This window comes from Dermacentor albipictus, chromosome 1 (genome assembly GCF_038994185.2).
Source record: "Dermacentor albipictus isolate Rhodes 1998 colony chromosome 1, USDA_Dalb.pri_finalv2, whole genome shotgun sequence".
NCBI lineage: Eukaryota > Metazoa > Arthropoda > Arachnida > Ixodida > Ixodidae > Dermacentor > Dermacentor albipictus.
Genome location: NC_091821.1, coordinates 299,853,924 through 299,998,102, shown reverse-complemented (window position 1 = coordinate 299,998,102; position 144,179 = coordinate 299,853,924). Strand labels below are relative to the sequence as shown.

General features: G+C 47.3%; 2 protein-coding genes across 2 annotated transcripts in view; both read right to left on the bottom strand.

Annotated features, from left to right (window-relative positions):
• Positions 1 to 1,133, bottom strand: part of LOC135916812 (phospholipid-transporting ATPase ABCA3-like) — a 420,918-nt gene extending 419,785 nt beyond the window's left edge. Inside the window, exon 1 of the mRNA XM_065450250.2 lies at positions 938 to 1,133. Coding sequence (XP_065306322.1) covers positions 938 to 1,115 — 178 coding nt within the window. The 5' untranslated portion in view covers positions 1,116 to 1,133. The remainder of the gene's footprint in view (positions 1 to 937) is intronic.
• Positions 1,134 to 30,633: 29,500 nt separating this feature from the next.
• On the bottom strand, positions 30,634 to 135,838 carry LOC135916811 (uncharacterized). Its single transcript, XM_065450249.1, has 6 exons — positions 135,789 to 135,838; positions 131,991 to 132,325; positions 127,727 to 127,987; positions 98,254 to 98,339; positions 37,408 to 37,557; positions 30,634 to 30,912 (listed from the first exon to the last, which is right to left on the bottom strand). The coding sequence occupies exons 2-6, from the start codon at positions 132,316 to 132,318 to the stop codon at positions 30,634 to 30,636; spliced, it is 1,104 nt and encodes a 367-aa protein (XP_065306321.1). The 5' UTR covers positions 132,319 to 132,325; positions 135,789 to 135,838.
• Positions 135,839 to 144,179: the final 8,341 nt, after the last annotated feature.

Genomic DNA, 144,179 nt, shown 5'->3' with positions numbered 1-144,179 from the left:
GGAGGGCAAGGGCGCTTGCAGAGAAGTATGCCCATGGACGTGGTGACAAAACGCGTGGATGGTATCCAGTCTCTAGGACAGTTTAGACTAGCACTGCAATTTCTTTTTTTTTGGCTGTCAACGAAGGCATTATTTATTACTCGAAAAATTAGCGGCCAGAAGCTCAGCCACACAACAAAGGCAGTGGTTGGGCTAAATCTAAAGACCTAAAATGACCAATTATAGCTCGGTAACCACAGCGCCAATAATAATTGTGCCTACGTAAAACGAGAAACATGGAAGAACCAGCTGATTAAGGGTCAACTCGCGCAACTACGGAAGGAAGTCCCATAAATGGACATGTAAAAACGCGCACTTGATTTAAATAATGTATATTGTAATATACACAAGTTTAAACACTGCCTAGTCTCTGCAACAAACTAGAAGAGGCCGAAGTCGAGAGTTCGCTCTTACTTTCAATACGTTTCGCCAAGGAATAGTTGCAATAGTTTCTTCACGCTCTTCCCACAACAAGTCATACCTACGGACTAAACGAGCGTTTCGGTCGGGTTCATCTCGACGATTCCAAACGTTAATGCCGAATTCCACAACAATAACTTTCGATTATAATACTCCAATGGGAAAAATTCCAAGAAAAGTAAACGCGTTTTCAAAATATACAGCCAGTGAAGAAAAATGCCGGTGTTTGCGCCCGTGTTTGCGCGGAAGCGGCAAGTTTGAATCCAGTTAAGTAAACTGCAACTGGTCTGGTCACTGTTACCACTGCTTTGTCACAATGCTCATACGAGTGAAATGTGACATCTGTAAGTGTGACGCAAGCAAAACGTGTGAAGAAAACTTCCCTTCATTTTGACGGTTAAGAAAGAAAAAATGTCTCTTCTTTTGGGTGGGTACCCGGAAACTGAAGAATAATATCAGAAATATTGGTGCAAATCACCCGTGAGATCTTGGGAGATCATGAGTATCTTGAGGATCCAGTATGTGCCAAGCGTAGGGGTTGCAGAGAAGACCAGCTTCCTTTCTCGGCTGGCGAGCAGGTAACCGGCGAGGCTGGGCGCATAGTTCTCCATCACAGCGCATGGTACGACGAAGCAAAGGATCACCCAGTACAGCATAGCGAAAGTCACAGCAATGCTTCCTGGAAGATACAGCCGCACATCTTTGAAACAAGGGCCGTTTAGCGTTTGACGGGATATATTCCAAAATGCCTTTTTAGGCATATTAAATACCCCAGTGTCAAGACGTGTAGGATCAAGTTTGCTGAGTCGACGATTAACATTCTTTGTGGTGCCTCACAATTAGCTTAACTTCACTGATTGTTTTGTATAAAGAAACAACCCGCATGTAATAGCACTTGCTGGGTAAAATGCCCTATCTATAACGGCCGCATGACATGCCACCACCAAAATTCGGGCTCTTCAAGACACGAATTGTAAAGCGAAGGTAAATATTCATCTAAAATATAGCTAAACAGAAAGTTGTCACACATCCGACTGCAGTAAGAGGCTAGAAAACCTTATACGGGTTTCTCGGACAAAAAGTTTTGCATTTGAAGAAAAATTCCTCCTGATCCAGGGATCGAACACGGTAATAACGCCTTTGCGGGATAGTCGATCTACCCCTGAGGGAAAGGTGACAGCCTTGAATTAATTGACAACTTAGGGTACAGGAGTGCAAAATACTATGCTGCATACTGGTGCCTTGAGTTCCCGAATAAGTCAGCCTTAAGATATAAATTCTGGTATATTACTCAGCTACCTTGCGGCAAGTCTTAAAGGAGTCGAAGTTTCGCCCGAAAAGCGAAACATTGATTCCCATATAAACTTAGTACACAGCTATATACAAAGTAAGGATAGTAGATTTATCGGCTGTATAAACTTGGAAACATTCGCTTATTAAGTGACTTAACAAGTATTTTTTCAGCGTTCACAAGAAAACATGAACACATCACACTCGATGAGCGCGGACACTCGCTGCCGAACGCCGGACGCTAGTAGCAAACGCGGCAGCAGCAGCGAGCGAAGTGACCTTCGTGCGGTCTATTGCTTCTACTCAGGAGTGGCCAGGACACAGCTCACACAAATGTATGAGCCATCAGCAGATCACTTTCAAGATATGTGTGCGCGACCGCACGCGGTCGTGCAAAGTACACGCTTGTTGGAGGAGTTGAAGCCGCCCCCCCCCCCCCTCCCTCCCACGCTGCCTCCCCGCGTTCCTCTGTATACCTCGCGCGAGATTAGGCCACGATCGTCAGTTGCCCCTTGCTCCCAGTCGCGAAATGTGCAGGTGCTGCAGGAGCACAACGCCGCACCCTTCCCTCCTTCCCTTTCCCTGATGCGCTTTTGAGTGACAGAAGAGGGTGCGTTGGCTCTCCGCTTTCTCCTTCGAGCGCGCCAGATTGAGCCGCGATCACCGGCATCCCTCGCGTGCTTTCACTCACACATACGGCATGCGACGCACGGCGACGGCTTTATCGCCGTTGGACTTTATGCGGAACCTCACGGCAACGGCAAGAATGCGTCTGGAGGGTCCACTTCCTTGTTATCGCAACAAAAAAACAAGATAAAAAACCGAGGATCGAATAGCAGGAGCCGATCTCGATCTTACCTGAGACTAAGCTCAACTCCGAGCGCCACCAGCTCCGGCGGAACGTCGCGGTGACGTCCCGTACGACGAAAATACGAACGACCCCGACTAAAAGCACTCCACAGGTGAGCTGGGCTAACATCTTCTCCCAATGCTCAGTATCCTAAGATGCAGGCTCTCGAGGCAGTACTCCGACAAATGAGGCTGTTAATAGAACCACAGAGAACCAAAATCACTAGGCTGCGGGCAAAAATCACCCGACTGCAAAAAAGACAAGAGGAGTGCAGTCAGATGCCGAGTCCAACCCCACCTGTTAATCCCTCACACAACACTTCAGCACCACCAGAAAAACATAAGGCAGAAAATCATAATGACCGCTCTTCAGACATATCCCCAAGATTGGAGGAACTAGAACATATGTTTACTCAACTTGCCAACCAGATACCTCAGCAACAGGTGGAGAATCCTGCCCACTTGCAACAAATAAGCGCAGGTCTAGACGTCCTGGAAACCCGAACCACCAGCCTAGAGTCTCGGGTAGCCACGACCGAAGCCAAATACCTTCTTTGGGAGTCTAGATTCACATCCACGGCCTCCGGCTCCCTTAAGGGTGTGGCGTCAAAACCCTATGGCCACCCATCCCTATCTGAAATCTCGAAAGCGATCGCTGAACCCCGCCCCCCCCACCCCCAAAATGGCTCACACTCCTAACTACAAGATCTGGCAGTGGAACTGCCATGGGTTTCGCCGCAAACGGGGAAACCTTCAGCAGTTCGTTCGGAGTAAGGAGGCCCCGGATATGATTGCCCTACAGGAGACGGGAGACCACGCAAAATTGGCAGGGTACAAATCCTATAATGCATCTGGGTCGGATTCCACCACCGTTATTCTCGTTCGCAGAAATCTCACAGCCATTAAACATGATATTGAAGAAGTCGACATAGACCACGTCCTTATTGAACTCATCCCGAAACGTAAGGACGATGGAAGCATATTCATTCTTAATGTCTATAGTAGCCCAAAGTGCCGACGCCACAGGTCCGAAACTCTATTCAGGAAGGCTCTCAGAATCTCCTAAAAAGGGACATATTATTATTAGGTGATCTTAACGCTCACCACACTGCATAAGGACACCGCGCAGAGGTAGTCAAAAGTCGTAATCTTTGGCTAGAAGCCCAACAGCAGGGACTGACTCTCATCACAGACTCCCAGACACCCACCCGTATCAGGCATAGCGTCCGGGTTGACACCACTCCCGACCTAACTTTCCTCAAGAACATAGGCAACTCTGATTGGACTAATACTGGGGAAAGCCTCGGTATCGATGATTCTATCATAGAAATACACATTCAGGCGGGTCCACCCGACACGAAGGGCAAACGAGTCTCACTCACGGAATGGCACCGCTTCCGCCAGATTCAGGGGACAACCGCCACCGAGCATATAAATGATCTCGAGGCCTGGATCGGGGATCTCAGAGATTGCGTGAAACGTGCCACGAGGGAAATCCCTGAAGACGATGGTCTGGTCCAAGTGAATAGCCGCCTCCTACACTTGTGGGAAGCCAAAAAGAGCATGCAAACCCGCTGGCAAAAGAATGAACTAAACCGCACACTCCGCTTGTGCATCGCGCAAATCGACATGGAAATCGAGGAATACGCTAACCAATTAACCAACTACAAATGGGAGAAGGCATGCGACAGCATGCAGGGACAACTCGGTCCATCCAAAACGTGGAATCTCCTCCGATATCTTATGGACCCGGATAAGAGTAAATCCGAGCAGAGGAAATCCCTCAATAAGATCACTCACCAATACCAGGGCACGAACGACGAGCTCCTGACAGAGCTCAGAATCCGGTACACAGGCACAAATGCACAAATCCCCCAGAAGCCATACGCTCACTCGGAGAATCTTACCCAAGACACACCCATTCTACAGGCTGAAGTACGAACAGTCTTGCTCAAACTCCGAACTAAATCTGCACCAGGCCCCGATGGCATAACAAATAGGGCCCTCCGAAATCTAGCCGAGGCAACTATCACTGCCCTAACACAGTACTTCAACCACTGTTGGGAAACAGGTTCTATCCCCTCGCAATGGAAGCATGCACAAATAATATTCATACCTAAACATGGTAAACGACTACAGCTCGAGACCTTATGCCTGATCTCTCTGACCTCGTGCGCAGGAAAACTCATGGAGCACGTCATACTTAACTGCCTCCACAACTTTGTGGAGGACAACAACCTATTCCCGAACTCCATAATTGGTTTTCGTCCAAAACCTGCCACGCAAGACGTCATGCTTCGGCTTAAATATCTAGTTCTGGACCACATAGCCAAGAATGGTACTCGGGCTGTCCTGGGCCTTGATCTTACAAAGGCCTTTGACAACGTAGCGCATCATGCTATACTGGACAATCTACAGTACCGAGGTGCAGGCCAGAGGACCTCCAACTACACCAAAGCTCTCCTCCACCACCGCACAGCGGAACTAAGAATAGGAGAACTACAATCTGACAAGATCCCTCTTGGAAGCCATGGCACAACATAGTGATCAGTATTGTCCCTCTTCCTCTTTAATTTGGCAATGATCCAATTACAGGAACAACTTAATCCGATTCCAAATCTACACCACAGTATGTATGCCGACAACATCCCCGTGTGGGTGGTTAAAGGTAGCGATGGAGATATAGAAAGCATGCTACAACAAGCTGTAGCCACGATTGAAAAGTACGTGACCGACGAAGGCCTCGCCTGCCCCCCATGAAAATTAGAACTCTTCCTGCACAGAACCCCTACAAACCGCAAGTCCGCCACTGCACCACCCCCATAAATCGCTGTGCGAGCCGGAGGAGGCGCGATCCCGGTGGTGACCACCATCCGTGTACTCGGCCTCTTTATTCAAGCTCACGGGCGCAACGGCAACACAATTCATAAACTAGAAGCATGCGTTCAACAGACGATGCGACTCATCTCAAGAGTAGCGAAACGACACTGCGGCATGAAAGGAGCCGACCTCATAATTGGTACAAGCCTTCGTGCTCAGCCGCATCCCCTACATCATCCTGTACCTCTGCTTCAGAGCGGCTGAGAGAGAGAAAATAGATGGAATTATCCGGAGAGTCTCTAAACAGGCTGTTGAGCTACCTATAAGGACAGCCAAGGCTAAATTGCTAGCCCTAGGTAAGCAGAACACCCTCGAAAAACTTGCGGAAGCGCACCTTATATCTCAATACGAAAGGCTAGCTCAGAGTGCTGCAGGGCTAAACATCCTCCAAAATCTCGGCGTAGATTACGAGTCGATGCAAAACACTAAAGTAGACATTCCTCACGATGAGAGGCGCCATCTCAAAATTAATCCACTCCCTAAAAACATCCACCCCGAATTCCACAAGGAAAGGAGGGCCGAGCGGTCCAAACCCTACATAAGAAATTCCACGCTTTCAAAGACGCAGTCTATGTCGACGCAGCAGAATACATGGAACGCAAATGTATGTCCCTTGCAGTGGTGAGCTCCTGAGGTCAAATTCGCGCTGGTGATTCAAACCGCATCAGAAGCGCTGAAACAGTGGAAGAGGCGGCTATCACTCTGGCAATAGCCTCCACATATCGTCATCATTATATTATTCGTATGCAAAAAGAGGTGAGGCGTGCAGAGAAGTCACAAGAAAAGAGAAGTGGACAACACGAACGCTGTCCGCTTCTCTTCTCTTGGGCCTTGTCTGCACGCCTCACCTCTTTTTTGCATAATAAATCCTTACCAACTAGCTCAGCTTTCTGCCGTTCTACATTATTAGTGATTCCAGAGCAGCAGTACGCAATTTTGCGAAAGGTCGGGTCTCGGCTCCCGTAAAACACATGATAGACTCCAACCAACACACACGACCAATCGAGATCATTTGGGCACCAGCACCCTGCTCCCTACCCGGCAACGGTGCTGCCCACACCGCGGCTGGAGGACTCGCCAACCGAGCACCCAGACGGCTCACGCTAGGATCAGAGAGGGATCGCATGATCAGTTCTCAGGAAATAACTGAGGACTACAGGTTAGCCAGTGCAGTGTACCCGCCAGCAGACAAATTGCTTAACACTCGACAAGAAGTATCTTGGAGACGACTTCAGACGAACACCTTCCCCGACCCCGTGGCCTATCACTACTACAACCCGGACCAATACCCTAATACATGTAACCATTGTAACATAAAAGTGGATCTGTTCCATATTATGTGATCGTGCACAGCGCCAAATCACAAAATTATGAAATAAGTAATACTGAGCAGTGGGAGGCTGTGTTGGTCCGCTCCGACCCTCATCTGCTGGCCAAAGTCATCAAAAGAGCTGAAGAAGCCGCCCGGGCCCAGGGGCTCGTGATTGCCTAGCAAAAAGGTCATCCGTCAATACCTTGTTATAAAATATAAAATAAATTATTTACTCACTCGCTCACTCGCTCACTCACTCACTCGCTCACTCGCTCACTCGCTCACTCGCTCACTCACTCACTCACTCACTCACTCGCTCACTCGCTCACTCGCTCACTCGCTCACTCACTCACTCACTCACTCACTCACTCACTCACTCACTCACTCACTCACTCACTCACTCACTCACTCAGATGTCATATATGGGACTACAACCACCTGAGTATTGTTGGCAGTGCCCTTAAGCAACTAAAACATTTTAAGCATCATTCGACAATTTTAAAAATGACTTTTATATATGAACTCCAGAACATTGAACATGATGTATGACGACATTTGGAGTATGAACTTCGATGCTATGCTTATAGTGGGAAAATTGTTTAGCGTACACAGAAATATTCCACTGCTATTTTTAAAGATATTTGAAATAGTTTTATTTCGGAGCTGCACGCAAAATTTGAAAATTAGCAAGTGGGTGCTGGCACGCATTGATAGTAGCGTAATCGATGTGGTTGGAAGTAGTGATCAATTGTTCACGGAACGTCGATTGTACTGACAGTCGCAGAAGAAAACGCGCCCACGCAACGAATTATGCGGGGGCCGCAATTTTCATGAAACAGATGGCTGAAACGAAGCGTAAAACCTCTTCTAGAAGAACCACTATATCTGAGCCAGGTTTAATTAGAGGGTCGCAAATTCTTCTTTACCAAATTTCAATGAATTTCTTGAATTACACCGATACTGTTCGGATAGAGTTCAAACGTTTTAATGAGCTGCTTCGTATGACGTTAGGCACTGCGTTCACAATGACCACCTTCAAGAAATGTTTGGTATTATGAAATTTCTTATGGGTACTTGCTGGATCCTCAAAACACCTCACGCGGAACAGCACATTGGTTCAGCTTCCGAAGAGGTAGGAGGCCAGAATTAATAAGTGTACAGTTAAAACTCGATCTAACGAAACCTGATTTTACGAGGTTCCCAATCTAACGAAGAAATTTTCATTCCCCGGCAAGTACCCATAATGTTCAGTGCTGTCATTAACCCGAATTAACGAAACTAGCTTGCATCAAACCCGATGTAACAAAGCTTTTGCAGACATAAATAAGCAATAAAGCTAGCGATTTCTTTTAAATTTTGACGCAGACGGCCTTTTTTTCGAGCGTGCACTCTAACGCTATCCAGTTAAAACATATAGGTACCTTTGTCACGGCCCTAGCTTTATTTTAACGAGGCTGCACGCCACGCCCATGCATGGAACAATGGAATGAGGAGTCGCTAGCGTTCTTACTTACGTGATGGTGGCAGTATTTGGCCCCCCTCACGCATGTTTTGCACGCGTAGGCGTGGGTTAGTGGCAAATACAATGCCGCGATACCTTTTGGTTGTCGCTACGTTACAATGTCAGATTTCGGAGGAACGAAAAATCCCTTACTTGATTTTCCGAACTTCCCGATTTAACGAAGTAATTCGAGCATGGGCATCACTTCGTTATGTCGAGTTTCAACTGTATATCTCCAGCCACCCATGCAAGAAAGATGACAGCAGCTCTCTCAGCAGAGAATTGAGGTGGCATGACGTGACCGTCGCCAATGGCTATTTATTTATTTATTTATTTATATCCTCAAAGGTCTCTGTTTAGAAGAAGAAGAAGAAGACGGAAAGCGGATGCGTTTCACGTCGGCTCCGTAAACTTCGAATGATTGCCGGCGCCTTTTCGACTGGAACTACGAAATTCACACCTCAGAAGAAGCAGGAAGACCCAAGGATCACCTGGGCACCTATTCAACCAGGCGGGCCATTTCCAGAAATCATTTCAAACAGTTTGCTATGCCGACCAGGAAGCCAGGCTAAGCCTAGCGAGAGCATCCCCGTCGCCATGTGTCTCCAGACACGGCGACTGACGTGCTGAGCCTGACGCCGCGATCAGAGCCGGAGAAAACCCATCTACCCGGGTCTCGCACAGCATTAAGGTTAACATGGAGGTGGTAAGCGTAGACGGCGAAGATATTCAACCGGAAGAATTGGACCAAGGCCACTGGTTCGAAATCAAAAGAAATCATCGAAGTGATAAAACACCACTTCAGCGAGCTCACGAAGCTACTTGGAACAAGAAAAAGGGCAATCGACAGATTCGACAATTAATCGTCGCAAGCCGCATGCCACACTTACCAGCGGACGACTACAGGATCATTATTAGACCAAGAGGCGGACTCAACATGACAAAACACGGTGCAGACCGCATCTACCACAGCGTACAACGTGCTGCAAATGTCGAATGCACAGTGGATGAAGAAGATAATCTTTGCCTCAACCAGATGCAGAACATTATAGTCCTCAGCACACCATCGAAAGAAAGAGCCCAAACGTACGTCGCAACAACCAGTCTGAGCATTGGCAGCAAGGAATATGAAGTCTGTGCCTATCGCGCAGCCCCGGAGAACACCTCGAAAGGAGTCATCCGAGGTATCTCTGCCGATGAATGCCCAGAAGACATCGTTAGGAAGCTGGTCACTCCACGCAACCCCAGCGTCCTCTACGCCAAGCGTATGGACAATACATCGTCATTTTTGATGGATATTACGTCCCCAGCTATGTGAACTATGGAGCTGCGCTCGTTCGATGCGCACTTTACAAGAAACAATTTGACATCTGTTACGAACGTGGAAGACTTGGTCACCGAGTGGACGTATGCCCCAATCCTACTGATAAAATTTGCCGGAGTTGCGGCACCAAGAATCCAAAGCAAGACCACGAATGCAAAGCAGAATGCCAACTATGTGGAAAAGACCACCCGACTGGGGATAAACGATGCCAAGCAAGCAAGACGAAGATTGGAACGTGCCCGCAGCACGGCCGGTCTCTAGGGGAGCGCGCGCTTTCCTTCTTACGGCCTTCGCATTCGCCGCGGAAGCAATGGGAGTTTTTCTCCAAGAGTTACGCCTTTCGCCGCCGCCAGGGCCGCGACGGCCCTACTGCTAGGGACCACTCTCTGCCCGCCTGCTTCTGCGGCGGCGGGCGGTGATCGCCTGGTTTCGTGCTGTTTTAGAGCGCAGCTCTTTGGCGTCCGTTCCTGGGTTTAGCGTCGTCGTCGGCGTTGTCGTCGGCCTCGTAACCAGCTCCGCCCCCCTTTCATCCCCCCAGCGCTAGCAGCGACCGACTGATACCGCTGGATGCCGCTGACGCCGCTAGAGAGTCAAGATAACGTGACTGCTGTTACGTTTCGCCTACGACGCGCGGTAAAGCCAGCGCGGATGCAACGTACGCCGGAGCTTCGTTCCAAGCGGCGGACATTTTGGCCCGTTCGGAGCGGCCGCGAGCGCGCCCCGCCGAGCGCGTCCCGGCATGTTCAGTGCCACGTGTCTTTGTGTGTGCGCGTGTGTGTGTGTGCCCACGCTTGTCAAAGCGCGGCAGCCGGGGAGAGGAGCTCCCCCAGTGTGAAGCGAGGAGGTCTCTCCGGCGCCGGCCCGGCTGATGCGTCACCTCCTTGTCCCAACGTGTCTATCAGTCCGTCCGTCGCCGCTGTCACGTGGTGTCGTCCCATGACCTTCCCTCTTGCTCTCAATTCCGAGAGTATAAGAGCAGCTGCCCCCGGACGCCAGGAGAGAGGCTCCGATTTCTTCTGTTGAGTAACGTGCTCTCCCGTCTCTCTGCTTCGGTCGACCTGACCGCCCGCTCTTTGCGATGCTAGAATAAACAAGTTGTTCTGTTAGCAGTCGCCTCATGCTTTGCTGGGACCTTCGGATGCTTCCAGTGTGCCCCAGGCCGCCAGGCCAACGCTACCCTTGGGGCTTGCGACCCAGTTGCAATAACGGGCGTCAGCGCTGAGATTCCAACAGCCGGTGCCATCGGTGCGGTTCAAACCTCTGGTTGCCAGCGGTGAGATCGCGACAACGGAGGCCAGCAGCGAAGATATGCGGTTGACTGTATGCTGAGCAGCACAACGACCATCCGGGAGCAGTGCAACGAGCCCTGTGTGATGACTGGTTGCCTGCAGCGGAACGACTGCGCTGAATTCTTGGCTGCGAGGTTTGGTGAGTGCGGGACTTTCTTCTTCTGAGTTTTGCCAGGCTTTTGTTAGTGTCAGAAACAGAGCTGGTAATTGTGGTTGTCGTTGCTGCCGGGTTAGTTGCGGCAAGACAATAGTAGGCAGTAGAGAAAGCAGCATTCAGAGCAGCCATGGATTTGAAGTCGTTGCGCAAACCGAAATTGCTGGAGCTTGCAAGAGAGTTGGGTTTGGATGTCTCAGACAAACTCAGAAAACCAGAACTGCTAAGGGCTATTCTTGAGTTGAAAGCTGAGGATGACGAGCTGTCGGAATGCCTTGAGACCATTGAGGAGAGGGAGACGGCAAAAAGACAGGAGCGCGAACTTAGAGAGCAACAAGAAAAAGATGAGCGCGAACGAAAAGAGCAGAAAGAAAAAGAACAGCGCGACCACGCTTTGGAAATGAAGCGTCTCGAGGTAGAGATGGAACGCGCTCGTAATGGAAGTCAGGCACACGGTGCAGGAGAACGAGTATTGTTTAAAATGACTGACCTGATGCGGCCGTTTAAGCTTGGAGAGGACATTGGTTTGTTCCTGGTTAACTTTGAGCGAACGTGCGAGAAGCAGGGGTTCTCTCGGGAAACGTGGCCACAGCGCTTGCTCACTTTGTTACCCGGCGAGGCGGCCGACGTAGTCGCTCGCTTGGAGAGAGAGGAGGCAGAGGATTTCGACAAAGTGAAATCGAGTCTGCTAAAAAAGTACAGGCTGTCCGCGGAGGCGTTCCGTCGGAAGTTTCGAGAAAATGAGAAAGGCAAAAGTGAGTCGTATACAGAGTTTGCCTACAGGCTTATGTCAAACATGCAGGAGTGGCTCAAAGAAGAGAAAGCGTTTGGTGACCACGAGAAAGTTCTGCAGTGTTTCGGGCTGGAACAGTTTTATAGTCGGTTACCTGAGAACGTGCGGTACTGGGTCTTGGATAGGCCAGACGTTAGTACGGTGGCTAGAGCCGCTGAGCTAGCCGAAGAGTTTGTGACGCGTCGGGCTCGCGGAGCTAAGGACGGTCAAAAGGGTGAATTTGGCTCTAAGTTCGAGAGGCCGAAGTTCACGCCCATGAGAGCAAAGGGGGACACACGTAGTGCGGACGCGAGTGAAAGCAGTCCGACCGAACGTAAGGAGACGGCGGCAGCCGAAGCCGAACGCAGAAAGCGGTTCGAGACGAGGCAAGCGCGCGTGTGTTATACGTGCCAGAAGCCGGGTCACTTTTCGGCGCAGTGTCCGGAAACAAAGGCAAAAGTAGTGTTTTTGTCATTATGCAGCACTGACGAGAACATGAAGCTTCTCGAGCCTTACATGCGAGACCTCCTCGTGAACGGGAAGGAGTGCCGAGTGCTTCGCGATTCCGCAGCTACGATGGATGTAGTTCACCCTTCTTACGTAGAACCCGATATGTTCACGGGCGAGTGCGCATGGATCAAGCAAGCCGTGGAAGCTCATAGCGTGTGTCTGCCCGTAGCAAAAGTGCTTATTGAAGGACCTTTCGGAGCACTTGAGACGGAGGCGGCAGTGTCATCTATGCTGCCCCCCCAGTACCCGTACCTATTTTCGAACAGGTCCGATCACCTCCTGCGCGAGAAGGGGCTTTTGTTTGGTGAGGCTAGCGTTCAGGCCTTAACCAGATCGAAGGTTCGGGAGCTCGCTGCAAAGGCGGTAGTTGCGGGGCCGACGTTGTCGAACGATGAGAAAGGGTCAGAGGCGCAGCAAGGTGATATTCAGAGCACGCCCGAACTGAATAAAATTGAGCCTGTAGCGTTAAAGGCACCAGATACTGGAGAGGAAATTCCCGATGCGGGAAAGTTAGAAGAGCTATCTGCAGATTTGCTCGTCGCGCCTACGTCAGACGGACTTAATAGGTTGCTAAAAGTCAGCCGGTCGGCTTTGATAGCCGAGCAAAAGAAGGATGGCAGCCTAGAAAACATACGCTGCATTGTCAAGGAAGGTGCCGCCAAGAAAAATGCTCGCTTTGTGGAAAGAGGTGGGGTCCTGTACCGGAAGTATATAGACCGCAGGGGAGTGGAGTTCGATCAGCTGATCGTGCCTCAGTGCTACCGTCAGGATCTGTTGCGCTTGTCTCATGGGGGTTCGTGGTCCGGACACCTAGGAGTTAAGAAAACTAAGGACCGTCTCTTGCAAGAGTACTATTGGCCAGGGTGTTTTCGGGACGCAGACCACTTTGTGAAGACATGCGACACCTGTCAGCGGGTGGGCAAACCAGGGGACAAATCGAGGGCGCCGTTGAAGTTGGTACCTATCATTACGGAGCCTTTTAGACGGCTCGTTATTGATACAGTGGGACCTCTGCCGGTAACAGCCACGGGGTACAGACACATTTTGACTGTGATCTGCCCAGCGACAAAGTTCCCTGAAGCAGTACCGCTTAAAGAACTCAGCTCAGTTGAGATAGTCAATGCACTACTGTCCATATTTGCGCGAGTTGGTTTTCCTGCGGAAATCCAATCAGATCAGGGCACAGTGTTTACTAGCGCTTTGACGACGGCCTTTCTCGAAAGGTGCGGGGTAAAGCTGCTACACAGCTCAGTGCACCACCCCCAGTCGAATTCCGTTGAGAAGCTCCACTCCGTCATGAAGCGCGTGTTGAGAGCATTGTGTTTTGAACATCAAAGTGACTGGGAGCTGTGTCTGCCCGGGGCGATGTTTGCATTACGGACCGCGCCGCATGCGGCTACGGGGTTTTCGCCAGCTGAGCTGGTGTACGGTCGCTCGCTTCGGTCTCCGCTTCGCATGCTTCGAGAATCGTGGGAAGGCAGGGGCGACGACCCAGTCGTGGTGGAGTACGTGCTTAAGCTCCTCGAACGCTTAAGAAGGGCACAGGAGTTGTCAGGTGAAGCAATGGCAAAGGCCCAGCAGAAGGCCAAAGTTTATTATGATCGGACAGCCCGGGCCCGTCGTTTTGAGGTGGGCGATGAGGTCATGATATTGCGCACATCGCTAAAAAACAAACTCGACGTGCAGTGGGAGGGCCCAGCACAAATTGTTCAAAAACTGTCGGACGTTAACTACGTGGTGAGTCTGCCAGGAAAACGGAAAGCACAGCAAGTTTACCACTGTAATCTGCTCAAACCCTATAAGCAACGGGAAGCAGTAGTGTGTATGATGGTAAACGCTCCCGAAGAGCTTCCGGTCGAGCTTCCGGGACTAGGCTCAGTGACGAACAGGGAAGACACCGATCAAGTCATTAGTGACTTAATCAGTAAAGCACCGCTGTCGCCTGAGCAGAAAACCGAACTGCGCCAGCTCTTACAAGAGTTTCAAGGTCAGTTCTCTGAGAGGCCTGGTAGGACTTCTGTCCTTACCCATGATATAGAACTTACCTCCCCAGAGCCAGTACGATCCAAGGCGTACCGGGTGTCACCCCGCCAGCACGATATTATGGAGGCTGAGGTAAAGAAGATGCTACAGCTCGGTGTTATTGAGGCGGGTGAGAGTGATTATACCTCCCCTTTGATTTTAGTTGAGGTACCGGGCAAGGAACCTCGTCCTTGTGTCGACTACCGCAGGCTAAATTCCATAACTAAAGATCAAATTTATCCGATCCCTAACATCGAGGAGCGCCTTGAGAAAGTTAGTAGCGCTCAGTTTATTTCCACCCTAGATCTTGTCAGGGGTTATTGGCAGGTTCCACTTACAGAAGAGGCTAGAAGATATGCGGCGTTCATTTCACCAATGGGAACATTCCGTCCTAAAGTGTTGAGTTTTGGTTTGAAGAACGCGCCATACTGTTTTTCAAGCCTCATGGATAAAGTGTTGCGGGGACAGCAAGAATTCGCTTTACCGTATTTAGACGACGTAGCGATATTCTCCGCATCCTGGTCTGAGCATATGGCACACTTGCGGGAAGTGCTAACCCGCCTGCGCGAAGCGGGCTTGACAGTCAAGGCTCCCAAGTGCCAGTTAGCACAGGCCGAGGTTGTCTACCTTGGTCACGTGATTGGTCGGGGTCGTCGCCGCCCGTCTGAAATAAAGGTGGCCGCTGTGCGAGACTTTCCGCAACCGCGCACGAAGACCGATATTCGATCGTTCTTAGGTGTCGCCGGCTACTATCAGAGGTACATCCCCAGGTACTCTGATATCGCGGCTCCCCTGACGGATGCTCTAAGAAAGACAGAGCCGCAAACAGTCGTCTGGGACGAGACCAAGGAAAGAGCTTTTAACGCCCTAAAGAGCGCCCTAACAAGCCAGCCTGTGCTACGATCGCCCGACTACACCAAAGGGTTCGTTGTTCAGTGCGATGCTAGTGAGCGAGGCATGGGCGTTGTACTGTGCCAACGGGAAAATGGAGAAGTAGAACACCCCGTCCTGTATGCTAGTCGTAAGCTGACCAGTCGTGAGCAGGCGTACAGCGCCACCGAGAAAGAGTGTGCGTGTCTCGTGTGGGCCGTTCAGAAATTGTCATGCTACCTAGCCGGCTCGAGGTTTATCATTGAGACGGATCACTGCCCTCTCCAATGGCTGCAGACCATCTCTCCCAAAAATGGCCGCCTCCTGCGCTGGAGCCTCGCTTTGCAACAATATTCCTTTGAGGTGCGTTACAAAAAGGGGAGTCTCAACGGTAACGCCGATGGCTTAAGTCGAAGCCCCTAACGTGGGAATCAGCCTCAAAATTGTTTGTTATTGATGTTTTTCTTCCTGAGGCAGGATTTTTAACATATTGCTTTTGTGTAGTGTTTCAAAGTGATGATGTGCTTTCTAGTGCAATTTCCCAATTTGTGGACGCGTTCTGAGTGCTGTTAGACTACTGTAAGGAACTAGGCAGTAGTATTAAAGGGGAAAGAGCCTGGCATGGCTTAGTGAGGGTTGTGCCGTGCTTGCTGACTGAGCGGCTGAGTTTCGGCGTAGTTCTAACGCTTGCTGGGAACGAGAGAAAAATGAGAACTCTCCCGAAGTCACTTTGCAGTGTCCTCTGTGAACCTGAACGTGAGAACGAGGCCTTCTCGGTGCGCTGCGCTCAAGAAACGCCGAGGGACGACCGACTTCGGTTATGAGCATCATCGAGCGACATCCCTCCGGACAGCGGATGCAGTCCCCTGACCATCGGGATCTCCCTCCCCCGGCGGGGCGGTCTGTTACGTTTCGCCTACGACGCGCGGTAAAGCCAGCGCGGATGCAACGTACGCCGGAGCTTCGTTCCAAGCGGCGGACATTTTGGCCCGTTCGGAGCGGCCGCGAGCGCGCCCCGCCGAGCGCGTCCCGGCATGTTCAGTGCCACGTGTCTTTGTGTGTGCGCGTGTGTGTGTGTGCCCACGCTTGTCAAAGCGCGGCAGCCGGGGAGAGGAGCTCCCCCAGTGTGAAGCGAGGAGGTCTGTCCGGCGCCGGCCCGGCTGATGCGTCACCTCCTTGTCCCAACGTGTCTATCAGTCCGTCCGTCGCCGCTGTCACGTGGTGTCGTCCCATGACCTTCCCTCTTGCTCTCAATTCCGAGAGTATAAGAGCAGCTGCCCCCGGACGCCAGGAGAGAGGCTCCGATTTCTTCTGTTGAGTAACGTGCTCTCCCGTCTCTCTACTTCGGTCGACCTGACCGCCCGCTCTTTGCGATGCTAGAATAAACAAGTTGTTCTGTTAGCAGTCGCCTCATGCTTTGCTGGGACCTTCGGATGCTTCCAGTGTGCCCCAGGCCGCCAGGCCAACGCTACCCTTGGGGCTTGCGACCCAGTTGCAATAACGGGCGTCAGCGCTGAGATTCCAACAGCCGGTGCCATCGGTGCGGTTCAAACACTGCATAGAACACTGTCGGCGCCATGCAGAAAGAGGAGGAAAGGGTCCCCCTCCCCCCTGTTCTTGTGTGGCGGATAGGGTGCTCTTCAGTTGCCGACGCGCCGGTTATTTCACGTAGGCCCCGGCAGGTCGACGAATACGTGACCACCTTACCACGGCTAGACCTGGTTCTTAGCGCTGCGGAAGCGAGGGTATCATATTGTTTGTGTCGGCATCGGCGGCGTTGTCCCTGAAACCAACTCCGCAGCTGGGGTTGACTCACTATCGGCGTCAGCGGCATCAGTCAGTCGCTGCTATCTCTTCCCTCCTCCCTTTATCGTGTTGTCCGCTTGCTGCGCGCGCTTCTGCCCCCATCGTTTGCCGCTGGGTGTACACGCCGCCCCCCTCGCCCCTCTTCCTGCGAGTCTCCGGTTGTCAAAGCGCCGGCTCGAACTTAATTCCTTTCTTCGCTACTTGCGCACAGGTCTCTCTGCAATACCAGTCGAAATGTTTGGCACGTCACATGAAGTTGGCGAACTGTGCGCCGCAAAGTTGCCCAACGGCTTGCTGCTGGTAGCTGCCTACTTCGCCCCTACCGCACTCACGAAAGGCGTCGTGCACTTCCTGCAACTCGCATTAACCGTCCATCGATCCACACCGATGTTAGTAGTGGGGGACTTTAATGTTGACATAAAGACAAACAGCAATTTCCTAACACTTATGCGGGAGAACATCCCGTTCCTCTCGCTCGTAACGCCTCCCACGGCTGTGACAACCTCGCGTGGCACTTGTATAGATCTCGTCTTTGAGAATCAAGCATTGGTGTACCAAGTCGAACATATATCAGTCTATTTCTCCGACCACAAAGCTTCCTTCATGACTGTCAAGAACTGTTAGTGGAGTCTTTGTTAAAGGAATACGTGTGAAAAATAAAAAAAAAATTCTGTGATAGCGCATACATGTGTTGCTCGATTTCTTTGCCTCAATCTATCGAAAAGGTGAAACAGCTTATTTGCTTCGCTCAAATTTCGCATTAGGAAGTAACGTAATCGTCGGTAATTTTTTTCCGCTGCTTCTTGTTCAACGATTCACCGAAACGAAAGAAAACAAAGAGCAAGTGATTTATCTACATGTCAGCCAATAAGTTCACACGTGAACGGAGTTTTCATCGAAAAATTTGAACCATAGAAACATCAACAGGGAAACAGGTATGACAGGGAAATGACAGATGTTGCGGTCTGAAATGCCGAAGGTCGTATTTCGGTCAATTTCTTGCATATCTCATAGTCCATGCCGAAGTTAAGTGCTGGTAGAGAATTTAGTTAATGCGAAGGTTAACGGAATGGTTTATGGGGGTTTAACGTCCCAAAGCGACTCGGGCTATGAGGGACGCCAATGTGAAGGGCTCTGGAAATTTTGACCACCTGGCGTTCTTCAACGTGCACAGACACTGCACAGTGCACGGGCCTCTAGAATTTCGCCTTCATAGAAATGGCTCAGTAGCTTAGCACTCCAACCACTGAGCCATCGCGGCGGATTCATATAAGTTTCAATGCCGACATATTCATTGCTTTCTTTTTCTCGCCACATTGTCAGGAATAGGGGGTATCGTCTCCTGACTCGGCTACCTGACGACGCCATTGTCGCCGCTGCTACCCCGAACGGCATTCCTCGCATCTGCGTGTCGAGTTATGTCTCGAATTCCGACTCATCCGCCTTTACATTGGTTTTCCAAGAATCCTTCCAAGGCCCGAATTCGCCGATCATAACAATGTGCAGAAAAGCCTGCCAACTTGACTTCCCTCTTATGTGCGAAGCGCAAACGTCACTGTTGGTCTGCGCTTGCTTTTTTTTTCCCGAGCCTCGCATATTTCTCTCTTGGATGGGGAGTGCTCTCATCCTACTGTGTGCCGGCAGGCCGCGTGGCCTTTAGTGTTGTGAGCTCTGGTGAACGTTTCTATCCATTGCTTCCACGGATTAAGTTATTTTCTGTGCGACGGTGTTTATTGCCCGCCGTTGATCATCCAAAGCGAAAGTCACCGACAGGTGACCGAAAAAGTCACCGACAGGAACGAGAAGCCAGCTAATTACGTGCATAAACCACCCAGGAAGCTTTTCAGACTGTGAACTTTTTTTCTTTTTGTTTGGCGCTCTTCTCACTTCCACAGCGCTCTTCATGCCATTTTCTTTGATGGGAAGTTGTTGATCACTCATGTACTAAACCGACTGAATCTGCAATAGATGTGCGTCAGTCGCGATGCTATAGATACGTAGAGTGTTTCAGCCAACTGATATGTTCTGAACGTAAAACATATTGAAGTTATGGATCTGAGCGCACCGCGTTGGACACCTTGAATTTAGCTGGGAATAAATTTGTTTTCGTTTCTCTGAATCCGTCCAGCGTCATGAATTCACGCTAAATCCGCTTTCGTGCAAAACAGAAACGGCAGCGCTTGAGATTTCAGGAGCTATACTTTATACGCTTCGGAATTCTTAGGAATATGTCATATAAACGCTCCAGGTCGCTTATAATTCTACACACTGGTTAAAACCCATCTGCAGGCAAAGTGAAGAGGCTGATAGATTTGTTTCTCTCCAAATTTAACGCGTAGAAAGTGTTGACGTGAGTGTACCAAAGCCTCATGCGACCATGCAGTCATACTGAACAAGAGCACGCGATGGCGCGCGATAGTTATTCTGTTGTTTATAACTCTTAGCTGTCAAATCGAAGAAGCTGATTGCGCGGTCTTTGCATAATGCATAGGGGTGAAATATCAGGACCTGATGGTTACCAGTCACGCGGGATGGACTTGGAGCGGGCGCGCGTTCTCCTTCCGCGCGAACGGCGGTCGCGGCGGCGGAGCAGTGGGGCAGTGGCGACCCCACCGCGGTGCAGTGGGAGGCGGAAACAGACCCCATTGCGAAGGCCGTAAGAAGAGAAGCGCGCGCACCCCTCGAGACCGGCCGTGCCCGGAGAGAGGAACAAGTGGAATGCGAAAACTACGGCGATAAACAAAGAAGACCAAGTACAGCCAGCAGGAACAGAAGAGCCAGAAGCAGATCACGCTCCGGCAACCAATCAAGGTCAAGGTCCCGACTCCGCATCGGCAGCCCAATCAAGCCACCACAGACCATTGGCAACAGCATGGGCACTACCGGCGACTTCACCACCGGACCCCCATCACAGGGGAGCTGGGCTGACGTAGCTTCCGGGGCACGCGCGGCGGCAGAGGCTGCACCTAACACTAGAAATAGAGAGTTAGAAAAAGAACTAGCAAAGATGAAACAAATGATGCTAGAACATCATCAGCGGATTGCCGCTCTAGAAGAAGAAAACAGTAGACTGCGGAAAGAAAACATTACTCTTAAAAACGGGCGGGGTATTACACTATATAGTATTGAGGAAAAAGAGGCAGATATGGAAGAAGAGGCTAACACGCCAGCCAAGCGCAAAGCCACGGCCGATAACGAGACGATCACAGTTAAAGAGACCAAGTCCGTTAAACCCCTTGAAAAAAGACAGAATGAACTTGAAAGCAGAATCGACATTCTAGAAAACAAACTATAGACATCATAGATACACGCTTTAAAGACCTGGGTGCGCAAATTACCCAGCAAGTTACACAGGCTATTATGACGCAAATACAGCAACAATTTAACACAATCGCTGCAAAATGTACCGACATTGAATCTCGTATTAAGTCCTGGGGACCACAAACCAGTGGAGGCGGCCCCATCAAAACAACCAATAAACCGTATAATAAAGCCTCAACACCTACGGTGGAGGGAACCGGAAAACTGTAACTGCCACCATGGCTCGACACGACCGTTATACTATCTGGCAATCGAATTGTCGCGGATACAGTAGAAAAAGATCCCACTTACATCAACACCTAATCAATAAGGAACATCATGATGTTATAATGCTACAGGACCCACACTCTAAGGCCAAATTATCTGGGTATAAGATCATTCTGTAGTGCCGACGGGGAGACGGGAGCTGTCAGCACTCTAGTCAAACGTACTTACACGGTCGTTCAGCATGATACAGGCATTGCAGATGTAGACAATATATTAATCGAGTCAATACCTACCAGAAAAAGCAATCAAAGTCTATTTCTCCTTAATGTTTATAGTAACCCAAGAAACAAACGTCCCAATTTCCGGTTACTTCTCCGCAAGACTCTCACTATCACAGCAGGCAGAGCCGTAGTGATTGGGGGGGGGGGGATTTCAATGCTCAACACGCGGCATGGGGATACAAATTTGAAAACCCCAAAGGTAGGCACCTATGGCTAGACGCACAACAAGAGGGCCTTCCCCTCATCACAGACCCGTCAACGCCTACGAGGCGGGGGTCTGGTGTTAGTGTGGACAATACGCCAGATCTCACCTTTACAAAGAACATTAAGAATGCGAAATGGATTAACACCCAACAGGATCTAGGCAGCCATCTTAGAATCCTCGAAATCACTGTTAAAGAAGGGCCACGCAAATCTAAGGGCAAACAACTCAAAGTTGTAGACTGGAAGAAACTCAGACAAATTCGCAAGAAAAATGATAATACTATCACAGACATCGTCGACTGGAGCACGCAGCTTAAGCAGGATGTTAACGCAGCCACACAAGTAATCCCCCAAGACGCGCAAATGGAACAGGTAGACAGCAAACTCCTGCATATGTGGGAAGCTAAAGAAGGTCTCTTGAGGAGATGGAAACCTCAGAGACACAACAGGACGCTCCGACGCAGGCTGGCCCGGCTTAACAGAGATATAGAAGCATACGCACAACAACTTTGTAACCAGCAATGGGAAGCAACATGCACCAATATGGATAATCAATTAGGATTGTCCAGAACGTTCTCAGACACCTTTTGGATCCTGACGAAAGTAAAGCCACGTACAGACAAAACACAAACGAAATCTTACATGCATGTGACAAAACTGAAGCAGCTTTTATCGATGAGATAGCCGCAAGGTATTTATCTCGGGCTAAGCCAACAATTCACCCAGATTACACAGGCACCGAAAACAGACAATTTCACGAAGAGATTAGCGAGGTGGAATTGAGAGCAGCTCTACAAAAGCTTAACACTACATCCGCTCTGGGACTGGACGGAATAACAAACAAGACGACCCGAAATCTCGATGATGCCTCTCTAGAAGAACTTACCAAGTATATGAGCGAATGTTGGCAATCCGGTACAATACCACAACAATGGAAAACGGCCCAGATTATTCTAATACCTAAACCAGGCAAGCGGCTACAGTTGGAGAACCTGAGACCCATTTCAGTCACGTCCTGTGTGGGCAAGCTCATGGAGCACGTTGTCCTAACGAGACTGACCAACTATCTCGAGGATAACGACGTTCTCCCCCCTACAATGTTGGGCTTCCGGAGAAATTTGTCCACACAGGATGCAATGCTCCAACTTAAGCATCAAATTATAAATAACACAGGTCGGAACACCAAAGCTATCCTATGATTGGACTTAAAGAAAGCTTTTGACAGTGTTTCCCACGAAACAATACTAAACAGAATAAATGAGTTGGGCCTAGGCCAGCGAATATACAGTTATATACGAGACTTCCTTAGCAACAGAAAGGCACACATTAAGATAGGGAACCTTAAATCTGAAGAACTACAGATCGGAAGCGCAGGTACGCCCCAAGGTTCAGTAATCTCACCGATGCTGTTTAACCTGGCTCTTATTGGAATACCGGCAAAGCTACAGGAAATCGATGGCCTCAATCATACCATCTACGCTGACGATATCACCCTCTGGGTGAGCGATGGCAACGATGGATAGGTTGAAAACACATTACAACGTGCCATAGAAGCAGTTGAACAATACCTAGCAGGAACCGGACTGTCGTGCTCAGCAGAGAAATTTGAGCTCCTCATTTATGTACCGTCACGACGTGGCCGAAAACCACGCAACTACGAGGAACGAAACAATCCGGAAATTCAGCTAACTACGGTAGAAGGTATGCCCATACCCAAGGTTGACAAGATCAGAGTATTGGGCCTCATCATTGAAAGTAACGGCTACAATGGTGAGACCCTACGCAAATTAGACAATACAGTAAAAGCTCGTTAATTCGAACCGCAAGGGGAAGCCGCTTCAGTTCGAATTAACGAAAGTTCGAACTAACGAAAGTGAAGGAGAGCAACAGTACACTGCGATTTGGAAGCAGTAGGGCATGTCAGAAATTGGGCGTGTCAGAAAAATATGGCGTGTGCCGCGGGCACACGCCATCTTGAAGTCGAAGCTCTGGGTCCGACTGTGCCACACTACCGATGTCCACCGAAACGAACGTTAGCCGAGGCTTAACACCATCACAATGAATCGCGATGGCCGATACCTCCTAAGCTGAAAACAGACGTGCACAACCGATGAAGACTGCCGAGACAAAGACGCTGAACATGTGAAGGTGGCGAAGGCCCTGATTCGTTGGTTCTGGATTGCAAGCGCAGCTGCGACGTACTTGATTCGCTGTGTTACGATGGCGCTTGCCGTGCCATCTCCGCACAACATTAGCAGCTGTACAATATTTGCAAAGCCTCCGAGATTCGCAACGGGCATGAAGTCTCGGAGGTTACGTAGAACGGAGAGGCGGCAGCTGCCGCTGCCTTCTGGCTGAACCCGCGTCGGTTAGATTTTTTTCCGATTTTGCCTTCTCTCGCCGTTCTCTCCGTTTCGGAGGCAATACAGCCTTGTGTGTAGGCAGCAGGCGCGTTTCTCTGGCCGTGTGCCAGGCGAGCGTAGTTCGAATTATCCGTGAGGGAACCTTCTCGCGTTCGAATTAACGGACTTTTTTATACATACACATCTGTGGAGCTTGGCCGGACCAAATCGTACAGTTCGAATTATCCATAAATTCGAATTATTGAAGTTCGAATTAACGAGCTTTCACTGTATAACATCTCAAATCATGCGGCTACTTAAGCGAATAGCCAACAAACATAGTGGAATGAAAGAAGGCAATCTGATTCAACTAGTCCAAGCGTTCGTAATAAGCAGAATAGTATACGTGGCACCGTACCTACGATGGTACTGGTCAGAAAAATACAAATTAGACTGCTTAATAAGAAAAATCTACAAGCAAGCAATCGGACTCTCCATCACCACCAGCAACGATAGACTACTGCAGCTAGGTCTTCACAATACACTGGATGAGCTAATCGAGGCACAACGAATAGCACAGTACGAACGCCTGTCCAAAACTAAAACCGGCAGGCAAAAATTAGATCGCCTAGGTATAAGGTATCATACCCAACTTGGCGTCAAAGTAGATATGTCCAGACACATCAGAGACATGATAACCATCCCTCCAATACCCAAGAATATGCATCCTACCCACGATCAGGGTAGATGCGAAAGCAGAGCACGCAGTATACAGAAGAAATTGGGTAACAGCAAGAACACCACATTTGTAGACGCAGCTAGATACAGACACAAGCGCGCCTACACAGCAGTGGTGATAAATTGCGAGGGAAAATGCACGACGAGCGCTACAGTTAACACGCTACATGCAGAAACCGCAGAGGAAATAGCTATTGCGCTAGCCATAGCACAAACACCAGCAGGCGTAATTATCAGTGATTCCCAGACGGCCATACGAAACTTCGCCAACGGTCAAATCTCCCCAGAGGCACTACGACTCCTGAAATTACCTAATAACCGCGACAAAAACATCGATCTCATCTGGATACCCACCCACACACTACCAGACGGTAGCAATGAGGTGGCACACCGCATGGCTCGAGAACTTACGGACCGAGCCTCGGTTAGGCCCGCCTCACCGACTACCAATGAGTGGGAGTGGGAAGATCGAATGACCAAATTTCACGAAATTACACAACACCTTAGATTGCAGAGGCGTACATTCCCGGCGCCGCACCCAAAATTAAGCAAAAACCAGTCTGTAGAATGGCGGCAGTTACAGACCAGATCCTATTCGAGTCCAGCTATCACGCACCTAATACACCCAGATTTATACCCAACCAACAAGTGCACACATTGCAACTCTAGAGCCACCCTGGAGCATATCCTATGGGAATGTACGGCTTTATACAGGCTAACCGGGATGCAGCCTCAAACAGTGAAAGCCTCCGCGCGCGCTGGGAGTCTGCGTTGCTCAGCTCCGACCTGCAGCATCAACTCTGGGCCGTCCAGCGAGCCGAGGAAGCTGCCAAGGGCCAACAACCCTTGGCTGAAACCTAGGCGGGGTCCAGGCCCACCCCTCGAAATCGCAGGGCACTGAATACAGGTATTTGAATGAATGAATGAAGGTCTCTGTTGAGACATTACATGAGGGAGTGGGGAGTTAGTGACTACAAAATAAAAAGGGATATTTCCGATGAGTCACTTGAATGCGACTCATCGGAAATATCCCTTTTAAGTAGGTACAGTAGGTACAGTACACTAAGTCAGTAGGTACATGGCACTAGGCATTGGCATGTACCTACTGTACATGCCAGTAGGTACGTGCGCAGAGGTGTTGAGAATGACATTTCCACATACAAAAAACATTGTAATCTTCCAATCACTACTGCCGGCTTCACATGGGAAGAACATTGCATGCAGTTTAATTTCACGCGTTAGGATGGATGTTGTCATCTCGAATCAGGTACTCGGATTGGACAAGTTGCGAGAACAAAACGAGATCATCCGGGTAAACAGCCAAAACTTAAGAAATTGCGGTCTCGTGCCCCGACCAAGTGTTGAATGCTGGGCTAGTTGGTATTTTGACATGGGAACCGTATTGAAAAATACCGCAACGAGACGGAACAACACAAAGGAAAACGAACACAGGCGCACGTCTTCGTCTTTCTTTCTGTTGTGCCGTCCAGTAGAGCTATTTTTCAAGATGGTTTTCATGTCTTTGTACAGGACTGCATTACATATCCGAGTTGCGGCCCAGACAAGTTACAAGACGTATTGCTTCAGAATAAATGTTTATTCTATCTTTCTCCGTGTTCTTCCTAATGTTTATTCGAAATATCACTCAAGCTGTAATTTCTAGTACGCTGAAGCTTTGTTTATCATTTCCAATAGGGGAGGGAGGGGCGTTCAAATGTCAGATGCAGGGCACCATACACCTGATTGTCATCATTTGGCGCTGAGGCAGGGTTGCCTGTTCAACGGCAGCGGTGCGTGAGTTCCGTGGCGCCGGTTTGGCGCCTAGAGAGACGCCAATTCGCGCCACGCTGCGTGACCAAGCTGGCAGCGTCCGGCGCGGCGCGGATGGCTGTTTGGCCGAGACGACACTTGCAATGACGTTCAGTTCAAAACAGGTTCGCGTGCTGCGGTGCGGTGGGGCGTGCAGTTTCGGACATGCGCTATACCCGTTTTAAAATTGTGGCTAGTATCATCTCCAACCAATCTGATTTGCGGGTAGCCAATTCATGCTTACATCTACTCTGGATTACAGAAGAGCCAGAACTTTTCATAATATTACTTCCTGAAGCAGTCGAGAGTTTTACAAGCCTATCTTGCAAGCCACGTAAGAAGTTTATCCAGTGTTGTGAAAGAAATTAATGAGCCACAGAGTTAAAATTTTGACAGAATAGGTGACATCTTATGGGTGATGCGTGGACAATTTTACGAGCTTCATGTAAGTATAACATTAGTGAAAAATTCGCTAAGCAAGCACGCCGTGGCTGTATACGACCGTTATCCCCATATACTTGGCAGAGTACTAATTTTATTCAACACGGTTAAGATTGAATGGAATGAGGGCCACGTTCAGCTTAATGTGTACTTTGGCGATTACAGCTTAGCAGGAGCTTCTTAAATAATTACTAGAAACCTTGTTTTTTCCTTTATCTTTATATGTTGTGGCCACTTCGCATTACGGAATTGAACGCGTCACCTAGTTGTTTACATCTGTTTAAAATGCTCCACCATTTTATTTTTATGCGTGTTCGAAATGCGTATATAAACGCTTCGAAGTGTTGTGTGTTTTACGAAAGACGCAGAATTTATAACGTTGTCCTGGGACGTCTGTAACTGACAAAGATATCACATTTAGTCAGAATTGGGGAACCTTATGGCCAATGTACACGTGAAGTTGAATGCTTGCTTGCAAGTTACAGCCTTTGAAAAAGTTGTGTTGGACAAGTGCTCGAATGCTTTGTATGCCGGCAAGGTTTCAAACAAACACATGCCATATGCGGGCCACATCTCTCTCACTGTGTCGAACCCCGTGATTCCCAGTGATGTATCCTGTTCACCTCTACACTTTGCTTTATATTATTGCGAAGCATTCTTTTCTGTGTCCGTTCACTCTGTGGCACTCCAGCCTATCTCGCCGTTCTTGTGGGCCGATAATGCTGTCTAAATTTACGCGCCATCTGGGCACTAGCGCTTGGTATCTGCTACTGAGTTTTAGTTTGCTTTTAATCTTACGTCTTGTCAATGGAAACATTTTACTTATAAATATTTACACTACAGCCTATAATCTCCACGCAAGCGCTACAGAACGGTTGCATTATTCGTGCAATCGTTCTCTACAATTCATTATTGGCAGAACTCGCTGTTGCACTAGTTGGTAACTCGCCATGTACAGTCGTAAAATTTATGAGCGTGAACACGGGAAAGCGTGCCGAACTGTACAATCAGCGCAGTCTAGCGCACGCTGGCAGTAACTTCGCGAACGAGATATTCGCGGCTAAGGCTGTTAGATCAGCGGATGCACTCCCAGCCAGCTCCCGCTCACTGTCTACTTCGCACAGCGATAACGGATAACTGATAACAAAGGCGCGGGCACTAAGCGGCTGTCACTTTCCCATGCATGCGCAAAGCGATCATCTGATGCGGGTTCCCAGCCGCTAAAGCAACATGTGTTCCTTTCCAAAAGGAGTGCCTGGATCTTGGGCGTGCGAATTTGTAACCAATGGCAAGGAAACCTATGCATATGGTCATTTTGATGTTATTACCATTTCATCGCCACTCAGATATTCTCAACAGTGGAGTACGGTATACCTTATAATTGCAGATCGACTTTCCGGGTGCGAAAAGAAAATAATAAAATTACGTTTTAAAATAACCTTTACCAGTGGTTTCATCGAGGTGGCGCTTTCAACAGTCATGCACTACTACAACTAAAGATACGTTTTGGCATCTCGAGGAATGCCATTGCTGCTTCTCTCAATATTTCGCATTGTAGTGGCCTCAGTTGTGTGAAAAATTGACCATAAGCTAAGTCTGCAAAGACGCTCACGTTTTTCGTTCTCTTATGTGTGAATATATTTTATATATACAGATATGTTTTCAAGTAAAACACTACTGACTAGTCTGCGTGCATATATGTCTAAGACAAAACACAAGCACTGCACAGTTTGCGGTTAGGAGAATCATTTTATTGAGAGTGGAGGAGAAAGAAGAATTTAGCAAAAATCAACTGCTACTCGCACTACAGTGAGAACTGTGGAAAGCATCCTGCACTTAAGGTAACTGAACATTTTCGCCTGCTTCTAGTAGCGAGTAGCACAGCCTTTTAGGCGAATGACATCAGCCATCCTCTTCGGTAAAGAAGAGTAGAGGTAGGCAACCAAACGTTGCTTCATCCGCCCCCAAACATTCTCTATAATATTCAGGTCAGGACTTTTTGGAGCCCACTGCAGGACCTCTACACTTTCGTCTTCCAGCAGCTCCTTGACACGGCGAGACGTGTGTATAGGGGAAAGGTCCTGTTGAAAGATGAAACTGCCGTTGGGAAAGGGTCCTTGGCGAGCGTAAGGCAGCATAACGTCCTTTAGAAGTTCGCTGTAACGGGCGGATGTCAAGTGGCCCTCGATACGGACCAGCGGTCCCAGTTCGAGATGCGAGAGGGCTCCCCAGGTATTTACTGTTGTGCGGCCGCTTGCGGCTACGCTTTGAATATTGGTCGGATGGTGCCTGCAAATAAAGAGTGCGCGCACGGACAATAGGCACAAATGTGCAAAGAGGATATGAAGCTTCTTGAATGAGACTGGCGAACACTAAACTCATTCTAGCATTTGCAGCCGAAGATTTCAATTTCGAGCTGCAGTCGACATCGTTAATTAAGAAGCCATTGATTGCGTGAAGCTTTTTTCCTCTTCCTCCTCCTACATTTAGGATAATTCTATTGAGACTACTCAACGGGAAATAAAATACAAATGAAAGCATCACCTCTCGTTTTCTAGCCGCCAGACTCTCTTCCTTTGGGCTTGTTTGGTGCAAAAGGTGGATTCATCTGTAAATATTACTCTTTTCCTCTCCTCAGACGTCCAGGACGCGTGTTGTTCTGCAAACTGGAGTCGCTTGGTCTTGTGCGCACTGTTGAGGAAGGGCTTCTGTGCGGCGACGCGACTGTGCAAGCCCGCTTCTTTCAGCCGGTTCCGCACAGTGGCTGGGTGGGCATTGACTCCGGTATTTGCCATGATTTCATTCGCTGTCTGAAAAGGATCGTCTGCCACAGCCGCAATGATCAATTGATCCTCCTCTTCCGTCGTTGCTCTTGGTCGGCGCCGGTGTGGAGCATCGCCGATTCTTCCTTCTGTCTTATAGGCTTGACATATTCTGTTGACAGTCTTGAGCGGTCGGCCGGTCACGGCCGCAATAGACCGTTGGCTGTATTCTTTCAACGCTAGGTCAATGATGTGCCGTCGCTCTTTGTCGGGTACACGCGCCATGGTGTGGCTCCCGAAGAAGTGAAAGAAAACCGCTCAAGGAATGTTTTTCTACGCAAAACTGTATCAGCGTTATCAAAGCATGTGTGTTTTATTTTATGATCAAGAAATTCAACCAATCACAAACGTCCCAACCAGCGAGCGACGCAGAGCTCTTTCGGCCGTTTTTAGCTGCACGGGCCCTTTCGCTCGGTTACACCGGGAATGCCGACGGCGGCGCGCTTAAACCAAAGGACGGGCGCATAAGAGCTGCGTTGTAAACAAAAGCACAAAAACTCCAGAGTTGGACAGCACGTCAGTATTCTTATCGTTACGCGCTCGGCATGTAGGGTTCATATCAGTGCGCCTTTCTTGACCTGTTATCACCACGTGTTGCAGATAGTTAACGCAGCAGATTGCGGGTCTAGAAGGGACAACAGACCGCATTGGTGGCAGGGAGTGCATCCGCTAATCTAACAGCCTTAGCCGCGAATATCTCGTTCGCGAAATTACTGCCAGCGTGCGCTAGACTGCGCTGATTGTACAGTTCGGCACGCTTTCCCGTGTTCACGCTCATAAATTTTACGACTGTACGAGTAATGGCACGCACCTTGGCACGTACACGCTCACATTCAGGCGTGGAGGATGTTCTCGTGCGCATGCGTGCGCGGAGGTCAATGCGGCAGTGCAAGATTGCGACTAATTACTTCGAAATCATTGTTGCTTCGCGTTACGCAGATGTCAATTACAGTTGAATCTGGGAAATGGATTTCTACTTGCTTTTCGCAATGTAGGATCGGTAAACTCACGTTCGAGTTTATTCACCTTGTGAAGGTGGGCAACGCTTGAATCCTTTCTTGTTCACCGTCCGATTGATATTTTGCAGCTAAATCGTCAGCAGGTTGGGCACTAAAGGACTCTCACAGATGCACATCCCGACAACGCATATGAACCATACTAGGTGGTCATATTCAAGTTCTCCGGAATTTTTAAATATCGCCTGTCGCAGATTACATAGTTCTCGTCCTTCAGCTGGATTATACACAGAGGCGGTTATTACTTGCTCGAGAAATCAAAACACACATTCAACTAGCTTAAAAAATCAATAATTAAATTGTTAATACTTGCTTTACTGCACTCATTAGTCATGCTAGTAATGGAACAATCCAGCTCAAGGGCAAGAATTACGCAATCTACCAAGCAGGCGATTCCGAAAAACTTGAAAATGATCACCCCGTACACAGTGCGAACTGAGTGCACTCGCCATTGGTGAAGAAGGAGGCCACCAGAAGGGTGTGCAGCGAGAAGATGACCGAGAAGAGGGCGAACGTGAGCGCGAGAAGCCACGGGTCGACGCGTCCCAGGAACGGTTCCTTTGAGTCGGGGCCCGCCACGACAAGCATGCAGAGCACGGCCGCGGCGCTTTGCAGCAGAGCGAGGAACAGGTGCGAGCAGAAGTGGCTCGACCAGTACGCCGCGTCCGACAGCCCCATCAGCCGCTGGAGCTCCTGCGAACAAGCCGCGTCCAAGCGGCCACCTGTGCAGCGATCGCCCGTTTCACATCATGCGAAACGCTGCGAGTAAGCTATACCCGCCAGAGTTTCGTTTCACATGGTTTGATCTGCCGCCGACGCTACTCATCCAGCCGCGAACGCACTCTATAGAACCTTTGACATCAGCTCGTACACGTCGCAATTTGGTGACCGGTTTCCGAAGCATTTGCATTTTAACCGCACGTGCGCTGCAAGTGAAACGGGCTCAGCACTCCTGCGATATCTATAAGAGCACGCCGCTTGTCTAGTTGGTCCACAAGCGTAGAATGGAATTTTGGAATAAGAGAGTTGCGGATGCTTGTTTCAGGAGTATTTTCTGTTTGCTGTTCGGCGCTGGTTATGGTTTCTATTTGGCTTGTATTGAAGAGAACGAAAAATATATTGTAAAGTGACGGTCGTGATTACAGAACGACAAAGTACACGGAAAGTGCCGAAAGAGCCGAATTCATAGATAAAGTGGCCGTCATTGCAATTAGAGAAGAAATTTGTTCTCGCGTACTTGCTGATTTAGAAATGTTTACGAGCCCTCAACAAGACGCAAGACGAGAAGGAGAAGTGCACCGGAGACAATGCTAAACTTCAACTGAATCCTTGCTTCGTCGAAAAAAACAAGTGATGGAATGTATGGAACCATGAAGGAACTAAGAAACGTTGATTCTTTTCTTTAATGACCCACGGGCTACAAGATGTTACACGCGCGGCGGGTCCCTCCGTTCAGGCTATTGTGCCCCACACGCACTCCGTATTTAATACTCCACAGCAATAAACACTGAAAAAAAATGCGGTTACAAACAGCTCTTATTTTTCGATGTCGAGCGACACTTTTGAGTTCACAACACTATAACCACCATTTACACATTCCTTGTTTAGGGGGAAGAGCACGAAGCACGCACGCATGTGGAGTGATTTTCACACTCACGTCTGCTGTGGCTTTCCTTTTTTTGTAAATGCGTAAGCATTTCTGTGGTTGCCCAACAAGAAAGCTGTCCGTCCGGCCCTCCGTCGCGTGAGACGATCGATTTCAAGATAGAGCCAGTCAGCTGTGGAGGAAGACGACGACGAACGCCCGAGCAGTGGCCCGAAAATTTGGAGGCAGGCCAACTTGAAATATTGGGTTGGGCCAACCTGAAATTTCGGGGTGAGCCAACTTAAGATTGGGAGGTGGGCTATCTTGAAATAAATTTGAGGATTGACCAACGTCGTTTGGGGGTGGGCCAACCAAAATTTGGGGGTGGGCCAACTTGAGATTTTGGCGTGGCCCAATGTCTAATCGAGAGCTGCTGAGCGTCCTTCGAGTTATGAACATCTCGCGGGCATGGGAGTGTGTTGAGAAGCTTGGCGCGTTTTCATTGGGCCTTACCGAGGCGCAGTCAGAACGTGAGGGAGAGCTTGCACGGACAAGGAACTCGCGCATAACCAAGGCTAGCGAGCGCGACAGCGAGCGGGGCATGTCATGACATCGGGGCAATGCCCTCGCGCAACGCCTCACGTGCTACTGCGGCTGCAGCGGGTGTACCCTATCAACCGCCTTTCTCCTTCGAGGAGGAGGAGGAGGAAGTAAACTTTATTACTCTACAAAGAGTAATTCAGCGGTCGGGCCGGATGTCTTGATCTTCTATTGGTTGATGAAGATCTCCGGCCTGCATGGTTGGCACCCCTATTCCAGGGCACCACGGAGCGTGGTGCCCTGGAATGGCTGCTCGTCGGGCATTATCCACCAGCTTCCGTTGGAGGCTAGGGTCGCCGCTGCAGAGCACGCTCTCCCACTGCTCCGAACTCGGATTTTCTATTTTGTGGAATTCCTTATTCGTATGGCACTCCCATGTGATGTGATAAAGTGTGGGTATCGCACCACACCACGGGCATATGTCCCTGTATTGACTTGGGAACATTTTGCATAGTATATGTAAATTTGGGAAAGTTTCTGTCTGCAGCTTTCACCAGTAAACTGCCTGTTGTTGAGTGAGTGTATTGTGGGGCGGTGGATTTGTGATCCTCGTCCCTCTAAGGTAATTTAGTATGTCAAGGTACGTTGGGATCACTGTCATAAAATCCTCAGGATCTCTGTTTAGGTCCGCTCGGTTTGCATGCTCGCGAGCGATCCTATCAACCCTTTGGTTGCACTCAATCTCAGTGTACCCAGGTACCCAAAAGATGGCGTGTCTAATCTGTTTATTCTGTTGGCTATCGCGGAAGAAGATTTGGAGCGCTTTTTGACCGATTTTGCCGTTAATGTAGTTTCGGCATGCTTCCTTGGAGTCTGTTAGAATTATAAGGGATCTATTTGTGTGGTAGCCCTCCACAGCTGCTAGAGCAACAGCCATTTCCTCTCCCTCGGTTACCGTACAATCCCGTGCCGACGCGCAAGCGATTTCCTTATAGTCCGAGCCTATCATTGCCGGCGCGCTCGTGCCCGGCGTTCCGCCTCAATTGGTGCAATTGCATTGAAGAGGCCGGATGTGGCGAGAAAATTTCACGATTATCTGCTAAAGCGTAAGCATTCTTCGCCACCGTAAAGGTCATGGGTAGACGTGCACCAACTAGGAAAGGCAAGTAAGCAAATCTAGGCAGAAACCAAGTCACAGCCAAGCCAAACAATCATCATCATCATCATCATCATCATCATCATCACCATCAGCCTGGTTGGGCCCACTGCAGGGCAAAGGCCTCTCCCATGCTTCTCCAACAACCCCGGTCATGTACTAATTGTGGCCATGCCGTGCCTGCAAACTTCTTAATCTCATCCGCCCACCTAACTTTCTGCCGCCCCCTGCTACGCTTCCCTTCCCTTGGGATCCAGTCCGTAACCCTTAATGACCATCGGTTATCTTCCCTCCTCATTACATGTCCTGCCCATGCCCATTTCTTTTTCTTGATTTCAACTAAGATGTCATTAACTCGCGTTTGTTCCCTCACCCAATCTGCTATTTTCTTATCCCTTAACGTTACACCTATCATTCTTCTTTCCATAGCTCGTTGTGTCGTCCTCAATTTGAGTAGAACCCTTTTCGTAAGCCTCCAGGTTTCTGCCCCATAGGTGAGTACTGGTAAGACACAGCTATTATATACTTTTCTCTTGAGGGATAATGGCAACCTGCTGTTCATGATTTGGGAATGCCTGCCAAACGTACCCCAGCCCATTCTTATTCTTCTGATTATTTCCGTCTCATGATCCGGATCCGCCGTCACTACCTGCCCTAAGTAGATGTATTCCCTTACGACTTCCAGTGCCTCGCTGCCTATTGTAAATTGCTGTTCTCTCCCGAGACTGTTAAGCATTACTTTAGTTTTCTGCAGATTAATTTTTAGACCCACTCTTCTGCTTTGCCTCTCCAGGTCAGTGAGCATGCATTGCAATTGGTTCCCTGAGTTACTAAGCAAGGCAATATCATCAGCGAATCGCAAGTTACTAAGGTATTCTCCATTAACTTTTATCCCCAATTCTTCCTAATCCAGGTCTCTGAATACCTCCTGTAAACACGCTGTGAATAGCATTAGAGATATTGTATCTCCCTGCCTGACGCCTTTCTTTATTAGGATTTTGTTGCTTGCTTTATGGAGGACTACGGTGGCTGTGGAGCCGCTATAGATATCTTCCAGTATTTTTACATATGGCTCATCTACACCCTGATTCCGTAATGCCTCCATGACTGCTGAGGTTTCGACTGAATCAAACGCTTTCTCGTAATCAACGAAAGCTATATATAAGGGTTGGTTATATTCTGCACATTTCTCTATCACTTGATTGATAGTGTGAATATGGTCTATTGTTGAGTACCCTTTACGGAAGCCTGCCTGGTCCTTTGGTTGACAGAAGTCTTAGGTGTTCCTGATTCTATTTGCAATTACCTTAGTAAATACTTTGTAGGCAACGGACAGTAAGCTGATCGGTCTATAATTTTTCAAGTCTTTGGCGTCCCCTTTCTTATGGATTAGGATTATGTTAGCGTTCTTCCCAGATTCCGGTATGCTCGAGGTCATGAGGCATTGCGTATACAGGGTGGCCAGTTTCACTAGAACAATCTGTCCACCATCCTTCAACAAATCTGCTGTTACCTGATCCTCCCCAGCTGCCTTCCCCCTTTGCATATCTCCTAAGGCTGTCTTTACTTCTTCCGGCGTTACCTTCGGGATTGCGAATTCCTCTAGACTATTTTCTCTTCCATTCTCGTCGTGGGTGCCACTGGTACTGTATAAATCTCTATAGAACTCCTCAGCCACTTAAACTATCTCATCCATATTAGTAATGATATTGCCGGCTTTGTCTCTTAACGCATACATCTGATTCTTGCCAATTCCTAGTTTCTTTTTCACTGTTTTTAGGCTTCCTCCGTTCCTGAGAGCATGTTCAATTCTATCCATATTATACTTCCTTATGTCAGCTGTCTTGCGCTTGTTGATTAACTTCGAAAGTTCTGCCAGTTCTATTCTAGCTGTAGGGTTAGATGCTTTCATACATTGGCGTTTCTTGATCAGATCTTTCGTCTTCTGCGATAGTTTGCTGATATCCTGCCTAACGGAGTTACCACCGACTTCCATTGCACACTCCTTAATGATGCCCACAAGATTGTCGTTCATTGCTTCAACACTAAGGTCCTCTTCCTGAGTTAAAGCTGAATACCTGTTCTGTAGCTTGATCTGTAATTCCTCTATTTTCCCTCTTACCGCTAACTCATTAATCGGCGTCTTATGTACCAGTTTCTTCCGTTCCCTCCTCAGGTCTAGGCTAATTCGAGTTCTTACCATCCTGTGGTCACTGCAGCGCACCTTGCCGAGCACGTCCACATTTTGTATGATGCCAGGGTTGGCGCAGAGTATGAAGTCTATTTCATTTCTAGTCTCGCCGTTCGGGCTCCTCCACGTCCACTTTCGGCTATCCCGCTTGCGGAAGAAGGTATTCATTATCCTCATATTATTCTGTTCCGCAAACTCTGCTAATAACTCTCCCCTGCTATTCCTAGTGCCTATGCCATATTCGCCCAATGCCTTGTCTCCAGCCTGCTTCTTGCCTACCTTGGCATTAAAGTCGCCCATTAGTATAGTGTATTTAGTTTTCACTCTACCTATCGCCGATTCCACGTCTTCATAGAAGCTTTCGACTTCCTGGTCATCATGACTGGATGTAGGGGCGTAGACCTGTACAATCTTCATTTTGTACCTCTTATTAAGTTTCACAACAAGAGCTGCCACCCTCTCGTTAATGCTATAGAATTCCTGTATGTTACCAGCTATATTCTTATTAACCAGGAATCTGACTCCCAGTTCTCTTCTCTCTGCTAAGCCCGGGTAGCACACGACATGCCCGCTATTTAGCACTGTATATGCTTCTTTTGGCCTCCTAACTTCATTCATTCATTCCTAACTTCATATCCCATTTAATGCCCTCTAATTCCTCCAATAGCACTGCTAGACTCGCCTCACTAGATAACGTTCTAGCGTTAAACGTTGCCAGGTTCATATTCATATTTGGTTCATAAGCCAAACAATGCTTACGCTTAAGTAGACAATTGTCGGAATTTTTGACATTTTTTTCGCTATGCACACTCTGTGCTGCCATGGCAGATTGTGGTTGCCATAATTCGGTGGAATCTGACGTGGTAACTAACAAATCAGTTTTGAGGAAACCAGCGAGTTTCCTAAAAGGGAGACACTTCGCCTGGACTCAAGCACCCAATCAACAAAGGACAGGACTTCTTACCCTAATTCGTCCTCGCGCGACGATCTTCTAGCCTCCTGGTTATCTCATACTTCAGTGTGAACGCCCCTGGACGAAATATTTTCCGTCCCAGTAGCTCTAGAGTCGGAGCTAATCACGAGGCTGGTAGATGCAGTGCGAAGGCGAAGCCAACTTGAAGCCAACAGTCACTTATTATGGCGAATACGTTTTGCGGAAAGCCGCGAGGCGGACGAAAGTTCATGAAAAGGAGAAGTTGTCATCCACCCGACTATAGCACGAAGATAGAAAGGAATGAACCCCTACGGTTTCGCAGGCTTAGTGCCGTAGGCCCATGGTAGCGCGCTAATGAGAGTCGAAATGCTGTAAGAAACGTCGGCAGGAGTATTTCGCTGCATTTGGACATTTCGTTTAGCTTAGCTCCGCAAATATTGACAACGAAATTTGCATTTGAAATTTGCAAAACTGAGGAAGACATCCAGATAGAGCAAGAAACAAAATGGACGGCGGTAAATATTTATTTTCTTCTCTGTGTACATGTACTCTCTAATTTCTCAATTTCTCATCTCAATTTTGAACTGCGTGTATAAATACAAGCTCCTGCAACCAACTATCCCGTCTTAACTCTTTGAATCCTGACAAGGAAAGTAAGCTAGACTACAGCTGGAATAACAAGGATTGTGTAAAACTAGCAAGTCAAAAACTGCGACTCCTCTCTTTCACGCTATTATTGGTCACGGGAAAGAGAATCTGTGGCGTGTCAAGTCCTACTTTACCTTGAGCCCGTTGGCATGCTCTAGAACCATCGCTTGCACCCTGAGGCAGAAAGGCACCAAGAAGCCAATCATGAGGACTAGACCGATGACTCCAGCGTAATTGGGGATGTCCTTGGGCAGCGACGGGTGAGGAAACCGCCTGAATTGAAACTGGAAGCACAAGACAGAAAGTTGGATAAGCACTGCGTGGCATCGAGGCGAAATACACTAGAGATGGGGACGGCTGACACCGATGTGCGGCGCCGCAACTAGCGCGCATAACGGCTTAGCATGCTGATATCTGTTTCTAGCTTACGTGACCGCAATACGCACGGACGTACTGCGGCACCAGGGCAAAATGAGGAGATGTTTAACCATGCCCTCCTCTGCACCAGTTGTGCTGCGGTTAAGTTCGCAGGCTTTACGCAAGCGTGGAAAAGTGTCCGTTGCGCGAGCGAATAACGTCGAGACAGATCCTCTTCCTGTCTTTCGCGAACCTACAACAAAGTTTTTTTGAGCAATAAACCCTAGGTTGTTGGACCAATACATGCTTCAGAATAATTCTCTGTTTTTGTTACGCAAATCTAAGTAGGTCACGCATTTTGATAATACGCGGTGCATTACGACACATCAGGTTCTGTTTGCCGTTTCGCATGACAACCCTGTCGCCGACCTCGAAACCTCCTAAATTTCTCCATAAATTGATTATTAGCAGTCGCCGACAAACTCCAGCACTCACATCAAGTAGGCCATAGTGCGCCGTGCTAAAAAAAGAACCACAATTGAAGGTACGCGTGATATGAAAACTGCGTTGCAGCATATATTCACAATGACTCTCTGTACTGGATTCATCAGTAACTCATAGATGCTAAAAATAGGAGTTCAGGCAACTCCATGACAAAAAAGCAAGAGAAACGCGCACTTCAGAAAAATAAGCAAGAGGGCACGGCGCTTCCAGCACTAGCACCTCACTGAATCACCTGCTGCTTTTTCTACAGGTCACCCTGTTGATGTTCCACGACTGCGCATCTCTGGGTGTGCCGCTGGACAACTTTCATGAATGTATCTGTAGTATGGTAACACCGTAACACCCCGTACGCAGGTGAAGACGACACCATTAATAGATAGCCCTCATTAGGACGCATCACATCTCATCAGATTCTAAATCGAGCGCTTAATCACCAGGCAGCTGTACATATGTAAAGTGCATAGCGATTCCCGTTGTTGCAACAAAACATTATAAAAGAACTTGTAGCCCTTCGTGACAGAGATCAAGGTGACATAGAGGCCGTGGGGCGTAGCCAAGAAGGTGGGGGGGGGGGGGGGGCTTATGCCCCATAAGCTCTTCCCCAGTCCTTCAGCCCTTCCCGAATTTTTTTCGTTCTGTTATGCACCGACGACCAAAACAACCAGCGGCACCGGAAATCATGCCGCATTTTGTCTAGAATGTCTATTTCTCACTCGAAAAGGCATTTCAGCGCGAACACTGCGAATTCGGGCTCGATTTCGCGGCAACGCCCATGTACCGGAAGTCACATGACGCAAGGCGCCCCCCCCCCTCCATCTGAGCACAAAGTTTCAAGGGAGGTTTGATGGCGAGCAGGCTCGGCTCGTCGCAGCATCTCGCGGAGGCCGCACAATCTACGGTGCGCACGAATTTCAATTGCGAAACATTATGGGACTAATGTTCTCATAAACGTTTGATGCGAAAGGCGCATTGAAATTTCCAAATTCGTGCTTTAGATTTCCACTTCCGGATCTTTATGGGTTTAATGTTCTCCCCCTTACCTTTATATATTAAATTCATTCTACTTTGTCGCCCACTGTCTGGTATTCGTCTATATTTTAACGTTTTTTTCCAGTGCTTTCACCAGAGCTTCCTTACTGTTTGGTCCTACTTCATTAATCGGCCTAACGGGAACCTCGTTTAGCCCTGTGGCTGTGCACTTACGAATTTTCTCTTCCGCTTTCTTCCTTGAAATTTGAAATAATTTCATTCTGGACGCCACCGCTCGTTTCCCCCATGGTGGAACAATTACAAGAGATGAGATTCAGCATGACTACCTACATTACGGCGCCCGAAAACTCGGCTAAAGGAATCATCCATGGGATTCCGGACTACGACGCGCAAGAAGACATTATTAGAAGTTTGGCACGTAATACCCCCCGGGTCCTGCACACCAGGCGCATGAAAAAGACGTCCTCAGTTATCATCGTTGTTCAAGGGGAAGAAGTACCACACTACGTCAACTACCGAAATACTACGTACCGATGCCTTCTGTACAAGATCGAAGTGTGTGGAATCTGCCGAAAAGTCGGCCACCGGGACGATGTGTGCCCCACCCCGAACGAAGAATGTTGTATCCGGTGCGGCAAGCAAAACCCGCCAACGGACCATGACTGTGAACTAGTATGCGCTATCTGCAACGGCAACCATCTCTCCGGCTCAAAGCAATGCAAGAAGCGTTTCGAAATCCCCTACATCATCCGACAACGACAGTGGCAGAAACTCTCAGTGGAAGAACAGAACCATCCCAACGAGGGCACGCAAAGTAGATCGCGAGAACGCCGATCGAAGCAGAACAGCCGAAAAACCAGTGCAAGCTTTTTTCGCGGGGGATCGAGCAGTAGGAGCCGATCTCGATCTTACCCGAGACTAAGCTCAGCTCCGAGTGCCACCGACTCCGACGGGACGTCGCGGAACCGGTCGAGTTCCGGGAAACGAACGACCCCGACTAACAGCCCTCCACGGGTGAGCAGGGCTAACATGGTCTCTTCTCCCAATGCTCAGTATCCTAAGATGCAGGCTCTCGAGGCAGAACTCCAACAAATGAGGCAGTTAATAGAACAGAGAACCGAAATCACTAAGCACCGTGCAGAAATCACCCGACTACAATAAATACAACAGGAGCACAGTCAGACGCCGCGTCCAACCCCACCACCTAATCCCTCACACAACACCACAGCACCACCACAGAAACGTAAGGCAGAAGATCATACAGACAACTCTTTAGACATATCCCCAAGATTCGAGAAACTAGAACATATGATTACTGAACTTACCAACCAGATGCTTCAACAACATGAGGAGAATGGTGCCCACTTGCAACAAATAAGCGCACGTCTAGAACCTCTGGAAACCAGAACCACCAACCTAGAGTTTCGAGTAGCCGCGACCGAAGCCAAAGTACTTCGCTGGGAGTCGAGATTTACATCCACTGCCTCCGGCTCCCTTAAGAGCGTAGCATCCAAACCCTATGACCGTCCATCCCTATCCGAAATCTCCAAAACGATCGCTGAACCCCCGCCACCTCAAAATGGCTCACACTCCTAACTACAAGATCTGGCAGTTGAACTGCCGTGGGTTTCGCCGCAAATGGGGAAACCTTCAGCAGTTCCTTGGGGGCAAGGCGGCCCCGGATATCATTGCGCTTCAGGAGAGGGGATGCCACGCTAACTAGGCAGGGTACAAATATCCTATAATGCTTCTGGGACGGATTCCACCACCGCAATTCTAGTTCACAGAAATCGAAGAGCCATTAAACATGATATTGAAGAAGTCAACATAGAACACGTCTTTATTGAACTCATCCCTAAACGTAAGGAGGATGAAAGCATATTCATTCTTAATATCTATAGCAGCCCAAAGTGCCGACGTCACAAGTTCGGAACTCTATTCAGGAAGGCTCTCAGAACCTCCCAACAAAAGGCCATATTATTATTAGGTGACTTTAACGCCCCCACACTGCATGGGGTTACCGCACAGAGGTAGTAAAAGTTCGTAATCTTTGGCTACAAGCCCAACAACAGGGAATGACTCTCATCACAGACCCCCAGACACCCACCCGTATCGGGAATAGTGTCAGTGTTGACACCACTCCCGACCTAACTTTCATCAAAAACATAGGCACCTATGATTGGACTAATACTGGGGAAAGCCTCGGTAGCGATAATTATATCATAGAAATCCACATTCAGGCGGGTTCACCCCGCAAGAAGGGCAAACGAGTTTCGCTCACGGAACGGGACTGCTTCCGCCAGATTCGGAAGACAACCGCCACCGAGCATATAAACGATCTCGAGGCCTGGATCGGGGATCTCAGGGATTCCGTGAAACGCACCACGAAGGAAATCCCTCAAGACGATGGTCTGGTCGAGGTGGATAGCCGCCTCCTACACTTGCGGGAAGCCAAAAAGAGCATGCAAACCCGCTGGAAAAAAAAAACTAAACCGTACACTCCGCTTGCGCATCGCTCAAATCAACATAGAAATCGAGGAATACGCTAACCAATTAACCAAAAACCAATGGGAAAAGGTATGCGACAACATACAGGGACAACTCGGTCTAGCAAAAACGTGGAATCTCCTCCGATATCTTATGGACCCATATAAGAGTAAATCCGAGCAGAGGAAATCCCTCAATAAGATCACTCACAAATACCAGGGCACGAACGACGAGCTCCTAGCAGAGCTCAAAACCCGGTACGCAGGCAAAAATGCACAAATCCCCCAGAAGCCATACACTGGTCCGGAGAATCTAACCTAGACGCACCCATCCTACAGGCTGAAGTACGAGCCGTCTTGCTGAAACTCCGAACTAAATCTGCACCAGGCCCCGATGGCATAACAAATAAGACCCTCCGGTCTAGACGACGTATCTATCACTGCCCTAACAGAGTACTTCAACCGTTGTTGGAAAACAGCTTCTATCCCCTCGCAATGGACGCATGCACAAATAATATTCATACCTAAGCATGGTAAGCGACTACAGCTCGAGAACTTACGCCCGATCACTCTGACCTCATTCGTAGGAAAACTCATGGGGCACGTTATACTTAACCGCCTCCACAATTTTGCGGACGACAACAACTTATTCCCGAACTCCATAATTGGCTTTCGTCCAAAACTTGCCACGCAAGACGTCATGCTTCGGCTTAACTATCTAGTTCTGGACCACATAGCCAAGAATGGTACCCGGGCTGTCCTGGGCCTTGATCTTACAAAGGCCTTTGACAACGTAGCGCATCATGCTATGCTGGAGAATCTACAGTACCTAGGTGCAGGCCAGAGGACCTCCAACTACACCGAAGGTCTCCTCCACCACCGCACAGTGGAACTAAGAATAGGCGAACTACAATCGGACAAGATCCCTCTTGGGAGCCGTGGTAAACCGCAGGCATCAGTCTTGTCCCCCTTCCTATTTAATTTAGCAATGATCCATTACCGGAACAACTTCATCAGATTCCAGATCTACACCACAGTCTGTATGCCGATGACATCACCCTGTGGGTGGTTAAAGGTAGCGATGCAGATATAGAACCACGCTACAACAAGCTGTCGACATGGTTGAAAAGTACGTTAGCGACAAAGGCCCCGCCAGCTCCCCGCAAAAATCAGAACTCTTCCTACTCAGATCCCCTACAAACCGCACATCTGACACTGCGCCACCCCCAGAAATCACTGTGCGAGCCGGAGGAGGCACGATCTCGGTGGTGACCACCATCCGTGTACTAGGCCTCTTCATGCAAGCTCACGGGAGCAACGGTAGCACAATTCATAAACTGGAAGCATGCGTTCAGCAGACGATGCGACTCATTTCAAGAATCGCCAACACTCTGGCATGAAAGAAGCCAACCTCATAAGGTTGGTACAAGCCTTCGTTCTCAGCCACATCACATACATCACCCCGTACCTCTGCCTCAAAGTGGCTGAGAGAGAGAAATTAGAGGGAATTATCCGGAGGGCGTATAAACAGGCTCTTGGGCTACCTATAAGAACGGCCAACGTTAAATTGCTAGCCCTAGGTGTGCACAACACCCTCGATGAACTTGTAGAAGCGCACCTTATATCTCACTACGAAAGGCTAGCTCAGAGTGCCGCCGGGCGAAACATCCTCCAGAATCTCGGCATCAACTACGAGTCGATGCACATCATTAAAGTAGACATTCCTCACAATCAGAGGCGCCATCTCAAAATTAATCCACACACCCTAAAAACATGCACCCTGAATTCCACAAGGAAAGGAGGGCCGAGCGGTCCAAAGCCCTACATCAGAATTTCCATGCCTTCAAAGACGTAGTCTACGTCGACGTAGCATAATACATAGAACGCAACTGTATGTCCCTTGCAGTGGTGGACTCCTCAGGTCAAATACGCGCTGGTGGTTCAATTCGCACAAGAAGCTCCGAAACAGCGGAAGAGGCGGCTATCGCTCTGGCAATAGCCTCCATGCATTGTCATTACAATATTAGCGATTCCAGAACAGCAGTACGAAATTTTGCGAAAGGTGGGGCCTCGGCTCCCGTACAACACATAGTAGACACTAACCAACACCCACGACCAATCCAGATCATTTGGCACCAGCACACTCCTCCCTACCAGGCAACGATGCCGCCCACACCGCCGCTCGAGGATTCGCCAACCGAGCACCCGGACGGCTCTCGCTAGGATCAGTGAAGGATCGCATGGTCAGTTACCAGGAAATAACTCAGCACTACAGGTTAGCCAGGGCAGTGAACCCGCCAGCATACAAATCGCTTAACAAGCGACAAGAAGTAGCTTGGAGATGTCTCCAGACGAACGCCTTCCCCAACCCGGTAGCCTATCACTACTACTACCCGGACCAATACCCTAATACATGTAAGCATTGTAAGCAAAAAGCGCATCTATTCCATATTATGTGGTCATGTCCAGCCGAAAATCACGCAAATCACGAAATAAGTAATACTGAGCAGTGGAAGGCCGTGTTGCTCAGCTTCGCTCTGACCTACAGGCCAAGGTCATCGAGAGAGCTGAAGAAGCCGCCCGGGCCCAGGGGTTCGTGGCTGCCTAACAACAAGGTCACCCGTCAATACCTTGTTTTCAAATAAAGTCTTTACTCACTCACTCACTCATCTCCAACCGGTGAAGGTTTCCGCCGCCGCTTCCCTTCACGGTCACGCCTGCGTTCAGTTCGCGTTGCGCGCCAAACGTGTCTTGTTTTCGACGGCGCCTCTTCGGATGGCCGGAAATTATTATTGTCTTTAGCAGGGGAGAAGTTTGGGCGTGTTGGTGGGATACATACAGACTGGGATTCATAGCACAAAAAATGACACAGGGACAAGCAGAACACAGGACGAGCGCTCGTCCTGTGTTCTGCTTGTCCCTGTGTCATTTTTTTGCGCTATGTATCCCAGTCTGTATATTATTGTCTTGTTAACTGTCATGACAGGAATGTAAACAAGAAAGGGTTGATGCCCACTGTGAAATTCTGCCAATTCACAAGCAAATGGTTCGAGAAAAACAGATGACAGACATGGTTTACTGCGGTGCGCCATACGAAGTAACCAACTGGCTAACGAAGCGAGCTTGTTCGTTTATAACTCGTGAGTGTATGACGGTATTTATATGTACCCCACATTAATTTCATGATTACTCGGTATATAATCCCTGTATTCATATAGAAACGTTTAGTTGCTCGAACAGCGCTTGTCCTGTCTTCTTGCTAGTGTTTCATTTGTGTGTGCGCTGCCCAAGAATAGAAACCACTTCTGTGGCATGCGCTAGCAGTGGCCGAAGTTCACGCGTGCCGAGAAATTGAATATGTGCACGATGCATTGAACCTGATCGGAGTTCATACCTGCATCATAACCGCACCGATCGATCGAGTTACTAAATTATACACGCCTGCGTCTTGGTCGCACTGGCATTGTTGAAGCACAAAGGATTACTAATACTTTCAACTTCCGTCTCTTCAGCACTGTTAAAAATGGCAAAGCTATTTACACTGCTGCCTGTATTCTATGTTGTAGGGGACGTAATTGTTAATGTTGTGTGTGCATGTCGTACTTGTGCTGCGCGGCGATATATTTTGTTTATTGCCGCACAGTGTCGATGAAGTCCGTTGTTGCCATCAGAGACAACACGGATTTGCAGCAAACATTTTGTGGGAAACTGTAAACATTACTTCAGCTAATGCGCATCGTATACACCAACGATTTCTCCGGCGGCACATACGATGTCGTTTCCAATTACCTGCTCAGCGTCACTTAAATGGCTAAGCAAACGCTGCCCTCTCGCCGCATTGCAGCCATAAAAATAATCGTCATGCGTACCGATCTTCGTAAAGGCAAATAGAAGCGTGTACGTCGTCCTTAGAATAAAACGACTACGCGCACGCACGTAGGCCCACACTGCGCACAGTACGAAACGTGCCCAAACACGCGCAGTGCAAGAGGCAATCAAGGCGGTGCGAGCGAGAGATGGGAGGGGCATACCACCCGCTAGTTGAATTTTGCCCCGCATGCGGCGCTCTATACGCCGGCGCAGCAGCGCCGCCCGCGGTGCCGTTCTTGTTTATGTTGTACCAAGGCAGAAAACAAGCGCGCTGGCCCCATCGTACGATGACTCATTCCATTTCTCGGGGACACGCATCCTAGCTAATGAAGCAGACGAGAGCTTGTACGCAGCAGACGAGGGAAGCGCGAAGCGTTTTTGACGGAATAATCATATGTTTTGAGCTGGCTGCTTTATTTTTACTTCGAAGGAAAACAGTTTTGCTTTACCGAGAACCTTACATTCAGTGCCTTCATTTCAGTTTCTTGGTGAAAACATCAGGTTGGCGTCATGTTACGAAAGCAAAATGGTGCCATCAGCGCCATGTTATTCGCTTCGCGTCTACGTCATGCATCGAAGAAAATGGCGGGATGTCCAGAGGCCCAATCTTATAACGGTTCGGTTGGGGAATCGTTCGTTTGGCCTCACCAGATTGGCCAAAGTTTTGGTTACGTCACAGGTCGTCAGAGGCAGAGGGGCGGTATCGCAATTTATGAATACGTCAGGCATCTGTCAATCATCTTCAAAGCGAACCGGTCGTAGGAATCAGCGAAGGGGTAGTCCGTTTTGTGTTCCGTTGGTGTGACTTGGTTGTTGGCTTGCGACCCTGGCCGCGCGCGCCGGTCGCGCGACGCTGGAAAACCCGCGGGGTGCCGCGCGCGCGTGCGTTGGTTGCTTCGGAGGCTATTATTTGCCTTTGTCGCCTTCTTGGCGTTGCTCTTTCGCTGTCGACCACGGCTGGAAGTGTGACCTCCGCTTCAAAGCCAATGCCAAGGAGATATTTGCATGGTGAGATCGAATTCTCATTGCTATCGCCAGCGTGAACAGCTCGCAGATCGCCGTTCCGCAATCACAAGTGTTCAACCTAGGAAGCTAGAACGCTGCACCAACCTAGCAACCTAGGTTGGTCCAGCACTTCCTTCGTTAGGTTGGTGAAACTATGCAGTCAGGACGCGAAGATATTGTGGAGATCTCTTATTTGGCTGCCCTGTTTCCTCTAGTTCCCCGAGGAGTGCCTCACTTTGTTCCTTAAATTCACAGCACAGCGCGCATTGTCAGCACCGCACTCTTCGATTTTGCTTTGCGCAGGCAATGCAGGGCCCGTATATCGCAATGTTCGATTTTAAGTTCCATTACTTCTATTACGAGACGCGGCGTGGGGAAGATCGTAGGGATAGCGGCAGCGCGCGGCGAGCGAGTCATGTCCGAGCCCATGATGAAGGGCTAAAAAAGAATGAAAATTGACATAGTCAGCTAGTAAACGTGTCCCTAAGAACCAGTTCACGGTCTTGTCGCGCACGCTACTTAAGAAATGTTGGCAGTGCGTTCCTGTTGCGTGCATCGTGCGAGCTCCTGGGAGCAGACGACACAGCGCAGCGCTCTGCCAACTCATTTACGCTTGCGGTACCGCATGTCGGCTGAGAATGAAAAATAATGACATTAATAAATTACTTCTGCATTGCGTAAACGCCCGGCACACGCGTTTGTGCTTTAGAACTTGGCGTATAATATTTAATTTATATTTTACATTTATCTAGCAAGCAGAAACATTCTGGAATTCCTCGATTAGCTCGTCATATAATGACGTACACTTCAGAGGTGGCACCCTCTGACCTATTGGTCGCGTACTCCCCTTCTTCCACCCTCGGCGTGACGTAAACGGTGAAGCGAACGGTTCGTATTCCGAACCGTTATAAGATTTGGCTCCAGAATAGCGCCCTAGGTTGAGGCTCAGAGCCCCACGTAGACGCAAGCGCCACATTTCCCTTTAGGGTATTTATTTAGAAACTCTATGGTTACACACGTCAACTTCTGGAGTGTAGGTGGCTCTCCAAAAGTGAAGCCAGTTGCTGCCATCTTCCTACAGGCAAGAAACGCTAACCGCCGTAGCGGCCGTTCCAGATCGCCGACTGTGTTCGTCGTGCTTATTGGTTGTGCGCCGCTGAAACAGTGACTGATTGTGACACACTCTCCGAGGGCATTATAACATCTCATTAGGCCATAGCTGCTCCAGTTACCTAAAGACGACGCCAGTCGTAACGTTCTACTTGTAACACAAGCTCTCGTCGTTTGCTCGGGACCGCACCACGTGATGAGTACGTTTGCTTCAATTGGCAACCGCTGGGGAGGTGCTCATAAGTACGCGTACGTCAATAATAAATTTAACTCCTGTATACAATCGTTGGTAAGTCACTGCGTACGGTTTTCATGTAGCGCATGCGCGGGCTACACGTTAGGAGGGGAGGATGGGATTTCGCCGCTGTCTTGCAATGGGCTCGGGTTGTGTTCGAATATATGTGGGGCATGCTTGTACGACGACTTACCATGTTTGGTTTGTGCCGTACACGTTCCGCGCAGCGCCTTTGCTCTAATAGAGAAACCGCCGAGACACGCATGCACAGGAGAAGGCGTGTACAGGACGAGCGCTGGACTTGGAAGAGTTGCAAGTTGAGTGATTGTGCTGCGCGCTTCTCTTGCGCACGCGCCTTCATATTTCGTAGGTTCATTCATTTGCGCCAACTTCTTCAGCAAGAAATTCGGTTGTAAAAGCCGGGTTTGAGCACAAGAACGTGAGCACTGTTACAAGAATATTTCAGAGTGCGAAAGTTTTGTTAGCAGCCCATCACTAAGGAAACTAAACGAGCGAACTGTGAAAAAAAAGTGAACGCTGCTTTCAAAATTATGATATCTAAAAAATGATGAGCATAGAACCTGAGTTAAAAGCTCAGCTTGTATAGTGAACATTATACATTGTAAATGTTCAGGAGCTAGCTGTAAATGTTTTCTGCTGTAGGGCACCCCTGACTGAAAAGTTGCAGTTGTGGTGTGTGTTACAATAAATAGTTCTGGAGAGATGAATGACTGGCAAAAGTTTATTTGAGCACGCATGAATTATGGGAGAACATCCACAGTGAAGTTGCTGACGCAGGCTCTAGTTTCAGCATATGAATATAAAGTTGTTCAGGATGTTATACACGTAGGCTTGCGCTGCCATGTGCAAACCAGCTTGTAATATTTTGTATTAGAATAAAGAGTAATTACCTTATTTTCACGTCAATAACGCGACCATGAATATGGTTTTTCGGCCTATGCAAACAGGAATCACTGTGCAATCAAAAATTGTTACTATTGTGACGTAGATAAAAATCAGGCAAAGTTATATTTATTTATTTATTTATTTATTTACAGTACACCCTGCAGCGCCGAAGCATTATAGCAGGGGAGTGGGTACAACATGAAGTGACTAGCACGAGAATATAATCACACAAAAGGGAGGGATGACAACGGAGCAATGCATCAAGATAAAAATAAGTACATCAAAAAAGTACATGAAAAAAGTACATGAAAAAAGATACATAAAAAAAGATACATAAAAAAGATACATAAAAACAGTACAAAAAAACAGTGCAAGAAAAAAGTTCATTCATCCTGCAGTCATTAGTTTGGAAGACGATTGCAATTACAAATCATTGATTAGTCTTAAAAATGCATCCCGAGGAGCACTCACAACTTCAACTGGCAACTTATTCCATTCAGAAATACTGCGGGGAAAAAAAGAAAACTTCATATAGTTAGTTTTGCAGGAAATTTCACGTATTTTGAAACTGTGGTCTCTTCTGTTTGATATATAGTGGGGTGCTTTAAGGTATTTTTGCTTGTCAATGCCTGTCGCGTCAGTGTATATTGCGTGCAGAAGTTTCAGTCGGTGCTTCTGGCGTCTTATCTGTAACGGCTCTAGTCCGATGTGTTTCTTTATTGTTGTTATGCTTGCGTGTCTGGAGTACTGCTTTGATATAAACCTGGCAACGCGGTTTTGTATGCCTTCTAACGTATCAATCAGGTACCGCTGGTGGGGATCCCACAAGGCGGCGGCATATTCTAATTGCGGCCTTACCAGCGACTTATATGCTGTGGTTTTAAGAATCTGAGGGGCAGTTCTAAGGGTTCGTATAAGTAGGCTAAGCATTTTCCCGGCTTTCCTGACGGTCATATGAATATGGCTGGAAAAGGACAGATCAGCAGTTAGATGAAAACCTAAGTATTTAATTTCGTTAACCTTCCTGAGCATGGAATCTCCCAGTTTGTAAGTAGGTTCATTAGTGATTTTAGATTTAGTGAATGTTACCTGGTAACATTTATCAGTATTCAGGCTAAGTTCCCAGTCTTGACACCAGGAGGCTATGCTGTTGAGGTCCTGCTGGAGTACGTCTATATCATGTTGATTGCTAATGGATCTGTAAACAACGCAGTCATCTGCGAAAAGTCTAATTTGTGAGGAAATGTATGAAGCGATGTCATTGATGTAAATTAAGAACAGCAGCGGCCCCAGCACCGAGCCTTGCGGCACTCCAGAAGTGACTTGGGCAAAACTAGAATTCTTGCCTCCTATAACTACGCATTGTATTCTGTCGTTCAGGTAATCTTCAATAACCTTCATGGCTTTCGCATCCAAATTTAGAGTGCTCATTTTATGTATTAACAGATCATGTGATACGGAGTCAAAGGCTTTGCGAAAATCGAGAAAGACTGCATCTGTACGTATTCTCCTTTCAGCGCTTTCTGCAAGCTCATGAAATAGTTCTATCAGCTGAGTGGTACAGCTCACGCCTTTGCGAAAACCGTGCTGATTTGGGATTTTGGATTGTAAAACTTTATTTGTCCAACAGATGTAGGGAAGGCTTTAAGTCTTCCCACCTAGACGACGGCCAGGAGTCCTTGGACCCTAGCGGCGATTTCGGCCAGTTGGACGGTCTTCAGTTGAATCTCCGGATCGGAGCTGAGTAATAAGGTCTCCCATTGTTCTAAACACGTTATTCTTCCCTCAGAGGGAGCCTGTGGGCATTCCCACAGAATGTGGTTAAGATTAGCCCTGGCTTTACATAGCTTACACTGGCTAGAGTACTGACCCGGGTAGTAGAGGCTGCACGACACCGGGCTTGGAAACGAGTTGGTTTGCAGGCGACGCCAAGTGGAGGCCTGGCTCTTGTTTAGGGATGCATCAGCCGGAGGATATTTAACCCGCCCTAGTCTGTAGTGTTGTGTGATCTCTCTGTAGCACACTAAGCGGTCTCGCCCCGTGAAGCCTTCGGCTAGCCCACCAGCTCGGAATGTGAGTCCTCGAGCTAATTCGTGGGCCGCCTCATTCCCAGCGAGGGAGGCGTGCGCAGGTGCCCAGATTATTTCAATTTTCCTGCTATCTCGGCAGGTCTGCAGGATTCTGTTCGCCTCGGGAGAAATTCTGCCTCTGGCAAAGTTCATCACCGCAACCTTAGAGTCGCTGACTATAATTTTGGCTGAAGTACTTGCAATTGCAAGTGCTATGGCAGATTCTTCTCCAATTTGAGAGCAATCCGTTGGAACTGTGCCACTGGCTATCAATCTAGTTTCAGCGCTCGCTACAGCTAGGGCCATGCGGCCGTTGCCATAGTCTGCAGCATCAACGTAGAGCACGTCCTTCGAGTTTTTGAAACGCTTCTCAAGAGCCTCGGCCCGTTTCTGTCTGCGTTCCTTGTGATGGATTGGGTGCATGTTTTGAGGTAGTGGTGGGACTATTAGTCGGTTCCGCACGCTTCGCGGCAGGTCTACTTTGATGCCTTCCTGCCCCGCATAGTTTATGCCTAGCCTAGCTAGGATTTTCCTGCCCGTAGGGCTTCCCGCAAGTCTCTCATACTGCGAGATCCTCACTGCTTCAATAATCTCTTCAAGCGTGTTGTGGAGCCCTAGAGCTAAAAGCTTTTCATTTGCAGTGCGGATGGGAAGCCCCAGCGCCTGTTTTATACTTTTACGTATGAAGCCATCAATCTTCTTCTTCTCGAATGACCTAAAACTGAGGAAGGGAGCAACATAAGCTATTCTACCTATCACAAATGCCTGGACTAGCCTAACTAGATTCGCTTCTCTCATCCCGGACCGCCTGCTGGCGATCCTGCGGATCAGTCTCATGGTCTGCAGTGCGCAGCCGTCTAGTCTCCTTATTGTTTCGCCATTAAAACCGTTGGCCTGAATAAAAAGTCCCAGAACTCTGATTTGGTTCACTTTTGGAATGGGGATCCCCCCAGCTGTGAGAGAGATTTGCGGTTCCTCCTTACTGGCCCTGCCTTTCGGCTGGTATAGAAGCAGTTCCGATTTTTGTGGTGAACATTTAAGTCCCCTAGGTCCGACATAACCTTCAACTGCCTGGATAGCCCTTTGGAGGGCTTCCTCTATTTGGGCATCGCTGCCCCTAGCTATCCACAACGTAATGTCATCAGCGTATATGCTGTGATTTAGTCCTTCAATAGCCTCCAGTCTTTCAGGGAGTTTGATCATGGCCACATTGAAAAGAAACGGCGAGAGCACAGAGCCCTGTGGGGTCCCTTTGCTGCCTAATTTAATGTCATCCGATTGGCATTCTCCAATCTGGATTTTTGCTTCTCGGTCTGACAAGAAGTCCCTAATGTAATTGTAGGTTCGTACGCCTACTCCCAAGTCCTGAAGGTTCTCAAGAATGGCTTTATGTGTGACGTTATCAAAAGCCTTCGCTAGGTCAAGCCCTAGAATTGCCTTTGCGTCCCCCGTTTCCGCATCGATGATTTGGTGCTTTAGTTGCAGCATTACGTCCTGGGTGGAGAGCCTGGGCCTAAAGCCCACCATCGAATGCGGATAGAGGTCATTATCCTCCATGTAGTTATTGAGCCGCGTTTGAATAACGTGCTCCAAAAGCTTGCCTGCACAAGAGGTTAGAGAGATAGGTCTTAAGTTCTCTATCTGGAGTTTCTTGCCTGGTTTTGGGATCATCACCACCTTAGCGGTTTTCCACTGATTTGGTAGTTTACCCTCTTCCCAGCACTTCTGCATAAAGTTAGTTAATGCAGTTATAGAGTTATCATCTAGATTGCGTAGCATTTTATTGCTAACGCCATCCGGACCTGAAGCTGATTTGGTTTTGAGCTTGGCAATCTCCGCCCGGACCTCCGCCTCGCTGATGGGTTCGTCTAGGCTGGAGTTGCCTACGCCTTCATACTTAGGTAGGGGTTCCTTGCTGGTGTCCCCTATGTATCTCTCCTGTATGTCCTTCATTAGATCTACCTCCGTACCTTCGTACAAGTGAAGAATTTTTTGAAGGTTCTGTCGCTGCGCTGTTTTGCAGCCCTGTGGATCCAGCAGGTAGCGGAGTAGATTCCATGTCCTAGCTAGGCCTATATTTCCGTCCATCCTATCGCAGGTGGACTCCCAGTTCTGCCTGGTTAGTTTGAGCGCGTAATCTTCTATATCTTTATTGAGCCTAGCGATCCGTCTCCTGAGATTGCGGTTCCACTTTTGCCTCCTGAGCCGTTTTTCCATGCTGAGCTTAGCCTCCCACATATGGAGGAGGTGGCTGTCCGCTATCTCCAGTGCAGAGTCCTCCGTTATCTCCTTGGTTGCGTTTTTAGCGTCCTGGCCTAGTTTCTTAGCCCATTCATCAATATCCTTTATCTCACTCCCTGCCGTCTCCCTTCTTATTTCGCGAAAGGCATCCCATTCAACAATTAGCTGGTTTCTGCCTTTTCTCCTGGCAGGGCCTGCGCTCACCACTGTTTCGAGAATAAAGTGATCGCTACCTAGGTTTTCCTGGGTATTAACCCAGGTTGCATCTCCCACGTTTTTGACGAATGTGAGGTCGGGTGAGGTGTCTATGCTGACACTATTCCCCGTTCTAGTGGGGGTTTGGGGGTCGGTCATTAAGGTGAGCCCCTCTTGCTGTGCATCCAGCCAGAGTTCCCTTCCCTTAACTCCTTCTTTTCTGTACCCCCAGGCAGCGTGTTGGGCGTTAAAGTCTCCCACCACTACCAAAGCTTGCCTGCTGGCAATACGCAGAGTTTTTTGGAGAAGAGGTCCAAATCGGGCCTTCCTTTGTTTCGGGCTGCTATAGATATTGAGAACAAAGAGGCTGCCTTCTTTCTTTTTTGCTGGAATGAGTTCAACAAGGACGTGGTCTACGTTGATAACCTCCGTGTCGTGCTTAACGACTGCCAAGTTTCTCCTGACCAGGGTGGTCACCCCGGATCTTCCATCATCTGTACTAAATGATATGTAGCCCGATAATTTTGCCATCCCCGCAGTTTCTTGTAAAGCGATTACGTCCGGATTGTCTTTGCCAAGAAGGAGCTGCTGTAGGACCGCCCTTTTGCGACGGTACCCGCGGCAATTCCACTGCCAAATCGTGTGTTTATTGTGACTGGCCATGATTGAATTGTGGATTATCACCCAGTGGTATTAGGGTCGCAGCCGTCTGAGAACCACCATGTACCTTCTGCTCTGTTTCCCTCTGCCAGTTATTAATGCTCACCAACGCGGCCCTGTGTTTCTGGCTTTCTTCCGATAGCGTCTGGATGGCTTGGATGACTGATGCGAACTTTGCCTCCCAGCTCGCCTGGAAGTCGTCCATTTTCTTGCACAGATCTGCCATTGTGGGTTCTTGTGGCGCGTTCGCGCCTGGTTTCCTTTTCAGAGGTGGGGAGCGGGTGTCATCTACCTGCATCGCCACAGTGCTTTCAACGGCTGGGTGGGTTCCAATCGTGTTAGCTGTTTTGACTGCGTTAGCTACTTTCTTCTCCCTTTTTAGCATAGCGTTTTCCTTTTCGAGGTCATCTACTGTTTTAATGAGTTTCTCTACCGTGATTCTCATCTTGGCGAGTTCCTCGGACTCCGTATTTTTTGGGGAGACCTTATCTACCCAGCTCACCTCCCTTTGCTTGTTGGCTTCATTCCTCGGCCTTGACGACGATCTTGCCCTGGAGCCGGAGTGGACCCCGGAGCCGGAACGATCCCTGGAGCTGGAGCAGCCCCTGGAGCTGGAACGGCCCGGGTGATCGAGGCGAGGGAAGGAGCCGGAGCGGCTCCGGAAGCCCTCCCGGCTTCTTGATCGGCTTTTTCGCCCAGACGAGGGTGTTTTCTTCGCCTCCTCTTCTTGGAGCTTCCGCTCCCACCGGCGTTTCCTGACGATGTACGGAGTTCGGTAGATCTCGCGACACTTCTTGTTGCCCAGTTCATGTCCCTTTCCACAAAGAGCACATTTGGGATCGCACACGTGTCCATCCGGTGGCTTCACCGTACCGCAGCCGCGGCACTTGACGTCGTACGGGTCCGGACACACATCAGAGCGGTGCCCAAGATGTCCGCATGCGTTGCACACCTCAAACTTCTTTGGGAAGAAAAAATTGTTTCCTTCTAAGTGCCTTATTATATTGCTGTAAAGAATGTGCTCAAAGATTTTACAACATATGGAACAAAGTGAAATTGGCCTGTAGTTAGATACGGATGACTTGGAACCGCTTTTAAACACTGGAACTATATGGGCTTTTTTCCAATCTTTAGGGAGCACGCCACTTTCGAGGGTTTTGCAGAATATTATTTTTAAGTATTGAGATATAATGAATGAACAGGCTTTGAGTATCCTCGGAGAGATTCCGTCTGGTCCAATTGCTTTGGCTTCATTAATGGAATTGAGACAGTTCCTGATACCCTCCAATGTGACAGTAATTGGAGGCATTACGTTTGGCATACTGTATGTAGTGTTGGGAAAAGTATTTCTATGTTTCGTTTTTAGAAATACTGATTTAAAGTAGTTGTTAAAACAGTCCGCTTTAGCGTTGCTTTCAGATATCTGGATTCCATTGTGAAGAATACTTGGAATACCTGTACTCTCCTTCCGCGTCTTTCTTAGATAGCTCCAAAATGCTTTTGGATTTGTCTTGATAGAATCAGCTAGTCCGGAGAAGTACATATCCTTGGCGGTATCGATAGCCTCGATGTATTCTATGTGTAACTCTTGTAGGCGGCGCTCATGTTCCCTTTATGGGTTCTTCTTATATTTTTGATAAGCATGAGTCCTTCGTTTTATCTTCCTTTTAACCTCATAAGTCATCCAGGGTTTGTCTACTTTTACTTTGTCTGAGACGTACTTGAAAGGTACATGTTTTTCAATCAATGATGACAGCACGCTTTTAAAAGAATTCCACAAAACGTTCACACCTTCGGATGAGTGTTGTAAAAAAGTCTGGAATGCTGCTTCCAAACCAAGACTAATTTCATTAAAGTTTGCCCTAGAGTAGTAGAGTAGAGTAGAGTAGAGTAGAGTTTGCCCTACAATATATTTACAATATATTGTAGCACTCTTCAATGAAGCACACTAAACACACTGGTTTATTGCGGGCGAACTTGTGCCCGGAAACTCAAAATTAAGCATTCACACACTTTTTAAGAGAAGAGTTAGCAGCAGCCTGTTCCACAGTCAACCGCGTCTCTCCGCCGAACGCACTTCTCACGCGACCCGAAGGCCAAGAGCCACGCCGTAGCTTCTCATTGGACGGCAGACTCGGGCGCTGCCGTGAGCGCGTGCACGGGAGACACGCGCTGTATCGCCACGCGCGAGGCGTTGCTGGCGCTCTTCTAATGGCGATGCGACGAGTAATGGGCTTTAGCGATGAGACGCTTGCAAAGGTGCCTCATGAGAGCGCTCGTACCTGGCATGTGGAGAGCTCTCTGCGGCATTAGTCCCCCTCTGAAAACGCATCGTCCCGATGCGTATGAAACAAATTTAACTATAGATGTGTTTTCATTGCCTGTCGTAGTAAGGCTTCATGCGGACTACGTGTACGACCTCCGCATGGATGTGCCGCTTTGATCACTCTTGCTCATGAGGGATGACTTCGTAATTCAGGTCACCTACTCGGCGAATAACTTCGTAAGGTCCAAAGTATCGGCGAAGGAGTTTTTCACTTAGTCCGCGACGACACACTGGTGTCCATACCCACACTTTGTCGCCCGGGTGGTACTGAACTGCTCTGCGGCGCAGGTTGTAATAGCTTACGTCCCTACGTTGTTGCTGGCGGATACGGAACCGTGCCAACTGCCGGGCTTCTTCAGCTCGTTGTAGGAAGTCGTCGACGCCGTACGGGTTGTTGTTTTCATCATCGACCGGCAACATAGCATCCAGTGTGGTTGTTACTGTGCGGCCATAGACCAGTTGAAATGGAGTGACCTGGGTTGTCTCCTGTACTGCCGTATTATAGGCGAAAGTGGCGTAAGGCAAGATTGCGTCCCATGTCTTATGTTCGAGGTCGACATACATGGACAACATATCGGCCAGGCTTCGGTTTAGACGTTCCGTCAGGCCGTTTGTTTGGGGATGGTATGCAGTACTTTTTCTGTGACTGGTGTGAGTCATCTTCATCAAACATTGCATCAAATCAGCTGTGAAGGTCGCTCCTCGATCGGTAATCACGACTATTGGTGCACCATGTCGCAGTACTATGTTACAAATTAAGAAATTTGCAACTTCAACTGCCGTTCCTCGCTCAAGGCAGCCAGTTTCAGCATATCGTGTTAAATAGTCCATCGCTACTACGATCCATCTCTTCCCTGACGATGATGTTGGGAACGGGCCAAGAAGATCCATTCCAACTTGTTGAAATGGAGTCCTTGGTGGGTCTATGGGCTTAAGAAGTCCGGCCGGTTTCACGGGTGGTGTTTTGCGCCTTTGACATTCGCGACATGTCTTCACGTAATGCTGCACCGACGCTAACAATTTAGGCCAGAAGTATCTGAGACGAATTCTGGCGAATGTCCGGCTGACACCTAAGTGACCAGACGATGGTTCATCATGGCAAGCTTCCAAAATTTCTGGTCGCATGGCTGACGGTACGACGAGTAAGAATTTTTCCTGGTTGCGTTCAAAGTTTCTCTTGTAGAGCGCATTATCTCGGAGACAAAATGACGATAAACCTCTCATAATCATGCGTGCGACTTGGACGTCGTATCCTTCGAGGTGTTTGATGAGTGGGAGCAATTATGTGTCGGCCCGTTGACACTCGGCGATTTCCGAAGCTGTCATCGCTGTAAGACACGAGAAATCTTCTTCTTCTGAAGGAGCCGACTCCACTGGTGAGCGGGACAAGCAGTCAGCATTGCTATGTTTTCTTCCAGACCTGTACACGACAGTAATGTCGTATTCTTGGAGCCTGAGGCTCCACCTCGCAAGTCGTCCAGATGGGTCTTTTAGGTTTGCCAGCCAGCAAAGAGAATGGTGATCGCTGACTGCACGGAACGGCCTGCCGTACAGGTATGGTCGGAACTTGCTGATGGCCCATATGACAGCCAAACACTCCTTTTCCGTCGCAGAGTAATTTGTTTCAGCTTTCGAGAGAGTGCGGCTAGCATACGCTATGACTTTCACTTCCCCATTTTGCCACTGAACTAAAACCGCGCCGAGACCGAGATTGGTTGCATCTGTGTGGACTTCTGTGTCCGCTGTCTCGTCGAAGTGGGCGAGGATCGGTGGGGCTTGCAATCGTTCCTTTAGTTCATTGAAAGCAACCTCTTGTTCAGCATGCCACATGAAGGGTACGTCTTTAGACAGTTTCGTCAGAGGTTCGGCAATTTTCGAGAAGTTTTCTACAAATCGCCTGTAATAAGCGCATAGTCCCAAAAATTGCCGTACCATCTTCTTGTTTGTAGGCTTTGGAAATCGTGCAACGGCAGCAGTCTTGTCGGGATCCGGAGCAGTACCTTGCGCGCTAATTACGTGACCCAGGAAACGAAGTTCTTGGAATCCAAACTGGCACTTTCCGGTTTAATGGTTAGGCCTGCCGAGCGGATGGCTTGAAGCACTAAACGCAGCCTCGGGACATGCTGGTCGAATGTTGCAGAAAATACCACTACGTCGTCTAGGTAAACTAAGCATGACTGCCATTTAAGACCCGAGAGGACACTGTCCATCATGCGCTGGAATGTCGCCGGCGCACAGCAGAGGCCGAATGGAAGCGCTTTGAACTCATACAGGCCATCTGTGGTTACGAAAGCAGTTTTTTCACGGTCTCTTTCGTCTACTTCAATTTGCCAATATCTGCTCTTGAGATCTAATGAAGAGAAAAATTTTGCATGTCGTAGGCGATCCAACGTGTCATCAATGCGGGGAAGGGGGTATACATCCCGCCTGGTCACACTGTTCAATTTCCGGTAATCAACACAGAATCTCAATGTATTGTCCTTCTTTCTCACAAGCACTACCGGCGACGCCCACGGGCTGTTTGATGGCTGAATGACATCGTCCTCAAGCATCTCTTGCACCTGACTCTTTATGTTCTCTCGTTCAACCGGTGACACTCGGTACGGATGTTGGTATACTGGCCTGGTCGCTTCGTCTGTTATTATACAGTGTTTAACAATTGGTGTGCGCCGTACCTTTGACGAGGTGGAGAAACATTCTGCGAATTCATTTATAAGGTCCTCCATCATTTCTTTCTGGGCTGGCGTTAGACTTTGGTTGATCGCAACTGATGCTACGGCGTCATGCATAGTTTGGGCAGCAGGTGGCCTTGACGCTAAGCTACATACATCTGTGACCGCAGTAGCGCTGTGCAGGAAGGCGATGGCTGTGTTCTTTGCGACGTGCTGAAATTCACTTCCGAAGTTCGTCAGCAATACATCAGCACACCCATCGCGTAGTTGAACAATTCCTCGTGCTACGCAAATGCCTTTTTTTAACAGTAGCTCGACGTTGGCCTCCGCTATACCTTCCGAGTCGTCGAATGCTTCATTTCTTACGCGAACCAGCATGCTGCATCGTGGTGGCACGGTTATGTCATCGTCGGTAATCCGCAAGGCAACGTGTTCCAGCTCCTCCGACTCTCGCATGTCTATAGCCTGCTTCGTAGAAAATGACACGCTAGAATTCTGCAGGTTGATTATGGCACCATTTGTTAGGAGAAAGTCCATTCCGAGTATTACATCCTTCGAACATTCTGGCAGCACGACAAAATCAGCGACGTAAGAAAAACCCCGAATTCCGATTCTCGCTGTACATCTACCCAGGGGCGTAATGAGTTGCCCACCAGCCGTACGTATCTGGGGTCCACTCCATGGCATCAAAATTTTTTTCAATTCCTTGGTGAGTGCATATCTTACGACGGAGTAATCGGCACCTGTGTCAACTAATGCACTCAATTCATGACCGTCTATTGTAATGCGCAAGTCTGAAGAAATTCTCTGTTCACTTATCTTATTCATCCGCTTCTGTTTGTCGCGGCTTCTCGGTAAACTTGACGGAGGATCTTGGCTTTTTCGAACGTCAGCGGCCTCACCTCCACAGGTCGCTCGCTTCAGTTTTCCGGACGTGGGCTCAGTGAACGACGCCTTGGTGAAATCGAGGATGGCCGTGGATTTGGTGATCGGTAGCGTGCAGACGTTGATGATCGGGGCTGGTGTTGGTATCTAGCAGCCGGATCTTGTCGGGTCAAGTAGTGCTGAATTTCGGTGGGTCTTTCGCCATTACGGGGGCAAGGCGCATTTATCGTAAAGCCGCGAAGACCTGCTCTGCGATATGGGCACATTCTGTATAGGTGTCCGGCTTCCACGCAGTGGAAACAGAGTGGTGTCCGGTCGGGTGCACGCCACACGTCACTTTTTCGTGGCCTCAGCTCTGCTAGAAGGGGTCCACTGCGCAGAGTCGGCTGGCGGCTGCTGGGAGTCGCGAATGGAGAACAATGCCCGGTCGGTTGGCATAACACATCAGCGTACGTTGGCACGCGACGTACGGGTGGTGGTTGGTCATGATGAACAGGCGGTTCCTCACGTCCTGGCTGCAGAATGGCGTGGCGAACTTCATCTCGAATGACGGCGGCGAGAGTTGAGACTGTCGGCGTGGCTTCCGGTAGCTGCAGCTTTGGAAGCTCCTCCTTTACGATTGATCTCACCAGTTCTCTTAGTGCTTCGGTGTTACTGCCTGGGCCTGCTGACAGGATATCGGGCGGTGCGCTGGTGACATCTCGATTGTAGTGATGGGAACGCTGCTGTAGCGCCTTCTCTATGGTCGTCGCTTCGGTGGGAAACTCAGCAACACTGTGTGGTGGGTTGCGGACGAGCCCTGCAAACAGCTCCTGCTTAACGCCACGCATCAGATGGCGTAATTTTTTCTCTTCGGTCATGTTTGGATCCGCGCGCGTGAAGAGACGGGACATATCCTCGATATACATGCCGACACTTTCGTTAGTGCACTGGTTTCTGGCTTGCAGAGCGTGCTCTGCCTTTTCTCGCCGATCGGTGCTGGCATACGTGGCAAGCAGCTGTCGCCGAAATTCTTCCCACGAAGATAGTGTCGCTTCATGATTGACGTACCACGTCCCCGCTGACTCTTCTAACGCGAAGTACACGTTGCGAAGCTTCCGTGTCTCGTCCCAGCCGTTGAAATCTGCCACTCGCTCGAACTGCTCTAACCAGTCTTCCACATCTTCGAACGTATCGCCGTGGAAGGACTCGGGCCTGCGTGGTGGGTACACGATGAGCTGGGATGGCGCCACTGGGCTGGTCATGGTTGCACCGTCGCTGGTAACTGTTGCCCGCACTGCTGCAGCAACAGGAAGCGGTCCGAACTCGGGTGGGTCTCCTCGGATGCGGCGGCTTGTGCGCTGGTGTACTGGAGTCAGTTCCCTGGGTTCCAATCACTGAGGGTCGGGGCTCCGTTCTCTTACGAACTGGGGACTTCGAATCATACCCCGCACCTACACCAGAAATGTAGCACTCTTCAATGAAGCACACTAAACACACTGGTTTATTGTGGGCGAACTTGTGCCCGGAAACTCAAAATTAAGCATTCACACACTTTTTAAGAGAAGAGTTAACAGCAGCCTGTTGCACAGTCAACCGCGTCTCTCCGCCGAATGCACTTCTCACCCGCCCCGAAGGCCAAGAGCCACGCCGTAGCTTCTCATTGGACGGCAGACTCGGGCGCTGCCGTGAGCGCGTGCACGGGAGACACGCGCTGTATCGCCACGCGCGAGGCGTTGCTGGCGCTCTTCTAATGGCGATGCGACGAGTAATGGGCTTTAGCGATGAGACGCTTGCAAGGGTGCCTCACGAGAGTGCTCGTACCTGGCATGTGGAGAGCTCTCTGCGGCAATATTGTCACGTGGTAGTGACGGTGAAGGAAGCAGGACAACTGTGAGTGAGGAACCTACCATTTTATTGGGCGAACCTGCGCCCTCAAAAACAGGCTCACTCACGGAACAACGACAACGAACACAGATGGTCGAAAAGTTTATCTGCCGGTCTAGCGCGTCGGATTTTTTACATGAGTCGACGAAGAGCAATCGATGGTGCCTGCGTGTCTTCCAGAAAGTTTTACATAATTCTCGTGGCACATGCAATCAGACTACACAAGCTTGGGTGACAACAGACAAAAGTTAGAGCCACCGGTAACATTCGAGAAACTTCCGAAAGATGCGGGGGCGTCCCGCGCTGAGCGATAACATTTGTTAGACGGTGAAAAGCGCTCACCCGAAAGCAGATAAACAAGTCCATCAGTCAGTATATACCGAGACGTCACAGCCGATATGGCAAAATAATCACAAAATGCGAGCGAGCTCTTCCGTTCATCCTCTTTGTCGTTGTGCTGAGCATCTTCAGAATGCGGGAATGGCTTTTGACATAGGCCCGACAGGCTGCCCAGGCGGCGCTGCGGAAACGCCGGTCAACAGAGCCCTCTATGCCACACTTTAAGTTTCGGGCAGTACAAAAGGCGATGCCCTGCTGGTGAATGCATGGCTCCGTGGTATATCTGGTCGTCTCAGCTGCGCCGTGGTGGAAATTTGAGAATTTATTGCATGGGAGGCTTTGTAGCATGTCTTCCGTCGCCAAGGAAGCAAAGCGCTGAGTGCACTGCGCACGCGACGTCGCAGACGCCGTTCCGGTGCACTGCCGCTTTCATGCGTCTGCTGCTCAAGTCGGGAGGTGAGAAGCTGCAACGGCAGGCTGTTGCAATGCGTGTCTATTCACTTAAGCACGCGCACCAACTCAGAACCGTTGCCCAATAGCAATGAATTATTGATCTAAATAAACCAGTATAATAATCTTCTGCCGTTAGCACCTTAAATCAGCTTGAGCTGCTCTCGTATGTTTTGACGCCGAGGCTGCCGGCCACATGTATGCTTATGCCGCAAAAGGGCATTTCCAAACATGGCACTCAGTAAATACTGTGATTGAGCGTCTGTACTTTTAGCGCTGGCGCGTAGTTGCTGTTTTCTTTTATTTTTTTGGAAGAAGAATGATGCCACAGCAATAGTTCCGTTTATTGCCATTCGTACCTTTACAGTAACATATCAGGTGACAACGGCTGTTTAAACACCCGTTTTTATACGCGGTTCCCTATCTTACTGCCGCAACTTACTTCGCCACGTCAGTCGATCAATTTTCTTTCGCTTGTTCTCTCAGCAACGCGTTCTGAAACAGTTTCAACCGCTCTATGTGAACTTTCGCTTAATTACGTAGGCCGCTTCACCATAAAAAATTGCTTTATATCCTGTAAATTCCTGTGCGTGGCCAGTTTTCTAATAAAATAAAATAATCCGGATGCACCTTTAGGGACGAATGCATTTTTCATGGTTAAGTTAAAAGTGGGCGCACACTCGACGAGATGAGCCACAGCGAACGCAGGTGCCTTTTCCGATAGTTGAACACCAAAATAAAGCAACAAATGAACCCTGAACACACACGCAAAGCAAGCGAGACAGGCTCCGTACAGCCCGGCGACTGCTTAACGTAATGCAGAGTGCTGCGACTTGTATATTACCGATTTTGTCGCTCGACACCAAGTCGTCGCACAGTGTCTTGAAAATTCCAGCGTGCCAGGCTGACGATGCGCATTACAATTGATCTTGCATCAATAACGGCGGTGACGATGCTTGGGCACAGTGCGCTGCTCGGCGTAGACTGGCGTATTATTCCAGAGTTTGCTACCAACTCGCCGGGTCCACCCGCCTTCAGCACGGTGTGTCGGACAAAAAGCGCCCGCACTCCATGACCTGCGCTGCATTCGGTATAGCGCACAATGCCTTACGTACGCGTCGAGCACTTCTCGAGAGTGAGAACTACGCCCAAAAATCAAAACAGAGCATAAAACGAGCGAGACCCGTGTTGTCTATGGGACGGCGTATTTTCCATACTGCCAAAACCAACTTCGTTAACCGCCGCCAGGTCGTGCCACGGCCCGTTCAAAACTATTCAAAACTCGAGTGCGTAAGCCCGGTCGGAGCACCTTCTCGGCGCTTAGACAAGGGAAGGGCTGTAGGCCGAAACGTACGGCTTGAGACGGGACATATGCACGAAATCGGTGGGGGGCACTGAAGATGACGAGTGACCATCCAAGGTAGCTATCTGATATGTCACCTCGGTGAGCTGGCGTAATACCTTGTGGGGCCCAAAGTAGCGGGAAATAAGTTTCGAAACAGGCAGACGTGGCGGAAAGGGGTCCAAAGAAGGACTGAGGAACCTGGGTCGAAATCAACGGCTTTGTGGTGGCTGTCGTAACGGGTCTTTGGTGTTAGCTGCTAGGCAGAGAGACAGTCCCGTGCGATGTGACGAGCCGTTTGAGCACTAAAAATATTGGCGCGAGCATGTTCTGTAGCAGCTGATAAAAGTAGTGTCTCAAAGGGCAACGTGGGGTGGCGGCCAAAAAATAGATAAAAGGGAGGAAGACCGGCAGTGTCGTGGCTAGACGAGTTGTATGTGGCGTTCAGTCGAGCTTGAGGAAGCGACGGCACTCACAGAGTCAAGACTGGACAGCTCCTGACGAACGATAGCTCGGACAAGTGGTGTCGTTAGGGAAGTGGGCTCAACAGCACGGGAGCACGTGAAAGCAAGAGACATGGCCTCAATTTCGCGACGGACATCCTCCGGTACCCGTAGTGTAGGTACATCTTGGCACGACAATGTTGCTGTCGTTGTTAGGCAGTCGCATTAACTGGCGAGTGATGCGTCGGCTTTTGTAGCGTTCTCAAAGCGCTTGCACTCCCGTATGAGGGAGTCGACCGTGTTGCAGTCCTTGCAAATGGGCAGGCTGAGTGCATCATCTGCTATTCCTTTTCAAACATTTCCCACTTTGACTCCGTCGTATCATCTTCCGTCTTGCGACAAGGGGCCAGCGCGTCCTGTATATGAGGTAGGACTCCGTGAATATTTCAGCACGCCAGAGCCTTCTTCGCGCGGCCGTAGACCAATGGCCTTTCCAAACAGATCATGCATCTTTTGTTAGCAGGAATCCCAACTTCTGATTTCAGCTTCATGATTCCTGAACCAGTGCTTTGCTGCTCCTTGTAAGTAAATTATAAAATTCGTCAGCATGACCCTATCGTCCCGTCGGTTGTTTTTACTTACACGGTCGTATATAGGGACAACCAGTCTTCAATATGAACGTCATCGGTTCCGGAAAGCGTGCCCGGATCTCTTTGCTGCGCAGGGACAACCATTGACGCTGCTGTGTGAGAGTCTTCTGCCATAGTGGAAAAATCCAAGCGACGGCCGTGGCAGCGTCCCGTCGTAACGAGTTCTTCCCCCGGCACCTCCACCAAAAATGTGACGCAGATAATTATAAGGCAAAATTATATTTACAAGATTTATACAGAGAAGTCACAGCCAAGACAGCAGCATAACCACAAAACACGAAGGAGCTCTTTCGATGATCCTCTTCGTTCTCCTGCTGAGCACCTTCTTCAGAATGCGCGAATGGCGTGTAACACTCTAAAAAGAAGTAACAATTCTCCAAACAGCGGATGGCCGCAAGCCTTTAGTAATCGTTATTGCGGAGTGGCGTAGCAAAATGAAGTGAAAGAGTGAGTGCTGACGTGTTTGTAACTGTCAGCAAAAACGGCGTCGTCGTTCGTAATGTGGACCAATGTTATTGGACAAACATAGCTTCAGAAACGCCCACAGCACCCTATAACATGGCGAAGCCTTTACACGTATTGCGCGGTGATGCACCGCGCAACTTCGAATGCCGCTCGCTCGACGCGCCTACACAAGAGCGCCCGTCGTCTTACTCAGAGTTGCGATTAATAGCTCGTAACCATTACTTGCGTTATAAATCAGGCGAAGAAAAACAGCGCAGAGGCCCACAGTGATAACTCGCAGCTCGCTACTCTCGCTTGAGGCAAAGTGGCAGCAGCCACGGAGAGCACGGCACAGCACGGCGAGCAGGCGACAATAAAAGGAAAATGATAGTAAGGAGCCGCGTTATATTCGCGTTATACACCAGAATACCCCGCGAGGTGCGTTCTGAGACGAGTAATTTCTTAGTAAGTATCGCGTTATATTCGTCGAAATACGGTACCATAATATCCAGGAAAAACACGGGGGAGGCAGGAGATGGAAATCCAGGACGATCATCTAAACTAGAGCAAGGTGATAACAGGAGCCAACGTTTCGACAAACGGAGTTGTCTTCTTAAAGGTGTTGTCCAAGGCGACATATGCTTTCCTCGCCACTGTATACATATATCCACAGTGCAAGAGAGTATACCTTATGACATGTTCTTTCTTCTCGGCCTTCACAGTATCTGGAGAAACCACGAGGCTATAAGGAATTGTGATATAAATGTGAAAACAGTAAACTCATATTTTACTGAAAATTTCAGTAAACTACGGGAAGTGTTTCGGAAGTTAGCGTATGACGATCAACTATTGTTATTGATGGATACCCTTGCCAAAATGATAGTTTTGTCACCTCAACCGCAAGCTCCAAGCGAGGGTGGGAAAGTGAATATTGTCAGACGGTGGTAGCAGTGTGTATTGATGTATTTGTTGACTGTCTGGAAATAAATTTTGAAAAAGCTGGCGTGGCGTAGCGGTGAAGTGCTGGGCTTGGGATCTGTAGGTCGGACGTTCGAATGCTGGCCGAGGCAGTTTTTCTTTCTTTTTTTATTGCACTAAAACGATATTTTTTGCTTTCTGTATTCAAAAAATATATACTGTGTCCAGGCACCACATATTTAACGCACTAGAGCTGTTTCTTGCACGAGTAGCCGGTGCCTCCCAGTACGCCGCGCCTTCCCTGCGCCCCAGCGTCCAGCGCGCTGCACTGGGCCCATAATCCGGCGCACTGGGTCCCAGTGGCACTGGGTTTTGCAATAGGGTTCAGACCACTTTTACGTCTCCCGCAGATGACACCCTCGCAGAGCTCGCCGCATGTGTGGCTGGTGTTGGTAGTCTATAGTCACCGGCGACGCGTGTATGCTTCCGTTTACCTGGGCGGTTCTCCCTCAGCCCAGTCTCACTTTCTCAGAGAGCAGCTTCGTCCACCTACCTGAGGTTTGAATCCGTTGGTGCTCTTAACGACTGGATAACGCAAGGGAATGCTTAGGCTTTTGTTGAACAACTCCACGCCGCCGCCCGGCTCAGTGTCTCGAATATATCCCGGAATCCACCAATTACAATAATCATGTTCGTGGGTTACCTCCTCCCCACAATCAGTTTACTGAAGCTACGCCTCGAACACCTGCTCATGAAAGGTCTGCGTTTCTGCACACCCTTCACCGATACGCTCTTAAGCGGCATCCAGAAGTAAGGTCCTCTGTATAATCCAACTGAGGTTAGCACGGGACGTCTGTTCTGGAATAGTCACAATTGTTTTCCCTCGAAGGTTTAATATTTCTACCTGAAAACTAAGTCATAAATATCATACTGTGCACTGGATTCCGCGTAGGCAATATTTTGCTTTCTGCAAGCATTAAAAATCTTATTTTTACTTACGCTATAGGCTTGGCCACCTCTTCGAAGAACGCGAACTCCTGCTGCCATTCATTGCGATTCCTCGGTTTAAAGCTAGATGGGTGACTCGGGAAGGGCGATGCCAAGGTTCACCAGCTCTTGATCGACGAATTGAACCGCCTTTGCTATGGTTTCGCATCAGAAGGTGTATTTGATGTGCCAAAGGAATCACACACCGACGATGTTTTTAAATTTTCCTTGGCCTTAGCTGCAACGCCTTACCCGAGCGCCAGCAACAGCGAAGCGCGACGCTTCATAGAAGACATGGACACTACCACCGAAACAGTGTGCAACGACGAGCTGGTGCGCAAGCTGTTCCTACGTTTTAATAACGCCCTTCCCTCGAACGCATGCACTGAGAGAGTGTTTAATGTAGCAGCTGACCTCTTAACGAGGACACGGGGAGAAATCAGCGACGTGTCACGTCTCAGCACCACCATGGGTGTTAATGGAACGTTTCCCACGTGTCAAACTATCTCACCTCCTATCCAGACGTCAAAGCGGCGTGGAACGACTAAAAGCGCTCAACCCACCATTACCTGACAACTAGAGAAAAGGATGAAAGACAGGAAACCAGGACAACAAACTGAGAGGCGCAGTTAATTAGACGAGTTAAATCACCACTCATCCATCGGCACTTATCCAGCCGTCAAGACAGCGTGCAAACTGCCTGTTGCACGATTCCACGAAAGGCCCTCAGCCACCCTTCCCCTGGCAGACTGAGCAAAGAAGGAATGGGGATGGGGGCAACGACGAATGAACTAGGGGTCACCGGTTGATTTCTTTTTACAGATTCCAAACCAGTTTCTTCGCAGGCGGAGTTACTGCGTGTTATGGTGAGTATGGGCGTGGTATTGCAATGGAGTCGACGATGGTGATTTCCTGCTGGGCAGTCTTCAGGCCCTCTGGTCGACTCGCCTAGGGAAGACGACCGTATTAAAAGCACAAACTCTTTGGAGAGTGAGGATAGAGGGTCCTCACAAACAACAACTTTGAAAGACAACTCCTGTTGAAAGTGAACGACGTGTAAAACTATATCACAGAAGCCACAGTAGGCCTGCCAGCCTTCACGCAAGCCTCCAGCCTTCTCTCTACTATACAAGCCACAGTAGTTTGAGTAAACTTGTGCTATTGTGGTAGGGCAATAAAATTCTGAAGAAAAATAACGCAATAACAGTCGATTACCTTTCTGTTTTTGCTCAGTTACTTTTCTGAGGCTGTAACTAACCACTGCAATCAATTACACTTTAATAGAAGTAATTTTAATTGGTACACTTACTTTCTGTAACATGTAAAAGTCTGAAAGCCATGGAGGAAAGGAAAGAAAAAGCAAGAAGAGGGCATCACGTGACAATCTTGAAGCCTAGCAAAAAATTTCATAGGAGTGGGATGATGGGAAATAAGCCCCTACATGATAGGCAAGCGCTAGATCTAGTTGACTTGCTTTGGCTACGTCTGCGGCGCAGCCAAAGCGGCATGTTGTTTTTTCATCCACTTTTGTTTCCATTAGTCTATCGTTTCTGTGTTTCATTTAATACGCACAAGTAATTTCCATTATGTTGTCCTTGGTGTCAGTATTTGAGGGCTTATCATGTGACTAATAAAATTCGGGCCCCTCGGGTAGCTCCCTTTCATCTCGTTTATTACATAACGAGGGTCTCGCATTCGGCAACATTGATGCCTTCAGGTAGCATGTGTAGGTTTATTGACGGGTTGCCTTCCCCCAAAAAAGTCACGTTTTCGTGACGCCTGCGGTAGAAACGATGTTCCACGTCCGCCGCCAAGGTCTATGAGTCGTGGCGCTGGCTAACATTCCCAGGGTTCTACAAACAAACATAAATACACAAGAAAGTGGATGGCGAAATGGCGCCGCGGTAGCTCAATTAGTAGAGCATTGCACGCGAAATACGAAGGTGTGGGATCGTTCCCCACCTGTGGCAAGTTGTTCTTTCATCCACTTTAATTTCCATTAATTTAGCGTTTCTTTATTTCATTTATTAAGCACAAGTAATTTCCACTATGTTGTCCTTGATGATAGTGTTTGTTAGCTTGTTATAATACCCCATATTGTAGCACACCTGTGATTTTAGAAATGTAGCCAGTCTATTTACATAGTATTACTGTATTGTTACGGAGACATCTATATACGAAGGCGTTGGCTTTCATTGATACATTTTTTTCATGTGCGGCACGTAAATGTCAGAATTGCGGTTGCATAATGAGTCTAGCAGCAGTGAACAGTACGGGTCAACCATATAGTTTACATGTGAGGCGGCGTCGATGATGCGATACTGACCGTAGTACTGAGCAAGTAGTCTAGAAGGAAGGCCAGTGTTCTGGAGTGGTATCCAAAGCCAAACAAGGGAGCCAGCAGGGTAGGTGGGTGGGGTTTGTTGACTGTCGTGTCGTCTCTTCTGAAGCCGCTGGTGCTCGCTGGTCAGTAAAGAAGCCAGCTGGGGGCAATCTTCAGCGAATCGAGCGGCTTCTGAAATCTTACTGCACTCAGAGGCGTCAGGTTGGTAGGGTAGCATAGTATCCAGTGAACACGAAGGCTCACGACCATATAAAAGAAAAAAAGCTCATGAAAAACCAGTGGTCACTCGCGTCACGGTGTTACATGCGAACGTAACGAATGGGAGTACGGTGTCCTGACTGGTGTGGTTGGAGGAGACGTACGTCCTCAACAGGCTGAGTGTTGGGTTGAACTGCTGCGGGAGACCGCTCGTTTGCGTGTGGTACGCAGTCGATTTCCGGTGAATGATGTTGCACTCTTGAAGAAGGGATTGCATTGCTCTGACAAGAAGACACAAACATTATCGCTGAGTAGTTCCCGAGGAGCACCGTGGCAAAAGACGAAGTTACGAAAAATGAACATCGCAATGTCGCGCGCGGTCACGGCGGGAAGGGCAGCTGTCTAGGCGTAGTGCGTCAGGCGATCGACACCAATAAAATGTTGACAGATACTTTCGTATGCGCTAAAGAGGATGAACGCGAAAGCCTGCGCACTCACGAGATATTCATTAAATGATTTGACATTCCCTTTCGAATGCGTTGTTACTGCCGATTACTTGTTTACTCCCGGCATAGGTCATGGGTTCGAGTGCCTTATTACCTCTACCTTAATTAACTGTGCCTTAAACACTTCGCCGTAATTAACACCAAAGGTCGTCAGTTCGACTCCCACCAAAAGTGGAGGGTTTGGGTGCCTTAATTAAGTATATCTTACCGCCGTATTCACAAACCAGACTTATGCTTATGACTTAAGTCAGTGAACAGCCCTTAACGCGTTTCAAGAACCAACCTTGTACTTATCGCAGAACTTTTCTCGTACTTATGGTCGTGATAAGTAAGGCTCGGTTAAGGTAGCGTCTGACCTACCTTAACGCTCCCTTGTATACAAACAAAATAGCGGCGATGGACGACTTCGAGGAGTTCGTGGGCTACCTGGATCGCCACGAATATCGACTGGAGCAGCCTTCGAATACGCATCGCCGCCGCGTCGAGTAGTCAGGGATCGTTTAAATCCGATGGAGCTTTACAACGACGACGAGTTTTTGTGCCGATTCCGCTTCAGCAAAAGTGGCGTGCAGCAGCTGCTCGCAATGCTGCCTCTGCGGGAACACACCGACGGACGTGGGTTCCCTGTGCCGCCTCTCCTGCAGCTCCTTATAACACTGCGGTTCTATGGAGCAGGCACATTTCAAATTGTGACCGGGGACCTCGTAAATGTTTCGCAGCCGATGGTCTCCCGGGTCATCGAGCGCGTATCTACCATGATCTCGAGAAGCCTGTTCAGTGCGCTTGTGAAGTTCCCTGCCGCTTCAGAAATGAGCGGTGTGATCAGCGAATTTTATAAGTTAGGAAAGTTTCCCGGTGTCAGCGGGTGCATTGACTGCACCCATGTGCCGATTAAGAGCCCTGGTGGTGACCACGCCGAGGTTTATCGCAACCGGAAAGGATACTTTTCGATAAATGTTCAGGTGAGTGCCCATTTCAAATACCGAAACGCAAACAGAAGCGGTACAGAATGCCGCTGGTAGTACGACTCTGTATGTAACAGACGTAACACCAAGTAAACCACCAGAATCACTTACGACGCAGTTTCACACCGCCAGTGTACATCTGTGCAACGACAGTTGTCGATGTTTCGAATTTGCTAACCCGAATCTGCACCAACGTTTTGCCCCTCATTAAAATGCAAGTGCCGTGACCAGCACTTTGAACCGGCAACGTTTTCCTCAGCGTCGTTCCGATGAAATCACAGCGCCGCCAGTATATAACCCTTTATGTTTTCACCCAGTATAATCTCGATTGCGTGTGTATTTTTAGGGACATAAAAAAATATCAGTAGGTTATTAACCCCAATGTAACGGAACGTAATGAGAACAAGCACGCCTGAAAATTCGGCAAGGGTACATACAATTGCTAAAGTCAACTTTGTCGGAATACAGTGCTGTTATGCGGCGAAGATTGCGTCATGAAATTTGGGGAAGCATATGCACGCGTTCGTTAATTATTCACGCTGCATGCGTTCGTTAATTATTCACGCTGCACGCGTTCGTTAATTATTCACGCTCGCACGTACCGCAGATCACACGACGACTCGGCTCTTCGGATCACCAAGCGCGTTACAAGCGGTTCGCAAAATCTGAAATTTAGCACGTTGTTAAGCTAATGTACTTGGGCCGGGACGACTCAAAAATTCGTATCGAACATGATCATGTAATCAGATTCCACTGCATAACTCTATCACAGAGCTACACTATTACGAGAACAGGATGATTGGAGCACCCGCTTTTGTTTTACCACTCTGATTTCAACAAGTGTATTTGCGCATTTTGCACAATCAATATAACCATTACTGTGGGGCTTCACAGTAGTGCTCATACTTAACTAATGACAAAAAAAGTCAACCAGTCTGTCCGTTATGAATGTGACGCCACCATAAAATGCTTACCTGTACAGAATTTTCTCTATGTGCAAGTACATTTTGGATACCTACCGCCCTTATTAATGAAAGTTGCTGTTTTGCAAGGCATCACGGGCCCTGACCTACAATTTTATGATGTAGTGGCCAGCTGGCCAGGGTCTGCCCATGATAGCAGAATTTTCGACAGCAGCCGTGCAAGAGTGCTCTACGAGACTGGTGTCGTCCCCGGGATTCTTCTCGGAGATATGGGCTATGCCTGCAGGCCATACCTCATGACTCCACTCAAGGATCCTGACCAAGGCAGCCCAGAGTACAGGCAAGCTAGCTAATTTCTATGAGGCAGTGCTGCGGATTATCAGAATTATTTTCAAGAAGAAAGTGTCCTGCAAAAATGGTCGAAAAGCTTCTTGCATGCAAAGCAACATATTTGAACATGCAAGACTAGACAAAAGCCAACGCAGAATTGAAACACTTTTTATTTGCTCATTTTCAATAATGTTCCCGCAATTCATTTCAAGAGCTCATCGCCGAAAGGCAAAATGCATCAAACAAAGAAAGACAAAGCACTCTTCATATTACATCAAGAGCAATCGATCGCCTCTCTTTCTGTTAATGTTTTCACGGCAAAGAAAAATACTGCAGCTATTTTTTTCAGGTACAACAAGTCACAAGCAAAAACACGAAACAGTGTGGAACGTGTGTTCGGCATATGGAAGAGGAGGTTTCCGTGCCTTCAGATGAAGCTGCAAGTTCAAACAAACACTACACTTGTAGTTATCACTGCATGTGCGGCGCTTCACAACCTCAGCAGAATTCTGCGTGACCCATGCCCTCCCGATGTACAGCACCTCACTGCACCCAGTGTTCACCAGCCTGCACCAACATTGCCGAATGGACAGCCACAGACGGCAGTACAAGATTCCAGTGGATTTAGAACCCATGCTCGTATTATTGCCGATTATTTCTCGTAAATCCATATAAACTCCGCATTCACTTTAGATTACTCTTTAATTAAAAAGGACAAAAATAGGCAGGTAGGTAGGTTGAACTGGTGGTGCATTCAGCGATTCAGTACGTTCACTTCCGGGCAAACAACTGTAGTATTATGTTCTTGCATGCCTCCTCGTGGAACGTAAGCGGGGATGCGCTCTTTGTGTGCTGCCCCAAATCTGTCGGCAATCTACGCAGACGGTTTAAACGGGGGAAAAGTTTCCCGGCTCTAGTAGCATGTGTAGTGAACTTCATCAGCGCAGCATATGCACGCTACTCGTAACCGGACGGTCCGTTTCTCTCTGTCGGCGAGAGAAGGGGGAGTGCAGCGTCCTGGCGTGCGCCAGCTTTCCAACACATGCATACTTTAAACTTGCACTGTGTTATGGTAGCTGCATGCAGGCTGTTTCACAACACGTGTGCGAATAGAAAATTCATGGTGCTTTGCGACGAAACTGGCATCAAGGGTGGGAGATAAACATGCACCTTCCATTCAGCGTGCTAACACGAAGGAGCTAGCATTAAATCAAAATCCAGGTTTGGGTGACTTCATGTATTCATAACGTCTTCCAAGACCAGTTACCATTTGTCTATCTGCACCCGTCCCATCTATGTGTGTTCGTTGCCCCGACCTTCTCGCGCTGCATTTAGAAAGCCTGCTAGCAGTAAGTCATCCTCTCACTCATTCTGTGGCCATATACAGTAACTACGTAGGCCAAACTGCAGGGCTGACTGTAGCACACGTGCTGCACGCCTATAATATGTATCAAGCTAACCTGCACTTGGTACAGTTGACGACAGGTTTTTTGGACGCTCAAGGAACCGCGCAAATTTCAGAAAAATCAGGCAGTCCGAAAAAACAAATGTGCCCCCCAAAAACTCAATTTATTGCTTACTATTGAGTCAGAGGCTGGAAAAAGTGATTGATCTTCTGAACCATGCTTCGCTTGCGTGCAAGCAGGTCCGCCTGAATTTCGGCAAGAGCTGTCGTGTCACCATAAGCCGATGAAAGAGTTGCGACCGCTTGCATCAGCTAAGCTTAGGTCGACTGCGCTGCTGAATGCGAGTCATCGTCACTCTCGGACTCTGCAAGCACTTGGCGAATGATTTATTCATCCGTGAGCCCGGCGCACAGTTCCAACTCGCTGTCCACGTCCGTGAACTCCGAAAACGAAACGGTCGAGGGAATTTTGACGCCTGCAGTGCGAAAGTTGTCGATGAGGTGCTCACTGCCAGACAGCTGCTCGACAACACTATCCTCGTCCAAGAAAGCCGAGTTGCCATTCAACACAAATCCCGCGTTGTGGAAGCAGTTGCGCAGCGTTGTGGGTGGCCACCGACTTCCACGCATCAGCGAGCATGCTGAGTGCTCCAAACAAATCAACAGAGTAGGCTTTTCCAATGTCGAGGCACAACGCCACACACGAAAGCAAGCGTGACCGATACTTCACCTTCAGGTTACGTATCACGCCTTGGTTCATCGGCTGTAGGATACTTGTCGTGTTTGGGGGTAAGAACTCGACTCACACAGACTTCGAGAGAGAGAAAAAAATTATTTTTTTTCTCGATATCTCCCACAGACTTTCGTTCCACTAAAACTACGCAAGTTGTTTATGTGCCCATGTGCAGCCCAGTTGTCGACCAACAACAAAACTTTGGGGCCTTCTAGATCAAATTTATGATCTAGTTTTCTCACATAGCTTTCAAAAAACTGCTGTATTATCCATGCCTTCTTGTTCGCCTCGTACAAAACAGACAGGTACTTTACACCTTTAGAGCACCTCGGAGCTTTCGACTTGCCGATGATGAGCATTGGCAGTTTTTCTGTCCCCGACATATTGCTGCCGACCAAAACAGTAACTCGTTCCTTACTGTGTTTTCCACCATGGAAAGGGTCTTCTCTGGCATAAGCTTAAAAAAAAAAGTCCGGTCTCGCCGCAATTGAATATGTCGTCTGGCGAGTACTCCCGTAAGAACGACTGCAGCTTTTCACAGCGGTAGTCCGCAACAACGCTCAGGTCAACAGCTGCACTTTCGCCACACAGTTTCATGAAACTGAGATCAGCACGCTTTTTGAAGTTTCAGCCAGCGATCGCTGACCTTAAATCCCTCAGTGCTCATCTGAAGCGCCATCTTCTCGGCTTTCTGTTTGAGGAGGGCACCGGAGACGGATTTGCTTGCCACTGTTGACTTCAGCCAAACAAGGAGGGCCTCCTCGAGCTTTCGATAGGTGCCTTGCCTTACATTTTTCTGCCGACACCCAGTAGACTTTCCCGCTGCCTCCAAAATCTTTTGCTTGTTTTTCATGTAGTCTGAAAGAGTATGTTTGGAAATTTTAAACTCTTTTGCGACATCTGCCTGTGATCGGCCACCTTCGACGAACTTGATGATTGCCACTTTCTTCGCCAACGGCATTGTGGCGTACTTGCCTCAGTTCATCAGAATGCTCGAGGCCGACAACATAGATTTCTTCTCCATTGGGAATTAGCATGCTTGGCTAAGCAGTACACACAGCGCAGTCGTCGGGAAGTTGTCACACCGACTTTGTTGAGTGCTGCCACGTTCTACGAAAAAATAATGTTCCGGAAACAGCGTCTTGAAGCACTGAAGCCGATTCAGTCAAATGCGAGCCACAGTAGCTTGCTACTGCTAAGCTTGTCAACGCCCGGCAAACACAAACAGGCAATCGAAGGAACAAAGGAAAAAAAAAGCATTGCGTTACGGCAGTGACGCTATTGCAGAAGCTGCTAGCATATAGCCTCAACCCAGCGTCCGAGTAGCAGAGGAACCGCCATGCAAGACCGGCACCGGTTTCGAGACTACAGGATGAAAATATAAACAAACAAGATGGCAGCGACACAGCTGAAGATGCGCGGCAGTTGGACCGGCTGACGCTTGCAAAGTCCAAAAAATCGAACAGCCCTCCCTAGAGTGTCTGAAATTTTAAGCCACATAATACATTGACTTTATGAGGTATGTCCTGGGGCTGGGAAAAAGTCAGAAAAATCAAGCATGTCCAAAAAATTAGGCGTCCGAAAAATCAGTCGTCGACTGTGATTTGTTACTATTTCTTTGCATGTGTTCATGAATGCAAAAGCTTTTTTGGCAGATCAGCAATGCCATTGTAAACACACTTCACTTTTATAGGACCCGCCGTGGTTGCTCAGTGGCTATGGTGTTGAGCTGCTGAGCACGAGGTCGCGGGATCGAATCCCGGCCACGGCGGCCGCATTTCGATGGGGGCGAAATGCGAAAACACCCGTGTGCTTAGATTTAGGTGCACGTTAAAGAACCCCAGGTGGTCAAAATTTCCGGAGTCCTCCACTACGGCGTGCCTCATAATCAGAAAGTGGTTTTGGCACGTAAAACCCCAAATATTATTATTATTATTCACTTTTATAGGTTTTCCTGCCATCACTGTTTTCCAAGCACTGTTGTTCTCGAGCGCTTGAATTTATTTCGCTTCACAGCAGACAACATTGTCGCGGCCACTAGTGTTCGTGCAAGCGTAGGCTGCACAGAACGCCGGCATGATTGGCCCACCACTTCAATTGATGCTGCGCACGTTGTCTACCGCTCTACATACAAACAAAGGAATGCAGGGTCGAGCGAAGCAGATTATGACGCCACGCACGCAGAAACAAGCACGGTCAGGCATGGTCGCGGTGACTGCGAAGGAACGGAACACGAGTGTTGACGTCACTATGCCGCGGTTTCGCGTCTCCGCTGACATCGTCAGCGCGCAGTTATTGACGGGGGGGGGGGGGGGGGGGGTGGAGCGACAGCGCAATTTTAGCCGACAATTACGTCACTCTTAAGTGAAAAGTCCCCCCCCCTCCAAATTTTACCTGCATGGTTTATAAGGTTCCCGCATCCGTATATGAGCGTCTTATTGAATTCGGCACACTCTTCAGCTTCCCTTTATTATGCAGTTGGCAGTTGTGCACTGATTATCATCAGCAACACAGCTTTGCTAGTTGTCGTATGCCTTTTCACCTAACCTAACCGTTGCCAAATTCAGGACTGTTTACAACTTTTAAATATGCTGCTTCCCCACAAAGTGATCCTATGCACTTTGGCTGTTACGAATTCAAGGCCAGGAGCATGAGCTACCTAACGTTGCTTTGTTTTTTACATGTGCAATGACATTCAAATTCCACAATAGAACATTTCAGCGATAAGTTGTCTTGTCCAATGGATTCAACGCAGTGAGACATGGTTATCGCATGCAGAGCCTTTGAAATTGGTGGTACAAAACATCATGCCTGTGTTTCTCAGGAGACTAGCATTAAAAATGTGATTGTTTGCACATGCGTGCACATAGCACAACAGAAATGTTATCAGCATGCTCTGCACAGAATGAAATAAACAGTACTCATTCTTGTTTCACATATTTCTCGACATGGTGGCTTCTGCTGCATTGAGATTCATGTATATGTCAAGCTCTATCTAGCAGAAGATTTTGCCGTGACGTGTTACATGAACTACATCTAGATGCCGCTTTCATCCCTCGGCAGAATGGTTCTTGTTGAAGCCTCTTTCAAAACCATGCAACAAACAATGTGTCAAACAGATATGAATTAGATGAATTGTGTAAGGGCCTGTACTTGCTCAATCTGCCTTTTGCAGGTGGCCGGATGAGGGTGGATGGCTGGCCAAATGCCTTCAAAAATGTGTTGATTTTTTGAGAAGTCTGACAAGGCAAGGCACGTGGAACACTAGTCAAAACATACACATGTGCTTTTCAAGGCGTCTAGCCAGCTATCTACCCTTGTCTGCCTGCGTGCAGAGGATGGCGCAATGAGCAATTACAGCGCCTAAAATCCATGAAGTTTACCCGTGATGACCATGAGCTTCACATGAAGTTTACCATTTCTGAATGGCTGTGAAATGCACCAACGTCTACAACTGCCATTTTTCAATCTATTCATTTGTTGATGCTGCAAATACAGTGTGAGGATCACAAGGGAGAGAGAGAGAGAGAAAGAGTACAAAGCTACAATGTACAAAATCTGAAAACACCCATGTACTTAGGCGCACGTTAAAGAACCCCAGGTGGTCCATATGACCGGAGTGGCCCACTACGGCGTGCCTCGTAATCAGATTGTGGTTTTGGCACGTAAAGCCCCAGAATTTAATTTAATTTTCAGCTACAATGTAGGCAAACTGGCACTAATGCAGAGGCTATATGTTGGGCTGCTGAGCTCGAGGTTACACGTTTGATCCAAGCTGCGGTAGCTGATACATCCTGATGGTGGCAGAATTGCACAATGCCCATGTACTTTGATATACGCGAAACATATATTACAAGACATACCGTATTTACTCGCATAATGATTGCACTCGCATAATGATCGCACCCCTGAATTTTGTCGTCAAAATTCAACTTTTTCTTTCCTGTGTAATAACCGCACCCTGAACTTGTCGCAGCGATATGTCGTGTGCCAAGTCTAGCTAATGATGATCGCATTTACCTTTTGTCAAATGCTACGCAAACGATTCTTGAAAACATACCAAGAGGTCTGGCATTCTTAAGCAGATGCGATCACTTTCTGCACTTCCATGAAAAAAAAAACTACAACCAAGCTTGCCTCGGCTTTATTTGTAGGCATCATAATGGATTTGGTCAACAGCAACAACATAAAGGGTGCTTTTTGATTCCTCTCGTCTGCACTCGTGGGCACGCAACAAATCGCGGGCGGCAACAATAGTGGCCACGTTTACGCTGATAAGTTAGAAATGTACCCTATTCATACGCCCATGCTTGTAACGCAGATAAGATATTCGCCCACCCTTAGTGGAAACGTGCCATATTAGGATAGCAGTGAAGACATATGTCGCAGTTTCCACAGCATGCCCGCTATGTGTTTATGTGTCACTGGCAGCTAAGCGTGCCCATCTCTGTTTCTGTCCCCTCAAAGTGGACATGGCTATGTCATTTTTGTTTTGGTGTCCCACACTGACAACGGCAGCCGCCTGCTTGTCACCGTGCTGCAAATGCGGGGTCAAAAAAAGTTTCTTTTCGTGGGAAATTTAACTCGTACAATGATCGCACCCCTGGATTTGCACCAATTTTTTTGACAAAAAAGTGTGATTATGCGAGTAAATACGGCATATGATCATATACGAAAACTTTTTCTTCTGCCTCACTCATTCTGTTTTTGCAGAACCTTCATTTTTAAGTCAGTAAGGGCCTTCTTTGCTTTAAGGTTTTCCATTATTTGTGCATGTTCTGCCTGCCTTTTCTCAAGTCTATCCTTGTGATCCTCACGAGCGAGTTCCATGCGAAGTGCATGGTCTTCACGAGTTAGCTTCATCTTGAGCAAGTGCTCTTTCCTTTTTCTTTGAGCATCTTTTGTGATTGAAGCAAGCAGAGCGCCAAGTTCACTCCTCACAGCATCATCCCTTGTGCAGGATGACCGGCTTGCGTTTATCCGCCGGTGGGCTGTCGGCACTGGCGGCACAGCAGCTGGTGGGGCTGGAGCTGGTGGGCATGTAGCTAGGGGTGATGCTGGCTCTGGTACAAGCTGAGCAGTTTCAGCATTTTTTCAATGTCCCACTGCCAAGAGTCATCATAGTCCATGTCGGCATCTGCAAAGTTATTGCAATCAGAGTTGACATTAGTGTCGTTTCCACAGTGCTTGTACCTTTTACAATCCACTTTTACGAGTAGGCTGTGAGCTATATAGACATTTTTGCCTTGCTACATAATGCACCGATGTTGAACAAAATACTGCACTGTACTTACTATTAGGACATACTAAAGAACTTGACACAATGTAAGCCCGTGAGCACACAACAATACAGCATGTTCCTGCTGGTGCATCCAGCTGAAGCAGGTTGAATGAAACGGTGACAGTAATAACTATGCGGTTGCATTCAAACTTTTGCATACAAGCCGCTCATCCTCATATTAGGACTCATTCTCTGTTTCATGGGCCATGAAAATAACTAAACCAATGGTGTCTATGCTGACACTTATTTGCATCACAGGTATGCTTTCTGTGTATATTGCTTGTTGACGGTACATAATAAAGAGGAAATTATGGGCACTATTGCATGGGAAAAAGAGGCGCTTTGGAAACGCTGGAGAGGTTTGCCCAATAGCAAGTCTACCTGCTATTCCACACGCATGTGGCAACAAATGAAACGCATGTATGACCACAAACACACAGCATAGGCACCCATGAACATACACAGCTAATCATATATCGAGTACACGACACAGCATGGTCAATTTACGGTTATCTCCACAAGGCATGGTGCCTCTCGTATGTGCAGAGCAGATAACATTATGACATCTCCTCTGGATCCAGACAGTGCAAGACCATATCGATCCATGTGTACTGTACATTGCACACATACAACTTTGGCGATGTTACCGCTCCACTGTAAAAAATAAGGGATTTCCGTTTGCAACACTGACATGAAAACAATGAAATAATGCACAAATGCAACTGCAAAAACCAGTTTTGGAAGCCTTTGAGAAAGAACCAATGACTGCATCATTCCTCGTTATAGTGTCCATTATACGAAACCATAAATAAAACCCTTGCTGCACTGCTCCGACCTCATCACCATGATGCCCAAAAGTAATGTCAGCACTTCGACATTAAAAAGTAGCTTAGTTTCTTGCAATACTGCTGTGTCAAATGCGTAATACAGAACGAGTTGTTCATTAGCCACCTGCAATGCCTCATTTGGTGCCTTTCTGTATTAGCAAATCTAGTTTCCTAAATAATTAGTCCAGATATAATATTGCACATAAACTCATACTCACCATCTGCATCAGTGCTTCGTCCCGGCTGTGACGAAGCCAGCAGTGCTGCTACAGCTGGCGTCGGCTCTGTGCCAGGCTCAGTGCAGTCGCTGTCAAATGGATTGACAAGGCGTGTGGCCATGTGAGTTGCCACTGCACCGACCCTGAGCAACTCGTCATTCATGTGGCGTCCTGCCGGGGCGCCACCACCTTTGAAAAGCAAATATCAGCGTTAGCAAAATAACGATACCTCTTCAGTTTCACCGCTTCGAAAATACTGGCAGAAACATATGAACATATCATGATGTAGCTTAAGTCATTTTGGAGCCCTGCTAGCTGAGCACAAAGGAAATACAGACACAGGTCGCCGTGCTCACACGCACATGGCACCAGGCATATGCTAATGAACTGCAACTGTGCCCAAGTTTTTCTTGCCCCTGGTATGTCATTACAGCACACGACAAGCCTACACACAAAGCTAGTTGATGGCGTTCGCCCAAGGACTGCATTAGCACGCTTTGCAAACAAATAAGGTAGCGTTTCTTTCACAGCAAGACGTCCTTTGAGGTAGCAAACGACGCCTTCAAGAAACCAAAACATGAGCAAATTTGCCGGTCGTGCAAGTGTGTCGCGGAAAACAAACATGCGTAGGCACATCCTTTGTTTGCCTGCTTGTTACGATCAAGCAAGTTTACTGCAACGTTATTTTTGGCGATGAATTGATTATGTCCTCGTCACTGTTCCGTATGCACACGCACAAGCTGTTGCAGAGTGCGCTAGAAATCAGCTGTAGCGATGGCTTCCCGTGCTTTCATCAAATATATATACAAGCAAGATGCAGAAATTTCGGCACATGAGGAATAATGCTCACCTGTTTTGACTATCTCCCGCGTGTCTTCGGCTTTGGCATGGCGCCACTTTTCTTTGAGATTGTCCCAGCACTTCTTTAATTGCTTGGACGTTCGTGGCTGGACGTTGTGGCGACTCTTAAATTCGTCGGCCAACTTTTCCCAGGTCTTCTTTGCGTTGATCGACACCGCATCAGTCCGTTTACACTCAAGCACATCGCGGTGCCTCTCCATCAGGTCCATCAGGATGGTGCGCTCTTCGTCCGTAAAGTTAATTTTGCGCCGCTCCATTCTCAACGCGGTTTACCAAAAAAAAAGATAATACTACGACTATTTAAACAACTAAACTGATAAAAAATGAGTAAAATAATGCAAAGCTAATTATAAATAAGCAAGAAAAAGCGAAGGAAGTAATAACAAGGCAAAACAACACGGACGAGCGAAATACAAACACAACACGGACAAAACCAATCTGGAGAAGACGGTACAAAAACGTGCGCTGCGTCGAGTGGTTTAGACCAACGTGGCCAGACGCAAATGGCGGACTCACCAAGAACGGCGAGCGTTTCATCAAGTTTCATCAAGCATTTATACATTATTTATGTACAGATGCTTGTGTGCATGCCATTATTGCTTTCTTATAATAAAAGCAGTTTAAACGTCGTCAAAGTATCTATTTCGTAGCAAAAAATTCTCTAGCCTCGCTCCCAGGTAAAACACTTAACGAGTGAAGGGCGCCTTTCATAAGGCACACTTATGGCGCGTTAAGGTGCGTTTTCGAAACGCACCTTGTTCTTTCCTTATACTTATACTTTTCTCGTCCTTTCATGGGTGACCTTATCGCGATAAGTTAAATTTGGTTTGTGAATACGGGGGTTAGTTAGCTTTGCCTTAATTATCACCAAAGAACATGGGTCTGACAATCACCAAAGGTCGAGGGTTCGAATGCCTTAATTACCTTTATGTTAATTAATGGCGCCTTCATCTACACCAACGTTCGCGTGTTTCAGTGCCTTAATTAGCTCTATCCAAATGAACAGCGCGTTAATTAGCTTCGCCCTAACACTACAGGTCGTGATGATGCTCCTTCGCCTCGGCATCACGCTTTCTTATAAAAAACACTGATGGGCTAATTCGCCTTAAATAAAATCAAAGGTCGAGGGCTCGATTCTCCATGAATTTTGCTGTGATAGCGAAAGGCGGCGTAAAGCCGGAGAGGGGATTTTTCGCCCTGTGAGCTATCCAAGGCGCTCGCGTTAATAATCCAGTGGTTTCCACATCCACTGTACGGAAGCGGGCCATGGAGGTCGATGCCGTCGCGTTCAAACGATCGACCGGTAGCGGCTGTAGTGCTCCAGGAGGTCGCCGTGGAGGGGTCTTGCTTTGTTCAGAGGCAGTGCAAGGTTGAACGTACTGTTGGGCAAACCGGTAGATTCCACGCGAGTAATACCCTTGATGCAGCCTTGTAAAGGTTTTTAGGACGTCTGCGTGGGCGTTCTGAAGGTCGACATCGAAGTACGCACAGATATCGGAGCGCATGTGACGAAGAAAAGCCAGAATCAATTTCCGGCAGTCGGGAAAATAGCTGCGGTAGTAGAGGGTGTTGTCTCGCACGGCAGAGTTGGCTGTTTGACGGCGAGGCGTCCGCGTTCAAGGAACGACCAATGAAGCAGCAAGGTAGGCGACCAACAGGGCAAGCGATGGGAAATCGCGTAGTAGTGACGGGGCTGAAGTTGTAGAGGGAACGGAGAGAGAAGCCACATCAGGTGTCATCGACGAGCAGCAGAGCGCATCAGTGTAGGACGGCTTTCGATCGGAGCGGGGTATACGATACAACTGTTATATTCCTGCAGGCGAAGCGACCAACTGCCGAGGCGAGCCGACGGGTCTTTCAAGGAGGAGAAGCGACAAAGGGCGGGATGGTCAATGATGATGCTGAACGGACGAACGCAGAGGTAAGACCGAAACCTTCCCGGTGCCCAAATGATGGCTAAGCATTCCTCCTGTGTGACGTAGTAACCCAACTCAGTTTTCTTCAGGGTACGGCTCACGTGAGCCATGACGTATTCTACATTACATGGCTTTCCATTGGGCCAAGACCACACCAAGGCCCACACTACCGGCGTCGGTGTGATCCTTTGTCGGTACGGTTGGGTCGTTATGGTGAAGAATTAGCGATGAAGTCAACAACCCGCGCCACTTTTCAAAAGACTCATTGCACGCTGATGACAACGCGGAAGTGTCTTTGCTTGTGACAAGCAGATTCGTCAAGGGTGCAATGATAAAGGTGAAGTTCTGGACGAAGTGACGAAAAGGAAAACCCAGGCCTATGAAAGTTCTCAGGGCCTTGATAGATGTGGACCTTGAAAACGGGGTGACTGTGCGAAGAATGCGCCGATCAGGAAGTATGCTGTCTTTCCAATTAACATGATCCAATATGTTTAATTTTCGGGCAACGAAGGGGCACATCATGTTGAGCTGTAGGCTAGCTGAAGTTAAACAGGTTAGGATGTCGTGCAGACCGACAAGATGCGTCGGAATAGCCTTTGAGAAAAGAACTAAGTCATCCAGGTAAAATCAACAAGTCTTCCACTTGTGGCCGCGAAGGATGGTATAAATCATGCGCTCGAATGCATCGGGCGCATTGCAGAGCCCGCACGGCATAACGTTGAACTCGCGTAGGCCATCGCGAGTGACGAAAGCTTTCTTTGGATGGTCAAGCCTCAGCCACGGGAAGCTGTCAACACCAGAGTGGAAATGTAAAGATGAGATGTATTCTGCACCTTGAAGACAATCAACAGCGTCGTCCATCCAAGGCACTAGGTAAACGACGTTTCTTGTAATCCTATTTAGGCGGCGACAAACGATACAAAATCGAACAGAGACATCTTTTTTGCGCACTGGAGTGACTGCTGACTACCAAGGACTTTGAGAAGGCTGAATGACGCCGCACTAAAGCATGTCGTCCACTTGTTCATTGACAATTCGGCGCTCTTCTGCGGCGATAGGCAGGCTGTGGGCTTCGCGGCTGTGCCACCACACAGACCGCTAACCAGTTTACCCTGATCATGCAGATTTTCGCCCACATCATCGTCGACCTGTTCGTGTCTGCCTTCTTGGCAGCCTCTTCTGCCACTTCGGGAAACTTTGTGCCTGCTGCCAACGGAAGCGAACCCAGCGTCTGCCTCCTCCCTGTCGCCCATGCTTCAGGACGATTGGCAGCGCCTCTAGCCCCGCTGTGGATCATCGAAACTAATCCAGCTACCGTATCGCCGTCGACAACATCATATGCGCAACCTATAAAGCTGCAACCACCGCCCACCGCGCACTGTGGGCTTCGCGGCTGTGCCACCACACAGACCGCTAACCAGTTTATCTTGATCATGCAAGTTAGTGCTTGGTATCAAGCTCCTTCTAAAAAATCAAGTGATTACGTTTTGGTGCAGCTGCCAAGCCCACCGTGCTGTATTTTATTTATTTCTGAATGTATTGAAGTCATACGCGCCTTGTTACTGCTATTGGGGGGCGTAGAGACAAACCCCGGTCCTGAAAAAGCCGTCCTCGACGAACTAAAAACAATGTCTACTGGCCAGGCCACACCAATATTCGGGATTAAGAGCCTCAAAACCCAGCTAACGAGCACCAACCGCCCTATTGCTAATCTAAGCACCCACCTCACAGACTTAGAAAATCTCTGCAAAAATATTTTAGCTCTCCGAACAGAAGTTGACGCCATTAGCACTAAGACCGGTCAACTAACCCATCGTATGTGCGATATTGAAGAGCGCCTTGACGACCTCGAGAACCGTTCCCTGCGCAACAATTTAATATTCTACGGTTTTCCTGACACTAACCCGAAGGAAACATACGTTCAATCGGAGCAAATAATCATAAGCCACTGTCATGAACGCTTTGCTCTTATAGTCGAGCCCAAAAATAAAGAGCGAGCGCATCGACTAGGGCGTTACACCACTAACCGCAAACGACCCATCATAGTGAAGCTTTCATCTTTCAAAACTAAAGAATCTATCCTCTCAAACGGTCCAAAACTAAAAGGCACAAATTCCAGCATTGTGGAAGACTTCACGCGTCCAGTTCGAACCGCCTGAAAACAGCTCATTGCCTTTGCTAGGAGCAAATACGTACAATTTTCATAGCGTTACAATACACTGCATATTGGAGCCCAGCGATATATCTTTGACACTGCACCAGGAATTGTCAAAGCCGTATCGTAGGGATCATGTCGCCGTCAGCAACCACGCCATCAGCACCTTAAATGCGCAAGAGCGAATCTTTCATTTTCTGTACTATATAGACGAGCGCACGCCAAGTTTCGCCCGAGACGCCAGCGCTCGTTTCTCCCCTGGCGGCACGGTTTCCAATCCCCCGGGGGTTTGCTTCCGCCGGTTCCCTTCGCTCGCGCTGAGCCAGAGGAGGCCAGGCTGAGCGCGCGCTGCACGCGAGAAGGCTTTCTCGCGCTCGCTGCACGCGAGAAGGTGTAGCTTTCCGTCGCCGCTTCTCTTCGCGGTCGCGCCCGCGTTCAGTTCGCGCTGCGCGCGAAACGTCTCTTGTTTGCGACGGCGCCTCTTCGGATGACCGGAAATTATTATTGTGTTGTTAACTGTCACGACAGCAATGTAAACATGAAAAGGTTGATGCCACCAGTGAAATTATACCGATTCACAAGAAAATGGTACGAAAGAAGCAGACGACAGACATGGATTACTGCGGTGCGCCGAGCGAAGTAAACATCTGGCAAACGAAGCGAGATCGTTTATTGATCACTCCTGAGTGTATGACGGTTTCTATATCTAACCCACGTGAAATTAATAATTACTCGGTACATAATCCTTTTATTCATACAAAAACTTTAAGTTCAACGAGTGCTTGTCCTGTCTTCTTTCTCGTGTTTCGTTTGTGTGTGCGCTGTCTAAGAATGGAAACCACGTCTGTTGTATGCGCTAGCAGTGGCCGAAGTTCACGCGTGCCGAGAAATTGAATATGTGCATGATGCATTGAACATGACCGGAGTTCATTCCCGCTTCACCATCGCACCGATCGATCGGGTTACTGGACGATACACACCCGCGTCTTGGTCGCGCCGGCATTGCTGAAGCAGGAATGATTAATAATACTTTCAACTTCCGTCTCTTGAGTACTGTTAAAAAATGACCAAGCTGTCTACATTGCTGCCTCTATTCCATATTGTAGGGGACGTACTAGTTAAAGTTGTGTGCGCATGTCGTACTTGTGCTATGCAGCGATATATCTTGTTTATTTCCGCACAGTGTCGATAGAAGTCCGTTGTCGCCATCAGAGACAACACGGATTTGTAGCAAACATAATGTGAGAAACTGCAAAAATGACTTTAGCTCGTAGGTGCCGTATGTATGTGCCGCATCGTATGTGCTGACGATTTTTCCGGCGGCACATACGATGTCGTTTCCAATTACCTGCTCAGCGTCCCTTACATGGTTAAGCAGACGCTGCCCTTTCGCCGCATTGCAGCCATATAAAAATAATCGTCAAGCGTACCGATCTTCTTAAAGGCAAATATAGCGTGTGCAGTTTGTTTCACACTAAGGGGAAAACTCGGAATGTATTGCATCGCGATGCGGCAAGCAATGGAGTCGTGCGGCGGCAGCAGCTCGAGCAGGCGCACACGCTTGAGGGGCGGTGTCGTGATCTGCGTCGTCTGCTACGGCGGCGCGCGCTGGCCGCATTTTCGGGAAGCGTGGTACTGTCAGGGGCAGTGCACCGATTTCATCGGTACTGCGGGAACTGAGCTGATATTCTTTACTAAACGTTGTGCGTCGCCACACTCTGATCCTTCATTGGCGCTAATGGAGTTCCACAAACTTCTTTTGACAACATGGTTCATTTGTTCTTTCGAAGGGCCGGAGTACTGAGCGTGTGCACGTATATTTCTTCACTGTATGTGCTACCGTAATGAGCAGCGACAAAACGCACCAAGATGTGCGCGCAACGTGCTCAGTCTTTGTTTGACTCGAAAGGAAAACAAAGCACTCAACAATGGGAGTCGAACACGGTGAAACAAACGGACACGATTAAATGAACGTTTTAGGTTCAGACAATGAGCTGGAAGTGATTTTTCTCGATAATCATTCGCTACACCAGACAGACCCTGCCCGCCGGTGGGGAATTGGACACGTCACGCTCGGAACTTCAGTTAGTATCTCGTCATGTCCCCAGCGGCAGCGATGACAGCGCTCATCCTGGAAGGCAGTGAAGTGTAGAATGACTTGATCAGGGATGTGTTCATTCGCTGCACGTCTCAGTCACTGACGATGGTGGATCGAAGCCTATCCTCGGGCGACTGATAGAGGGGATGTTGCGCCAGCGATACTTTCAACGAGCCCCAGACATTTTAAATGATGTTGGCGCCCGGGGATTGAGGCGGCCGCTCCAAGAGAGTGACTGCGCGCTCTTCTAGCAGTTCTTGCACAGCACGAGCAGTGTGGATCGGCGTCCTATCGCGTTAGAATATATAGTCGCCTTCCAGAAACGGGCCGTCAAGAATGTATGGAATCAGTACGTCGTCTATGACTGCCATGCAGCGATGAAGTTACATTCGAGGCGTATCAGTGGGCGTCGCGCAACGCTTAGCAAAGAATACCGGCTCCTTTCACGCAGTAACGATGTGATCAGCGCCCTGCACCTGACAGTAGAACGTTTCTCGACAATGCGGCCAGCGTGCGCCGCCGTAGCAGACGACGCCGTTCAAGATCCCGCCCCTCGAGCATCTGCGCGAGCTGCTGCGCTTCGAGTTTTCCCCTAAATGTGAGAGAGACTGTACACCGCCCTTCGAAGGAAATGTCCACGCGCACACACCGCGCGCGGCGCGAAACGTGCCCAAACACGAGCAGTGCAGGAGGCAATCAAGGCGGCGCGAACGAGAGATGGGAGAGGGGTACCACCGGCTAATAGAATTTTGCTCCGCATGCGGCGCTCTCAACGCCGGCGCAGCAGCGCCGCTCTCGGTGCCGTTCTTGTCGATACTAACATACGTAGTTTTCTTCCCAAACGCGTGCTCCTGTCTAATCTAGTACAATCAACCGGCAGTAGTATACTGATACTAACAGAAACATGGCTCAATGACGACATTTCAAATACGGAGGCACTGGCTGACTTGCCGAACTTTAGCACTTTTCGCCAAAACCGCAAAAATGCTCGTGGCGGGGGCGTACTGATCGCCACTAACAGAGAACTATCATGCTCTCTAATCATTACATCTTCACAACTGGAATCGCTATGGGTAATGTGTCGTGCCCCTCCCGAAGCAATAATGCTTGGGTTATGCTACAGGCGCCCTCGAACTGATCCAGATTTCGCCCTCGAACTTAATGAAAAATTATCCCAGCTTACTAAAAAAGCACCCCAATTCACACATCCTCTTTTATGGAGACTTCAATTTTCCTAGCAATAATTGGCTCAATCAGGCTTCACCAACTTCAGGAAATACTGAAGCAAGCGAATTTATGAATGTTTCTCTCAACTTTGACCTCATCCAACAAGTAACAGAACCGACGCGCGTCACTAGTGAATTCTAGACTCTGTACTAACGAATAGCCCCGAATGCTTAAAATCTATCGCATATTTACTGAGGAATCAGCGATCACAAAGTCATTCATACCACTTTTATTTCGTCCCCAAAACACGTCCCATCTTCCGGAAAACAATTTACTTGTACGATAAGGCTAACTATGAAGCAATTAATAATGAATTACGATATTTTCTGCCTATTTTCCAATCCAATTTCGGTTTCCGTTGCCTCAATGACAACTGGCTAGTGCTTAAGGACAAAATTACTGACCTGACTAATCAATTCATCCACACGGTGAGCTTTCTTGCCAATAAAAATAAACCATGGTTCTGTAAAAATTTCAATACACTCGAAAATAAGAAAAAGCGCCTTTTTCGTACTGCGAAATGTGATGGAAGTCGGAACGCATGGGACAGGTACTATTCTGCGGAAGACGCTTATTACACTGCAATTCAGAAAGCGAAGGAAACATTTTATCATAACGACTTAGCTAAAACTCCAAAAACTAACCCTAGAAGATTTTGGGAAGTCATAAACCCGCAACAAACACATGACGTCACACTTACGAGCGATAAAGACTAAATTATAAGCAACGCTGTTTGTGCTGACACCTTTAACATCGCGCTTTCATCCGTGTTCACTGAAGAAGCCGTCTCGCCTCTTCCTACGCCACCTACTGCGACACTATACGAATGATGGCCCCTGTTGAAATTTTTGTCGCTGGCATTTCATCACTCATTGACAAATTAAAACTTTCATCATTGGCTGGTGTCGACGATATTAACTCAAAACTGGTAAAAATACTAAAGAAATTATTGCAGTGTATTTTTCGATGCTCTTCTCACTTTCACTTGAAACAGGAATCTTACCAGACGACTGGAAAGAGGGCAAGGTCATTCCAGTCCACAAATCAGGTAAAAAACAATCCCCCCTAAATTACCGCCCCATTTCTCTAACAAGCGTCCCATGCAAAATTATGGAACACGTCATACACTCTCACATTATGCACTTCCTTGACACTAACAATTTTTTTCATCCTGCCCAGCACGGATTCCGTAAATCTTTATCTTTTGAAACCCAACTTGCCATATTTCTTCATGATCTACACTCTAATCTCGACCTCAACCTTCAGACCGATGCAATCTTCCTCGACTTCGCAAAAGCATTCGATACAGTACCACACAAACACCTTATACTAAAACTCTCTCAGCTGAACTTGCGCCCTAACGTTCTCGCATGGATCGTAGCATTCCTCAACAAACGCTCCCAGTTTGTTTCAATTAAAAGTAGCCGTTCCAGCTCCCTCCCTGTAACATCCGGCGTCCCCCAAGGATCTGTACTCGCACCCTTTTTATTCCTCATATATATTAACGACCTGCCTGTACATGTATCCTCCCATATCCGTTTATTTGCCGACGACTGTGTCATCTATCGCACAATTACAAATATTTCTGATCAAACTGCACTCCAACATGACCTTAACCTTGTGCAACAGTGGTGTGATCGTTGGTTAGTGAAGCTTAATCCTACTAAATGCAAGCTCGTTTCCTTTCATTGCAAACTTAATCCCTTATCGTTCTCATACCTAATCTCCCACTCCACTGTCGAACAAGTTCAATCATACGAATATCTAGGCGTCGCCTTATCCTCTGACCTTTCTTGGAACGCACACATCAGCAATATCATATAATCCGCGAACAGATCCCTCGGTGTATTAAAGCGTCATTTGCGTCATGCACCATCAGACATAAAACTTCTCGCTTACAAATCGCTCATCAGATCGAAACTAGAATATGCAGCGCCCATCTGGAGCCCGCACCAGGCATACTTAAGAAACGAACTAGAATCTGTACAAAATCGTGCCACTAGGTTCATCCAATCTTCATATTCATACTACATAAGCATATCATCCCTAAAACGTAAAACTGATCTTGCTAATCTTTCTGTGCTTCGCCGCATTGCCAGTCTTTGTTTGTTTCAATCGTTTTCACAGTCCGCTCAATCAAGCACCGTATATCATCCCACCGGCGCTCATATCCCCCCCGTACGTCCCATCCTTACTCAATCGCACGCGCACGTGCTCGCACCACTACTTTTGCGGCCTCATCTTGTCTTCGCACAGCAGTGGACTGGAATGGCCTTCCCCGTGACATTGCAGCCATCGCGTGTTCATCAACTTTTGCGGACAACTTAACTACATTCGTTTCTCATGAAGATCACTCTCTGTAACCTTGATTTGTAAACCCCCCCCTTATGTAATACCCCCTAACCGGGGTCCTTAAGGTAATAAAGTGATGTGATGAAGCGTTGCCACAAGGGAGCATGTGAACCAGTGTCAATGTTATGAGAGACACTTGTCATGCGACCCAAGCATAGGTGGTTGCAGTCTAACGAAGAAACGAACTCGTTAAGGAGGGTAAGAAGTTTGATGTGATGACATGGCGAAAGGCGAGCGGCGATGGCGCCTTCGAAATCGGCTGAAGGCGGTGTTGATAAGCCAGAATCTATGGCGTCGAGATGTAAACAGGTGACGCCATTGTAAACGTCAAGGTCTTCAATACATGTGAAAGTTGCAAAAAAACTAAGGTCTCAAGACGCAGTACGGTTACTGGGTACCGGGTGCGGATTACATATGGGTGTCAAAGCGGACTCACACCTAACAGTGAGGACGGCTAAGGGGAGAAATAAGTCATTGCGGTGAGAAAGCAAGTGAGATTGCGTAAACGCCACAGTGTAGTCTGGCACGGCAGCACACGACAAACTCAACTACCGATGTCTCCGGGGCTGAATCAATATCAGCATCAATCAAGACCTTTCGAACACAGAAGTCGGCGCCGACCGATGATAGTCGCATAACGACGAAAGGGATACTTGCGTGTGAGAGCAACCGATGATTTCACTATGACATGACAGGAAGTCCCACCGGAGGGTAAGATCATGAGAACAGGATGGCAACACAAAAAAAAGTCAGATGATGTAAAAAATATCCTGGATGACTACACGGGCGGCGCATACAGCTGTGGGATGAATGTACTGCGTGCTAGCAGTGCAAAGTGCCATGCCAGAAAGGTAGCGACCTTTTTAGCTTGCGATAAAGATTTTCACGGATGACGGAAACGGCGGCCCCGTAGCATTTCTACAACTACTAGTACGTACAGCGGGGCGTGGCATTTCTCGAGGCGCTCGACATTTCTGCGCAGGTGCGAGTAATAGCGGGTGCGAGAGAAAATCTGGGGGTCTTTGCTCCTTGAATATCTTAGTCTGCCTAGGCACTATGGTGGATAAGTTTCTTTGCGCGTACTGTATGCGTTTGTACCCTAGGCGTGCCGGCATTGCCGAGTGGGGTCGAGTTTGTTTACGCTCGGACGCTGGCTGCCGGCACGGTGAAACAAGTGAACTAGCGCGCGCTGACCCCCATTTGGTGATCCTTGTTTTTAAAGGTACGTCAGACACTTTCTCGCGCGTGCCTCGCTGCTGCTGAGTCAGTAATGTCCAATTAATATTTGTTGCGCCTCACAGCACTCTAGCTTAAATAAATACAGAAAAACGTCAATGAATTTTTCTGGCAAGCAAAAGGAGCCGAAGTAAAGGACCGGTGTGCTCTCCTGGAATTTTCAGGAGCGTTTCTGAGTGGGTCCCTTTGAGTGAAGTAAGCGCACAGCGCCTGAGCAACCGCGGTTGAACGCAATTGCCTGATGTCATGCCGTGAGTATTGGCTTTCATCTCGTCCACGTTGGGTAGGGTTAGCCTAGCTTTAGGTTAGGTTTCCGTTAGCTTAAATTACATTAAGTTAGCGTAAAAGGCGTTAGGGTGGCTCAGCGTATTCTCACAACAGTTACGTCGGAAGCATTATTGTCTTTTTGTCTCGACCTCGTTAGGTTAGGTTAACGTTCAGCTAGGCTAACGTAAAACGCGTTAAGGGGGACCGGCGTATTCTCATAGCGGTTGCTGGGGCACCGAACGTCACCGGCACCCTTTCAGCCACTCACGTTCAGCCGCGGTTGCGAAGGCGCTCTGCCTTCTAGATTTTGAATATAGCAGGACCGGCCTCTTCCACGGCCCCTACTGCTCCCACGAAAGCATCTGCGAAGTTATCACTTGTTTGACCGCGCCGGCAGCCAGTGTCTGAGCGTAAACAAACTAGACGCCACCCCGCAATGCTGGCACGCCTAGCAGCAAACGCACAGAACACGCGCCAAGAAACTCCTCGGTAGTGCACAGGCTGAGTCATATGTTCAAGGAGCAAATGCCCCTACATTTACTCTCTCGCACTCGCACCCGCTCTTACTCGCGCATGAGCGCAAAGGTCCAGCGCCTTCGCAAGTGCCACGCCCCGTTGTACTTACTAGCAATTGCAAAGTTGCACCCCGGTATCTACAAGCGCTTGTGTGGCTGCTCCCTCAACGTGGTCGTCACTGACATCCTGCCATGAAAATTGAGGTCTTAGAAAGTTCGATAGCTTACAGTTCTTGGCTCCGGAACTACGCTAATTAGTTTCGCTCGGAAGTAGATTGTCGACGACGCATCGGTCAGAGCGACGGTGGACGTGGAGAAGGAGAGCAAGCAGCACTGGCAAGCAGCACTTTGAACGCGTTATCCTCAATGCCTTTCAGAATATGTTTAATCTTCTGATCCTCCGTCAAGGTTGGATTAACACGGCTGCAGAGAAGAGGTGCGATGCATGCTCGATATAGCTGGGAAAGGTCTGGCACTGCTGCTGTGCTCGCTGGCGTAGACGCTGTTCGGCGTGTAGTTTGCGGACAGTGGGGCAGCTAAACGCTGCGGTGAAATGTGTCATGAATCTAGAACAACTCGAGAGGTCAGATCAGTGATTGCTGATATCGCAATCCTGTGCTTTAAGAAAGTAAAATATGACGTTACATTTACCTGGTGGTCCCGCTTATTGTTAGCGCTTACACGTTCATAGGAGGACTGCCAGTCTTCGACGTCATGTTCTCCGATCCGGCTTAAATGGCCGGGTCGCGCTAACTGAGAGTGCCAGCGCAAGTGACAGGGCAGACCAAGGTTCAGTCGGTGCATTGGCTGCATCCGTCATAGCGTTGGTGGCCAACGTACGAGTACAGAGCTCCAAGGTGACTTGAAGGATGGCAGCAACCTCCCCCAAACGTGATGGTATTTATTCACAAAGGTGATAATCACTCAGCCTAGCAGCAGCGAACAACGTAAGATCTTGTTCTTGTACACTGGTGAAATGGCGCAAACCATTCCGGAGCATCAGCCATGAATCAGGTCGTGATAAACTGCTATGAACTTCTTTTAGAAAAGTAAGATGAAATAAAATAAGTATCTTGTAAATGCAATTTAAAGTGCCTACTCTTACAGTTACAAGGGATCAAATATCCAAGTACGACAGAAAAATACCTATGTGAGCATAATAAGCACTAAGAAGAATTTCTGCATGCAATTATTTTTGTCTCATGCGGAAAGATGCAGAGTGCTTCCCAAACGTTCATGTGGCTGTGACCCAGTACGGTAGCCCCAAAGAACTACTATAAGAGCCGAAATAAAGCAATGGTTTTAGAAGGGCTCTTCTATTATATTTTGCTTTAAGTAATTAACCAGCGGCATCTGCAAAGAAAGTGTTGCTGAGATTCACTCTCAATGCATAGAGGACAAATGTCATATAGCACGCCAGACCTGTGGCGGTGAAACTTCAGTCGGGGGCATTCGGCACCATAGTCTCGTAATAGTTGCTTCAATTTTTCTAGTGGAGCACCATTTGTATTTCGAAGGAAAATTTAGATGCAGGAAATGAGCTGTTAACAACGATGACTTCGTGAAGTTATTTGCAGTAGTATATATTTCCTGAATAGCTCCACAGTAATGAAAGCTACGTAGGTAAAATTAGGATTATAGGGCCATCATGGGATGCTACGGCGAGTGCATCTGCATATAGATTTAAGGCTAGACCTCTGTGGCGTGGCACCCACACTAAATGAACGTGACGTAAATGCCTTGGCAGGAGCAAATAGACCGATTCTAATGAATCTGTCAATTTGGACATCGGTAGCTCTTTCACAATTACTGCGTGGGTCGTTGTTGTCGTCGTCATCGAGCTGCCACCGAAGACACGAGGTGCGTCTGCTGCATTACACATTAAGCGGCGTAGATTCCAAAATACGATCCTTCCGCAAAATGTCAGCAAGAACAAATTAAACTATCGGATTTTACGTGCAAAAACCACGATCTGATTACGAGGCACAACGTAGCGGGGGACTCCGGTAATTTTGTCCACCAGCAGTTCCGTAACGTGCACCTCAGTCTTAAGAAACGGGTGTTTTCCCATTTCGCCCCCAGCGAAATGCGGCGGCCGTGGCCGGGACTCGACCTCGCGACCTCGTGCTTAGCAGCCCACCACCATAGCCACTAAGCAACAACGGCAGGTTCCAGCAAGAACAGTGCAGTGGTAAGCGCAAAATTATTTTAACACGTTAAGGGAAATACGCACGACCTTGTTTACACCATTGAGTTTACCTGGATATGTCACTGAATACGCACCACATGTTTGTGTCCGCAGAACCAACATACATCTGCTAATTCAAGAAGGAATCAGAGCTTATGAAATATTTTCACAAAAATGCTGCTTTCACAATGACTACCATATCAACAGTGGCACCAACAGCTTTTTAGATGCGGAACACATAGCTAAATCGTATATTAGAGAAATTAGACCGCCCGCAAATAAAACTGGTATTAGATTGTACTCAGTCGGTACAATAAATATTTCGTGAACTTTTCAAGGCTGCACATGAGAGAAATCCGGAGACATAACATTGTGAAATACGGCAATACCATCTCAGCATACCTCAGCATACATTGACACCAAGGGTGCTGTTCTGGGCTAATGAGGCATCGTCAAATTATGCCATATTGTGAAATACCGAAATGGCGGAATTTCCAGTCGATCGAAGTAGCTACGTGTAGATAGTGTTGCGGCGCTAGGTTATGTCTCAAACCCGGCTCGATGTGGTAGTGTGAAAGAGGCTTCGGGTTGAAGAAAACAGGTGCTGAGAAGGTGGGAAATCGGAAACCAACAGGTTTTCTGGCACTCGAACAAAACTTATTTACATCATTGAATAGGTAAAAAAAAAGTCGTGTTGAGCAACGAGCACCGGAATGAGCCTCGTTTTCATGGCCCAGAGCAGCAGCTTGTTCCTCCGCATCGTCATTATAAAACCTCTGTTGAAGCACTCCCTCCTGGCAACATCCAATCACGCACAGGTCACAACCCACCAGGACGACAGACATTCAAGAAGCACATAAAACACTGTCGTAGATGGAATATCGAACAGGTGACAACAACTCCCCCCCCCCCCCTCCAGTTTCAGTGGGCGGAGAGAGAGAGTCTGGCCGTGGGAATGGGAGATGAGATCGTTACGCCCACGTGGTCTTCTCTGATGCTTCTCAGGATAGGGCAGGCGCCAGTTCGGGGAGGCTTTCTTCAGGGAAACGTTCACGAGCCTTTCGCGCCGTGTATGCTCCCTGTGAGTGGCAACTATTTCTTTCCTTTGTGGAGCTTCTCTGGCGAGAGAAGCTCGTTACGGGAAAATCAGCAGGACCCAGCATCGCGTGGGAACTGTCCTCCGACTATCTTTCCAGCGTGGCTGTCGCATTTTAATCTCGCGCGGGACAAACAGCAAAGTTGTCTACTGCAATCATGACAGTAGCATCAGTGATGGAAATAGTGGGTTACTAATGTTGAGCTTCCTCGTATAAAACTAAATTGATGGAAACTATTAACAAAGGTACAATTTAAGTGTTTAGTGTCAAAGAAGCAACCGACAGGACCGTAGTCTTGCTTTATTCCATGGCTCAAACTTATTCATTAGGCGTGAAATGGAAAGCAGATGCCTAGAAATATATACAGGGTGTTTAAGCTAACATGGGCGAAGTATTAGAAAAACAAACATGGGCACTACTCGTGTCGAATCGGCACAGTATCGTTCTGAGGTGTCATGATATGTTTTGACAATTCATCAAATCGTGTAAATAAAAAGACTCCTTAATTGACTTTTTAAATAGTAGTTCTAAGAAACAATCTTCAATACAATAGTTGCAGCGCTTGTTCAGAAACATCGGATTATTTCGTCTATGCTAATTGCCCCGTTTCATTTTTGTGTTTCATCTCCGTTCTTCACACTATCAGCGTCACCACCTCCGTAAAGTTCATTCGTCTGAAAAAAAAAAAAAGCCTGCGCTGCGTCAAATGCTGCTTCCGGTCCCATATTGCATTCACAAGTGGCGACCGCTTTTTCCTTGAATAATTTTTTACTTAAAGCGGTACGTACTTTTGTCACTTAACGTCTTTCGCATTCACCTTCAGACTGTTCAATCGATCTCTGTGCGCGAAGCAGCATTTTCTAGTTGTTCAAAGTTACATTTGAGGGCACAACAAAAGTGCGGCGACTGAGGCAACAGTCACGTGGTATTTTTTTTTAAATTTCGCGCACTTTAAACAATGGCTGCAAAAAAAAAAATGAAACAGGGAAGTTAGCTTAGATGAAGTAATGCAATGGTCTGACCAAGCACTACAACTTCTGTATTGAAGATATTTCGCTGGAGTTCCTGCTTAAAAAATCTTAATTTAGGATTCTTTGTTAATTACCAAGCTTTGTGGGATGGAAAAAATATCATGACGTGCTCTATATGACTCAGAACAATACAACGCCAATTCGACAAGCGTAGCACCTATTTTTGTTTTTTAATACTTCGCCAAAGCTAGCTGAAACTCTCTGTATAATATGGCTATGTAAGAGGGCATTGAAGAGCTATTTCTATTCATCTCTCCTTTCTTGGAATACACATTCAAAAGGGCGGCATATTTGCTATGCTGATAAATAATTTGCGTTATGTTATAGCTGTTTCATGAAGTGCAGTGTGGTACACACCTGCACAGGAAGAACGTCAGTAGCGTTGTTGCTCTGGAGTCCAATGTGGGCGAAGTTTATTCTTGCAAGAGTAGAGAATAAATGAGCTGCAAGAAAAGAAAGACAACACAAAAAGCCATCAGTGCACATGTGTTATACAGAAGATAGAGAAGAAAAACACATGTACACTAGAAAGCAGTGAACACGATATGAATTTCAATATATGTTTCTTGCCGTTCTTAAAGGCGGGTTCCTTTTTCTTGACTATTGTAACTTTGTACCATAGGACAATACTACACTTATGATTCTACATCCATCTCTGGACACGCTTCACAACCCTCTATCCTGGTCGGGTCGTATTGACTTCAGCAGTATACGTTGATGTGAAGTCGCTTGCGAAAGCGTAGAAAAAGATGCAGACAGCTATTTGCTTCGTAGATGAAATTATTTATTTCGAATGACATCTTTTCGGAAGCACATTTTCAAAACCATCAACTCAAGCTAACGGCTTATCCACCGTAATAACTCTAACATTTAAATGCGAGCAAAGGTTCAGACTTAAGTGGGGTGCAGTCACACGCAGTAACAAGCAAAAAAGAGAACCTAATGGTGCAACAGTGTGTTCCGATTGCTGGTTAAGAGAGGCAATAAAGAAGTGGGGGAGATGCGTTTACAACTCGTGTTCTTTCTTTTTGCTTTATCTTATTGATGCTTAGGGATGTCATTTATTCCTAGAAGCGTACAGGCGTTCTTTTTTAAATAGTGAATCGCTATTTGAAGATTTGACCGAAAGCCGAGCATATCCAGCTTTTCTGGGTTGATTGATTGATTGATTGATTGATTGATTGATTGATTGATTGATTGATTGATTGATTGATTGATTGATTGATTGATTGATTGATTGATTGATTGATTGATTGAAGGGTGGATGGATGGATGGATGGATGGATGGATGGATGGATGGATGGATGGATGGATGGATGGATGGATGGATGGATGGATGGATGTTATGAGCGCTCCTTTTGGAACGGGGTGGAACGGGGCCCTGGGTGGCGCCACCAAGCTCTTGCTGTTGTACTGCCTCATTTCCTACCTAGGTTAAAAAAGAAAAAAAGAAAAAAAAGCACTATGAACTCCCACAACCAAATTTTCTGATCCCCTATTGCGAGTTTTGCTTTTGTACGTCTCCGTTATTTGTCGTTTCCCTACTTTTTTCCACCAATCTTCCAATCGCCTCTAACAATCGTCTCTGGACACGTACCAACTAGCGCCCTAAGCTGCCCCGGCACGAAGCTAGCGCGCTTGCAAAGGAACTATTGGGGTTTTCGCGAATAATTAAAATTGCAGGTTGCTTATTGAAAAATGCAGGCGACAAACATGTTATAGAAGACAATCCACACAAGACAAATGCAGTCATCATGCTATGGAAAACTAGAATTTTCTACCCAGGGCGTTAAAGATTCAGCAATGGAAGCCTATGGAAACGACGAAAATTTTTGCTCCATTTCTGGGACAAAAGCGGTAGCTGTGATAAAATTACGGCTGCTGTCGCAATAGCCGTTACAGCGTATGTAGTCAGGAGGCTCAGCTTTCGATTGATGCCCATTTCCACTCTTCACACATGGCACCACACTGTTCACAAAAGCGATTTTTGAACACAGTCATGCGAATTCACATGGCATCTATAAAAACCCTAGCGTATCACTGCGAAAGCCTTGGAGCAGTGGCCGAGCGGTTTAATCGTTCGCACCTATCATTGGGCAACATGCTCGCAACGGTTCGATACAGTGTTGCGTTACACTTTTCTTAACACCACGTAGGAATTGAGTTCGACAGTATCCTACCAGATAGCCGAAACACAACACTCAAGATTTGGTTTTCTCGGGAGTACTGCTCTTCATTTAAAATATTTTCTATTTTTACTTGCTAAACCGTAGCAATGGGTTTCTCATTTATTGGGCGATGACTTTTATTATCAGGTTTTATTCCGTGCAAACGTAACAACAAGCATGCGCATGTTTGCGTTGTGTTAAAAAAAGCAAGAAAGCTATGTTGTCTTGTAGCGAGGACATACTCAGGAATTCTGGCGATTGTACCTTCACCATTCAAAAAAAAAAATTATGGCGTTTTACGTGCGAAAACCACTTTCTGATTATGAGGCACGCCGCAGTGGAGGACTCCGGAAATTTTGACCACCTGGGGTTCTTTAACTCTTCGAGGCACAGAAGTTTGTTTTTGCAAGAAAACTAAATTTTATTGAACAAACTGCACAAGGCCACTCATAAAATAGATATAAGCAAAACTAAACACATTTACACATGGCAGCAATGATGATCTGAGATGGTCACCTGAGGTAACCACCGTGCTGGAATGGGATCTCCTTTCACTTTCTGTGAAACTCGGCAAAACATTTTTTGTCCTCTCTTAGACAGAGATGAACGTTGCACGTTTCACACATTCATGTCGTCCTTGATGGGTTTGCTTTTGTGCTCCATTTTGCATACCACCTCAGCGTGCACCTCTTGGCTTGGTGCTTTGATTCTGCGGCCCAGACAAGTGGAGCTACATTTGGCTTCCACCTCTTTATTTCTACTACACGGCTGCTTGATCGTCTTCCTTTTGGGGAACAGACTTGTGCTTCCGTGGTCAATGTACCGATTATATCTCTTCTAAAATATTTCAAGCTCATCTTCTGAACCCCTTCCAGTTCAGTGTATATTAGGAAGGCGTTCACGATGCAGCAGTCAAGGAAGCGGAAAAAAATTTGGTGCCACCATTTTTTGACTTCCGATCAATCTAATATTGGTTCTTTCATTGGTCGAATTTGTCAACAAATTCATGTTTTGATTGCAGTCTTGTAGTGCATCTGGGCAGCCTACCATTGTGAGCGTTCCATCCTTGTTTTTTCTTGCTACCTGAGACTGAAGTGTAGGATCGTGGTAGTTTGACAGCATGTGCACGGTTCGCTAGTCCTTCCACTTCAGGCACGCCAAACCGTCATCACTAACAGACCAGTCCGTGTCGCCTCTTTCCATCGTTTTATCCGCCTGCAGCGGTGGTAGGTGTTTTCGGTTGTCATTCACCGTTCCACACGCATATATGGTGGCATCTCTCAACTCCTTGAGGGGTGGGTAGCTGGTGAAGTACTTGTCGAAAAACACACGGTGGTGCCTGCCGGCACAATCTTCAGTAAGGCTTTTTACAACCCTGCCACCCATTTCGCGCTGCACACCATTGTCCGACTTTCCAGTGTAAATGTCGAACTTGAGATTGTAGCCATTACTGGCACACAGCATCCATACCTTGTACCCTCGTTCCACGGGCTTTTTCGGCATGTATTGCTTGAGCGAGCTTCTCCCTTTGAATTTTATCATCGACTCGTCAAATGCCAAAAATTCAGTTGGCAACTAGCTGGCGGAAAATGTCGCCGACAGTTCATTCACGAGTGGTCGCACAGCTTGTCAAAGCGCGGATCTCCCCTGCTCGGTTGCAGTTTATTGTCATGTATATGGAGATGGGATAGCAACCATCCAAACCCATTCACTGTCATCAGGTTTGATATCAACGGCTCATGAAGGTCTTCAGCAGTAAACCAGTGGTCTCGATAACTCGGGGTTCTTTTGATGCCCATCAAAAGATTTATTCCTAAAAATGTGCGCAACTCTTTCGCTGTGGTCGGCTTGTATGGCTTGCTTTCTTGCTGAGCACACAGCTTTGTCTGAAATGCTAGCGATTCTGTGAACGAGTCTCTCCACAATATGCAAAACACATCGAACGGAGTGCTCCCTTCAAGGTCATGGATGCGTTGAGGCACACCCGTTTGGCACTTAAAGAAAGGGGCGGAGATACCCTGTAGCTCTGACTCTATATTGTGACTGTACCAGGAGTGTGCAAGGTTTCTTCTTCGCTTTCCGAGTCCGATGAATCACTCACGGCATAAACACGGGCTTCCTTTGTGGCACTGGTAGCTGACGTTTAGCGATAGTGCTCGGCTCCCACTCGCCGTCACTGTCACTGCACATATCACCGCCAGCATAGCTGTCAGGATCCGATGGAATGTCTTCAAACTGGGTTTCTGCAAGGGAAAGCAAAATTATGCATACATAACCCTTCAGGCATGGTGGTCACCTCAGGTGACCACCATCGTAATGTTTATCCACAGCACAATTAGGCCCTGACGCTCCGTGACAATTGTACAACAGCTCTTCTGCACATGAAAGCTATAAGTTATATGATTATTAACGCCATAATATGTGTACTCACCTTGATATTTCTAAAAAAGCTTGGGATCAAACTCGCGTGGCTCCATTTCAATTGCTGCACGCAAACAAACAAAAAAGCAATATAACCAAAGAGGTGGCTCCACCTGGTATGAACAGCAAGAAAGTAGCGAAAGAAACCGGCACTAGTGGTTATGAATTCTACCACTGCGGGACGCTGAAAAAAAATTATGAAAAGGTGGTCATCTGAAGTAACCACCGTGCTGGAAAGAGTTAACGTGCACCTAAACCTAAGTACACGGGTGTTTTCGTATTTCGCCCCCATCGAAATGCGGCCGCCGTGGCCGGGATTTGATCCCACAACCTCGTGCTCAGCAGCCCAACACTACAGCCACTGAGCTACCATGGTGGTTCCCTTCACCATTCTGTGGAGCTGCACGGCATTGCACATGCGTAACTGAACGGGCAAAAGTTTAGGAAGTTTTATCTCAATATGTCGGCGGAGTATCAACAAGTTTCAACTGACTGCGCCGAGAGGATAGTCCCTTCTAACAACATATGCATTTAAGGCATTGGTGGAGCCATTGGCGGTACGTTAAAGCAGTGTTTTGGTCAGGGATGGGTGGTTATGTCACACGACAGGAACAAATGGTTTTGCACACTCTCGGCAGAGAGCACAATGACTTGAATAAGTGCCTAATTGAAATTGTAAAGCCATTTAATACAGCTGGTTTTTGACTGGTAATGGCAGAACGAGTGTCATTCAGTCTGTTTGTACGCGTATATTTTTCTGGGGCAGCGGCGAAGAAGAGGGAGTGTATATACGTGCGCACGCTATGAGCGTGCGTGCGTGTGTACTTGCATTTTCACATTCGCGCGCGTTTGTGTCTCCGTATTTGAGTTTGCGTGCGCACGAGTGCGTGTAATGCGTGTGCGAGCATACGCATGTTTGTGTGTGCGTGCGGTTCGGTGAGCGTGCCTGCATTTTTGTGCGTGTGTGCATGCGTGGGCACGTGTAAATTTGAATGCCGACAAGCATGTGTTGTATGTCTGTCTGTAAGTGTGAGTGTGCGTGCGTGCGAGCGTGCGAGTGAGCATTTCCCCCGCTTACACTCAGTCTCTGGGATGAATGGGAAATGGAGTTTATTCAAACCCATATTTAAATCTACGAGACAAGGTCGGATGACACTGTACTTATAGCACTACGTCCTTCTGAACGCGAAATCAACGCAACAAAAAGGCGCCTGAGCCGTCAATATCGCCGTCCGAGATTTTGTCATGACGGCACCGTCACCATCGGCACGGCTCTGTGAGCAGTTACCCCGACCTGTTCCCTTTCGTTATTATCCTTCCCTCGGACGTAGCGCATTGCCCTGATACCAGCGACGCGCTAAATCTGCACCATCATTGCGCCATGCATCGCTTATGCGACCAAGCAAGGTTTCGGCGGCAGACGTTCGCTGCTATATTGACATTAAAACTGCTTGCCTTCGAAAAAACAGCGCCAATAAAAATTGAAAGCGCACTAACCACAAGGAACATGCTCACGGGAACCATACTATTAATGGCATCACAAAAGGCTAGCGACGAATGGGAAATGGAGTTTATTTAAACCCATATATAAATCTACGAGACAAGATCGAATGACACTGCATTTCTTGCAATACGTTCTTCTGAACGTGAAATCAGCCGCCTCAGGCGTCAATAGATAGTTTCAGTATAGCGTACGTGGTGCCGAGATGCGGTCGAAACACTCACATCTACTCTTCCTTTAGGTTGATCTCTTTTACCGTTATTAGCCAACTAGAACGCATGCCTTGCATCGCATGGTACCAGTCCAACGTCGGTGTCATCTGTCCCAAGCACCCTGAGTTGAGCCAATTCGGTCCTGCTTCAGACAGGATGAACACAGATTGAGGGCAGATCACAAAGGAATCTCGTGCGTATCCTTGACAGCGGCAGCCAGTGCACCTTTATTCAAGCATATTTCTCGAAGGACCTCACGTTCCCAGTTATCGGAAAAGAGGAACTATATCTCTTGTTACGTTCGGCCACTCGAAGCCGCGCAAGGTCATGCGCAGTCGCCGGGTAGCTTGCATTGCGGTAACCCTTGAGGCTCTGGAAGTACCTAACAGCCTTGGAAACCAAGTTCGGAGGGACCTTGCAGGGAATCGTGGAACTAAAAGAAGGTTCAACACCAACGAGTGCTTTGTTTCTGCACGACTTGCATTCCTCACTGCGATTTGTCCGGGATGTTGTGTCTTGACATCATTGTAATTGACACGCCTACTGTGGAAAATGGCAAGGTTCACCCAGAACTTGAGATATCTGAAGAGAACATCACGGTATTGATGGGCGCTACAAGGTACTGCTAATGAATGACACAAGCTCCAGGGATAGTTAAGCTTCAGGCAGCGATAATAGGATAGCCGAGAGCCATGTGCAAGTCCAACACAATAAGTTTCAACTACGGTCTGAACTGAAGCAGTACCACGTGGAAATCAGAGCATATTTTAAGAAAGAGCACAAGAGTAGAACTGGTACTGCCAAAGGAACATGTGTATTATATGTCCGATCATGCAGCTGTCCGCCGAGATGATGTCGCGACGAAGCTCCGGGCTGTACTTTACGCTTCCTTGCTCGGGCTTGGTCATTGCTGCCTGAACGATGTCCTGTTCAAGGGTATTGTTGGATCTGGAGGACAATGCCAATTGCTGTCCCCCAGATTTTAGACATTGCCGTTGGGTGCGGTAAATGGCCGAGGTTGAGGAGGACTTTGAGATGAAAACTGAAGGTTTATTTACATTATTTACGGTGAGAGTACAAATAAAGTAACAGTCAAAGTCATTACGGGCCGGCCGCAACTCGGGCGCTGCGGCCCATGGCAAGAAGCTCGAAAGAGATGAATGAAGGAATGCTCTCCTGCTGCTCCCGGTCTCTGGCTTTTAACCCTTTCGGTGCCTCGAAGTCACGTCACGTTCGGCCAGTCGACGAGCCCGCTCAGGTGGCGTCATTTTCGGCCAATGGTAGGCGCCCGTGCGAATGTAAGTCACACCCGGCGCAGAGGGTCGCTCCTTAGGCTCCAATTGTCCGATGAATTACTTGCCTGCTGTATTGCCTTCCTGGTCTGCAACTTCCGTCACAAAGGCGGACGGGGGGATTGCTCTTAGGGCTTCACTGTGCATTACGGCCGTCGTTGCCTCGCGGCTTGCAAGCGCTGTCACAATAGGCGGAGGGGGGGAGACGGGTTGTCTTCGAGCGACCTTTCAGAACTGCAAAGCAGCTTTCCTCGGGACCCAGGTTACCTGGAACCATGCCAGGTTCCCGCTACATGTTCAGGAAGAGTCAAGCAGTGGTACAATAGCACCACATAAAGGCGCACCAGGTGGGGGATGCCAACTTGTTTGGACGTGCTGCGCCTCGGGAACGTGGTAGATGTGCTTCTGCACTCCTTAATTAGGTGTGACGCGATTCGATGTGGTCTGGTGAACACGAAGGAGGCTCAGGGAAAGGTCCCATATCTAACCGTATGAAGCCCGGCGTTGACATTGTGCAGCTGCCACTTCTCTTCCTATGTCACACAGTTGTCCTAATGGCAGATATCAAAATGGCATACTTGTAGATGCTTATTCGTCGTGACGACCACGGCATGCTGCCATTCCTCTCTACTGACAGGTTGCCCTTAGATGGTGACCCATCTCTCCCTGTGGTGACGTGAAGGATTACGCGAGTTAAGTTCAGAGACGCATCCAGTTCTTTTTGCTAGCAGCCACGATTCGCCATGACCTATCGGTTTATCGAAAGCGATATCCAGAGGCTGTGCCTTTGCTACAGAAGGCTTTCTACGTCAATGACCTCATCGTGGGGCTTCCGAATGGGCATAAAGGTGCAATAGTGTACAGTGAAACACGCAATATATTCCCTGAAGGAAGCACGGAACTACCGAAGTGGGCTTCCAATACAGGTGCTTTGCAGATACGCTTCCTGTGCGACAAGGTTGGTATGAAAGACGAAGCCAGAGAGAGTCCCGTAATCAAAGTGCTAGGCGTACACTGGGAACGTAAAGATCACCAGAGTACCGCTGTACGCAAAGTGTCTGCACTCAGACCGAACAAGCTTTCTGCCAAGCGTATGATGCTTCCGACATCAGCAAAGATGTACGATCCTTCGGGATATGTAGCGGTATTTATGCTCAGAGCAAATCTGCCTTTCCAAGACTTGTGGAAGAGCAAATGCGCATAGGACGGTGCCCTTCAGCAAGAAGAACAAACAAAACTGGAAAAGCTTGCATACCGAATTCGCCAGCATGAACTCCTGTGGTGTCAAGACCAGGGTCAAATGAAAAGTTCAGTGCAGGTAGAGCGCCCTGGTTGGGATGCTGGTGGAAGTGCCTCATCAGATCGGCAAGACACGGATTAAGACATTCACTAGGGCACAGCAGTCTCAACACCAAGACCCTCACTACCGTTCTCTGCAAAGTTGAAGTGGTCATAAATAGCAGACCTCTTAATTATCCCGACAGCCGCCCGGATGAACTGCCACCACTGTCTCCATCACACTTCTTGCTCGGAAGGCACGCTGTAGGGTTTCCACAAGATGGCATTGCGCATTTTGTACATTTAGGCTAGCTTCTGGCCAGACGATCAAACGACCGTTCAGAAGGCGTAAGTTCTCAAAGCAAGCTACCAAGCACAATCTGCTGAGCGGTGACCTTGGGCCCGGGAATATGTTGGAGATCATTGCAGAAAGGCGGCGACGGAGAGAAGAAAAAATAGAAATGGCACGAGCGATAGAATAAAAAGATAGCGTTTGGACTAGGGCTCGGGTCTTTATGACGCGAACGCTGTGGCACTGAACTGAACCATGCACATGTTCAATGAATAAAGAAGTAAATGCAAAGTAGTACACTGCAGTACAGACAAAGCAAACTTCAGGCGCCTATAAAATGCTGTAAGGGTAAAACAGAGAAGCAAAAACCTAGTAGTAATATAAAAAAGCACTGCAGTTTCGAACGAAGGCTCTGAACGCAACAAAGGCACTTAACCTAAAAGAAAGAATCAAACAGGAAGAATGTGTGGCTATTGCAGTGAACTGAACCATGCACATGTTCAAGGAATAAATAAATACATTCAAAGTAATACATTCCAGTTGACACAAAGCAAACTTGAGACGTCTATAGAATGCAGTAAGGATAAAACAGGGAAGCAAAAACCTAGTTGTAATATAAAAACAGCACTGCAGTTTGGAATGAAAGACACTGAACGTAGCAAAGGCTTTTCACTTAAAAGCAAGAATTAAAGAGGAAGAATATGTTGCTATTGCACTAAATTAAACAATGCACATGTTCAATGAATAAGTAACCAAATAAATAAATACAAAATAAAACACTACAGTAGACACAAAGCAAACATAATACTTCTATAGAATGTTGTAAGGGTAAAACAGTTAAGCAATCGTCTAGTACTATCGCATTTACTAAAATATAGGTCTAGCATCAATATAGGTTAACCCCTGTACATGGAACTCAATGAGAGATAAAGATAAGTTTAATTTGGTCAACCCATACTTTTAGAAAAAGCAAAACCTTATAATAAACATACCCTTATTTACTGTAAGCTCGGCTACCAAATCTTACTAATCGACACCACAAACTAAATACTCGACAGAACTGCCAGTAAAACAAGTCAAGATAATTTGCAGACCCATTTAACAGCATGCACGAATAAGGAAATCCACTAGCTCGGTACCATCGCTTTTGTTCATGAATGAAGATTTTTTTGTTCATGAATATAGGTTGATAGGTCATTTTGCAAAACATTACCGAAAAAGAAACCCTGACCTGTGTTCGAATAAATACGGTAATTAGAATTGAAATTGGGCTAGGAGAGAACTCGGCAATGCTCACAGTTTATGCAGGCAGCCTTAGGTATGACACCAGGTCAGGAGGGCGCAAACCAAAATACGATGAAACCTGGCTTGCCATGCTTGCAATTGCCGCAAATAATAAGGATTCCCACTCCCTTGTGCATCTGTGAAACTTCCCGTTTAAGGAGTTTTTTTTGTAGTCCTGAAAGGCAAACTGAGAAACAGTTTTACCGAATCCCCATTCGACTGCCTGTCGAACCTGGCTCATTCCAAAATTGAAAGCCCGCAGGGAAGCTGTTGGAAAGGCACCAGCATAAGGCTTCATCAGAAATGGCCTTTTCTGTTACAATAAGTAGCCAAGAACCCAGTTATCACGGCACAAAACTTCATTTGCTTCAGCGTGCAACGGTTAATTATTTAGAGCCTTACTTATAGTGACTAGTCCAAGTATTCAGCTGAAATTGTGCTTCAGTTCTTGCATTATCTCTGTGGTCTGTGCAGCACAGTCAATGTACAGAGTGCAGGAAACCTAAGCAGGCACTATAGAAACTGTTGCAGTGACAGTGTGAGCATACAAGCACGATTAATAACTGAAGATGACTGGGAGAGCAACAATGAAGGGCGAGGTCGTGGGACGAGCAAGAGCTTGTACAAGGAGCTTAGTGGCCAACACAAACCTGTCATGTAGCGCAGTTCTTATGCTTTGGGACGTTTACAAACCCAATTTGTTTATGAGAATGCCACGAGGTGCTGCGTCTTGCGGTGTTCTGTGTGCACATAATTTAACATTGATTTTAATTATGCTTTAAGCTATATTTGCTTGTAATATTCGGTACATGATGTGTTGTACCAACAGGAATCAACCTCACAAGTTATCTTGAGTTCAAAATTTTGTGTGAGTACGGCTTTAAGGGACTGTCTTTAACGATGCCCAAGAACCTATGCAAAATAAGCCTATAAATGTACCAGCCAAGAACAAGGGCTTGCGTCGTCTCATTCGTTCCTCCTTGTGTCTGTGTTAGCATGCTTGCATTTTGGTAACACAAATTCCTACCCAATTGCTCTACTTACAATCGCTGGTGTCATAGCATGCACTGATGATGATATAACTGTCGCAGTACATAACGTGTATGGTTCGGCTAAGTAATGTTTCCCAAACAGGATTGTTGTATGTAAAATAGACAAGGAAATGTGGGACCCTCATGAAAACAGCATAAGCAAACCCACATCTGTTAGCCTGGATGCTTCTACTACTAAGTACTGCAGCATCTTAGAAAGGTATCCATAAGAATAAGCTAGTCAAATACATGAGGCGTACACCATTCATACAAGGGCATACATCCGTGCCAGCACTCCGTGCATTTTACGTTATAGGCATGAGGTATACATACATTTATACTAAAACTTTTTTGCGCAAAGAAACAGGGACAAAGAATTGAAGAAAAAGTTTTAAGATGAATCTGTTCCAAGTAGGCCGACTCGCAGTTATATATACATTATTGTGTGTTTCTTTTTTTGTCTTATAGAAGCTGCTTGGGAAGTCAGTGTATCGTTTATAACATGGAATGTACCAAAACAACATTTTTGCACCTATGCAAGAAGAAGACGACGACTGGTGGCCGTGTTGAAAGGACAGAGGAAGAGGACGATGTCAACAGGAACAGCTCCTCTTGTCACTCTTGAGCTCACCATTGCGACTAAAATAAATGTTCCTTGCACTCGTAGCCATATACGAAATTCTTTCTAACTAGTGAGTAACCATGTCAGTCCCTTTGCATTACAGATTGGATGCTGATTGAATTAATTTGGCCTCTGAAATATAGTCCTCTGTTCTAGTCTCTCCACCATCATTGTCACTGAAATATATCTGCACTGATACTTTCAGGCACATCTAAGGATCAAGGACTGGGAAGTACAGGAAGAAAAAAGTGTGTTTGAAATGGCTATGTAGGAGCACCATCTTTCGCTGATTTCAATGTTTCAAGATAACATTCCAAATTGTTTATTGACATTTACTGAGTCAAAGTAAGAGTGCACAGGCTCATGGTAGCATCCAAGAAGGCACCTTACTTGCATCATGCCGCCTGCCAGGGTATGGCCCATCCAGTTGGCATATAATTCCGTTAGGGCTATAAGACTGATATTTTAAACAGTGCAACATCTTGTGCCTCGAAAAGTACGCCTGCTGATTCCTCTTTGGGAGATATATGGGCCGAGCAGTACCGCCCACAAATGACCAACAATTATGGAGTGGTGCCCCTTTACTTCTGACGGCCTGCAGAAAGGGAAAAGAAATATATAAGCAAGCTACCCCACTGAAGATATGCAAATATAACTCTTGAAATATGGCTGCTCCAATTGCATCACAAACTACAAATGGTAATCAACAAACGAATGCAATGGATGCCAGGTACTCTGATATACAAAGAAATGTCATGCACACCACATGACGATGTTATTCTCAGCTGACTCTTAGTAGGTATAATTCGATTATTTCTTCAATTTCGTTGTATGCAACTGAATAGAAAAAATACTTCTTTTGTGCCCATCTTGGTACATTTCTTTAGCACTTCAGAGGTGCATGTAAACATTCATGTGATCACTTTAAATCCGCTCTCAGAGTCCCTGATGGATAAGCTTACTTCCATAATACAACAGAAAGCACATTTAGAGTATCTAATTTGTGGCTGTTTAGTTGGTTACTGCTGCTATTTTATCCCATAATCATCTGCAGCTATTAATACTGGCATGAAGCGCCACAGTGCAGGTACGAGGAAACTTATTCTCGTGGTTTTGGTGAGAGATAAGCCTGTACACAACTTTCTTTGCAGATACACTTTATCAGTATCGCCGGTCAGTGAAACAACGACATACCGGCACAATAATAAACAGTCACTTCCCATACGAGAACAGATACTACTTATCTTCTACATCAAAGACCTTGTTCTCGCCAATTTTAGCCCGACAATCTTCAATGTACTAAAGAATATGCATGCTGTGCCCACTTGCACAATAATCTAAACTGCCCAAGAGGTGTCCTTTGTAAGCCAGCAATGATAACTTTTCAGCGCTCCTTTCAACACTCACATGCGTTTCTGCAATAATTAACACAATTGCAGATAAATTCTTGCATTTGTTGTAAAGTATGCAAACTAAATGTGTTTTAATTAAATGGCAACAAACGCTCTTTGTCTGTTGTTGAAAACAATGAAAATAATGCAATCACACTTCACTTTTAGCACTTCACTAGATCAGCTTCAGCACTACTTTATGTTGTCATGGGTAGATGCACAAAAATAAACATTCTGCTTGAATATGAACTTCTGCTGCGTGGTACTTACATCCGAAAAATCCCTGAGCGAATCAGGAGAAAGCCAGTAGTGATTGGTGCAATCGCTCAACAGGTAGCCAAAGGGTGCTGTAATGTGAGTGATCACCTGTAACATTACACTAGACATTAGACATGAATGCGGCCGCAAAATAGGCTTCAAGTCGCACCATCGGTTGGGGTACGCCAGCCGGCGCAATGTGCTGCACAAGGCCTCACAGCCAGATACTTGAGCGCTCTGAGCGCTGACGATCTCTTCGGGCACTATCAGCGCAGAGAGCAGTTCTGCAATATCGTCCTTCTCAAATCAAAACTGCTGTCTAAACAAAGATTGTTCGATTTTTCCTATATCCAGCAGCCCATGACGTAAACGGTAATTCAGCAGCTCTGGCTCGCGGCTGCGCCTAATTTCATATTCCAGCTTGTCTATGGAGTAGTCCCCTTTCAGATGCCGTGGCTGCACACGCGCCAGCATGAGATCGTCGATCTCCGCCCACGTTAGCGCGGACAGGAGGCGATGATCACTAAGAATACTTTTCGGCATACCTACAGCTATTCGTAGTACACAGCGCAGCGATCGCAATACAAGAAGCCGCACGCTGTGAACGAGGCCAGTAAGATCACGAACATGCTGCTTTCGGCTATGGTATCGCTTGGCTTGGCTCGATTGAAAAAAACGTAATTGTTTTTGGCAACGTCGGGTGGCACTGCAAACTGCGCTAAAACATGCCAGTCGCGCGGTATGCACCTCTATTCAGCTGACTTTGCCGAACGTCCAACTAAAACTGTCATAAACGTTCCCTGCTTAGCGCACACTATACTATAGCGTATAGCGTACGCTATAGTTGCGCACGCTAAATTAAGGCTCGTACGCGTACGCTAAACTACAACTAAATATAAGCCGCCCGAGATTTTGTCACGATGACACCATCACCATCGGCATGGCTCTGTGAGCAGCTATCGAGCTGTTCAGTTTCGTTATCTTCCTTCCCGGAGGCGGCACATTGTTCTGATACCAGCGACGCGCTAAATCTGCACCATCATTGCGTCATGCATCGCTTCTGCGACCAAGCGAGCTTTAGGCAGCACACGTTCTCTGCTATATTGACATTAATATTAAACAGCTTGCCTTCGAAAAACAGCTCGAACAAAAATTTAAAGCGGGCTGGTTACAAGGAACATGCTCACGGGAACCATACTATTGATATGTCTGATAGTTCTCCATTTATGGAATGTATAACTGTGACAAGTGACGGTATTGTGAAAGCTATTGAGCGTTTACCTTCGTTTTCTAGTCCAGGTCCTGATGGTATTTGTACTAAGCTACTAAAAATGACAAAACACTATTCTGCTCTTATACTTACACTATTGTTTCAACAGTCTCTCGACACCGCCGAAATTCCAGACGACTGGAAATTGGCACATGTCATACCAATATATAAAACTGGCGACAAAAACAAGCTAACAAACTATAGGCCTATATCCCTTACGTCTGTTGTATGCAAACTATTTGAACACGTATTATCTTCTCAAATCATGCAGTACATGGCTAGCAACCACATTCTTTTTGCAAACCAGCATGGTTTTCAACGAGGCCGATCATGTGAATCCCAGCTTCTTGAACTAACTACAGACATTCACCTTAACCTTCACGAACTTACACAAACTGACGCCATATTTATAGATTTTGCTAAAGCATTTGACCGTGTGGCTCATAACCGCCTCATATATAAAATGAAACTGATTAATGTTGACGAAAAAGTAACAAACTGGGTTCAAGAATATTTAAGTAACAGACGACAAGCTGTCGTAATCAATAATGTCCGTTCTTCATTTCAACCTGTTCAGTCCGGGGTGCCTCAAGGTTCCGTTTTGGGACCCACTCTATTTTTAATTTATATAAATGATATTCATCAGGGTATAGACTCAGAAATCCGGTTATATGCCGACGATTGCGTTCTGTATCGGCCATTAAAATGTAAGGGTGATTGTGATAAGTTACAAAATGACTTGAACAAGATTGAAAGATGGTGCTCAGACTGGCAAATGAGCGTAAATACCTCGAAAACTAAACTTATGAGATTTACTACTTGCAGTGAAATTACGAAACACACATACTTTCTTAATGGTGAGGCTCTAGAAACTACAGAATCATTTAAATATCTAGGTGTTCATCTTTCTCCGACTTTGTCTTGGCATAATCACGTGGGTTGTATTGTTTCCGCTGCATGCAAGTCTCTTGGCTTCATTCGTCGAACGCTTCGTCAGGCTAATAGTGATACTAAACTTCTTGCATATACCACCGTACTTCGTTCAAAGATTGAGTATGCCTCATTTATATGGAACCCGCACCAAACGCATCTTATTAACAAATTAGAATCTTTTCAGAACAAGGCAGCGCGATTTATTACGGGTAACTATTCACAACATTCAAGTATCACCAAAATAAAACATGACCTAGGACTCATCCCATTGCAGACTAGAAGAAAGATATCTCGGCTAACATTCTTCCACCAGCTTTTTCATAACCCAAATATATTCTCTCAGGCACACATCTTACCAGCCAAAAGAAAATTCTCACGAATTGATCACGAATTTAAGGTCGAACAACCATTTGCACGTACTAACCTATTGCAGTTTTCGTGTCTGCACTTAGCCATTTCGGAATGGAATCATCTCCCAAGTAATATAGCTGAAATAACTGACCATATTATATTCAAACAAGCACTTAATGAAACATTCGTGAATTAATAACATTAACATTTCTTCCTGCCTTTCTTCAGATGTCATATTATTGTTTGTATAATTTAATAATTATTGGCGTATGATGTTGTCAAATTAGTAGTGACGTAAAGGTTGTATAGCATGTACTACTTCATATAAGGAAGGTCGACTTACAATGTATATTGTATATCTTTTTTATATTTTATATCAATTGTTCTCCCCCCCCCCCTATGTAATGCCCAAGCTGGGCCTTTAGGGTAAATAAATGAAAAAAAATATCACAAAAAGACCAAGTGCGGTCAGTCGACTTTACAGGTTTAAAGGATTGACTGATGGGCTAGGTGGCTCATCTTCACAGAAAGAACAGCGCTTCATGTTGTTAGCGCAGTGTGTGTGGTTCCTCTTTTGTGTCCCATTTTGAGGCGCTGTTCATTCTTTGACATTTCAGGCGTTCTTTATAGCATTTATTTGGAAAAATTTTCTTCGCATAGCTCTTACAGAAGCATGTTATACCAAAATATATTCACTCGGCTAGATAATCTCGAGGACAGGCTCAAAACTACTTACTTTCTTTGGACACTTAATATGAATTATGGAAAATTTCATTAACGTAGCTTCGTTAAGTGCAAACACAACTTCTCAACCTAATACGGATCTAGATCTTTCCAAATTGATCACTCGAATGAGAAAATTATGTCACAAGTATTTGTATTGGGTTAATAGTGTTGTTTGGTGCAGTCAACAGCAGCCGGCATATTGACGGCACCGTAGGCTTCTCATAAAGTTGGCGTAAAAGCTTGGACAGGCTATCTTGGCACAAATGAAGTTCATGTGCTTAAATGCATCATCCCCAACCGTCCACTTCTGCCTTTACAACTGATTCTCCTACATTATGCAAGAAGCACTTCAGCGCTGCCATACATCACACAAGGTGTGCGAGAAGATTGTGCGCGCTGCCGATTAGGTTTCTACACGTTAGTGGCATCAGGCTCGGTTTCCTGGCGTCATAAGGAAGAAAAGCAGCTCCATAGGGGAAAGCATTGCATACATTTTCAGTAATTTGTAACATATGGCGCAAGACGCACATGCACTTTAGAACGAAAGATCCTGAGGTATTAGGATGAACGTTTTGTTGTATATATTATTACGATATCATTGAGCGATGCTCAAGAGACGAGCCGCCACGTGAACGACGAAGAAGTTGGTCGGTGCCCTTGGCACGAGCCAGTGTCAGCCTGACGAGAGAAGGTGGCGGCTTCTGCAGCACCCCACGAAAATTGTACGCCTTTCATCAAAAGATTAGTTAGGGGCCTAGCAATTGTCGCAAAATCTGGAACAAAACGACGAAAGTACTAACAAGGCCCTACAAAACTTCGAACGTCTGTGGCTGTCTTCGGAAGCGGAAACTCTCGGAGAGCGCGAGTTTTGTCGGGATCAGGCTGTACTCCGGAAGCGTCAACGAGATGGCCCAGAAGAGTAATTTATCGGTGGCCAAAACGACATTTGTACGAGTTAAGTTGCAGCTTCGCCTTGCGAAATACATCAAGTATAGTTGTGATACGCTCAAGGTGAGTGTCGAAGGTTGGCGAGAAGACGATGACGTCGTCGAGGTAGCACAGGCATGTGGACCATTTGCGACCTTGGAGCGAGGAGTCCATCATACGCTCAAAGGTGGCAGGAGCATTGCAGTATCCAAACGGCATTACCTTAAATTGGTATAGGTCATCAGCTGTGATGAACGCGTTTTTTTTCTGTTCATATCGTCAAGAGCAATCTGCCAATACCCCGAACGAAGATCAATAGACGAGAAATAGCTGGAACCGTGGAGGCAGTCAAGGGCGTCGTCTATACCTGGGAGCGGGTAGACGTCCTTTTTTGTAATGCTGTTCAGGTGACGGTAGTCTACACAAGCGCCACGTGCCGTCCTTCTTCTTAACCAACACCATAGGTGACGCCCAGGGACTCGATGAAGGCTCAATGATATCCTATTAATATTTTGGCTGTCTAATGTTAAAATACAAAAAAGAAAATACTGTGATATTGTTACAATTAATGCTGACATAAGTACAGTCACGTGAACTATGAGCTCCGAAACAGTGCCCATGGTGAAACTGGTCCCTGGAATACAGGGCTACATTGAAGCACAAAATGCTGTTTTTTATTTCTTTATTTATTTATTTCCAATGTGCTAAATCCTTGCGGGCTGCTACAGAGTGGGAGAACATTTTAAACACATTTACACAAAAAGCATTTCGAGCCTCTCCTGAAACATTTCGGCTGACTGGCATCCTGTGAACACATTGGCGTCGAGTCTGTTGCATTCAACAGTCTGGTTTGAATGAGACATGAAAATTGGAATGTGTCAACCCTTGGCGTGTAAGGCTGAATGGGATGAGGGTGATTTGTACGAGCTGATATTCGTACTGGATGTCAGAATGCATCTATGTTCAAGGTATTATAAATCTCATGCAGAAATTTCAGCAGTGCCATTTTTTTTCGTTGAGACAAAGGGTTTAGACTGGCCCTGTCAAGGAGTGCCGTCACGGATCGTTTTCTGTTGCAGTACGAAAGAATGATCCTGGCCGCTACCCTTTGTACTCTTTCTGGTGTACTAATTTCAGTCTGACTGTGAGGGTCCCAAACGATACCTGCATATTCCAGTGCTGGCCTTACTATAGTAATATGTGCCGCGAGTTTGACATCAGGAGTAAAACTCCGTCACTGCCTCTTTTGGAAAGCAAGCTTACGTTGCGCTGATGCTCAAATGTACTCACTACGTTTGCCTTACCAAAAATTATAGATATACGTTACATGCTTGGAAGGTTTGATTTCTTTCTGGTTAAGAATATATGAATACTGTGTGTGTGTGTGGGGGGGGGGGGGGGGGCTTCTTATTTGTGACTATCATAGAGGTAGTCTTTTCACAATTAATTTTCATGTCCCATGTAGAACACCTGGCATTGATAACTGTCAAATGCTCATTCAAAATTATTTTCTCGCTGACGCTTTTCACACAACAAAACAAAACGCCGTCATCCGCGAACGATATCACATCAACGATTGGATGGACACCAATTGCAATATCATTATTGTACAATAAAAATAAGACAGGTCCCAAAACTAACCCTTGCGGCACATCAGACGACGCGGGACATGTAGATGAATGGCTTCCAGATATTTTAACAAATTGGTGCCGGTTGTGCAAGTAGGCTTGAACCCATGAAATTATCTGAGAATCAACTTCAATGTCGCGCATTTTTTCAATCAGTTTTCACATGACACACTCTATCCAAAGCCTTTGACAGGTCTATTGCAGTCATATCTATTTCCTGCCGGGAGGTAATTGCCTTTGCAGAGCTATATAGTGTTTCGAACAATTGGGTTAGTGTCGACAGGCCCTTTCCAAATCCACGTTGTTTGCTGTAAAACAGGCTATTGTTTTCTAGATATTCTACCAACCGCTTTGCAATCACATGTTCGAGAATTTTTCATGCCGTACTTGTGGCTGAAGTGGGACGATAACTATTTACGGAGAATTTGTTACCTGCTTTAAAAATGGTACCACTAGTAGCCGGTCGCGTGGTAGTTTTCATTCGCGCCGTTACAAGTGAAAAATAATAGCCAAGAACCTTGATACCAACTCACAGTAGCGTTTTAAAAATCTTGGTGTCCAATTTGAGAAGCGTTGCCATTATGCCTTCTTTTGAAATGCCGAGGTTACTTTTATCACTCGATTGTCGAGTTAACTCTGAAGTATTCTTATTTTTCGGAATGAAAACAGATGTGAAGAACCGATGAAACGCTTCCGCAACCAATTTAGGTTCACTACACGTGTTTCCATTCAAGAGTACACTTTTTGCGACACTTTTGGAATCAATCATGTACTGCCAAAGCTTCTGCGGTGATGCTGTCATGTATTCGTATAGAGTATCAGACATAAAACACATTCGAGATGTTTTTAGCTCACTGCGCACCTTAGAGCTTAAGTTTGCAATCAGTGCAGTATACGTGCAGTAAAACAGCACTAAACAACAGGACGAGGAGAGGAACAGAGACAACAGCGCTGACTAACAACCAAGCCAACTTCTTTCTTAGCGCTGTTGCCTGTGTTCCTCTCCTCATCCAGTTGTTTAGCGCTCTGTAACTGCTCGAAATGATGAACCAACCAGCCCAAATACGTACTCTTCCACTGCAGTACTTTTTGACTTGTTCTTACGCGCACGGCACAGTCGCCGTTTGAGATGGATAATGTTCCGCGTTACCCATGGTTTTTTTTTTCTATGCCCTTTGCCCTTTGGGGTACAAGACGCGATAAGCAGTCTTGTACGATAGATTTCAAGTAATGCCAAAGCTGGTGGATATCATTAGTTGTAGGCATTACGTCAAGCGCAGTCTCTAAGTACTCTAAAATGCACGTGTCGTTGGCACTATTGAAATTGCACAGCTTTGTTGTCCTGAAGCTTTCAACACGCTTGTTATTTTGCTTCAGGGTGGTTACGAAAAGTTTGTGGCCTTAGATCTCTTGGTCGAAGCTGTTTTTATTCTGAAAAGATCCATTGGATAAAAAGTAAGTCAAGTAGTGACTGGCAGGACCCTTGAACTCGTGGTGGTTGGTAAACAGTCTGTATAAGTCGTACTTCAACATTGTTTCGAACATGCTTTCAGCATGTAACTTATCTAAAGATCCTGGAATTCTATCATCCCAGTACATGCTAGGTAAGTTAAAATCACCTAATAATATTATTTTACTTTTGCTGCTTGTAGCATTTGATAAGTGGTCATCCAGTCTGTCAAAGGCCTCCAGTGAGCTTCGCGGAGGCCTGTCAATAACGTCAAGAAGTAGCGGTATTTCAGTCATGAATAACCTGCGCCACATATTTTCACATCCGTTGAAGCTTAGTAGTGGTTGATATGTCAGAGTCCCTCTAATTATTAATACGACAGCATCGGTCCTCGTCAGTCTGTCATTATGAAGTACGTTGTATGAAGGAGGAAGCACATCGGCATTCGCAAAATCAGGAGAGAACCAGGTCTCAATAATGGCAATCAAATAGGGGTCATGTAGTAATACAAAACGCTCTAATTGCTCTATTTTATTAACAGCACTTCGTGCATTAACGCTGAATACTCTGATTTCATAGGGCTTTTGGCGTCACTCAAGGTTGGAGGAAACTACGTTACAGTTGCTTGCAAGCTTCAACCGGAAGTCCCATTTGTAAGCAACGTGGTTTACATAAAGTACTCATTCCTATTATCTGCCTGTGCAGAACGACAAAGCACCGTTCTTTTTTCAAGTGTTTCACGCGTGTAGTACTCGTATATACTAAAATTTGTTCCTTTTAGTTTGCTGCTATTTTTGAATATCGCTTTTTTTTCTTTGTAGACATAAAGCCTCATAGTTATGGACCTGTGTCCTTTTTTTCGTTTGTCCAATTTGATGAATTCGCTCTACCGAAGATACACTGATGCCAAGGATATCACAGAAAATTTCTTCCCGCACTAGTTCCTTCAATATGTTTTCTTCTTTCATTATTGCCCCTCGTGGACCCCCAAAACAAGATCATTTCTTCGACCTATGTCCTCCAATTCAGTCAGCCTTTGCTGTTGCTTGACGGTGCGCTGAAGATATTGGACTGTGCATTCGAGGTTGTTAGTTTAGCGGACAGCTAAGGAAGAGATTCAAGCTTGCCCTCTATACTAGAGAGTTGAGTTCATCTGCGTAGGCTTATCTAGAATTAGTTGCAGCAGCGGGTTGGTCTAAATGTCCCCAGAAAGCAGAATATTTGGTAAATGCTAAATAGATTTGACAAATAAATAGGTTGAAATATGTAGGTTGAAATGTATACGTTGATCATTAAATAGGTCTGATAAGTACAAGCAATCGGAAAGTGTATAACCCTTACATTTTTCGTATGTAGACGCGGCGGTGGACTCTCGCGGCCCTTTCTACTACGAACGCTATGTTTCAACTAATATTTAAAGCAACTGTACATTATTCTTTTTTTTTCTTTTTTAAGTGAGGTTTCTTTGGCGTCTAACTACTGTTTTAAAGTTCTCGGTTAGCTCAAGACGCGCATGCATGTATTTCTAATATCCAGAATGTTGTCATGGATTCAATAAAGAGCGTTATCTAATCAGATTGCGCAAGTGAAGCGATACTAGCGTACATTCTCGATTTCATTTGAGCGCCTGAGTTTGGCTGCAATGTACGAGCATTCAAATCTGATGAACCGATATGCCTTGATCCGTAGATCCGACCCAGAGGAAGCCCTACTATGCGCGCAGCCGTTGTTGTGCTTTCAGTGTTATTTTTTTCAACTCCATCTCGCCTTATAATGACTTATATTCGTGACTCACCCTTGTGGAACTTACTTGTATTTGACATCATTTCAACTTGACTGTACAGACGTGCTGTGTCTTCAATGAGTGAATACTGAGAAATGGACTAGGACTTTTGTTGCGTGTGCGTTTACACACCTACCACAATAATTTATTGTTCATAAATTACTCATTAGGAGGTTGTAAAAGAGAGAACCCTTATATTAACACGAGGTCTCAAGAATGAAGGAAAATAAATGCTGATTAGCGACCTTTTCTCCTCATGGCAAGGAAGAAAATTTCAATCAGAATATCCTCACGTTAATTGAAAGTCTATCTGCTTGACAGCTTCATATGATTTCTTCCTACTGATAGCGAGCTGAAGGTAGTTCATGTCGTCGGCTCCTGACATATATCCAACCGTTGAACAAAGGGTCATTCCGAATAGTTCATTTCGGGAAGGCGTATTACCCTCCTGTCTTTCACTCGGGTTCGCAAACACGCATAAGACGAAAGAGCTGCGTGAAGAGCCTCGTTAGTCCAAACCCACAAGCTATCGTAACTCACCTCGACTATATCGCTGTCATTGAAGCTTAGATAAGAAATGTATATTTCAAATGGACACATCACGAATACGAAAAGAGCTCCCCGCTACTAGCCCAGCTAGTTTTCTTTCATTGTGTACTTCGTCGTACGAGAGATCCGGCAGGCCACTAACAAACTGAAGCGCAATATCATAGAGAAAAAGACAGAGAATGGAACAGAGAAAGACAGGGAGGTTAACCATGAACGTTTGCTTGCGTTAGCTACTTCATATTTTGCTTGCGAACAGCTACGATAATCTGATTGAAGAAGCCACCAGGGTAAGTGTGCATTTATTATATGCTTATTGATTTATGCTTCCCAAATGTACCAAAGGCTAACTAAGACTAGCTCTGGAGTCGAAGAGTGATCATGCATGCGTGTCAGCTTTCCTAGCATTTGTTCGTTCGATTGGCGTAAGTTTCCCGAGGCATATGAATCGGCGCAGCAGAAGTTTTTCTCATCGGCTAATAGTCGCAAGACAAATTGGGCAGACGTGTATTCCGAATATAGTCCCTCTAAATCTTATAAAGTGTTTATTTTAATTAATAAGAGCAGTCAAGCACTGATAGCAGGCGAAGCATGCTTTACAAACGATTTCTATAATCGTGTAGGTAACGACACGCAATCTTCGAATTTGCAATTATTTATAGCTGGGAGAATCGGTTGAGAATGGACTTGTAGAAAGTTATGTTTGCATTTTCGAACGCAAGATCAGAATTGCTGCGTGAAACCGCCAGAATATATGAAAGGTCTTTAATGAACTGACAAGCACGCGTGCAGCTGAGTGTCATGTGAATTAGAAGTCAGTAAGCAACATATTTTGGCTATAATTTAGGTAAAATTATGAACAGCTATCTTACCAACGTTCCACAAGGTGTGCCAGAACGAAGCTATCTGACGTATGTTCGTCGTGTGGTACCTGTGAACTCCTATATCTGAGGACGAAATCTTAATCCAGAAATATTTGTGGGTGAATTAATGAAGCACAAATAAACACAAATTCTTCAACAAGAAACATAAAACTTTGCCCATATATTATTTATGACATGGTCCTTGCTAGGACGCTGGGAAACATTGCAGATAACGGCGGAATAATGCCTTCTAGCACAAGCTGGCGGGAGGTTACTATAAAGGCTGTACTTTCTCCTGAAATACTTTACTTCGCACAGAGATCCGGCGTAATGTTCCTAATATTTTAAGTAAAGTTAGTTTTGCTGGCAGCTATAACCCTCCCAGAAGAGCGGCATAAGTTCTGCGCCATTCTTGAAGCACACTCGTGGCGTTACTCAATGGTCGTATGCGCATTTTACAGCAAAAGGCGCAACTAACCTAGGCAACTTGAACTTCACTTACACATCACCCATCGACGACTGCGTAATACGTGCATCACAAGGCTTTTCTTGGCCACTTGAAGAAATAAGAAATACGAAAAAAATAAATAAGACAACGTAAGACAACGTGTATCGTTTTGTTAACCGTGGACATCCGACAAGTGAACTACGTTGTTCGCATGACAAAAGAAAAAAATCAATCAAAAACGAGTATTTTGTCAATCTTCAATGTACCTTCATTAGCCTACAAACTTCGTACTACACATACACGTCCTCCTTAATGCACACTTCTTCCCTCCAAGTGTAGAATTGCTAGAAAATTGGTTCTCTCGGGGCATCGCGGGGAATCTTCGTCAGCGCTTCAGTAAGACACCATAACAAACAAAACGGGGGTTGATCAATTTCATTTACCCCCTAATTAACCCACACATTCCAGAATATAATTAGGGTCACCCAATGTATGCTCTATATTTCCCCTTAATATAAACCAGTATATAATGCAATTATTCGACAAGGCGGTGCAAAACACCCATCATATATTATTCTGGAGTACGTACAGTGGCACTAATAGCTTACCTGAAGAACCGCCGGGGTGGCTTAGCTGCTATGGCGTTGCCCTGCAAAGCACGATGTCGCGGGTTGAAATGCCGGTCGCATTTCGATGGGGGCGAAATGCAGAAACGCCCGTGTCCCATGCATTGGGGACGCGTTAAAGATCCCCTGGCACTTGAAATTAATCTGAAGTCCCTCACCACAGCGAACCTAATAATCAAATTGTGTTTTTGGGACGTGAAACCCCAGAACCCCATTCAGAATAAAAGTTTATTGCTCGGTGTGCGCCATTCTGTAAAACATCACTATAAATTATGAAGACCTCCATCGGTCGAGAGAAAATTTTGCGAACGTGCTTTTAGCCTAGCTTCTGGTGCTCAATCATTCCGAACTCGAACATCGCCAAATGGTGGCGTTCGTCAGAGCAGCCTGCGTTGCATCCCCTACACGACTGTCAACGTAAAGTAAAAAAGAAAGCCAGAAAACAAGTCTGATGCGCTTTGCTATGCTATGACAACACGGTTAAGTGCTGCTCGAGCTATCCTGGTGATGTTCATGATTGGATATAGCCACTTATGAGCGTGTGTCGAACATCCATTAAGCAAAAATCAAATTATGGCGTTTCACGTGCCAGAACCACAATTTGATCGTGAGGCAGCCGTAGTGCGGGGCTCCGGAATTATTTGGGCCACCTGGGATTCCTTAACGTCCAGCTAAATCTAAGTACACGGGTGTTTTCGCTTTGCGCCTCCGTAGAAATATGTCGCCGTGGCTGAGATCCGACCTCGCCACCTCGTGCTTAGCAGCTTAGCACCATATACCCACTAAGCAGCCACGGCGGATCCGATGTTCATCGATGACTGCTTAAGGTGCATTCACATGACCGGACGGAGGAGGAATTTTCGCAGCGGATGGCGCATCACATGACGCGCGCGTCATCAAAACTTGCCGCCCTCGCCTCGACCGGCCTCCTCCGCTCGCGGTCCGGATTGAAAATGCTCGCCGGTATTTCCATCCATCCGTTTGGCGGTCGTCTGGCCTCAATTTAACGTAGTCAGCGTCAAATATGCCAACATTGGATGGGTTGGCGTGGCTACGATGGCGTGTTGTCGGCTTGATGCATCCGTGGCTTGATGCCACGTGTGTTTTTGTTGTGCAGGAGTGACCGCATGTGCTTTTGTTGTGGTGCAGCGGGAAAGGGGAGTCGTGGTTGCGCGCGCATTTCTATTTAGACCGCGCAGCCTGCGTGACCTCAACATGAGTGAGGTGCACAAGAAAATGCTAAGTGAAGAAGCAACCGGCACTTTTTTTTGCTCTTGTTGATGGATTCGCAGCGCTATTGAATATAGAGCACGCCGATTATGCAAGCGCGCAGCACCGTAACAGGCTATGGCAAGAGATCGCTCTCGAAATGGCTCAGCGGCGTGCAGAATCAGCGCCTTACTGCGTCGGTGTGTTATTTGCTATAACTTCATTTTTGGGATAATGACGTGCTGCGTAACCAATAAATAAAGAAAGAGAGAGGGCAGGGTGCTCTGTCATTTCTGCGCTCAGCCCTGCCTCTCTTTTTTTTCTTTTGTGGTCAGCAGCAGTTCAGTATGAACCATGCAGCCAAAACATTTACTTCATTTTTGGGAATGCTCTTCTAGATTTGTACCATTATGTTTTCTTCATCTGATTGAACCTCTGCGGAGTTTTTAAAAACGGTTTTCGCGAACAAACGCCTCACCTTCAGGAATTTTCACCCAGAGGAATAGCATCATCTCCTACAATAACCGGGGGCATTTGAAGATCCGGCGAACTTGCCACTTTTACGGTTTTGGGCAGTCCTGCATTTTATTTCATCAATTGCTTTTCGTAGAGGTGTTGGCTGCCAAATGCCGCCATCACCTTGTGAACCAGGACCGCCAATGTCCAAATAGCGAAACCTATAGTTCGCATCAACAAGCGCAAATAGCACTATGCTGAAGGTTTTATTGTAGTTGAAATACAAAGAGCCTGAATCTTTGGCTTGATGCACACATGCTTTCCATCTATCGCACCAATACAATTGGGGAACTGCCACTTTTCTTTGATGTCTTACATGGCTCTAGACCACTCTCCGTCAGTCTTGGGGGTCTTCAAGAATTCGTCTTTCAGCTCCAGGTAGATTGCCACACATCTCTCTTTTATGAGCTGGTTGACAGTTGAGTGTCCTCCCTGAACTGTCAGCTTAAGGAGTAGTGCGTTTCTCCTATTAAAAAAAGAAAAAACAAGAAATTGTTGGTTACACCAAAAATTAAGAAAGACAGAACTCCACATTCGAATAAAATATGCACATCTGATATTCACACTGGAATCTGTGTAAAGCGAATCTCTTACAAAGCGGCTATTTTCATGCTATGAAACTAAATTCCATACACACAGTTGTCTTTATTTCACCATATTTCCAACATTCTTATGCAACATGTTTATACGATGTTCATGCGCCGTGCCGGTCAAAACAATTTAGTACCATAATGTTGATGCGCCGTAGCATTCGCTATATCTACGCCGAAATACACGAACTGTTCATTGCGAGAGGTAAGGGCAGTCATGTCACAATGAAGATGTGTCTGTCATTGTACACTATGCACAGAGATGTAGGACGCTAAAGAGTGCTTAGTTCTTCTTTTTTTTCGTTTCATTCCCGCGTCCACGGGCTAACGGAAATAAGTGCACCCGCACATTACACGCGACGTGAAGCGCGCACTTCCCAAGAGAGCGGCAGCAGTCACAGTCGAGAAAGCTGGGGGATGCCTTCGCTTTAAAAGTCAGCGCGCCTCATGAAAAGTGACACCTGATACTTCAAATTGAAGCAAACGCTAGTGCTTACCTGCGGCGAGAAAGCGAAGAGTGATTTGAAGCCGTGTCTTCGCTGGCACAGATGGTCTCACGATGGTTTCTTGCCACTCGATTGTATGTTGATCGCGGGCCAGAAGTTCGAAAAACTGCGTGCTGCTGACGCTCAGTAGGCGCTTGTATTCGTACGGATCACAGTCGAGCGGATCTTCACGAAGCAAGCTCTACCCGCCGTGGTTGCTCAGTGGCTATGGTGTTGGGCTGCTGAGCACGAGGTCGCGGGATCGAATCCCGGCCACGGCGGCCGCATTTCGATGGGGGCGAAATGCGAAAACACCCGTGTGTTTAGATTTAGGTGCACGTTAAAGAACCCCAGGTGGTCTAAATTTCCGGAGTCCTCCACTACGGCGTGCCTCATAATCAGAAAGTGGTTTTGGCACGTAAAACCCCAAATATTATTATTATTATTACGAAGCAAGCTCTAACCACAAAGCGTATTCTTCGACATCCGTGGTTTCTTCCAGCATAATCGTTTTCTTTTTACAGCCTACACCTAGTCGTCTTCACTCACTTCGAGTAGAACAGCCAACGTGGACAAACGCCGCCAACGCCGCCTCCGATAGCTGTCTATCTTGGAATGCGCACTCGTACCCAGCAATTTGGCAACGTGCGTGGCGTTTGCGTCGAGAGTAACCACGCGGATTCCGCAAACGGCGCTCCGGCTGTGGGAATGCGACCTAACTCGGCTGCGCCGGATTCAAGTGATGACGTCACTATTTTGTCCGCGGAGCAGGCGGGATTTTGCCCTCGCGTGTGTATCCACCTTTATTGGATTCATACATTCGGATGTAAAGTGCACGTGCATCGGATATTTCGTGTCGTCTGGAGTACGTCCTGCTTCAAAATAAGCAACTATATGGACGGTCCTCTTCCGTAGGCGCTTTTGCTTACTCGGTATAAAACAGGCACACCTCAGGCACGGGCGGACGGGCGGACGGACGGACGGAAGGACGGAAGGAAGGAAGGAAGGAAGGACAGACAGACAGACAGACAGACAGACAGACAGACAGACAGACAGACAGACAGACAGACAGACAGACAGACAGACAGACAGACAGACAGACAGACAGACAGACAGACAGACAGACAGACAGACAGACAGACAGACAGACAGATAGAGAGACAGACAGACAGACAGAGTGCAAATCACATACGTAAATAAATAAATACATAAATAATGTACCAGTTAACCGTTTACTGCTAGGATGTTTTTGCATTATTGTTATTATTATTATTATTATTATTATTATTATTATTATTATTATTATTATTATTATTATTATTATTATGTTATTATTATCGGCTTATATGAATCGGGTGCATAGACAGCCGGCAGCAGCATTTCGCAAGTTATCGTAATCGACAGAACGATGCCTTCGTGAGCGGCCCTCTAGCTCTATTTTATCGGAAATCTGTTTTGAAAAGTTAATGCACGGATATAATATTCAATGATAAGAAACACCATCATTCGCAAGGGCAGGAAGCTTCCATGTATTCCTACACGCTTGCACACACTGCTAGGTAGCAGGATCTGAACGTGCGCATAGAATATTGGAGAAATAGAACATAGGCGATTGCTTATCATAAAGGGCGGCGATTATTGGCTCTCCTGCAGAGAGCCGAGGTAGCCGCTGCCACAAAAAACACGTGTGGTTCGAGGTGCAGCGCAGCGGAAAGTCGAGTATACGCACTGAGAAGCTTGCTGGGCTCCCCTGGTGGTTTGAAGACCTGAGGTACTCGGAAGGCGAGCTCGTCGGTGGTGATGTGTTCGTCCGTGTATACGTAAACGCTGTAATTCAGCTCACCCAGGTCGCCATAGAAACGCACGCATGGCACAGTGTGCGCCAGTTTCTTGCGGCTTACGTCTTCGCACACGACAGGCACGTCTGCACCTGAGTTGACGGCCACGTGATCGAAAGGAGCCTCGGTCCAGATCCCGATACGATCGGAATCTGCGATTGAGTGCCTTCTTGAGTGTTTTGGCATCTACCTCATGGCTGTCCTGATACTTGAAAGGATAGAAAGCACATCCATTTATATAGCTAAACATATACCTCTATGGATAGCATTTCTGAATATTAAGTGAGCTTAGAACAACGTAGACAGGCTAATTTTGTAGTATATTCTAAAGCGCAGTGCGTTAGACGAAATATTTTTGACGTTGCTTAGGGAGATCTACAGAAGCAGCCGTGTATAGATAGAACGGGGAGGCCGGAAACGCACAGAGCCATGATGGCTTATGGTATTTCATAATTCAGAATGTAAGTTCATGTGTATCTCTCGGAAGCAGAACAGCAGCATTTACACCTATTTCCTGAATTCATCGGTACTCTCACTGCAGACACCGCTACCTAGGCGTCAAAATATCGAACAAACTCAGCTGGTAACCACATTTTACACCTTCAGGCTGACTGTTCAAGATTGTTCGGCTTAATAAAAAGGTCCCTATCAATGTCGCCCGCTTTTATTGGCAAACACGCCTACGAAACATTCACCCACACTGAACTCAAATATGGGTCACGAATTTAGAGTCTTCACTCTTAACGCATTAGGATCTGTACAGACTCCTGTTGCGTGATTTACAACTTGAAAATAGGATTGACACACAACTACCAGTAGCATTCAATCTTCTCTTAACCTTCCGTCCTTGTCAACTCACCGCATGATACCAAAACTGTGTCTTTTTCACAAACTCTAACAATATTTACCCGTGCTGCGTAGCACACTTAACCCTACTCACCGAACTTGCCATCGACTTTTCAACAGGTTAAGTGTACAAGCTTCTCGCGGAAGTACCACCGCATTTCATAACTCCTTCCTACCCATTACAATAGAGCACTGGAACGAGATGCCACAATCTATAGTTACTGAGTGCTATGGCCCAAAATTTAAGCAGTTACTGACAGCCCATTTTCAAGGCTAATCACCCTGCTTACAGCTGTGCCACGTCTTACCTTTTGTTTTGCTTTTAACATCCATACCACTTTTGTTAATATGGCTACTCTGTATTTTTGTTTCATCCACCCCCTTATGTATTACCACGAGAAGGGCCTTTAGGAAGTAATAAGTTATGATGATGGTGACGATAAAGGATCTAATTCTTTCTCACAAATCGTAAATTCGATCTTTCATGAGGAAACAAGTAATGACGTGATATCAATTTGAGAGCAAGTCATATACAAATGGTCAAACAATCTATAAATAGATGACTGCATACCGAAATGAACAAAAGGTACACTCAAACATCCACCGACATAACCTGAGGAGCAAGGGGAAGCAGAATACAGCTATAGTAGACAATGGAGGAAGCGGTGAAGAAAGTTGGTAACTAAGCATGGGATAAGGTAAAATATATATAGAGAAGCAGGAGGGATCAGAAAATGAGATAAAGAAAGGCAGCAATAAATGCTTTGGATGGAACGATAAAGATTATGCACACATATAAATACGGCAAGAAGCAAACACGGAGAAAAGATCTGTAGGATAGCACAAAGGGCATTCCTATTTGAGGCCGATATCACTTCCTTAGCACAAGAACATCTTCAAAACATTTGAAGCAGGATCAGGCATGTCTTATCTAGCAAAAGTCAGCAGACGACTCTGAGCATCGAAAGTAGATGCCAGGACATTCACTCAGCAACAACTGTAGGGAACGTCCACCCTCCACTAGTGCCGGAATGCGAAGCGGATGGAAGCTTTAAATGGTCAAAAGTCGATATAAACAAGAGTAATGCTAGAAACAAATCAGGGAAGATGTCGATAGAGCGTGGGTCGTTACAGTGACTGGTAACTGTAGAATCTAGAGATAGAAATTTTGAGAACCAGAGAAAAGTTCGAGGAGAGATACGCAAAATGCTTGACTACAAGATGCAGTATAGCCTGATTAGAGCCGCTTAGTTCCAAAGGGGACGACAACAAAAATCACCATCAAGTTGCATCGCTGTGGCCGACATTGTCGAGTTCTAGCGGGAGGCAAGCGCAACCTTCGAGTCTGCTCAACGCGCATAGAGGAGCAGTATACCAAGAAGCGCTCGCTTAAGTTGACGCAATTTTCCGATTTATACGGCATAACACACCCACAAACTTCGTCGGTGTTGCTTTCCACTGCTAGATCTTGCATCCCATTGTCTCAGTTTTTGGCGGGCGTGTGCGGCTCAGCGAAGTGCAAGGTCTTTGGGCCCGCTAAGGTTCTTGCGCCATGCGGCTACCATTGCCACAGCCAAGTAAGGATTGTTCTGTGGGGTGTCGACTGGCGCCCCATGCACCGCAGCTTAGTGGAGGCTGCTCAAGCCGGCGCCCCTATGTGCGCCTTATTTGCAGAGGAAGAAAAGGTCGGGGACGCCCTCATTTTGTCGGTATACAGGCAAATTTGCTCAAGTGGCGTTCGTCGTTGGGGCTTTCCTAACACACATGAAATACCCCAAGTCAGTTGAAAGATTAGGAATGCTTTGCTATAAAGATCATTTTGTTGTAGAGGCGTTCAAGAAACCAGGTGTTTTTTTCAGCAACTCTAATCTACAATATTTGCATGCCTAACCACATTTCGGGTCATTTAAAAGTTTGAAACAGAATGGCGGTATTTTTCTTTATGCCAAGGATGGTGTGAAATGTGTGCTTGTTTCCGTGTACGCTATGGTTGGTTGAAATTGTGTAGTACTGGAACTTCTCATGAGGCTATTACAATCATTTTATACAAGCATCTATCGGGTAAATTAGTTTTTATTGAGCATGTTTATGGAAGATAGCTGGAATATATAAAATATATGTGTGATATTGAACGCCATGGTCAATAATGGCAGAAGGTATCAGTACTGAGCTGAAATCTTGCGGTCAAGGTTGAAATGACTACTTCGGTAACAAGCATGTTGCATGACTACAGTAATCGTATTCTGTTTTGTGTTTTGCTGTTTTTGCCGCGCGAATTAACCCAAGCATTCAAATTTGCGTATATGTTTGTTTTATAATGAAACCTTTATTATCTGGTGAGTTGGCACCAGAGCTAGGTAGCGAGGCACTGGAAGTGGTAAAGGAATACATCTACTTAGGGTCATGAGATTCATCATGAGATTGATTGATCATGGATCATGAGATTGATCATGGATCATCCAGATCATGAGATTGAAATAATCAGAAGAATAAGAATGGGCTAGGGTGCGTTTGGCAGGAATTCTCAGATCATGAACAGCAGGTTGACATTATCCCTCTAGAGAAAAGTTTATAACAGCTGTGTCTTACCAGTACTCACGTACGGGGCAGAAACCTGGAGGCTACTTAAATTAAAAGGGTTCTACTTAAATTGAGGACGACGCAACGAGCTATGCAAAGAAGAATGATGGGTGTAACGTTAAGGGTTAAGAAAAGAGCAGATTGGGTGAGGGAACATACGCGAGTTAATGGCATCTTAGTTGAAATCAAGAAAAAGAAATGGGCATATGGGCAGGACATGCAATGAGGAGGGAAGATAACCGATGGTCATTAAGGGTTACGGACTGGATTCCAAGGGAACGGAAGCGTAGCAGGGGGCGGCTGAAAGTTAGGTGGGTGGATGAGATTAAGAAGTTTGCAGGGACGACATGGCCACAATTATTACATGACCGGGGTAGTTGGAGAGGAGTGGGAAAGTCCTTTGCCCTGCAGTGGGCGTAACCAGGCTGATGATGATGATGAGTTGGCACTCGATCATCGCGGCCATTTACTAATAGTTTTTTTTTATTTTTGATGGATACGAAATACAATGAAAACGGACGAACGTAACGCTAAAAATACTACTGAACGGAAAACAGAACACTTCGGCAAGCACAGTCGCTGTTTCACAATTTATACTAACCTTCAGCAGCACCTCTTATGGGTGCTTTCTTCTGGTCCATATTTATTTCTAAAGGTAACGTTGGCCTGCATCTAGCTGATGACGACGCAGGAAGGCCTGCTATGGTGGAAACGCTCCATGGGACACACCTTTTTCTGAATCGCGTCGTTTGCGCCTTGGGTAGGCGGCGTCCATGAGGCGCTCCGCAGACTCGGTGCTGGGCCCGTAGCAGACGGTGGGTCCACCCGTGTGCGCACCGTCGGCCACGATCTCTGCCAGTGGGCGGGAGGCGTACGCGACCGGCGGGTTGAAAGCCTGGCGACCACCAGCCACTGCCCTGGGGCGCGTGTGGTCTCGCAGCTGCACGAAGCACAGCGTGACGAGAAGCAGCTCGAACAGCGTGGCAAACCAGTGGCGACGCAGCGCCTGCACGTACAAGGTCCGCCACAGCACCAGGCCAGTCTGACGCACCACCATGGCGCTGCTGCTGCACGGGTGAGTGCAAAAGATCATGTCGCACAAGTCGTCGTTGCCTAGCACGCGCTGCGCTCTTATTGCTGTCACGCCAGGAAAGAAAGGCAATGGCGCGAGGTAGAGAGGAATTCGTTGGCAAGACACAAAATTTGTTAGCGAGCGTTTTATGTTTACTTTCTGCCTACTAGCAGATAGCACTGTCCCTTTCGGGACCCATGAAGGTCGGAGCTAAAGAATAAATATATTAAAACAACACGAACTTCATTTCAGCAAACGCTGTTCTATGCGCCCACCTCCAGGATAATACCATAGATAACCTAGCCTGGAATGCTTCCGCGAGAATTCAGTGGAAATGTCAGCATTCGCAATGTTTATGATATGCTCCCAGAGTAGCAAATGTACAAAAAAATGACAATATCAATTTACAGTAAAAAGAGGGCGAAACAAGGGCGATAATAGCTCATGTATCAAGAAGAGCTCGTTTCTACCTCCGCAGTGTACATTGATGCTCCGTGAGCTACGAGCACCAATGTGTGCTACCGTATGGGCGAGCGAGGTTTTGCGTGCGTATCTGTGCGCCCGCCTCAAGTCGGCTTCCGTAAACGTTCATTTACATTGAGTATAGATCGTATCATAGAGCTAAAGAAATGTGTTCGATTTTGTTACGCAGCAAGCAATGACAGCTAAAATTATTTGTTTACACAGCAGGCAATACCAACTAAGAGAGTTGCTGCAAAGCTTGGCGACATAGTTAAAAAAAACGTTTACGCTGCAAAATTGATTTCACGAATTCCAATTAATATGAGCTGTTGTGACCGGTGGTCCGACGTTGTGAGATGTTCATTCAAAATGGAGGAATAGGGAGCGTGGGGCTCCGCCAGACATCCAGGACGTTTTAAACATAGACGTTTATTTTTACATTTTGTGCAATATTCAGGATGCATACTGAAGGTAAGATGATCACATTCAAGTTCCAACTGTCGACCTATTTTTCTCATCAAGCATCCGTATCCTCAATTGAACACCCCGTCATCCCGGTGCCCCCGTCTGCCTCCAGTACGACGCTGGAAGATCGCCCGCCTGTCAGGAGGTCGGTAGTCTTATTTCTCCGAGGAGCGCTTGACCCAAAGCACGCGCACATCACTGGGCACGAAGAGGGAAAGAGGGAAGCACAATGAGCCAGTCTCCGGTGTGGACGTGGAAGCTGATGGCAGGTGATGTGAAGGAATGTCTCCCTGCACCCTTACGGCAGTGCCCCTGCTGAAAGAGCCCCTCCAGGAAAAGCCCAACCCTTCCTGGCAGAATTGTTTACCATGAATCATCGCAGTTCGGGATGGCTATAACGAGGTCGTCAGCTCGTTCCCCATCGTCGCGCATTGCGTGAGCGACAGGTTTCGCGGGTACATGGCCGATCACAACAGAGCCAACATCACACATGACATCTTAAATGATTACGTTTTGACATAATATTAGCTCACAAGTACGATCTGCACACTCCGAAGTATGTTGTACACAATATGAGCGTTCATTTTTACCGTGATCATATTTGCGCGTTCTCGCAGCCGTTCATATTGGCGTATGGCGCTGCAGCATGATTTACCACCAGAAAGCGTCGGACACGCAAAATGTATTATTTTTCTTTTTTTTCAGCAGGCGGCAGCTCCTGTGCGTCCAAGAAAAACGTGGTGAATCTCATAATCGAAATCATCGAAATGCTAGTGAAAAAAAACTTTGGCTCCTCCGGTCTCGGTGGACGGACTTCTGCTTAAGATGTAGCGTTTTCTCCTCAACTCATCTGAGGTGGCACCTAGAATATTACATGCGCGCTCTTTTAAACGTCACATGAATATGTAGGTCGACTGCTTTGTACTCGAACCGTTACTACCGTACTCACCAATGCATATCGTCGTATCGTCGTCGTAGCGCCAGATCCCTTCTACGCACTTTGCGCCTGCCACGAAACGAGCGATAGCGCGCCCTCTTTCCTGCTTAGGCACATCTGGATTTGGCTACTATCCGTCGGTCAAGCTGGCGCTGGACAAAGCTGGTCCACACCACGTAGCGTGACAGCCTTGGAGGTCACGAGGGTGCACTCCAGCTCTGCCATGCACGGAGCAGACGTTATGCTATGCGCACGACTGTTGGGCGCAACTGCGTCTGCAGCGTGGCGTTAAGCACCGCAGCCATGATGGGGTGCCGCGACGAGCCCTCTCGATGGCGAGCTGCTCTGACAACCGCGGGCTCTGGTTGCGCTTTTTAGGGGACGCAGCTCCAGGCACGAGGCGACGCTACACAGTTAGAACACCCGCCTAGGGTGCCTCCGCGTTAAAGGGCCCCTCAACAGGCCCCACCGCAAATTTTGGTTATAGACTGAAAGTTGTTATCTAGGGAGCGTTCTCACGCAAACATTTTTCAAATCGGCTCATTAATAGCCGAGATTAAAATATTTCAGTGCCACGAACTTATCGTTTCAGCAGGCGGGCTCCACTGCCAAGCGAGACGCTCTCTTCACTCACCCCGTCTAGCCTTCGCAAGACCCACCATGGTTGCTTAGTGGCTACGGTGTTGGGCTGCTAAGCACGAAGTCGCAGGATGAAATCCCGGCCACGGTGGCCGCATTTCAATGGGGGCGAAATGCGAGAACACCCGTCTACTTAGATTAAGGTGGACATTAAAGAACCCCAGGTGGTCCAAGTTTCAGGAGTCCCCCACTACTGTGTGCCTCATACTCAGCAAGTTTCGGTACCTATGCACGTGAACCCACAAACGTGGGAATAAGTAGACGAAGCTGAAGTACATCTATCTTGCTTCGGTGCGAAGTAAAAGAAAAAACACGCAGACATTTGGTTTGCGTGTTTTAATATTTCTCTAAGCTTAATTTTGTCAATTCAAGCAGCAGATCGCACAGATAACAGATGTCTTGAATGATTCTCGAAATCACGTGTCACCAAGAGCGACGTCACACTGCGGACTCGACTACGTAAGCGCAGAGGCACGACTACGTCATCCTCCGGCTTGGAGCGCCGTGGCCGCGAGGAGAAAAAAAAAAACGGCGTTCGGTTTTAAATTTCATACCTTTCCGCGGCACGTAGCGATGTAATATTTTGCAGACACGATGGTTATCGCTCAATGTATGTTCTGCACTTGTCAGCTCAAAATGGCCAGACCAGCTGAGGGGCCCTTTAAAACCACCCAAGTATGTTCGCGCGAAAACGGACCGTGTATTCGGGCTAGAATAGGGCGGCCACGCTTCTCTTTAGCACTCCTGCATCCACCACTTTTACAATTACACTTGGCAACCACTGATAGCATGGCAAAGCAAGCTTCGCTTTTACAAAGCACTATATGATGCTCTGCTCTACGGTATCACCAACAAGGCCCAGTTCAAATGCGTGGCTTAAGCTACTTCACTTTTCAATGGCGTCCGCATCTCAAACGCCGTTCTGCGTCTCAGTAAGCTTTGCAACACTTACTTATGCGAAATGCCGAGCTCCACTGGTCAGGGTGCGGTGCTGCTGCTGCTGCTGCTGCTGCTGCTGCTGCTGATGATGATGATGATGATGATGAATTTTCAATTAATGGCACAAACCCACTATGGGGAATAGGTCACAAATCGAGTGGTGATATGATTGACAAATGAAATGAAATAATTCATATATAAATAAATATTACAAGAAAGGCAAATAAATGAATAATCGAAAATAAGAAATAAATTGTTATTAAATGAGATAAAGTAGTGTTTAATAAGGTAGTCAGCTTTGCCTTGATAGGAGTAGTAATAGGAACTTATTACTGACGTAAACTCATGTTTACTACGTAAACATGAGTATGTGAAATATTTAAGATTAATATTAACAATTTTTTAACTTTGAAGTTTTGTTTCTTTATTTTCGAATTTTCTAAATTTGCACTTTATTCAAGGAGAAGTAAATCAATCTTACAAAGTACGAAATGTTTATAAGGCAGTCTTTTTGTGTCCGATAGGAAATTATAAATAGCTCGGCAATCGTTCCTGTGGCTGTATATTAATACAGTTGCTCCAAGGGAGCGTATACCAGTAGTCCTTTGTGCAGTCCTAGATTTTGAAGAGGAATTTCTAAAAATTGTTTTCGGTGAGTAAAAGCCACCGACACGACCACAAAATGATTGGCCGACGATTACGCTTCTTGGTAATGCGATCTTTGAGCGCAGCTGCTGCCTGATTTCAACATCAGGCAACCGCATACAGGACACGCAGTGTCGAACGGAGGCGGTTCCGCGTTTCGCATTGGGCAGCACACACCACCAGCCACCGCTATTGAGACGGCGTTCCGGCTTTGCGCCATCTAATAGTGCGTCGCTACCGCGAGAGGGGGGGAGGGAGATCAGCAATTACTATTTCATCTTTCTTCTGAGGTGGGATGAGGAAATGAGTGAAGAACGCGGGTATTAAGTAGAGGTCACAGACTCATTCACTCAGACAGGCCTCAATGTGGCCGCACAAGGTTAGGGTGGGAAGTAGAAGGGGGCGAAGCAATGTAACTGTCTTTCGAGTCACCGCACCGGTACTGCGCCAGGTAAGGGGAGGTATAGGGCAAGAGTGGAGGCGGGAGTGGGACCGCCACGCACAAGCACTGCCAGAGGAGACAAATGCCAATGAGGAACGCACCCCGCCAACGGGGAAGCGAGAGACACGGCTGAGAGCCATACAGTCACGCGACGCGGAGACGTAGGAGCGGAAAGCCGTGGATCACGCGCGAGGCGACAAAGCGCGCATGCCACCGACACCGCGGCGGTGCCGCGACAGCGGCAGAAGGGGTGGCGAGGGCGGAGTCGATGGTAGCAGCGAGAGTCTCCGCAACGTTGCTGCGCGGTGGAAGGGGGCGAGAGTATAGGTGAGAACACGTGATCCGGCTTTGCAGGACAAGGGGAGAGCAAGGCTCAAGCCGCGTGCGAGAAAGGGCGCCAGGAGCGCGCGCAGCTAGAGCAGCGCGCTGGCCACGGCTATGGAGCTGGTTACGGCGAGGGAGGTGACGCAAAACGCGGGAATTGTTGCGAAAAAGTTACGCTCTAAAAATCATCGATGGATTCCGGCTCATTGCAGAGGCAGCATAAAGGGGATACCGTTGGACCACATCTATGCGAGTAAATACTAAATGTTGTAATACGATGCTGTGGTACAGCGCAAAGCAGGGACAAGGGACGAAAGAAAAACGAGGAAAAGCGCTTTTCTTTAGTCCCTTGTCCCTGCTTCGCGCTGTACCACACTCTCTAAAGTCGAAAACCAACTAGCCCAAACCATCACCTTTCAGACTTGGAATACGGCAACGCAGCCTTGCGAATGATACTTCGAATTGCGGGTTAGGACGCTATTGTTGATTCCATGAAGAAGTTAGATGCATAAAATCTGTACATTATGCTAATTGTTTTCGCTCAATGAAAAGTGCCTATATCTGGCTGCACTGATATGTGCAGTGGCCGACAGAAGTGTTAAAGAAGCTCGTGCTAAGGAATTGGCTGTTATAATAATATGAATGTCTCGGTGGCCTGGGAGCCATACTAAATGAAGTGAATTTATGTGGTGCGCAACGAATGCATAAAACGTGTTGAAAGCTGTCGAATTTGTTGGCGCTGCATATAGGAAGAGAATCTGCGACGATAACAAGTTTTGAGTATGAAGGGGCAATATTCGCAGGGCAAGAACTATTGCCTGAAGTTCGGTGTCAAAAAATTATGTGTAATCTGGTAGACGAAGTGAAAAATACCAATTGAGGGATGGTTAGTAGATTCCCAAGCCTGCCTTCTCTTCACAGGAAGAAGCATCAGTCGCTATTACATTTATTGGAAAACGACCCAAGTAAGCTTGTAAAAGGCCATTCAAATATGTCTGAAGCAGCAATTTTGCGTAATTGGGAAAAATCCCTGCAAATTCAATTTTCCGCGACAATGTGGACCTATCAAGCAGAATGATTTTCCTCAGGCGAGCATTTGAAGGTGCTAATTGGGCTTGCACAAATATAACCTGTAGTATGTGCAATCATGACCACGAGGTCTCAGAAAATGATTTTGGTTCACTAATAAATGCATATTGTCTACGTCGCAGAGGACATTCATAAGTTCTTAAGTAGGTTTCAATCATAAGCATGCGGAATCTCGTGTGAAGAGAAGGGAGGCACGCTTCTTGGTATAACACATCATTAGCAAAAAATTTAGGAAGACCTCAACCTATGCCGGGTTAGATGCGCTGGTTAGATAACCGTGGGACCATTATGGTTACAGAATGGGTACCAAGAGAAGGGAAACGCTGTCGAGGACAGCAGAGGACTAGCTGGGGCGATGAAATTAGGAAAATCGCGGGCGCTGGTTGGAATAGGTCGGCGCAGGACAGGGGATATTGGAGATCGCAGGGAGACGCATTCGTCCTGCCGTGGGCATAAAACAGGATGATGATGATGATGATGATGGTGATGATGATGAAACAGTCGAAGAGCTTCTCTCTCTAAAAGGACAAGTGGTTTTATTTTATATTTTGCACTTACGGACAACAACGGACAACAAATCACAGCCAAATCTAGAATGGGTCGTACATACACACGAAAAATCATAATGAGTGCGTCACTTCGCATACCAGAAAGCCGGTTACTGATTCTACGTACTAAACTTAAGGCTTGTGCCCCTTTCGTTGCAATATTTTCTATAAGAGAACACAAGTTAATTTTGTCGTCATATGTAATACCCAAGTACTTAAGCTACTTTACCCGTGGACTAGTTCTCTGATCACATACTAATGATAACTGTATCTGGCTGGACAGCGGAAAAACAAGGATGGCACTTTTGTTTACGTTTAGCAACAGCTGATGCCATGTCTCTAGAGTACAGAGGTACGTTTGCAACGACAGGTGAAGAAAAGTTATGTCTCTTACTGTCGCAGAAAATGCGATGTCGTCTGCACGTACATACAAATTCACATCCTGGCGCAGTGGTACTGAACTCATCAACAGTTTAAATAATGCAGGAGACAAAACAGTCCCCTAGGGCACCCCTCTTGTCAGCTCGAACATTGCTGAATGAAAGCCATTTTGAAAACAATGATATTTTGTGTATTTTAAAAATCTATGCCGTTATATACCTCAGAAAATCGTAGAACTATAGTCTGTCCAACAGTTGTGGGCAGTGGCGTAGCCAGGATTTTTGTTCAAGGGGGGGGGGGGGGGGGGGGGGCTCGGCATCGTCCTCACAGAATCTGTCAAGGAATCAAATACATGAATAACAACTGTTTGCCACTGCCAAAGATGCTGCAAACGAATTCTTAAACGCTACACACCGTCACGACACGTAAAATATGTATATTTTTATAAATGAATATACTCGTATGTCCCAAAAATTCGCGTATCGTGAGTAATCGCATCGAAATTATAGTCGCAATCGCAATAGAGAGCAGAAATATAAAGCAGGAGTTCTAGAAAATATATGAGGACGAGTCAAATGAAAGCGAGCAAATGCGAATATAGAACAAAGGAGGTACGTTATTTAAAAATAAAGTAGTCTCCATGAGCATTTATACATTTGTCCTACTGATTAACGAGTCGCATGAGTTACGTCTCGTAAACCTCCTTGGGCTGCTGCTTCAAAAAGTCTGTAACTGACTCTTTCACTTCCCCGTACGACACGAATCTAGTGCCCTTGAGCTGTTTTAACGCGACAGCGTTAAGGAGCTCGTGTCGCAGAAAAGCCGGTGTCGTCGGCGTCGGCGTCGTCGGCGTTGGCCGTGAGCGATAAATCCCAGCAGGCTCTTCATGAATAAAAAACAACTTGCAACATGGGCTGGGTGGGAATCGAACCAGGGTCTCCGGAGTGTGAGAAGGAGACTCTACCACTCAGCCACGAGTTCGACGCTTCAAAGCTGTACAAAAGCGTCTCTAGTGAATGCGGTGTTGCCTTAGAAACGAGCTGTTTCTAAGGCTCAGGCGCGCGTCGCTTGCTCAGGCGCACATTTCGTTGCCGCGCCGAACGCGGCGCTGCTCGACGCTCACCGCGTCCGATGCGTGGCGCGTAGTCGCTGCGCCGTAGCCCACTGTCTTACACCCCTTGGCGGGTCGACGGGAACGCTTTCGCGTTCCACTCTTGAAGGCGAAGCTTAAGCGTCCTCCAATTTTTTTTTTCAATTGCCCCAAAATGTGGAAGTCGCAAGGCGACAGGTTTGGGCTGCATGGCGGATGTTGCAGCGTTTCCCACTTTAACTTTGCCAGTTTTGTGTTAACCACCACAGTGATGTGGGCATGGGTATTGTCGTGGAGCAAGATGACCCATTCGTCAATTAATTTTTCCAAGTAGTTTGTTCCTGATTGCGACACGCAGCCAATCCCGGCGTTTCACAATATCGGAAACGATTGACAGTCTCTGCAGGTTTAGCAAATTCGATCAGTAATGGCCCTGACGATCGAAAAAAAGTCAACCCCACCTTTCCGCCGGAAATGACGACCTGTGCTTTCTTTGGTGGTGGTGAATTCGAATGTTTCCACTGTAAGATTTGCCGTCGTGTTTCAGGCTCGTTGTAGTGGCACCTTGATCCGTCCCTGGGTCAGAATTGTACACAGGAAGCCTTCACCCTCATTGTGATACCGCATCAGATGAGTCAAGGCAGCATTGAACTTCTCCGTTTTCTGGCGGTGGTTCAAAATCTTGGGCATCCAATGCGCACACTAGAGCCGATCACCAAGATGTTCATGAAATATGGTGTTAACAGAACCGTGACTGATGTTCACACACTGACAGTTCATCGATGCTTTACCCCGTTCTTCTATAATCAGCGCATCAACATTTGCAATTGTGTTGAGGGTGATTGCATGGTGACTTTGGCTGGGTCTTGCATCGTCTTTGCAACTTTCACGCCCTTCTTTGAACAGCTTTCTCCAACGCTTCACAGTGGCCAATGAAATGCAATGTTGAACGTACAAGGCTGTTATACTGGACTAATTTCTTTTTGGGAAAGACCTTCAGCATTCAAAAACCTCACGACCCCATTCTGCTCAACTTTTGGAGCGTCTATTATGTCACGCAACCATGTTCAACCCAGTGTACCAAATCATTAAAGAAAATTTATCCTCTTACCGGCATATCACTTCTGTAAATGAGAGATGCCTGTGTGATGCGCGCGTGCCTCGCAGATAATGAACCGAAGCATTACTGCATGGGGTGGGTTGGCTCACTTTCATTTGACTCGCCCTCGTATATTAGACATGCGAAGACATAATAGAATATACAAACGCGAAGATACCGCTTGATAAAGGGCAAAAAAGTGTCACTGGAAACAAAGTTCACTGCACCTATATGCAAAACCTCGCAACAAGATATTTAAATATAGGTACAATTCTCCAATAAATCTACGTAAATAAGAAAAAGTCAGTGAATATTGTCACGTGGTAGTGACGGTAAAGAGAGAACACAGTAGCAGTACTGTGAAAGACAAAACTAGGTTTTATTGGGCGAACCTGTGCCCACAAAACAGGCTACACTTAAAGCACAACGATAGCGGCGAACACAGTCGGCGATCGTAGAAAATCTGATCAGCGGGTCAAGCGCGTCGGCTTTTATAGAGCACTCGTCGAATGTTCTAGACTAATCGTTCGGACCCGCGTGCCTTCCACAAAGTTCTACACCATTCGCGTTACGCGATGAAATCAGACAACACAAGGTTCGGCGACAACAGACAGCCGGGTAGAAGCATCGATAACTTTCCAGAAACATCGGATACATTCAGGCGCACCCCTCGCTGTGCGATTACAGTTGTTAAGCGGCGAAATGTGGTCGCCCGATAAAGATAAGTACACGTGTCAATACCCCCCTCTTAAAAAGCATCGACCCGATGCTACATACAAGCGAAAAAAACACCCGTAGCTAAGAAAACAACAACAAAAAATAAGGAATTTCGTCAGCGTCCGTAAAAGGGTTTAAGGCGCACCACGTGGACCACTTCAGATCGTGCGCGGCGCCCTGTGAATGCGAAATGCCGTCTGGCACGACCTCATAGTCCAGAGCGCCAATACATCGGATGACCTTGCAGGGTCCGAAATAGCGTCGGAGTAGTTTCTCACTGAGTCCTCGTCGGCGTATCGGTGTCCAAACCCAAACATGGTCGCCGGGCTGGTACTCAACAAAGCGTCGTCGGAGGTTGTAGTGTCGGCTGTCGGTCCTCTGTTGGTTCTTGATCCGTAGGCGGGCGAGCTGTCGGGCTTCTTCGGCGCGCTGGAGATAGCTAGCGACGTCAACATTCTCTTCGTCAGTGACGTGGGGCAGCATGGCGTCGAGCGTCGTCGTCGGGTTCCTGCCGTAAACCAGCTTAAACGGCGTGATCTGTGTTGTTTCTTGCACCGCCGTGTTGTAAGCGAATGTTACGTACGGCAGGACGGCATCCCACGTCTTGTGTTCGACGTCGACGTACATCGCTAGCATGTCGGCGAGGGTCTTATTCAGCCGCTCCGTAAGACCATTCGTCTGCGGGTGGTAGGCCGTGGTCCTCCTGTGCCTTGTCTGACTGTATTTCAGAATGGCTTGGGTGAGCTCCGCTGTAAAGGCCGTTCCTCTGTCGGTGATGAGGACTTCTGGGGCGCCATGTCGAAGCAGGATGTTTTCGACAAAAAATTTCGCCCCTTCGGCTGCGCTACCTTTCGGCAGTGCTTTAGTTTCAGCGAAGCGGGTGAGGTAGTCTGTCGCCACGACGATCCACTTATTTCCGGTTGTTGACGTCGGAAAGGGTCCCAGCAAGTCCATCCCGATCTGCTGGAATGGTCGGCAAGGAGGCTCGATTGGCTGTAGTAATCCGGCTGGCCTTGTCGGCGGTGTCTTGCGTCGCTGACAGTCTCGGCATGTTCTGACATAACGGGCGACGTCGGCGGTCAGGCGCGGCCAATAATACTTTTCTTGTATCCTCGATAGTGTCCGGGAAAAACCGAGGTGTCCAGCGGTCGGATCGTCATGTAGGGCGTGCAATACTTCCGGACGAAGTCCTGACGGGACAACAAGAAGGTAGTTTGCGCGGACTGGTGAAAAGTTCTTCTTCACGAGTAGATTGTTTCGAAGCGTGAAGGAAGATAATCCGCGCTTAAATGCCCTGGGGACAACGTCGGTGTGCCCTTCCAAATATTCCACCAGGCATTTTAGCTCCGGGTCTGCCCGTTGCTGTTCAGCGAAGTCTTCCGCACTTATCATGCCAAGGAAGGCGTCGTCATCTTCGTCATCTTGCGGCGGCGGGTCAATGGGGGCGCGTGATAGGCAATCGGCATCGGAGTGTTTTCGTCCGGACTTGTAAGTTACAGTGATGTCGTATTCTTGTAGTCTGAGGCTCCACCGTGCCAGTCGTCCTGAAGGATCCTTTATACTCGCTAGCCAACACAACGCGTGATGGTCACTGACGACTTTGAATGGCCTGCCATAAAGATAAGGGCGAAATTTAGCTGTAGCCCAAACGATGGCGAGGCATTCCTTTTCGTTCGTAGAATAGTTGCTTTCCGCTTTTGACAGCGACCGGCTAGCGTAAGCTATCACCTCTTCGACTCCGTTTTTCCTCTGGACTAGAACGGCACCGAGGCCTAGGCTACTGGCGTCAGTATGGATTTCTGTATCGGCGTACTCGTCGAAGTGCGCAAGTACCGGCGGCGACTGCATGCGTCGTTTGAGTTCTTCAAATGCGTCGGCCTGCGGCGTTTCCCACTTGAACTCAACATCACATTTAGTTAGACGTGTCAACGGCTCGGCGATGCGTGAAAAGTCCTTGACAAAGCGCCTGTAGTAGGCACACATGCCAAGGAATCTACGCACTGCCTTCTTGTCGGTGGGCTGCGGGAACTTTGCGATGGCAGCTGTTTTCTGGGGGTCGGGGCGTACTC

Excerpts from the sequence above, each read along its gene's own strand:
- LOC135916811 (XM_065450249.1), bottom strand. The coding sequence starts at position 132,318 with ATGGTGGTGCGTCAGACTGGCCTGGTGCTGTGGCGGACCTTGTACGTG. Across the intron at positions 37,558-98,253 it reads CTGACGTTCTTCCTGTGCAG|TTTCAATTCAGGCGGTTTCC; the intron begins GTGTGTACCACA and ends TTGTGCTTCCAG. Across the intron at positions 30,913-37,407 it reads AGCATGCCAACGGGCTCAAG|GAGCTCCAGCGGCTGATGGG; the intron begins GTAAAGTAGGAC and ends GCTTGTTCGCAG.